This window comes from Polypterus senegalus, chromosome 4 (assembly GCF_016835505.1).
Source record: "Polypterus senegalus isolate Bchr_013 chromosome 4, ASM1683550v1, whole genome shotgun sequence".
Taxonomy (NCBI): Eukaryota; Metazoa; Chordata; class Cladistia; order Polypteriformes; family Polypteridae; genus Polypterus; species Polypterus senegalus.
The window spans coordinates 187101831-187246009 of NC_053157.1; the positions used below are offsets into that span (position 1 = coordinate 187101831).

The following is a 144179-nucleotide window of genomic DNA, read 5'->3' on the forward strand; positions in this document are numbered from 1 at the left end:
TTTGCTTTTTCGGACTACATACATATTACTGCTGGTACAAGTAAATTACCAAATAAGATAAATAATGTTCAATCCCTCTATCTATTATTTATTGTGACTACAAGGGGGGACTGTTGAGTAGACCACTAGCCAAGAACAACAAAGAAGCCTAGGTATGCAAAAAACGTTCTCTAGTGGAGATAAAACAAATATGCAATGGGGATAGGTAATATTTTTAAAAGTCAAATAATATGCAATTGCAATAAAATAAAGAAACCCTAAAACATGGCTCTCCTTCACAATAATGGGCCCCTGCCTGTTTATGGGGTGGCTGCAACTCTAAGATAAGTATTCTTTAATATCGTTCCTTGATTACATCTGGGTCAAAGCTTGAACCTTCTCTAGAATCATATCTAGCACAGATAACAAGTAATTTTTCCAAAGTTTCCTCAGGCTGTTTCTGCAATACTGCATAACCTGCTGAGGCTTGGTAACATAACACAAGAAGTTATGAATGAGGCAGTAAGCCTCCTTGTTGCCACATAATATTCCCAGAAGTTATTTCTGAGTCTCCTTTGATTTTATAGAGAAGTAGTGTTCCTGCCAGGACAAGTTAGGCTTACCATCCTTTCTGGGAAAGGGTCCCAAAATGATCAAGCAGTCTTAATCAGGTCCAAGTTTTTGCTCTCCAAGTGGTGGCTGTTTAACACAGTGGCTAATGCTGGTGCCTCATAGTTCTAGAGCCCTGACTTTTTTGCATGTTAGCAAAGGTTCTTCCATGTATTCTGGCGTCATTCTATACCCTAAAGATTTGTCAGGCAGGTAGATTGATGATTCTAAAACTGCCACAATATCAGTGTAGGTGTGTATGTAAGTGTGAACTGCAATGGTCTGGTACCCTATCCAGTGTTGCTTTAATAGTCTGGAACCTCCCTGCTGGAACTTAAAACATGACTAAGCGGGATGAACATGCATGTGAAGAAGATAGGGTCCAAGAAATCAACACTATTTTTGATCAGTATGAACAAAACAGAGGAAAAAAGAGCTGCAATTGTCAAATATCTGCTGAAAAAACAATCATGCATGCAAAAGTTGCTGCATGGAAAACTGCCAGCCTCCCACAACCAATGTACCAGAACATTTTTAACGATACACTGAGAGAACCTACGGTTCCCACCTGCCTCAAAAGTGCCCAAAGAAATAAAGTGACAACACAAAGGCTTCATATACAGGTATTTCTCTTTCCTATCTATTCATATGTCTTTGACCATTTACCTATCACCAGAATGATATTTGTTAGTTAAGTAAATGATTTATATATGCATGAAAATGAATAAGGTAACTCAAATGTGTATTTTCAATATTTCCTAAAGGGTAAATACAGCAGCTAATTTTAGTATAATGTAGTATAAAACCCAATTTCATCTTAAAGAAGTTTTGAAAAAGAGCCAGTTAGCTTTTATATGGTTAAATATGCTATAAAATCTACAGTAACTAGTGTTATCTTTAGAGGAATACTGTAAAATTTACAGTGAACGTTATATTGTGGACATATTAGCACTATAACTACTGCTTAAAATTAAGACATACTACCATATATGCAGTATAAAAAGCTCTATTCTATATAATAATTTACACTTAATATAATAATGTACCTTCTATTTGACCAAGAAAAAGTGATAAAATGAATACTTATGTAATCAATGGTCAGGTGTTAGCTTCCCACAGATCGCTTTGTTATCACAGAAACAAACTGCACATGTTTTCCTACACTTAGGGTTTCTGCATTTCGTAAGTACTTCTTGTTTAGTGTATAGCAGCATTTTCCACCATGTATTTAGAAAGCTACATTAAAACTAGTCTAATAAAAGTTGCACTAATATTAGTGCTTTTCAGTACATCTTCATTTGGGATGTTCTTTCACTTGGGGGAGCGAGAAGAAAAATGCATCATTGAAGATATTCCAGATGATACTCTAGTATCAGGTGAGTTTGAAACAAATGAAAGATTCTCACATACATATGTGCCAAGTAATATCATTTTTTACTGTCACACACTCTTGCAGTTTCTGCTAGAATGCTTATATTTTAACACCGTATTAAAAAAGGAAAAAAAAGTTAAATGGCAAAAATAGTAAATAATAAAACATATTACATACACCTTCTTCTTAAAATACAATATTTATTATCATTATTCAACAACTATAAACATAAATAAATCACTGCACTTTAGGTTAAATATGGAGAATTGCTGTTTACTTTTTCTTATAGATGTTTTTCCTATTTGCAAAGCTGTTCTAGTTTCAGTCATATTTTCACTGATTTAACTTGTAAAAACAATGTAGTGGCAATATAAAGATTCCTTTGTATTTAAAATTCAGTGGCTATCAGGTGACTCTATTAGTTCTGCGTTCTATGCCAATGTGGAATCCTGCACATAGGTTGCTGGCAATAAAAAAAAAGTAAAAAGATTATAGGATTTAAAATAATATAGCAAATGGAACTCAAGTCTAGTTGTATTACTTACCATTTGTATTATCAATCAAAATGTTCCTTCAGTTTATTAGCACAATTCAGAAGTTCAAACAGTATTATCTTTCAAAAAATCATGTTTATTGAGTGATGCCATATTAAAATGTAATAGATGCTATAAAATATAGAAATGTTGGTTACTGCGAAAATTTACTGAATTTAAATTTTAAATTAAAATTTATATTGTAAAATACTATAATCATATGCTAATATAATGTAAAGAAAATACAGTATTAACTGGTATTTGTGTTAAGCATTGAATTAACAGAAGAAGAACAACATAAAACTAAAAGAAAACCACAGCTGTAGGTAGCCTTGTTTAAAGGCGTGACTGTTAACAACCATTCGTGAATCCTCATAAATAAGTCAGTATTTTAAATAAACTGCTGGAGGTACAACATTATGCAGGTTTAGCAATGATCATGCTTTATAATGACACAACAATATCCTAAAATGAGATTAGGTAGCATCCTGTTTTCTATTATTTTGTCAAGTTTAACTTGTTTTTGGCAACATTTTTCAAACCAGCATAATTTCTTCCAGAGATTTTCCTTAAGTTGTCTGAATTAAATACTTAAAAATATTTTTATTACAGGACACTATATTTGTTAAATAATTTTCTTAATTTATTTTCTGTCAAATGTGTAAGATATACTATGATGTTCAAAAAATCATTTTACATTAAACTACAGTTTTAATCAACCATAATAAAATAATGCCAGGTTAATATTTATATAAAACTTATGTTTAGGCTATTTTCATGTGGAGCAATTGGATGCCAATAAACAGAACTTTCACTCCTCCAAATCAACATTGGGCATGGTTTTAACAGTTCGAGATCCAAACCATGATGTAAGTTAAATACTGTATACATGGTATGTATTTACTAATAAAATGTGCAATTTCTGTGCTTGTTTTATTAATGATGAAGGTCTCCAACCCTCCCTTTTCATCAATTTAGATTTAGTTCACTAAAATTATTGGCTTGATATGCCTGCAAAACAACATTTAAAAAAATGTACCTTTATAAATGTATATATCTATATATAGATTATCAGCAACTCTTGTAAACATTTTTTAGCATTTAGCCAACAAAAGGCACATACTATTAAAAAAAATGGCATTTAATTAAAAGACTGTTGCCTAATCATTTTTCCTGGAAACTGAAATAACTGTCTAGATTAACAAAGCTTTCAAATGATAGAGGCAGGCTCTTTTTTAAAAAAAAAAACAATAACATTTCAGCTCTGTCACAGATCAGTCTGGTTCTTCTCTTATCTATAACTCTTGAAGGTGCACGAAAAAACATTCATTATTCAAAGTGGTATATACTATAGTGATGAAAAAAGCTTTTGTGTTAAAGAAGCCAAGGAAGCAATCTAACTATACTGTTTGCCCTGGAATGTCAGGATACTGTACTGGGTCAAAGAGATACATTATGTTCAGCACTTCCAGTTCTAGTTTATTACCATGTGTACATAGCAGAATAAAAGTCTTACTTATTATCTTCACAGAATAGTGACAGCAATACAGTACCAACAAAATACATACATACATATGAACATTTTTACTGTGTGTTTTTTCAATATGTTTACTTTTCTTTGGTCACAGACCAGTCAGTGTATCTGCAAAACACAATGTGTTTATGAGTTGTGCACTCTTGCCTAAAAGATGCAGGTGAAAACTACTTTACAGATTTTATCAATTGAAAATATATTTTTATTTGAACATTTCAGATTGTCATCAGCAAGTTACATGGGTTTCAAGGTAAATTCACCTTTACTTCTCATTCTTCAGGCAGTTATTACATTTGCTTGAAATCCAACTCTACTAGGTTAACAGTTTTTGCTGGGAATGAAATGGTAAGCTTTACTTTGAACTTTTTGTTTTAATTTAAAGGAAATGACTTTATAATATATAGACAATATAGTAAATGTTTTTGTTAGGCTATATGTGTTTATACTTCAAAATTAAACCTTCATAGAATAATCATTGTCCAGCCATAAGGAGAATACTATAGTAATAATACTTTGATTACGTTATCAAATATACCATATGTAATTTTGTTCAACAGGTCACTCTAAAGCATACTTGATGAGGACACCCTGGAGTGTAGGACATTTGCTAATGATAATCATGAATACTGGTATTACAAGCCAAAAATGTACATTATATAGTGTGAACGAGACCATTCTCATCTTACTTACAAAACATTATTGTGCTATGTATGATAACTTTTTTAAAACACTTTCGTTACTTATTGTTTTAAAAGGAAAGAGCATGCTATTTTTCTTTAGGAGACTAAATTCCTTTAATGGGGGTAGTAAAAGACTATACTATACATTTTCTGTAACTCTGTGATGGCCAGTGTGATTTTCTATTATTAAAAGGGCAAGCTCAGTTATAGGATACACTCTGGACAAACTGGATGTTGTAGAGAAGGATAGAATTAAAACAAAACTGAGTGCCATTATGAAAAATGCTACACATCCTCTCCATGAAACACTAACACTAGTACTTTATGCCAATGATTTATTCAGCAGAAGTGTGTCAAGAAATGCTACCTATCTATTTATATATTTATTTAAAGAGCTTCTGTAAAAAATCTATCTGTCTATCTACCTATATATCTATAAAAAGCTGGGATACTGTATGTTACAAATGTTTTTATTATTTCTTTCATTTATTTAATTCTATAGAGAGTTCATCTTGATATTCAAATTGGCAAGTATGAAATTGGAGAATCTGTCCCTGGAACGAAAGATGCAATGCATAATGCAAGGGATGATATGCAGCACATTCTTGAGCAGCTTCAACAAATCAACAAGCAGCAGAATTACCAGAGGGTATGACCAATAGATCAATGTAGATCAATGTAGAAGATGTAACTGCCTATGTAATTTAAAAGATAAATTTGGCATTTTTCAATTCAGTTATTTTTTCACAATTATGGTATAAAATAATTTTCCATTTGAAATTGTATTTTTAAGCTAAAACTTTTATATAAATTTAAATAAATGTACTGTGCCTGTTCTTGCAGTTTAAAATGAAGTCTACAGAGCAATAACGTAAATGTGAAATCAAGAGGCTGTCAATTTACTGTCATGGGTGGAGTTTTCATATAATTAATGAAGTACCATGGCACAAATCTGAGAATATGTCTAAAATTGTTTAGCACCACCTTCCCATTCTGCAAAAGCCCTTTGAATATATGTGTATCCAAATGAGTAAAAAAAGAAAATAAATGATTACACTTTCCTTTTATAACTTTTGGTAACTGCAATGCCTTGAAGTCAGGATTGATGCATGAAAAAACGAGCAAGGGGCATTGTGTATTGGATGTAGAGGGTAAGATGCAATTAATACAATTCCACATTTTCAATTCATAACAAACATGCCTAAGAGTGCAAATGTAACAGATCAGAATTAAAAGAAAGCAACTATGTGTAGTGCCAACCATGCTTGAAGGTATGGCTTTCAGTTAATACTGGCCAATATTGATTTTTTGGACCTATAATGATAGTGGTATATGGGCAGCAAAGATAGACAACAATAATGCTGCTGTGTTTAAGTATAATTTTCCTAGAAAAAAACATGCATGAAATAAAAGATATAAAAGTTACTGTATATAACATTTTCACTTAAAATTTTAATCTAAAATGTAAATAGATTAAAAAACAGTTATTAATAACACTCACTGCAAAAACTGTAAAGGTCTTAAGAAAACAGTTTCACAATATTGAAAAGTGGTGCACATTTTAACATGAACCTCATGAAAATGTAGCACTAAAAGAGTAAAAGAATAATTTTATGCATCTTGTGTAAAAATTAACCTTATTGTATAAAAGACTCACTTGGTTAATGGTAATTTGACCAATTACAAGAACTGATTTTCTTAGACCCTGCTTTTCTAAGCTTTGTAGTAATTTAGTTGTAGTGCTCCTTTATGCAAGGTATTACAATAGTTGAACTTTTTTTTGGAAAGTTCCTGCAAACAGAGTGCAGCAAGGCAGATTTCACCAGCGAGAGAGAAGAATAGAATATTAGACTTTAAATTAAAGAAAGCAGAGTAACAAACTAAGTAAAAGGAATCAGACAAGTCATCCTGCACAATTAGACAAACAAGAAATGCTACTTTAATTATTTTAGACATTTTTAGTTTGTCCTTTAATTGAAACAGACAAAGTTGGTCTGAGTTTGGATGGTGAGCAAGCTTTTGTTAAGTACAGCCACTAACATTTACAAATAGAAAAATAAAATTGAAATTAATGCTTTACAAACAATAGGCTTGTTAGCTTAACAGCAACATCTGTCTATTTTACCTGTAAACATATTAAGCATGTTAGCTTTATATCTTCATGATAAACATCTCATAAACATTTAATAGATTTGCAGCTTTTTAAAGGGTTTCTACTGTGTTTATACTTTGGGTGTGTTATATGGTACAAGTGCTGGAAAGAAATAAGTATGGCATAATTAAAATGGTAATCTATATTTATAATTACACATTAACAATTAGGAATGTCTAGCTAGTACAATATAAAAAAAAACAAACTAATACATAACACTATATTAAACGTATATTTTAACAGCAAACAATCTGCAGTGCAATTAATAATTAAAAATGATTAAAGCTGTAAGTGTATGTCACAATACAAATTAATTGAAACTAATTCCTGAGAATATGTTTTGTTTTTGTTACACAAATGGTAAAAAATACCTTTGTATAAATTGTGCTTTGTTTTAGATAAGTACTGTATATTACAGAAAAAATTTAAAAATAACTTTTAATTATGTGAAGAATTTTATTTTTTTATGCCATATGTATTTTGGATATTTTCTGTACATACAGATTATAGTATTTCCTAAGGAAATTTTATTTATTTTATTATTGTATGGTCACTGAACAATAAGCCTAAAAAAATGTATTTTGCTATTAAAAAATGAATGGGTAACATCTGTCGTCTATAGTTTAATTAAAAAAATACCAAAGTTCACATTTTAGTATAGAACCTGACGTTTATACGCATCTGCTCATGCAGATATAGGAAAAATACTGGAATCGGTATCTGTCAATTCAGTAACATGAAATTATTGATCGGTATCGGACATAAAAATATCTGATTGAAGCATTTTCATTTGAGACCCTGTGGTAAAGCAGGGTCCGCATCCGAGAAATGTGGCTGTTTTAATAAATAGATAGTTCTAATTGCCGCACTCGCGTCTTTGTGTCAGGGTGTGGTAGTGAGGCGAGAGCAATTCCCTTGTGCGCTGCAGGAGCGGATGGCTCTGCACTTAGTGCACAGGCACAGGATCGCCCGCAACTCTAATTGGTGCCATGAGCTGCTGATTGCCGCAGCTGTGCCATTTTTCCATTTCAAAAGGGGGTGCAAGAGAAAAGAAAGCAGATCGGAGGTCGAGAGAAAAACAGTCTGGCCTGTAACTAAGAAAAGAGAGAATGAACAAGAGAACGAAAAGAGAATGGAAGTTAAGGGAAGACAGAGAAGAAGGCAGGAAGAAGAAGGAGCCAGTGCAAGCGAGCTCAAGAGCAGGAGAAGACAGGCAGATGGGAAGGACAGCCTCTTGACAGGAGTGAGTATCCGATGCCCAGGGGCTGAAGGAGTGATCACTCTGGCTGAGAAACAAAGGGAGCCACAGTGACGTGCGTAGAAAGGGACAATTCGCTGTCTAATTCGGGGAAGGCAGCAGAGGTCGAGAAGGTTCAGATTGAGAGTCCTAATGTAGGCACCATGGCCTTTGTGGACCCGAAACTATGTCCGGAGTGGGAGTCTTGCTATAGCCATGGAACGGGATGGACTTGGACCTCTGCGAGGTTGGCTCTGTCTGTTGGCAGGACGACTCCTCTGCTGTGAGACCTTTATGGGATAAGCAGAGGAGACGTCAGGTTTAAGAAGGATGCACCAGACTTTTAGAAAAAAGCAGTTTCCTGCTATAATGGTTTTTAGCCTTATTTTTAATGGATTTATTTATTTGAATTTTAACCTTTACTCACTTCTTTTATGAATTACTTATTTATGGAACTTTGCACTGCGCAGTTTTTGGGGCACTGTTTTCATTTAATAAAAGCACTCAGCATTGTTTCACCTTACACTTGCTTTATGTGGTACTCTCATTTGTTGGACTCATCCCTCAGAAACATTATCGTGGTGACGGATTCAAGAGGCTCCAGGTGATACCCGATAGCGTGGCGATAGCGTGGGGCCAACCCACACCCTCACAAACTCTTGTAATTGTCTAGCACATACATTTTTTAATACTCAGATCTTTACTGTCATTGTGCATATAAGTCAAGTGGAGTTGGTTTTCAGTCCTGAGATAATCCAATAAAACAGGCTTTGCTTTGAAGAGCTTCAATATTATAAAATTGGCGGAGGCCCTAATAAAACTGATACATTGGTAAAAGCCTAATCTTATCACTGCCCAATATTATCAATCTGTCCCAAGTAGCTTTTATGTAGAATGTGACAAGCCCAACTGAAAATTTACAGAAAGCTGTTTGTGGCACTTACTGTTTCAAGGACTACCACTTGCAATCTAGAATGAAAAGGAAATGTATTTGTGATCACCTGTTTCTGCAGTTTATTACAGTCCTCAGGCTAAGTCATGTATTTCTTTGGAGTTTGCATGTTCTCCCAGAGGTAGCTTGGGGTTTACCTCTATAGACCCAAAGTCATTCACATTAAGTGAAATGGTGATTTCAAATTAGTAGAAGAGTGTGTGTGCTTGTGTCTGTCAGTGGGTATAAAATGACAGTTAATTTGTTTAAATCCTGATAAAAATGTTATAGTAAGTACTGTATTCAAATTACTTGCAATATAACAATGGCAAATGTATACTTTTATGTGTACTGTATATAAAATCGGCTACAGGAATAAATGTCCCTTGTGGTGAAACATGGCTGTGGGGAAAGATAGGCAATGAGATGAAGTGTACAGTTGGACTTCTTTTAATGTGGCAGAATCTCACAAAGATATCACAAACAACATAGATACACTTTACATTATGTGTGTAAACTTAATACATGAAAACACTCTTGGCTTGAAAACTGACATTTTCGGTAAGTTTTAAGGCTTATTTTTCATGTTTGCATCAATGTCCCGTAAGCTGCATTTTATTCTTTAAAACAGGCATGGTGTTCTTTTATGAAATACTTCCCTTTGCACATTATTGAATACTATAATTGTGATAGAATACTTTTACTTGAAAAGTACAAAACATATGTTTTGAATATCTAAATATATATTTTGTTATGACTTACTTCTGCACCTATGTAAGAATGGAAATCAGAATGTGTATGAAGAAATAATTATATATTATTCAATGTGTACTTAGAATCAAATAACAGAAAGTCTCCATGCTGAGAAGGGATGGGCAATATGGACTTAAATTGATATTGTGATTATTTTGAAACAAAATGTTATATTCAATATTTCTCAATATGTTCTCAAAACACCTTAATGATTTACAATTAACACCATATATACCATAAACCTAGTGTATTTGCTCACAATAATAGTATGAAATATTAGCAAAGAAAGCAGTTTTTCACTCAAAATGTAACAGTTTCAAGTATAGCTATGCCTCACAAAACACCTCAAATAGCAAATATGTTTCCAACCATTTTTATTTTATGTTTCCTCTACTTACCTTTGACTTTCCATTGTAGTTATAGTGGTCAAGACCTTGTTCGCCTTGCTGGCATCTGTGTCTGCCAGTAACTAAACATTGTTCTCTCTCTCTGTTTGACCATTTTATATAAGGAAAGACAAAGCTCTTAATTCATTACCTCACAAATCACAGATCATAATACATGTACTCATACTGTATATACTGTACATATAAACAGAACATTTAAACTACACAGAATGATGAGTAAAGTTCATTACCTTTATAGTGCTTTTGACAACTAAAGTGAAAAAAGTTTTGAAAAATGATCAACCAGTTCTTGAAACAGAATTACAAAACAAATCTAACAATTAATATAACCTGTTGTAAAATAATTTACCTTTATCTAGAAAGGCACATGAAAAAATGTCATACTCCATATGCTCCACATAAATGGATATTTACTAGATACAGTATAATTAAACATAAACATGATAAACATCTTACAGACACAGCTATTCTTTTGAAACACTTTTGTTCTTTTAACTCTATATACAGTACTTATGTTTGATCACTTATACACACAACCTGGGAAATGTTATAAGTTAAACATCGTATGGGAGTAAAATGCTCTTTGTTAAAATGACAACATACAAAATACAATAAGTACACAAAAAAAAAACAAAAGTCTAAACGAGAAGAGATAATACAGTACTGTAACTTATTCATTCAGGACAGACTTTCTCCCAGTCTTTAGGAAGCTCAGTTCACCTGCTAAACAAAACTATAAACTCAAAATGAAAATAAAATGGCTGGTAATGCTGTTTACCCCATAACTGATACATGAACATTGAAGAAAAAAGAACAAAATCAATTTAGAAAGACTGCAGCTTTTATTTCCACTTGTAACATTTCAATAGAGGATTATGTGTGAAATTAATGGATCACAACAGATGCCTTACTTTAGGTGTGATGTGAATTATTGGCTTATTGTAGTTACCTGAACACTGACAAAGTAGGATTATTTTCTGGGGTGCAATTTAAGTAAGCAAAAGTATGTTTTACAATGCATTTAGATACTGCTGCTCTTATCCCATCACCACTGTTGTTTGTTGTCTCATAACTATGCAACTGATGGAGCTTTGCTAAGCAATGGTCCTTTTTGCCATGGAAGCAGAGGAGCACATTACAGAAGAGAACATTAGATGTCTGAATTGCCTTTTCATATGCAGTAACATGTTTAATCTTTAGATGCTGTACTGCTTGAACTATCATCCCTGAAAATCAAACCATTTGCAGCACTAAGCCTACCTGTTCTAAACTCTTTCTTTTTGGATCCTCGCTCTATTTTTTTTAAGATCAACACTGATAGGCTACACGGGTGGAGTTGACATAAATACAGTTAAAAAGAGCAGTGGAAACTTCAGATTTTATTTAATATTCAGAAGAAGTTGGAGAAAATCAAATAGCAGTGATGAACATCATGATACTGGTTTTTCCATATTAACTTGTATTAAATATCCAATCAAATCAAAAATTTGATATATTACCCAGCCCTAATGAAAAAAAAGGAAAAAAAAGAAGCATTTCAAGCATAAGGATTAAAGAAGCCAATAGAAAATAGAAATAAAACAATCATCTTCACCTGTCTATACAAATGCACACCAGACTATTTTATATGGTGCTTTACTGGATCACATTACAGTATAAGCCAACTTCTGAAGTTCTGTAAAGAAATTATATTAACTTACTACAGTATTTTTTCTTGGTAGGAACGGGAAGAAACCTTTCGACAAATAAGCGAGAGCACCAACAGCAATATTTTGTGGTGGGCAGCTGTTCAGACCACTATACTTCTCATAGTTGGAATCTGGCAAACAAAGCAACTGAAAGACTTTCTTATTGAAAAAAAGCTTGTGTAAGTGTAAAAGTTCGGGTACAATACTTTAATGAAAACATACTACAAATTTCATCATTTAATCTGGACTGTGTCCCTAAAAACAAACTACAGTATTTTAGCACTTGTGTTAAGTACATTTAAAATAAATAGTTAAAATGTAAAGAAAAATAAAAAATAAATAAAAAAATAACCATATACATTTCAAGAGAATATTATTGTGTACACATTTTTCTGCTCTGTCTTTATGGAAGTAATGTGGTATATTGATTTGTCCTGTTGCCTCAAAGCTCCAGGAACTTGGGTTGAATTTCCAGTAACATCTATCTGGAGTTTGCTTCTTCTCTGTGTATGAGTTTTGTATGCATACTATGATGATTTTCTAAACATATCTAAATGATTAAAATTATATTTTAACTGGCAGCTCTGAATAGTCTAAGTGAGGTCTCTGTGTGTCAGAATATCTTACTGTGGGCAGGTAACAACTAAGTTTGATTCCTGTCTTGATCATGATTTTGTCAAGATATGCCTTGTTATTGTCACCCTACTTAATATTCAATTGAATATGAATTGATAGTCAAAGAGTATGCTGTTGTTCATTTTGCTATCTATGATTACATTACACCAACTTAGACACACGACTGCTTCATATCTTTCTTGATGTGGTTGTTTATGGCAATGTCATACATTTTTGGAAAAGACCAAAAACAAAGTTTAAATAAAACAATTATTTTTATATAATGCCTTTTATCACAGATTCATTATCACAAAATGATTCATTAAACTTTCAGAGCAGCATTAGATGACAAAGGGTGATGTGAAAACGAGCAAACGTTAGTTAAAGTAGTAAGAATTAAGTAAAGAGTTTTATCTAGCAACCAAAATATTATGGCTAAAGAAAATATATTTGCTGAAAAACAATGAGTAAAGATGCCTAATTAGTCTGGGGCACTTACACAAAAAGACTGACCAATCATCACAAATTTATAATAATAAACCTTTCTGTTGCATCATAAAAATATACAATGAAAAATATCTAGGCAGGTGTTGGCTTCCTTCATAGACAGTTATGACTGACATTGTGCTAGCAATTTTAGTGCAATTAGGAACTGATCAGCTTTAATCAGCATTGATCAAGATAGTCCTCTGCAATTTTATAAGCTATACTAATATAACAGCTGTTATGTTCTACTTACACTTTTGGATTTCTTTATCATTTTCTCTCCACTAATTGCCATTTTTTCTATAATAACAAATAAAAGCTGCTGGGAGCTCCAGCTTTCAGTACTGAAATAGTTTAGATGTGTACCTCAGCAATACAATCTGACCTGGCACAGGTTATATTGGATTGTGAAAAAAAGGACAGAAAAAAATGCCATCAGGAACATCTGTATGGAGACATAAAACTGTAGCTTTACCACTGGCTGAGACCAGCATGTGCTCTTTATGGTCACAGGTGCTTTCCAACAGTTCTAATTCAGATTTACTGAAATGTTTAATGATATACACCTTTTATTGCACATATTTGTCATGCTGGAGATTTTAAGAAACTGGAAAAATCTACAGACATTTTACATTTACTGCGCAGAAAATAAAGATCCTATGCCTTTACCTCTGAAACTAGACATTAAGCCTGTTACAATAACGGGTGCTAGAACAGTATATTAAATGGCAAGGGACCTTGTATGTGGCTGTAATATGTATCACTGTATTGTGTGCCTTTAATGTTCTCTCTCAGTAATACTGGTTTGTATTTCCGTAAAAATGTCTGTAATTTTGTCTGACAGTAATACAGTGGAACCTCGGTTCACGACCATAATTCGTTCCAAAACTCTGGTTGTAACCCGATTTGGTCATGAACCGAAGTAATTTCCTCCATAGGATTGTATGTAAATACAATTAATCCGTTCCAGACCATATGAACTGTATGTAAATATGTATTTTTTTAAGTTTTTAAGCACAAATATTGTTAATTATACCACTGAATGCACAGCGTAATAGTAAACTAAATGTAAAAACATTGAATAACACTAAGAAAACCTTGAACAACAGAGAAAACTAACACTGCAAGTGTTTGCGCTATAGCCTTACAACCCGCTCTCTAAAAACATTTTTTTTTAATGAGTTTTAAACACAGGGAAAAAAAAATGAATATTTGAAAAATCCATGATTTAATAAACAACCAAGAAAAGTAACATTGCAACAATGCATGCGCGCGCCTGTGTGTGTGTGTCTCTCTCGCGGGCCTGCGTGTGTGTGTCTGTCTCTCGCGTGTGTGTGTGTGTCTCTCTTAAGCGTGTGCCTCTGTGTCTGTGTCTCTCTTGCCTGTGTGTGTGTGTGTGTCTGTCTCGTGCCTGTGTGTGTGTCTGTCTCGCGCGCCTATGTGTGTATGTCTGTCTGTCTCGTGCGCGCCTGTGTGTGAGTGTCTGTCTCACGCACGTCTGTGTGTGTGTCTGTCTCGCACGCACCTGTGTGTGCATCTGTCTCGCGCGCGCCTGTGTGTGTGCCTTTCTCACGCGCCTGTGTGTGTGTCTGTGTCTCTCTCGCGCACGCACCTGTGTGTGTCTCTGTCTCTGCACACACAGTCGCGAGCCTGTGTGTGTGTGTGTGTCTCTCGTGCACGCACCTGTGTGTGTGTCTCTCTCTCTACACACAAAGGGAATGCACAGAAAGAGACTGAACACGTGCCGTGTGGCCCCACGCATGCGCACTTCACCAGAAGACACACACACGGACACCTGGACGCACACAGGGGTTTTATTAAAGAAAATGCTTTCATCAGAAATAGTGCTACTGTATAAATAAGCCTCCTCTGCACATAATATTTCAGATTTCATTTAACCTGGATGACCCTTGACTTCTATAGTTTACACATGCCATTTAACCTAACATCAACTAACTTTCTTAGTCTTTTCTGAACATGGTTTGTTTGAGGTTAGTGATGTATCTCTTAACATTTTCAAATGTTTTCCATAAGATGTTTCCACTGACTCCAGATCTCCCATCATGTGATATCTTTTATAATGAATTTGCCAGTTGCATTTCCAGTCCTGAATTTAGTCCAGGTCATGCAGCAGTGAATTGAATGTATATTTTTTAGTAATAACTAAGATCAGACATTGCTATTTATAACAAAATAACTACTAAATTATTATTTTGTGATGAAGGCAGAAACTCCAAACATTTTTTACGTTAAACTTGTACCACTTGTATTCTCTTATATTATCCAATATGTGCCTCACTTAAGACCCAATAAGGAATTCTCAGGCAACTGCCTCATAAAATTTGGGATTCCCCTGCTCTAAGACCTTGATGGAATATATTCATATGCAAGTAAAATTCCGTTACAACAAATATCTTTACAAAGAAATTTTCATTACAACGAAGTATTTTTATTGTCCCGACAGTTTTGCCATATGACACGAGTCTATCCAAATTTCGTTACTACGAAGTACATTTAGCAAATACTTTCATTACAACGAAGTGACCTTGAAATGCTTGAATGAATCTTCCACAGAGCAGTTAGTTCTGTGGTCGCAGCTCAGCTGTGCACAACAATCTCCAAACAGAAATATTATAAAAAAATCTTTCTTCTGACTTTCCCCATACTGCTTTTTTGCTGTTTTTGTTTTTAGTGGTTTTCAGTAATAGCTTTTGCTTATCGCTCGTCAACATTTGAAAAACATCCATTGGAACTGAAATCATTGTCACCCTCTTACAGAAACAGCAGACATGAAAAAACTGTAAAAGTTGATATTAGAAAAAAAAACTTTTAGTTTTTGCAGCTCTCGTTTGCGGCAAAAAGAAAAAAGACGTTGCCAGTGAATTCAGAATTTTGCCATCGACACTGTCAACTTTCTTGAAAGACCAAGCAAAAAAAGAAGAAAAATCTTGGGTTGCAAATGTATGAGAACTGCTGCATTTGAAGACATTGAAAAAGCAGTTTTTATGTGGTTCAGTGATGCTCGTTCAAGAAACGTTCCTATTAATGTGGCACTCATTCAAGAAAATGTGAGGTTTCTAAATTCTCTTGGGACCTCCCCCAACTGGACAACACACCGAAGAGCGCCCCGAAGTTCGATCACCGCAGCTGTGGAAGACTGTTTATCTGTTGCTGGGGCAAACATAAAAGATCTCGATTGGTGATGCAAGGAACATTGTAAATGCAGGGAACAGGATTACTTGGCCACTAACCTATCCACAACCCTGTCTGACTGCTGTGTCTGTTTATTGGAGAGTGGCAGATGCCACTACAATAAATAACCGTGCTGTTCCTGTTTCAAGCTGAATAAAGAGACTCAGCCTCGTGTTTTGGGGTGTAAGACAGGGACTTATAGCACGACCACACAATCTTTTAGGATTTGCTTCTGAGGCGCTTCACTGCAGTGCTGTGAGCCTGCTGTTGCCCTGCCCCGGCAATAGACAAACATTTCCACAGACGCGGCAATCATGCTTCAGGACGCACTTCAGCGTGACGTTCACATTGGGTGGTGGGAGGGGGGATCCGAAAAGAGTACAGAAACCTCACAATATGAAGAAAAAGAAAAGGATGATTCGGCTTCTGATTTATAACTGTGCTCCCCACAACATGCTTCTGCATTTAGATAATGTTAGCGTTCAATTCCTCCCACCCAATTGCACAGCAGTGCTTCAGCCATTGGGTTTGGGCATCATTTGCACCCTCAAAGTGTATTATCGCAAGGAAATGCAGAGAAAATTCTCGTCAGTATAACTTGTAGACAGGAGAAGATTAAAATTAAATGAGAAAGAAAATAATTCTATCTGGGGTGACACATTGGAAATCACTGCAGAAGGAACAATCTACTGTGCTGTCATACTTTAAATTGCTAGCATATTCTGTGATCCTGAGCAAGTCACTTGACCTGCCTGTGCTCCAATTGGAAGACCAATAGTAACATACAGTAAACAATTGTATCATAAATTGGATAAAGGCGTCAGTCAAATAAGTAAATATAAATATTATTAATTATCTTATTCAACTGATAGAATCATAACTCACCTACCACCACACATTGGGAAAAGAATATACTTTTACTTTTTAGAAAAATAAAATTAACTTTATTAGAAACTGTCTACATTTTGTTTAGAATTTGGCAGATACTTATTAATGTTGCCCTTTATTAATTAAGCATGCTGAATCTTGAAAACCGTAAGGTACCTCAATATCTATGATTAACTCATTCATACTTGGTGTCTTTGTTTCTTTTAGTCTAGATGAGGGAATCATCTGGACCTGATTTGAAAATGAAGAGTCATTTAAGTTAAAGCTACTTCATTTTTGTCATTCATCAACCAATTGTCTGACATATTCTACCTCTTATTATTAAGCAGAAACTTTACATAAACACTATTTTACATAAAGTGTAATTGATACAGAGAGCAAAGACTTCAAGGCAGGAAGCATCCCAGAATAGTACCCTGGTACACAAAAAGCATTGCACAAGCATAACATACAGAAGTTTGCAACCGAATGATTTAACACTACATATGTTTAGAAACTGGGATGTGAGAAGCTTCAGAGGAATCCCACATGTAATCTCCAGAGCTAAGGCACCAGAGTCACCACCCAGGTTCGCTCCATTTACTTTGTGGCATTCAAGTTTAATGGCACTTTCCAAAAGGGAAAGTGTAGATGTGGAAACTCAACACTAAACCAATAGATTTATTATTTGTGATGCAGACTCTTGAAAAATTATCCATCCTGATTCATCTTTTTCATATCTTTTGAAAAGCTCTCTAATTTAAAGTATACACCAACAATATACAAATCCCAAATACAGCTCTAGATAGACTGAGCATATTGTTGAGAACTTTCTTTGAGTCTTTTCATTATTGGCATCACTGAGACATGGTGTGAAACAGAATTGCCAAACATCTAACTTTAGAAGCAAGGATAAAGGCACCTCACCAAAATATTGTGCCGTACTGTATATATGTTATTTGTTAATAGTTGTAGTTACACTCAACTTAAGGCTACATGGTTAACTGTGCAGCTTGAGAAAAGCAGAACCCCCTCCATCCACACACGGGATATTTTCACTTCCCTAACCTCTCTATCTCTCTCTCTCTCATACAAAGCTGCCTAAACCTACATACCGAAAAAGGAGAAACCGAACATGGAGTGCGATGGTGGAACGCCGCTGCACACGTTCGCGCGCGTCATTCCTCTTCGGGTTTACCGATTAAACTAACAGGTACGTCGATTTGATGAGGTTGGAGTTATTATGTGTATAAAACACTACACCTTTAGATCGGGAGAGGAAATTACGTGGCCTCAACATAAAGTTGAAAGTGCGCGCAACGTCCATACAGTCCTGCGTTCGAGAAGGCCTCGTGCGGCGAATTATAGAAGGCGGGAGGCGAACTCTTCAGTCAGTCCAGTTTTACGAACTGCAAACGGTACGAGTGCAGTAACCAGCCGTCCGGTAATCAGTAACATATTGTTTATGTAAATAACTTAAACTAAAAAACAAAACTGCACTTAAACGCGCATCTAAAAACTACACGTTTCCCATCCTATTGCAATAAGAGGAGGTAGGTGAAAACTGGAACTGAAGATCGAAAGTTCCGATCTTTCACGTGGATTTCATTTCCATTTACTGTCACATTTATTTGCCTAGGAAGTATCGAAGTGACGGTGCCTTTTATTTTGGTTGTTAATGAAAAAAAAGGTTGATATCCTTTATGCATGGTTTTGTTACGTAACAGTTTGTTGTTCTGTTTGTGCTGATATTTGTGAGCAGCTTTCATCTTACAGTGTATTTATTTATTTATTTATTTGCGAAATGCTGTATTTCTGCCTTCCATTATTACGGAATATTTGTTCTTTATTCGAATTAACCTCTACAGTCTGTGATTCACACCTCGCTGCAGCTTTGAAGTGGACTGTGGAGAATACGAGGATGAAAGAGTGTTTTAAAAAGAATGACGTTAAAATATTTCACGATTAGTTGTTTGCTAGAGCGTTTAATACAGTTCTTTTGATGGTCTGGGGATCTTTAAGCAATGTGTGTGACGCCAGGGATGCACATAAAAAATGTGTTCATTTGCTTGGAGTCGTTTTGTTTTGAATCTAGTTCTTCAACTAGTAAGCCACCTGCATATGTAAATAATATGTTCATTATACATATAATACAAAGTAATTTATGTACTTCATCAACCTATCAAGCCTGCTCGTCTTCTGTTTTAATTATATACTGTTGTGCATTTATCATTACACTAGACATTTTGCTTTTGTTATACAATGCATAACACAGTTATCATGATAGTAGACACAATTATTATAATACTATGGCATACTTATTAACTGGAGTGATAGTTTTAAACACACAACAAAATAATTTTGCAGGACCAAGTTAGACATATATGGTAATAAAGAACAATTTGACCCTACTAATACAAATACCAGCAGATTCATCAACGGTTATGATTTCTTAAAAGACATTGATAGTTTAAGCAGTTTTAATTTCAGAATACATGGAGATGGCAATTGGAAATAAGATAAAACTAAATACTATAAATACACATCATAAAATATAAGTTGGATAGAAGTAAAGACAAAAGTGTCATGTCTTAAAATATTTCAGAACAATTTGTAACAATATTGTTTCTATAATAAGATATAATTTTGTAGTAGTGATTCATTTTTTACTTTTGATGTCACTTATGTAGTGTTGATAATTCTTCATATAGAAAACACAAGTACCATCAAGGTAAAAACCGATACACGCAAGACTTGAAACTGATGCTGCAGACTTGAGTTGGACTTGCTACTCTGTGTACTATTCTGCACCAATCATAGATGGGCACTTTCTACCCATTAATTCTAAACATCATTGTGCTTTATCCAGTTTTTTACAGTTAAATGAACTTTTATGTGAGGGTGGATTTTTACTGATCCACTAGTGAAAATCCTTTCATCCTTAGGTTTTTTGCAAATTGTCAAGAATTTCTTCTCAGTCAGTCAGGGGCACATTGCTTTATATACAGGAATATAGATATTAATACTGTTGATGGGTATTCTGTGTGTCTGGTATCATTGTACCATGTAATTGTATTGTAAGGTATAATGACACTGAACAGAACTGAAATGTAATTCAGAATGCACTTTTAGTCGAGTAACTGGCATTTCCAGTAATATGAAAGAAAGAGGAAAACTTTTGCAAAGTAACTGTAGATCAGTACTGGTTTAACATTGCCTTCCCTTCATTAAAATTAGAAAGTAATTTACTATAGCGTGAATAAAAAACGTCTTTGCATTGTGGAAAATCTAATACAGTACATCACTAATTTCTGAGCTTTTAATATTTAATGGTAAAATGAAGTACAGATTTCTTTTAACAGCAGACTTTATTTAATACTCTGAAACCTTCCATTTTACTCCAAAGTCACACCTTTGATTAATGGATAGCTTTAATTTAGCCTTGCATTAAAGATTAAAGGGCAAGAGTGTGTGTGTGTCTATGGTGGCGAACTGGTAACATTTTGAAGCTAGGATTGATTCCTGCCTTGTACCCGTTATTGCCAGATTAGGTTAAACTTCCTTGAGTCCTGTAGTTGTTCAAGAAATGGTTGGATGAATAAATAGATTTTCTGTTAGGAATGTAATGCAAAGGCTTTTAACAGTTATGGTATTGAACAAATAAAATAATAACAATTAAATAAGGGTAGCGCAGTGGTAGCACTGCTGCCTCAAATTAAGGAGACCAGGGGTTGTGTCCCAGGTCCTCCCTACTTGGAGTTTGAACATTCTCCCCATGTCTGTGTTGCTTTCCTCTGGGTGCTCCAATTTCCTCCCAAAGTCCAGTGTGTGTGCTTTGTGTGTTCACCCAGTGATGGGCTGTCTAGGGTTTGTTCCTGCCTTGTGCCCCATGCTAGCTGTGATAGGCTCCAGCACTCCCCATGACCCTGCAGGTTAGAAAATGACTGACCGACTGAATTAAATAAAAATCTTTTTAGATTATTACAAACTGAGCACTGGTAAGTAATGTGACTGATTTGGGGTCACATGAGCAAATTATGTTATTTTCCTTTAACTATGACATTGAATTTTACTTTCATCTGTGTTAACCAACCTTATAGACTTATATATTTTTCTTTCATCCTTTCCATACAGAATGCATATGTACTTGTATCTTATTATTTTACTATATTAATATTGCTATCTAATAATGAAAATTGTACTTGAGATAACTCTCTGTGATATTTGTTATTTGTGGCAGAGAACTGAGAATTCAAGTGCTTATTTGGGAACACTTTACAGTCACTACATGCACCTAGTGTGAGATGAAAACTGATTTATGTCAAATTAAGATTTTATTTTTCATATCAATTAAACCAAAATTTCTTCAGACTTGTAAGGCTAAGTACAAGGATATATAAGTAATGTAACAAGAAACAATAATTGTTAACTTTAAAAGCCAATTTTAACATCTACAGTTTCTAAAAAGCAAATCCCAATCTCTTATAATAGAATCGACATCATAAACTAATAGTAAAACAGTTTTATTAAATGCCCACTAGATGGTGGAATATGTTCACACTAGATATATTCTTGACAGTGTAAAAATGAAAATGCCTTTTGTAATGCTAACTAAAAATACCAAGTACTTTATACACTTTAATTTAAAAATCAAAAATATTACAGTACTTTAGACAACTACTTGCTGTGTAAGCGGAGTGGCATCCTGTTCAGCATTAGTTTTATGTCTTGCTTCCATGGTGGAAGGAGAGGCTCCCAGTCCCCTGCAACTTTAAATTGGATAAGGTGGATTTTAAAATGTTTCATATTGTGTTATTATTAAATACTAGCTAACTTTATATATTATATATCAAATGTACACAAAGAAGTCAAAAGTTTTACAGCATCTCAGGTTTTCTAGTGTTGCAGTGGGTTGGCGCCCTGCCCAGGATTGGTTCCTGCCTTGCACCCTGTGTTGGCTGGGATTGGCTCCAGCAGACCCCCCTGACCCTGTGCTCAGATTCAACGGGTTGGAAAATGGCAGGATGGAGGTTTTCTAGTTTTTCCTCAAATTTAATCAGTTGCAATGCATTGAATGGTGAAAATGTATGCACTAAACTGCCAGAGGTGTAAATTTAAAGTTTAGGTTAGCAAAAACTGAAAAAGGGAAATATCAGAATATTGCAAATGGGTCTTTTTCAGGGAACAACTATTAAGTTACAACCTACAGAAGTTCTGCAGCAATTAAAGTAAATTAAGCCTTGCAAGTTAAAGGAAACAATTTCCACAAGTTTCCCAATGTCTGTTGATTACCTAAAAACCCAGTGTCGGTCTTAAAGCAGAGCTGGAATAGACTGTGTTACTACACCATCTGAAGCACTACTTGGACAATATTTAAGTGATAATTGCAAGAAAACATTGATTAACAAATTAAACAAAACACAGAATTATTGCCCTTATGTAGGCCTTTCATTTAGAGAAACTGCAAAACAAATATAAGGGCCGATTTATACTTCACGCTCAGAACATGTACGTGCCCGCATCATGGCTGCCACGCGTTCCCAGCGTTCATTTCTCGCGTCCTCTGAGCAGGTTCTCAGAAATTAATGCGACGCGTGCACGAGTTGCAGTACCAGCAAAAAGTCAGGGGGCGCAGTGTGCTAAAAGTTGGAACGTGACGTCAGAGTCTCTGTTTACTATCTACATGTGACAGCAAGCCTCTATGGAGATCCTTCGGGGATCGATGTGCGCGCTTTGCTGTTTGATGAATGGTTCAAAGTGGTGAAGCAAAATGCCGACATACAGATACATTCGTGGTGCTTTTATATTCAAGCGTTGCATATTCCCGATCGTAATGACACGATACATTTTAAAAGTCTCACATACCATTTGTGCCGTCTATTTTTTATGTTTTTACTTTACCTGCTGTCAGGTCCAAGAAGCTCGTAGCGATTAAAAACTGGGATGACGTTTACGATGGTCTGCTTTAATAATAAAGTAAACTACGAGGTTAAAGTGGACATTTCGAGATTAATGCCGAAATTTCCACTTTTTTCACAAAATACACGTTTTCACCGTGTCATTTATTTTTTTCTCAGTGGCTCAAATACAGTGCTATACATTATGTTGCTGTTGTTAAGTTGCAAAAATAAAAAGACGACACAAAAGATGATATGTGAGACTTTTAAAATGTATCGTGTCATTACGATCGAAGCATTAATCCCGTAGGATCTGCATAGAGGCTTTCTGTCAGAAAGCAGACCGTCGTAAACGTCATCCCAGTTTTTAATCACTACGAGCTTCTTGGACCTGACAGCAGTGGAAAACAGCAATAGATCTCCACACAGAACAAATTAAATGTATATTCCAACTCTCTGCACATTTTGAATCTTTAGATTTATATTTGATATCACTTTCATGATGTAATGCATTAAAGTGTGTATGTTACATTTTACATATGTTTGTTTAAATAATGTATACTGTTAATTACACACATGGGGGAATAATTACACACATGGGGGTGTCACGGTGGTGGAGCGATAGCACTGCTGTCTCGTAAGGAGTTATGTTGCTGGTATTTCCTGCTTGTGTTCCACACTGTGCTTCGGTTTTCTTCCGAAGATATGCAGATTTGGGGATTTGGTGATTTGGTGCCGCTAAAATGATGCTAGTGTATGCGAGTGCTTGTATTCACCTTGCGATGAGCTGAGGCCTCGTCAAGGGGCTGTTTCTCACTCGTGCCCAATGCTTGCTGGAATGGACACATCCCTGGATTGATGGATTTAATCAATAAACATCCTTTTCAGAGATATTGTGGTAAGGTGTCATCAGAATTTAATAGGTGTTCTAGACAATTCAAAACACAGAGAAGCCGAACATGTTCTCACCGTGATAATATCTCGCACTGCCACCTGGTGGATTCCTCCAGATTTACGTAAAGTACGCGCGCAAGTATGAACACTACAACGCTTGCGTAGCAGGAGTGTCCGCTGCAGCATGTGTCGTGTCGCGTGAAGTATAACTCCGGCCTTAGTGTCAGTGAGTATGGTGTTCTACAGAATCCAAAGGCAAGTGGAAACTGGAAGAAAATCTGATAGGAAGAGATCTGACAGACCCAAAGTCACAATCCAATCAAAGGACATGCTTCTGAGGGTCACCAGCTTGCATGATGGGCGCCTCACAGCACAACACCTGAACAAACTTATCAGGAAAGCCTTCTCCATCACAGGGTCAATCCTAGATACACTGGAAGCTGTTGTGGGAAAGAGGATGATGACAAAATTGGATAGATCCCTCTTGGAGCACATTTAGCTACAGGCTGATTTCACCATGGTGTGCTAAGAAGCACTACTGAGGGGCTTTTTTGCCCACTGCTATGTGGCAATTCAGTGCTTCCAACTGATGTATGTTTTTCTTTATTAATTGACTGCTTTTCTGTTCTATATGTCTGTATCCTTATTTTTTATGTTTTTGCTTCTGTATGCAACTGAATTACACCATGGGTTCGCGATGGAATTAATAAAGTTAATATAATCTAATTTTATCCAAGTACTTTTGTGCATACAACATTTATAAGGTTTTTACCAAAGGCTAATATTGGCAAACAGTATGGTGTAATGGGGAAGTCTTTGGATGTAGGATTTCAACCGCTTGTGTGTTCAGAACCTGCTGCTGAAGCTGTGTGACCATAAGCAAATCACTTTATCTGTCTTTGTTCCAACTAGATAAACAAATTAAATGTAAACCAATTCTATCTCAAATGTTGTCACCTTGGTTAAAAGTATTAGTCAAATAATATGTAATAATATTATTAGGTCACTGGAGCTGCTTACTCTTGAACACAAGATCAATTTCTGCTTTCCCTAATGACTTGGCTTTTGTTGATGGTAACTGCAAAACACAGTTTAACACCAAAGTGAATTCTTTTGAATCGCAATGGGTAATCATTAGGAAAAAAATGAAATTTGAATATGTATTATCATTATTAGATGTTTGCAATTTTAACTTATTTATGTAGTTCACTCAAGTATTTTTAAGCGTTTTTCATCAGTTGTATGTTCAAACTTGGGTTTTTTTGCCATAGCCAGATAATAAAGTTCTAAAACACTGTGTTTTATTTTAATACAAACAGCTATGACATTTACATGAAGTGAATAGAAGTTTTTCTTACTTTTGGGGTTGTTTCCTCTAGTTCTTAAAGTCTGGTGCAATGTTTTGGAAGTTTCTTAAATGACTGGAAGTTTCTGTTTAAAATATCATTTTACTACTGTGTAGGTAAAACTTTTTGAGTGGGTGGAGAGGGTCCTGGGTATGATGTTAAATTGCAGTTAGCCCTTCAAGTGCACTTCAGACTTGCAGGGAAAACTTGAGGGTTGGTGGCAGGATTGGCACTCCAGCCAGCTCAAACACTCACACAGGTCTGAAACAGCAGACAGGATTTCTTTTGGCTCTCTGCGGGAGTAGCTCTGCTGCAGCTGCCAATAGGAAGGCTGCTTGCATTATTAAGGGGATTGGGTAAAGCCCTCAGGAGCATCATCCCCTGAAGAGTTGAAATTGCCAGAGAGCCAGTGCAGTCGTGCCTGTTGGGGATTGGAACTGGTGTGGTGCTGAGGCATCACCCGCTGCACAGCAGCACTTGGCTCCCAGTTTGATGCAGCCCATCTGGATAGGAGCATGGAAAGTCTTGTCTCTACGGCATGATGATCATCTTCCTCTGCTGTCAGCTGAGCTTCTTAAACTATTTCAGTGGCGGCGCTTTCTGAGATGCGCAGACCTGGGACTGGCCAGATCTCTTTATATGGGTATACTTTTTATTGGTCTGGTTACTCTGATGGCTGTCATACTCAGGGAGTAGCTGTTGCTGTGGCAGATCATCTTCTTCCGATTGTGCCCAATGTCACTCCTGAGTGTATTATGAGACTCAGATTAAGGCACTCTCTGGGTAACATGTCTGTTGCCTCAGTGTATGCTTTGGTGAGTGATGTCTTGGTGAGGGAGACATTTTATTTGCAGCTTCGCTTGGTGGTTGATGGGTGCCATTGAGGTGACACTCCTCTGGTCATGGGTGACGTCAATCCAGCCACTGGCACTGACCGAGCTGACTATGAGGATTGTGTTGATTCCCATGCATCTGTTGGCCATGGTGAAAGTGGCTCCATGTTCCTTGACTTTGCAAAAGGTCAGGGGCTATTGATCGCTGGATCCTGGTTCCAGCACCCTGAGCCGCATTGTTGAACTATGTACTCCAGTATTGGTGGTTCGGTGAAGGAAATTGATCACATCCTCATGAGCAGATACTGGAGGCACCTACACAACTGCAGGTTTTACAAAAGTGCCCAATTTGTGATTTCTGATCACAGACTTGTTGCTGCTACTCTGAAGGTCCAGCTTAGGTCAAGTAGGCTAACACCTACTAGGAGAATGAGGCTGGACCTGTCAAGCTGTTTCTGATGAGTATGCAAGCAGTGTGTGATGAACTAGCAGACTCAGCTGCTACTGCCAGTCCAATTGTGATGTTGGAGACCTTCTGTAACAAGACCCTGACTGTTGATGATGGTCGTGTTGGTTTGCCAGTCTTCCCAGAAGGAGGTGTTTCATCTTGCAGGGCACCCTTGATATTATCAAGAGGAGTCACCACACATGGCTTGATGGCAACTCTGGTCTCTACCGGGAACTGAGAAGGACAGCTGCAAGGGCTCTAAGAGCAGATAAGGAGGCGTTTGTTAGAGGAATCTGTGAGCAAGTGGCACACCATCTATGGTCTAGTGACCCACGTCCTGTTAACAGAGGAATCGAAGCAGTGCGCATATCCAAATCTGTTCCTCAGAGAGTTGCAGTCAGGGTGGGTGATGGAATGGGCCTTATGGATGATGCTGCCTTTGTGACCCACTGGGCTGGCTACTTTGACCAGCTCTTTAAAACTGATCCTCCAGCTATTACGCTTGACATCTCTAGTTCCACCGTTCTTGAGGCTGATCCTCCAGATAGCTGTGAACCACGCAATATCACCAAGATTTTACAGGTGGTGAATCAGCTGAGGGTAGGAAAGGCTGCAGGGATCTGTTGCATCTGGGGTGAACATCTCTAAGCTGGTGGTAAGGCTGCCCTCCTTGCATTGCAAGCAATCTTTGACTCCATTTTAGAGAACGGTATCATCCCAACTAACTGAAAAATGGGACTTGTCGTCCCCATCTGGAAAGGAAAGGGTGATCGCCTGGATTGTGGCAGCTACAGGGGGTAAGACTGTTCTTGGTGCCAGGTAAAGTCCTTGTTAGGGTCATCCTCAGTAGGATCTGTGATGATTTGCTCACCTCCAAAAGACCGGAGTAGTCTGGTTTACATCTAAGAAGTCTACCATCGACTGCATCCTGGTACTGAAAGTTCTCATCAAGTGCAAATGTGAATATCGGCAGAGTTTCTTTGCATTTGACTTAGTTGATTGAGCTTCCCTGTGGGACATCCTGAGACTTTGCTGGATCTTTCCTGGATATTACTGGAGTTTCCTGGAGTTTCTGGATATCATGCAAGGCCTGCACACCTCTATGTTTTTTGTAGTTGATTCTGGGGTTAATCAGGGGTGTGTTCTTTTCTTCTACTCTGTTCATTTCTTGCATGGACTGGGTGCCTGCCAGGGTCATGTGGTCCAGCAGCTGTTGGGCATCTATTGGTGAAGAAAAATTCACCGATCTTGACTTTGCCAATGATGGTGTGATCTTTGCAGAGTCAATGGAGGTTCTGATTGGGGCTCTCGAGGGACTGAGTGAGGAGTCTGGGTGTCTGAGCTTGTGAGTATACTGGATAAAAACCAAGATCCAGGCCTTTAATGTCCTCTTGGGCACAGCCATCAGCAGTGTGTCTGTCTACAGAGAGAATGTCAACTTCATTGAGTGGTTTTGTTACCTCAGAAGCAACATTCATGTCTCTGGTGACTTTCCCTATGAAACCAGTAAACAGATTGGCAGAGCAATGGGGGGTTATGAGGTTGAGGGAATTGGTCAAAGTCATTAGAGTCCTGGGGCCTCATGTATAAATGGTGCGTACGCACAGAAATGTTGCGTAAGAACTTTTCCACATTCAAATCGCGATGTATAAAACCTACACTTGGTGTAAAGCCACGCACTTTTCCACAGTACCTCATACCTTGTCGTACGTACGCAAGTTCTTTGCTCAGTTTTGCAGACTGGTGGCACCCAGCGTCAAAGCAATGCTACTGTTCCTGTGTGGTTACTCCTTATTTTCCTGATGCGGCTTTATAAATACACTGAAACTAACCGCATATTGTTTATTAGTGTAACGCATCTGATTGTAATTGACTTGTAAGAATATAATGGTCCAGGGAATAGCCATAGTATCCCAATACCATAACTGCTTTAGTGTTGTTACTCTCGCTAAACCTTCTTCTTCTTCTTCTTCTTCTTCTTTCAGCTCCTCCCGTTAGGAGTTGCCACAGCGCATCATCTTTTTCCATATTACTCTCACTGCACCACTCGGGAGTATTTATATCACTGTATCTGAGTGTGAATCACAGCAGCAGCTGATCGGAAAGAGAATTATCGGTATACAGCTTCAAGGACATGCTGCCTCAGCCACGGCAAAACGTTTCAAAGCCTTTCCTGACCTCGCAGTTCAGAAACAGTTTCATCCCAAGAACTATAAATGCACTCAATCAATTGCACCTTGTAGAACTGTTTGTACTTATAAGTACAATGTTTATGTGTATGTTTATTTTTTATTGTGTCTTCTAATTTTCTATTCATTTTGTAAAGCACTTTGAGCTACATTTTTTGTATGAATATGTGCTATATAAATAAATGTTGATTGATTGATTGATTGATACAATCACTTCACTGTAAACTTACACTACAGTTATAATATCGCACAACCTGAGCCAATTTATAAAGCGCGTATTTACATATGATGACGATATCATTTTTAAGGTGAAATGCAGCAAAATATGTTTATTATATTATACAGATAAAACTTTAACTTCATTTAAATAATCTATATTCGTCACTGGGAGTGTCGTGAAGGATAGAATAATTAAACATGTACTACGAAGATATTTCAATGTTCCTTAAACGTTTTGAAGAATCAGCGCTAAGCTTACAGATGGCTTAACGTCTATTACAGAGCTGATTGTGTGGTGCTTGGGTATTTAGGGAAAGAAAAGCAAGGACTGCAGAGGCGGTTACGCCAATATATATTGGATATAAAACAGAAAGAGAAAATAACAACACAGCTAAAAACGCAGCGACAAATTTCGGCAAAAGTTAAATACTTGTGTCATGAGCACGAGGCAGCTATGCAGTGTCTGCAACGGACGTGGCCATCCACCATGCATAAGCTACCTTACTGACATTGGCGGGTGAAGGGGCCACCGATTCTTCCTCTGCTCAGTGCCACCACAAGCCTAGAGCCGCCCCTGAGTACTGCTGCAATAAATTATTTAATCGAAGGTTGCACACAATCACTGCGCCGTGAAACTCATGTTTAATAACGTACTTTAACTCCTATCATCATAAAAATTATATCACGTATACATCTCAGTATTTTAGTTATTCAGAGAGCTGTAATATCACGAATGTAATGGATTCTGTGTCCAGTTGGAGGAAGAGAGCCGGTTTAAGAAGCCAGTAGTGATTCACACACATAGAGCACATAGAAGATCAAATACAAAACAAAGCATTTAACGTGCTACTTTAATTACGATGTGATTTAAGAAACTGGTTAATTAAACAATTTCAAGATGAAGTTTATGATGTTCTACTGTATTTTAATGACAAAATAAACTACGTGATTAAAATGGAAATGTCGAGATTGAAGTTGACATTTCGTGCTTTTTCCCCACTGTGTGCCTTTTTTTTCTCTGTACCCTAATAAGCTTTCATATGACACTCAGACAGTGGGCTACAACTCGCCTTTTCACTGCGACTTTGATATGTGACTTCTTTTTTATTTTGGGCACTGTGTGATTTTGTGAATGTGAGCTTTAAAGATTCTCCAACACGCTATGTCACTCGATCAACTTCCTTTTGTTGATTATACCACGGTTTATTTGAACAAATAGTATGTTTTTCCTTTGCCTCCACTTGGTTTTCGCTGAAATGCTTATATTTTCTCCCGTGGTTTTCCCATTGTCTTTTCACAGAAGGCTGAGCTTAAGGGCGATTTATATTCATTTGCATATTCAAAGAGGCGTAATTCTGGGAGCATTACATAAAGCGCGTGCACGAGCGTTACTTTTCACGCTGATTGGGATTTATGTATCGGAAGAACATGGAAGTTGGAGTATGCACAGATTCCAGCATCTGGATTTTTCTGTGCGTAAGCACATTTCGGCTTTTGTGCTTACGCCATGTTATAGTGCGAGTTCTACGCACGGCATTATACATGAGGCCCCTAGTGCTTCCTGTTATTGCTATATGGTTACAAGACATGGATGCTATCCAATGACCAGAAACGAACATTGGACTCCTTCAGTTCTCTTTAGAGAATCCTTTGATACTGCTGGTTTGACTTGAAAAGGAGCTTAAACCCTTATAAGCCACACATGCTGGCAGCGTGCTCGGCTACATTATTACTTATATTTTTTACTTTTTTTCACTCACGGTGCCTCGCATATATGCAGCAGAAAACCAAGACACAGGAGTTTTATGGTTAGGTTACTATTAAGTACAGGTGACATACAGTCGAGTCTCCCATAATGACCATATCACCACTCTTCACAGGCACAGTGAAGGACCGGAGAGGTTTGAAGTGGTTGTGAGTGATTATGTTAGCTTGAGAAAGTAGAGGTGGCCTGGGCTTGGGCCCCTGCTTGCACTGTCAGTGCTGCCAGATACCGTCGTCTTTGTGTAGAGTAGGAGCTGGAGTAAAGCTGACTTATGAAAATATGAAAAACAGAGTGCAGATCAGAAGAAGCCAAATCGATCCTGGGCACCAGTGAAGACCCTCAGAGGTGTGCTTTCTGATCCCTAAAATGCTTCCATTCTGGCAAGGAGCTGTTGAATTTCCATTTCTAGCGATTCAGATTCTTCACATTGTAGCTCGTGGTTGGCTATCTTGAAAGAATGTGACTGGGATAAGGTGAGAAACCTGGTTGAGGCAGAAACCTGGTTTCTTAAATATCCTCATATACCTGCATGATGGAGTGCTCCCTTGTCAAAATCTCTAAATTATGCAAAAAATAGGCAAGTGTCATCCTCAGCCTCCATGAATCTGAAAGCAAGCATTGAGTTAGCAGGTCAGCTGCAGTTTATCTGTGATAGTTCCATACTAGCAGTGGCTCAAGATCAGACTACGTAGTACAATACTACAGTAAGTTGAACTGATCCTCAGGACTGTTTGTAGTTGCATTGAACAGTGGAGCAAGATCAATTCTAAGTTTAATTAGTCTGCAGCTGGACTTGTTTTGGCCTTGTGTTTTTCCTCAGTTTACTTAACAGGTTGTATGATTGCCCATTAACAGTGGTGCTCCTGCAATTAGTTTAACAACATGCCACTAATCATTTATCTCAATTTAAAGAGAAAGAGTACAGTAAAAAAAGTACGTCCTCATGTAAACTTGATTAAAAAAAAATTGCAATTGTTAAGCTGTTGTAGATATTATTCAGTTCAGGTGTATGACAGGGCACTGAAGTTCCTATATGAAAAGTAATGACAATGTTAGTAAAATCGAAGCATAATTGTCTGTAATTAATTTTCCAGTAGTATAGATAATACAGATGAGTTGAGAACAGTTGATACTTGTCATTTAATATACACAAAGCCTTTCCTAATAACCAAATTAATCAAACAGTAATTAAACCACATAAAATACTTAATTAGAGGCTACACAATATTTGTAAAGAGTGTCTCATCGCAGCGCAACCTTCACAGTAGAGCACAAGAAGTATTTAATACATAGTTGGGAGCATGCTGCAGGTGCTGTGCATTTTGATTGCCTGAGAGGATTAGAGCAAATATTAGTGAAATAGTTGAGCATATCAAAAATAGATCAACATCGCATTATATTCAGCTGCTAGATTCTGCATATTTTTCTACACAAATTGAGCAGTAAAATACCAATGTAATATTTGACTATCTAGTCAGTTCTTAATCACAGCTCATTTCATCTGTAACTCGCTTGAAAGATTATTTTATTTTGTTTATACTCCACTTGTACCTGTTCTAGCCATTGTTTTGCAAGTTATTTATTACAAATATAAATTAGTGTATACACAGAGATACTGTCCAAAGCACCACCTGACTTTATGACTGTGAGATGATTCTGTGATATGGAATTGGGTCAATTGGTTAGAAAATGGTTGGGATGATTATTGTCAATACATTCTTATCAACTTATACACATGTACAATATGTATATTTACTTTGCGAAAGAAAAATTAATAAAAAACAAGGCCATTGCCTTACTGTCTAATCACAGATCCTTTCCTTTGCTAACAGTAAAGGAAAAGTTTATCATTTTCACAGCACTTGACACCTGGACAAGCAAAGTAGCAAAAATAAAATCCTTACAATGTGAAGATGTGGAGAAAGACTCAAACTAATTTACTACTGTAAAGGTATGGGTATACTTTACTGAAGAACACTTAATCCTGAAGGCATTTCCGGGGAAAGTTATAGGTCATGTGTAGGGTGGACACGTGCTTAAAGTATAATACCTGGTTTGATGGAAGCATCTATATATATAATTCACTAAGGCAAGACGACCATGGAAAGCACGCTGGAAAGGGCGTGGATTCACTAAGTCTCCGACAAATGAGACAACTATGGCGCACGCAGGAAGGAGCCACACCCACTAACTCCAAGTCCATTGGATATGATGACAACTCACAGAGCCACGCCCACCAACTCAGAAGCGACGACACAGAAAAAATGGCGTCATTTATGTTCGTCTGTCGTAGAGGCAACATGCGGCTCCGACCCACGCTGACTGTTCATAGAGGCATTTTTCTCACGGAGGTGAATCGCCATATGCAGCGTGTAAAACGGTTTGCAAGAGTTATCCCATGGGATCCTTAAAACATTCCTTTACAACTAAGGTTGAAACACAATGAAGTAAGCAGTCTTTAAAAACCGAGTTTTCAGTTATGATGCACCATGGCACACTGTTTTACACGCTACATACAGCAAGTCGCTTCCGTGACAAACATGCGTCTTCTTAGATGCTCCTGCACTTTGTACACACCCACCTCGCTACCTGTGCCTCTGTTTCATTACCGTCTCACCTGCTTCACCAATGCAGGCCCTGCAACAGTCGAGACGCTCTCTCAGCAGCTGAACTTCTCTGTGCCTGACCGGTTCACACAGAGGCACCACACGACGCGGCAGGACTATCTTAGAAGAGGCATGTTTGTCACGGATGTAAATCGCAGTATGCGGTGTGTAAAATAGTTTGTTTGTCGCGGATATGAATCGTTGTATGCAGTGTGTAAAACAGTTTCCGAGGGGTTTCCAATGGTCTTAGACCCATCTAAGAAAAATCATGTCGCAGCTGTGAATCACTGAATGCAGTGTGTAAAACAGTTTGTTTGTCGCAGATGTGAATCGTTGTATGCGTCGTGTAGAGCAGTTTGCGAGGGGTATTCCATTGTCTTACAGTTGGTGGGCGAGTCTCTGTTGGTTGCTCTTGCGAGCGGGCACATGACCACGCAGTGTGTGTGCTTCGAGAGCGTGGGTGGACGCGACAGCACCATCTAAGAAGATTCACATTTGTCGCAGATGTGAATCGCTGTGTGCCGCATGTACAACGCTGTATTGTATGTTACCCTCTCCAGAGTTATACCTTTTCATTCACCTACAGTCGTATACACAATAAAGTAAGCAGTTTTTAAAAACCGAGTTTCCGGTTACAGCGCACGAGCGCGTGACCATATCAAACTGTTTTACACGCTACATACAGCAATTCGCATCCACGACAAACATGCGTCTTCTTAGATGCTCCTGCACTTTGTACACACCCCCCTCCCACCTCGCTACTACCATGGTCAGGTGTCTTTGTGGATTATATATAGAAAGGCAGCCAAAACCGCAAAGAGCAATGAAAAGTCTACGTGAGTCACAGGTGCATCTGGACTTTGCAAAGACAATGAGCGGGCAGTGCATACTGGACGAGAAATCAGCAGACTAGCATGATGGAGGGAACGGGGTGGATGTCCTTCTTCTCTCTTCCGTTCCACCCTCCGCCTGAGCGCCGCACGGACGATTGTGTGTTGGTTTGTTCCATGCATTGTTACAATGTTGCTTTTCTTGCTGATTTATTACATTACCAATTTTTCAAATGTTAATTTTCTCCCTGTGCTTAAAAATCATTTAAAAAACGGCCTGATTATGTGGCGTATGGTACGCCGCGGGTTGGCTAGTGGTAAGATAATTATAAGAAATGCAAACATAAACTATACACAGGGATCTGTAGCTAGATACTTATTTGATGCTTAATGTTAGTAGGTTAGTTTCTTATAAAATTATTGTTTATTCCATTTTTGTGCATTGAATTACTACTTTTTCAATAATCTTTGTGTGAAATGAAATAAATTACCAAAAACTTTAATTAGGATATTTTGAAATATTTATTTTTCTGGATTACTTATTAATCTCCAGGCTGCTTTTACACTCTTTCAAATATGTTAGCAATTTTAGACAATTACACTTTTCAATTACCATTTTTAGCAAGTACCAATGTTTTTTTTAGCTTCAGAATGATAGATACAAAAAGGCTACATTTTATGACAATACAAGCTTATATATTTTATACAGTTTTGTACTTCTGATATTATTATTAATTAAACATACCTTTGTCCACCAAGAATGTCATACTTTATAGCTGCACCTATAAAAAAAGCAGAAACAAAATAGTAGAAGTTAAAATCTTTCAAATGTAAAATATAAAATGCAGATAATAATATAATACTGTACTACATGTAATTTTATTCTTTCTTACATTGAGCACAACTTGAATTAATGTGCCACCTTCTGGCTTTACAGTATATTACAACCGATCTGATAACTGGGTTTATAATAAGATAAAATTGCAGCTCTTGGAAGTCCCAGCAATGCAACTTTCCTTTTTGTGTGAAAGTGAAAATATTTAGCAGTTATTCAGTACCCTTCAGTAGGGTATTACTGAGATCTTATAAGATCTGCAGGGTTAATAATACAAATACATACTATATATGGCAAAGTATGTAGACCATAGCATCTGTATGAAGTTGTTGGACATCCTATTCCAAAACCATGCACATTAATATGGAGTTGCCCACCACTCTCCCAAACCCCCACCCACAGCTATAATGGCCTTGACTCTCCTTATTAAGCTTTTCAGAAGGTTCTGGAGTATGGAAATCTGTGCCCATTCAACCAAAAGAGCATTTAAGGTCTGGCTTGTGATTGATGCAGTAATTTTTCTCAAAACTGTTCAATCGGCCTTTTGTGTTCCTCTATACCAAATGCATCAAACAATGTCTTTATGGATCTTGATTTGCTCTCAAGGATGCAGAAATGTGGAACAGAAAAGGGTCTTCATTCTTAAAACAAATTTGGAAGTGCACTGTTGTGAAAAATGTTTTTTCATGTTGTAACATTAACAGTACCATTCACTAGAACCAAAGGTCTTAACTTAATTCAGAGAAACAGCCCCAGACAATTATCCTTTCTCTACCAAACTTTACAGAAGACACTATACAGTCCAGAAGGTAGCTCTTTCCTTGCAACCGCCAAACCCAGATTCATCCATCAGACTGTGAGATAGTGAGGGGTGATTCATCATTCCAAGGAACATGTTTCCACTGCACAAGAGTTCAGTGGTGGCATGCTTTACACCACTTCATCTGGCTCTTGGCATTGTGACCTTTGGCTTGTGTGCTGTTGTTGGACCATTGAAACCCATTTTATGAAGCTTCCGACGCAGTTCTTGTGTTACCGTTGCTTCCAGAGGCAGTTTGGATCTCTATTGTGAGTGATACAAAATATCACTCACAACTGAAAAGTAAACCAGTAATGGATGCTTACTCTAGGCTTTTAAACAGCTAATGTAACCAAATAGAATACAACACAATGGAAATGAAACACTGTAGGTCTGATTCTTTTCTACTACTTCTATATGAAAAACATTGTATTGCAGAAAATGTTCTTTTCATTTTTAAGTACTGATCGTTACTTTCTTTATTCCTTTTTTCAGTATTTCTTTGTTATTTTGTATAATTCCAATGCCCTGAAGAAGAGGATTCATTCCTTGAAACACGTTGGCAATTGGATTTTGACAGATTTATTTTTTAAAGAACACCGTCATATCCCAGACTTCAAACAGTAGTTTCAAAATATTGAATGTCTCATTAGTTTCTATATTTCATCTTAAGATCTCTGTCTCAAATTCCCATTGATATGGAAATACCTCCTTAATGTGTCCTGAAGCTGTATTTTTTTCAATTTTCATTGTTTATTCTCAAACCTTTACTTGTACATATGCATATACATATGCTTTTTCTGTGTATTTTGCTGTTTTTCCTTTATTATATTGTTTGTATAATTAGCCAATGAGTTTCTTCAATTGTTTTGTTTTGATATCTTAGCTTGCTTTTGTTTTCTTAGAGTATCATTTGTGTAATTACTAGGTCATATAGACTTTTTCTTACATACATTTTTATATATGTAAACGTTGCTATTTTGCTTTAATATCTCTCAGGTTGAGAACTATGTGTGCAATCTTGTGATCAGCTTTAGTAGGTTATATGGACTCTGCCTTCTCAGAATTCTTTGTAATTAACCTTGTGTATCTAGTTATTTTGTTTCAATTTATTTGTTTTATTTAATTCTTGGCTATTGGTTATATTTTATGATGACACACAGCTGCTTTCTAAGTATATCCTTTTACCATTCTTTTTCCTTTTATTTTGAACATATTTTTTGGTTTCTTCTCTCTTCTATGTCTTGTTTATGCTGTTGAGCTTAAGTAGGTACTTTTTTACTTTTAGACAGGTTTTACAGTATTTCAAAATTGCTGCCATCCTGTGCGGTCAGTACAACTACAACTAACCGAAACTGGATTGAATACTTCTTAGTTGAAACAAGGATACAGGTAATATCTCTATACTATGCCATTTTTTCAAAAGAATATATCTGAATACACAGTCTTGGACTAGGTCTTCAGGGACTGTGTCCACATCTGATTTTGTCTGTTTATTACAACTGATCCTTATAACTTGTAAATTTGTTGAAACCTGCACTCAATAAACATTTCTGTACAAAAATAAACTGAACTTGATTGAACTGAAACAGTGTTATATCAAATGCAGTATCTGTTAATTCACAAAAATATTGTCTATTTCAAATCAAAATTGTACAGTACTGTATATTGCTTATATTTTTCTTGATTAAAAATGTGTTCAGAATAAGACTCTTAAAAAGCTTTCATGTACCTGCTTCCCTGTTTTGGGCAACGTCAAGCTTCTGTTAATCAAATGTTTGCTTACTCATCAGTATTGAGTTTACTATAATCCCCAATCCCATGATGAGCATTTGGAGTAACAACTAGTGGGACAAGTGTGCTTAATTAAAAATATATTAGGATACCATTCTCTATAATGCTAATAACGCATTCTTATTTTGCTCAACTGTTAAGAGTCTTGGATAAACTACTGTATCACAATAGAAAAAGAATGTATATCTCTGCTTAAAATTAGAAACAAAAATTCACCTTACAAGGAGAAATTGTATTTCTTGTAGAATCTAACATGCATTTATCAGTGTTGTTCTCAATTAAGTGAACAAACTTAACCATTGCTAAGCTTTTATTTTAGCATTAAAGAATGATTACATCATTTTCAAAGTTTACATTTTTTGTTCTCTAGATTAGTGGATATATGAATAAGATGCAGTAATAAATGAAAGGCTACCAAAGGTGAAGTTAAGAAATAGGAAAATGTGTCTTAGTGCTGCAGTATTAACTGGTACACATATGCATAACGTTTTGTTTAGCATCTGTGAGCAGATTGGTATACAGGTTAATGAACCACTGCAGCTATTAAGGTTGAATGTAACCTTAGTTATAATATTTTTACTATAATAAAGATAAAACAATTTAATCCTTTTGTGTACAACACATTGTCACTTCCAACACACAAAAGTCAACCCCTATCTGTTTATTTAGCCTACTAAAATAAGAAAAATTCTGTAATTCTTTGATAACCTTTATATAATGATTAAATAAATATTTTTAACTGGGGATTTTATTATAGAGCAAGTACCTTTGTAAATAAGTAGTTAAGGAAGTGGACTGCATAAAACCAAGAGGGGAGAACCAATATTCTTGCTGACATATTATTGTCCAGAATATGGCTTTTTGAACCTCTGAAAATTATTTTTGCCATTTCCAGTGAGCAATTTATTTTTACAGTCATACCTTTTCATGTCATTTTGTAGCTATTGATTCTCATGGCCACACCATTTTGTGCTGTGGCCATATTATTTTATGCAGTGACCCCCATTGCTGGTCATTTGGGTATGGTTCATGGTGTGTGATATTACGTGGGCATGACTTGATGTCATTGTGCCTTTTATTTAAGATAGTGAAACAAAGCTTCTAACATCCAAGCTATGGATAATACAACTTTTGAACTTTTTTGAGTTCAACTTTGGTTTTGTGCTTTTGATTTTATCAGTTCCTTTGTTCATTTTATTACTACCAACCATTGCCAATTCTCTTATCAAGTTTGTCTGCTACTGTTGCACCATTCTTATTCTCACCCTTCCTGGCTTTATATTTTTACTTGGACAATCTATTTCTTCTCACTGTCTATGACAGTTATATACGGTACAAGTAGTTGGTTTGATCATAGCACTAGAATAGCTTCTGCTTTTAAATAGTTAGATTATAAAAATGGTTGTAGAAGGTAATTACCTACTGTACATTTTTTCAGGTCTGGAATTTGTTTTCAGCATAGTTGATGACATTTTGCTAAAATATTGTTAAATAAGTGCTTCTGTAAAAATAAGTCCACATCAGAAACAGGAAATACAATTCACTTGGGTCTGTGTTTTTAAATTGAAGATCCACCTCTTCTCTCATTCATTAGTCGAATCCTATCTTCAATTAAAAAAAACAATCTTTTAGGAAAACATGCATTTGTTTTGTGTGTTATAACAAGCGACTAGATAACCGAGATGTAAATTTTGTGAAATGAATAATGTAAGTTTTTTAAAACAAGATGTAGTCATTTGAATGAGATGTTTATTTCTCAGTGTAATGTCTAAATTTAAATAATTTTTTTTTCCAGATTGTAAATGAAAATGGCCACTTGGATACATTGCAATTCATGTTTTCTTACTCCTAATGTTAACCGAAGATTTGCAGTTACGAGCTGTGGTCATGTAATTTGCGAGTTTTGTTTTCAGAAGGGTAATTTAAATATCTTTATGAAAGTATATTTGTTAACTTATTAGTTATTTTATCTCTTTTTGTAATGAGACTGTTCTCATCAAACTTGACAGTAACACTAATTTCAGTTTTTATTTGATTTCATCTTACAGTATATAGCACATTCTGTAGCACAAGCTCAGAATGCTGGCACAGATTTGCAATATGGAAATGGTAGATACACAACCTTATACCATTTACATGCTTAAATAATCATTTTAGGATAAACAAACCATGAAACAGAAATAAAAACGGTATTATTCCTTCCTTCCTTCCAGTTCTCTATCTCTATGTTTGCCATGACAATTTTTCTGTCTGAAAAGCCTCTGTATAGTAAGGGCTTGTTTATACTTCACGCTCAGAACACGTACACGCACGCATCATGGCTGTCACGCATTCTCAGCATTCATTTCACACGTCCTCTGAGCGGGTCCTCAGAAATTAACGCGACACGTGCGCGAGTTGCAGTACTAGCAAAAAGTCAGGGGACACATTGTGATAAAAGTTGTAATGTGTCCTCAGAGTCTCTGTTTACTATCTACATGTGACATAAAGTTGCTATGCGGATCCCATGGGATCGATTTGCGCGCTTCGATGTTTGATGAATGTCGAATTCAATGTGGTGAAGCAAAATGTCGCATATTCCCCATCGTAATGACATGGCACATTTTAAAAGTTTCACATAACATCTTTTGTGCCGTCTGTTTTTTTTGCAACTTCACAACAGCAAGATAATGTACAACCACAGAGAAAAAAAATTAAGGACATGGTGAAAAGGTGTATTTTCTGATTAAAGTGTAAATTTCGGCTTAAATCTCGAAAATGTCCACTTTAACCTTGTAGTTCACATTATCATTTAAAGCAAACGTCGTAAACATCATCCCAGTTTTTAATCGCTACGAGCTTCTGGGCCTTCCTCCTGATCTGAAAGCAGCGGCAATAGATCACCACACTGAACACATTAAATGTATGATATTTGGCCAAATAAATCTGTTCAGGCCAACAAGCTTATAATCCTATTCACTTAATTTATAGAAAATAATATCAAGTTGAGTTTTGAAGGTCCTTTTAGTGCTACACTCCACCCCATGTCTCTATATTATGTGTATAAAGAAAAATATTCTCACATTTGTACAAAACTTGGCCAGTTTCCATCTGTGTCCCTATGTTCTTGTTGAAAATCTTTTTTTAAAGTAGGCTGAGAACCACAATACTTATTTCCTTCAGCATTTTAAACACATACATCATGTCACCTAGTAATCTTGTTTACTGAAACCAGAAAAAGTTCATTTCCTTCAATTTTTCCTCATAGCTCGTAACTGTCAGTCCCACAATCAGCCTAGTTTGCCCTTCTTTGGACTTTTTTTAGCATTACTACATTTTTTTTTCTATAATGATAAGACCAAAACTGCACAGTATATTCCAGATGACAGTGATGAGTCCACAACAACTTATTAAGCCTTCCTCATAATGCATGATTTCAAGTTTCAAATCACTCTTTGTGCATTCATATCTAACACTTTTACTTCCTATGTGTGATACTTTACATTTATTTACATTAATTTTCTTCTGCCATACATCTTCTTATGTCTGTATTCTGTCCATGCCCTGCTGTAATGTTATAGCTGATTCTAGATTGTCTGGCATTCTACTGAGTTTAGTATCATCTGCAAACCTAAACAGCTTGTTATTTACTGCATATTTTCATCCAGATCATTTGTATGTATGTAGAGTTAGGTCCATAAATATTTGGACAGAGACAACTTTTTTCTAATTTTGGTTCTGTACATTACCATAATGAATTTTAAATGAAACAACTCAGATCCAGTTGAAGTGCAGACTTTCAGCTTTAATTCAGTGGGTTGAACAAAAAGATTGCATAAAAATGTAAGGGAACTAAAGTATTTTTTAACACAATCCCTTTATTTCAGGAGCTCAAAAGTAATTGGACAAATGAAATAACTGGAAATAAAATGTTCATTTCTAATACTTGGTTGAAAACCCTTTGCTGGCAACGACAGCTTGAAGTCTTGAACTCGTGGACATCACCAGATGCTGGGTTTCCTCCTTTTTAATGCTCTGCCAGGCCTTTACTGCAGCGGCTTTCAGTTGCTGTTTGTGAGCCTTTCTGTCTGAAGTTTAGTCTTCAACAAGTGAAATGCATGCTTAATTGGGTTAAGATCAGGTGACTGACTTGGCCATTCAAGAATTTTCCTTTTCTTTGCTTTAATAGACTGGGTTGCTTTGGCTGTATGTTTTGGGTCATTGTCCATCTGTATCATGAAACGCCACCCAATCAATTTGACTGCGTTTAGCTGGATTTGAGCGGACAGTATGTCTCTGAACACCTTAGAATTCATTTGGCTGCTTCTGTCCTGTGTCATATCATCAATAAACACTAGTGTCCCAGTGCCACTGGCAGCCATGCACGTCTAAGCCATCACACTGCCTCCACCATGTTTTACAGATGATTTGGTACGCTTTGGATAATGAGCTGCTCCACGCCTTCTCCATACTTTTTTCTTGCCATCATTCTGGTAGAGGTTGATCTTGGTTTCATCTGTCCAAAGAATGTTTTTCCAGAACTGTGCTGGCTTTTTTAGATGTTCTTTAGCAAAGTCCAATCTAGCCTTTCTATTCTTGAGGCTTATGAGTGGCTTGCACCTTGCAGTGCACCCTCTGTATTTACTTTCATGCAGTCTTCTCTTTATGGTAGACTTGGATATCGATACGCCTATCCCTGGAGAGTGTTGTTCACTTGGTTGGCAGTTGTGAAGGGGTTTCTCTTCACCATGGAAATGATTCTGCGATCATCCACCGCTGTTGTCTTCTGTGGACGTCTTTTTGGTTTGCTGAGTTCACCAGTGCTTGCTTTCTTTCTCAGGATGTACCAAACTGTAGATTTTGTCACTCGTAATATTGTAGCAATTTCTCGGATGGGTTTTTTCTGTTTTCGCAACTTAAGGATGGCTTCTTTCACCTGCATGGAGAGCTCCTTTGACCGCATGTGGTCTGTTCACAGCAAAATCTTCCACATGCAAGCACCACACCTCAAATCAACTCCAGACCTTTTATCTGCTTAATTGATAATGACATAATGACGGACTTGCCCACACCTGCCCATGAAATAGCCTTTGAGTCAATTGTCCAATTACTTTTGAGCCCCTGAAATGAAGTGAATGCTTTAGTTGCCTCACATTTTTATGCAATTTTTTTGTTCTACCCACTGAATTAAAGCTGAAAGTCTGCACTTCAACTGCATGTGAGTAGTTTCATTTAAAACTCATTGTGAGAATGTACAGAACCAAAATTAGAAAAAAAGTTGTCTCTGTCCAAATATTTATGGACCTAACTGTATGCATGTACTGTATGTATTTATTTATTTTGTATATTTTTTTAAAAAACTAACGTCAATTAAATCCCCTCACCATGACCCTCTATTCCTAGTGTTAAAGTGAGTTTTGATCCTATCTACACACTGTCCCTTGAATTCCCATTCTTTCAGTTTAATCACCTATGCACTCACGTAGGACCTTACAAAAACCTTCAGAAAATCAAGATACATATTATATGGACCTCTCTGATGATCATAAGCTTTTGTTGCTTCCTTATAAAATTCCAGCACATTAGTGAAACATATTTTTCCCTGTCTAAGCCCATGCTAAAATTTTTTCTTATATACTTTTTAAATCTTTTCTTTACTAATTAATTCTGTTTTTTTTCCATGTGATGCATTTTAAGCTTATTAGCCTTTAGTTACCTGGATCAGTCTGGTCATACTTTATAAAATTCTTACTTTATAAAACATTAAGAGCATAGTTTTGGTACAAATCAAAAATATTACCACAAAATACCAAAGTTGTGTTAGTGTTTATAATGTGCATGTTCTTATTGTGTCTTCATGCATTTTGACTGTTTTTAATGTGGTCAGATGCAAGCCAATCATGTCTTCACAGATTTAGGTACACCAGCAGTAAACCCTGAGTAATTTTAATTTCCTATTAATGTACCCAAACATGGACTCATTAATGCCATATTTACAGCGCCCAGATGCAAAAGAATGTCCTCCTTTTATCACATTCAGAACTGACACTTTATCATTTAATTGGTCTAACTGGCTCTAGAACTTTAAACACATTTACAGTACTTCCATACTGCAGACGTTGTTTAATTTGCTTTACTGGAAGAAGTGGAGACCTTAATCTGTAGCACACATGAGTGCATCTTGCATTTCTCACAAACAGCCTAAATAAAATTACACAACCCACTAGAGAGCTGTAAATTAGATGCTTAATTTCTGGAAGAAATGTCCAGTTCCAATCTCTTACCAATAAACTAATTTTTTACCATCTGGCCAGCTTGTTTTAAATCAAGGAAACAATTTTTGTTTGCATTTTCTTTATTGCAAGTAAAATTGCAGTATCTTATTTTAGATATAGATAAGATTATTTATTTTTATTACTATTTAATTTAATATTGTTTTTGTATCAGTATACTGCTGCTGGATTATGTGAATTTCCCCTTGGGATTAATAAAGTATCTATCTATCTATCTATCTATCTATCTATCTATCTATCTATCTATCTATCTATCTATCTATCTATCTATCTATCTATTTAGTTTGCACTCTTCATATTGTTTGATTAGTCCACTTTTGTTTGAAGTTTTTCTCTTTTTTGTGTAAATACAGTACATTGTTCAAACATAATTTTCCATGATTACTGTGCTTTGGATTCACTGTAAAAAAAACATACAACTGACTAAATTGTGACACCACTTGTTTCCACTTGTATAAGGGTATTTGCATTAGAATAACATAGAATATGTTAAAATAAATTACTTATATTTTCTGCAACTAAGTACTCCTTTTACTGTATTGTGGTTCCAGCATTAAAGGTTTCATAGATTTTATTTTTGTGGCCTTGTCATTCAGAGGTTATATATAAAATGCATAAAGTAATTGAAAAAACATGAATATGAATATAGAACTAAGCATCTGTCTTGTAATTAATTAATCAGAAATCAGCAGTGCAAGCACTTTGAAGTAGTTTATTGTGATTATTTTACGATTTACATAATGATATGTGTTATTATTTTTGTGTACATTTTGTATTCCAAATGATTAACGTCTTATTTTAATTTTTAGGGAAAAAAAACATGTGTCTTATTTGTAATTCACAATGTCGCATTTTCCCACTGTCTGAAAAAGTAAGTATGGTCTGTTGAATTTTATAAAATATAGTAGAGAAATAGTTTAATAAACAAAAACAGTTAATTTAACTTTTAGAGTGATCAGTGTCATACACCATTAGATCACTGGCTGTGTTCAACTACGTATACAGCTGCATTAAAATGTGTCATGCTTAGACCATTAAGCCAGTCTTCATGTCATTAAAGGTAAGATTTAGGCCTAAAAAAGCATGTTCACATACTGCATTTTTTGGGCTAATACTAAGGTGCATTTTTACAACCTCCAGTATACTGGTTAACAGTTTATAAGATTCCTCTTGTGCTCTTTCTCTGACTGCATCAAGTAATGGAGTACAGCCCTCTGATTTTGATAATGTCAATTTCCTAACGCTAAAAGCTTGAAAAATTTGTGACCAAAGCATTATTGGGACTTTTAAGCCATCACATGTGATCAAGAAGGTGCTGATTGTCTGACATAATTTTCTTGGCAGTAGCACCTTGTCAGTTAAAAAAATGTACCTGCTGCATCAGTGTTTATTTTTTTTCCTAGTTGTACATTTCATTAAATGTTTCAGAACATCATCAGCATTTGTTAGACTTTGCAGGCTGAATAGTGTAGTAAACAGTCTAATGTTATATTGTGCTTTCTCACCTTTTCATTTTGAAAATTATTTTTGCCTGAGAAGGAAGGACTGCTTTTATGCGGGGTTTGTGGAAGCTTTCTGCATAACGCACGGTGCATTCTTTGACTTGCTGTCCTTACCTGTGGTCATTTCTTCTTTGTGGAATATACTCCATAGTTAATCTTCTGAAAAAGTTCTTCCAGCACTCATTTCAGTAATAGTTTTCCATTTATTTCTGTTATAATGCTGCTTGTAACTATGTCTTTTATAATCTATAACATAGAATGCATTACTTACAGTATTACTTTATTGATAGCAGGGTAAATAATGGGAGGTTACAATTAACTATTGCCATTTTTGAACTTGCTGCCCTAATTGCTTTTCAGCTAACACTATTGTTTCTCTTGATTATTTTTTGGACATGATACAAAAATTTGCAATATTGCTGACTAGTAGGTTTGCGCATGTTGATTGTGTTGTAAGCAGCTGACTTTAAAAGCAATACTGAAGTTAAGGTTGTGCATCAAAAATTTGTATTTTTTTTTCAAATTGCTTTTGATTAGGAAAATATTGTATGGACCAAAAATCTGAAACATCTGGTAGTCCCCTAGGCCTTTGTGGGTCTGTAGATTGGTTGTCCAGAATTAAAAACTAGTAGTTCCAGGAGTCTGGACTACCTATTTGTCTACCCCGATATAGTGATATTTAAATATTTAAGTGCAACTTGCTCATTTTTCTGTTATTTGCCTGTGTTATTGATTCAATTAACATGCATTACAGTACTAGTATATGTTGTTTTTGTGTACTTGTTTAGTATTGGTGCATCCCAGCCCAAGAATTTCTGGTTAAAATCAGAAAACAGGAACTATGTTATCATTATTATTATTATTATGTGTGTTGAATTTGCAACTTATTCCTATGTCTGGATGAGTTTTTTTTATAATCTGGTTTTCCTTCTATGTTCCAAAGATATACATCTTGGATTCAACAATTTGCCCTGTATATAGTAAGTGAGCATGACTGTGAGAATAAGTGTACTCTATGATGGACTGGCCCACCAACCATAGGTTGAGGTGTACTTTTTATCTAGCACTGCTTATATCAACTTTGTCCCCACATTGATCCTGAAGTAAATGTTTTCAATAATAAATTGATAGTTTTTGTTCATTTTTAAGGAATATATAGATCTTTGATGCTAACTGAGGGCTTATTATATATAGTATAGGAACTTTCCTGGTTTATCAACAGGAGCACTAAATGAAACACATTTCTTAAATAATGTTTGGAAGTGTAGTCCTATTTCTGTTTTTACTGATCTTTTTTCTAATTTAATTTTGTTTGCAGAGCAGCACTGAAGTCAAATCACTTTTCACATCAATTGATGTGACTTGTAAGAAGTACTGTACAGAAAATGGAAAGGTATTTTTTTCTTCTGAGAATATTTTAATTTTGCAGTAGGGTGCAAAGTTGGCACACTTAGCTGTACTACCAGTAAGAAACTTTTCATTTGTAGTAGTAGTTTATGCTAAGTTGTATTAGACAAAATATATAAGCTTTAATGTATAAAATATTTTGATTACCAAATACTGATAAACCAGAGTTTCATTTGAGTTGCAAAGGCCATTACAATTATTAGAAAAACAAAACATAAATTCAGCACTTTAAGTATAACAGTGTGTAATATGTAGTAACTGCTGTGACCTAACCTTCCATATTTGACATGACAGTCCTGTCTAATTCCTAAAAAAGAATTGTCCTGTCTTTTAGATGTGACTTATCTCTCAGTTAAGCAACCTGTGAAGAGAGTGCACAGTGTAGGTTGTTAGATATTGATCCTTTTGTGCTTAAAGCAGACAACCATGTCTAGCTATTGGAATGCTTACAAACTTTCAATGACCATGGTTCCAAAATATAGTGGCTTACTTTAGTGATATGCAGTATGCATTCTAATAGATTAAAGATCATTTCAGGTAAAAAAACACCCTTAAATTGAGTACCACTACCAGCCCATTAATTCAAACTAAACTGTTTAAACTTTGCTTCTCTATTAGTGAATGATAGGAATAGTGAAACTTTCATTGGCACTGTCAGTAAATCTGTTGACACTTAGTCTGTATAATTTGATTAGTTATATAAAACCTTGTCCTATTTTTTTGGAGTAGTTATATGTGTTGGCAGTGTTAATGGAGTGAAAGATACAGGTGTACATTTTAAAACTGACATTATAGTAGAAATTAAGAAAAAAGCTATATATATAGTATGTATATAGCTACATGTCCCTGATTGACCTCATGAGACTGCATTTTCTGAGAATGAAGCTCCATGATAATGAAGTTGGCATAAGACACACTTTGGCACATGTGCTAGGAATACAAAGTTTTATGTGAATGTGTAGGTATGTTTGTGCGTACTGTAGTTATTTTATAAAGTAATAAATATTATTTGCCCAGTATGAAAGAAAAATTCATACCAATATTTTTGGAACCTAAAATTCAGATTTTTAAAAGGTAAGAAGCTGCAGAAAAGGAATACCAAATAGAATTAAATGGTTTAGCACTAGACCAGGAAAGAAGACAGTGAATGTGGAAGAGTGGTGTAGATAGAAGACAGTTTCCTTCAAGTAGGAAGGATCTCTCCTTTGCTAAAATCCATTGACCTATGTGTGGCTCTGCTGGCATGTTTTCCTTAAGGATTTTGGTTTGGATTGCTTCCTAGGGTTGAAGAAGTGAGGCAGATGCTGTTGCCCCTGACTCTATCTGTGGTTTAAGGTGCAACTGGCAGCATGACTATTCAGGGATTGGACAGGGCAGATAAGAGTGTGTGGAGCCACATGGAAGGAGTAGGAGAACAGAGCAGTGACAGTGATGTTGCACTTTAGTTGAAATTTAGTCTGTATAATAGATTATACCTCTTCCTCACTCCTGGCCTCCTGCTTAATTACATATCCATATTTTTCCAACTGTGCATCTACATCCAATAACAAAATTATAAATTAAAGTCCTGAAGTGTATCTGCTTTGATAAGTATTACTGTACACATCCATCCATCCATTATCTAACCCGCTGAATCCGAATAGGGTCACGGGGGTCTGCTGGAGCCAATCCCAGCCAACACAGGGCACAAGGCAGGAAACAATCCTGGGCAGGGTGCCAACCCACCGCAGGACACACACAAACACACCAAGGCCAATTTTGAATTGCCAATCCACCTAACCTGCATGTCTTTGGATTGTGAGAGGAAACCGGAGCGCCCGGAGGAAACCCACGCAGACACGGGAGAACATGCAAACTCCACGCAGGGAGGACCCGGGAAGCGAACCCAGGTCTCCTTACTGCGAGGCAGCAGCGCTACCACTGCGCCACCGTGCCGCCCTACTGTACACATATACACATTATATATATATGTGAGAATTCTAGTTGCACACATGAATCAGTATTAGTCATCCAACCAAGTGCCACTCCCCTGACACCCAAATAGGCAACAAAATCATCCACAGCTTTTAGCACTGCCAAAGCAATGGTAGTGCAGGAAACCCTGAATATAGTTGGATTCTGCATAAATCTTCTTAAATATGTTTTTTAAAAATTGCAACCATACTAAAACCATTATATCTCAAATCAAGGTAACTACTAGGGAGTGTATGTGCTCTGCTGGAGAAAGCATTCTTAAGTAATAGAAGGGAAATAATCAGATTGAATTCAAAAAATGATTTGTTGGAGGAACCTAATTCAATTCTGTTTAAAGATTCTATGTAAACAAATTGAGTAGTTCAGACTCAGTTCACTGTAGTTATTCTAATACTACCCAATTGAGTTACTCTAACCACAGAGAAGGGAATAAAGTTAACATAACTTATTTGAGTTACTCAGACTTATTTTATCAGGTAACTAAAAGCATAAACTGTTTGTTTTGCTGAACCAAACTTCTGAATGCTAACTTAACACAACTTCAAAAAGTTTATTGCACAAAACAAACATTTGGTTTTAGAAATTTTATTGTCCTATTTTAATTAAACTGGCAAGTCATCCAATCACTAGCCACAACCAACTCATTAGTATATAATATTGCCAAGTACCCCGTTTCACTGACATAGTTGATATATTATATTGCCTTCTGTCATCATAAGTAGGAGAAAAGCCTGCTTGTGTAATGTAGGCTGTGCAGTAGGTTTGGTACACTTTCATAATCACTTAAATTTTAGGCACCTAAAAAGTACTTTTATATCCAGCCTTTATTTTTCTCTGAAAAATTGATGGACATTACTAAAACTCTGCAATATCATTACAAAAAGTATAGTATCTTAATGCAAATTAATTAAACTTAAGGTAATAAGACATTTTGTGACACTGCATGTAACCCAAAATCGATCAAACATTCTGGAAAATATTCAAAACAATACCACTCTGTTCAATCCTCTTTTTTTTCCTCTTTTCTTTTTTACATTAACCAAGTTATTGTGACATCCAACCAAACATGTACATCAAGCCCACAAACTCATTTTTTGTGGAATAAATGGAGGTGAGCTGCATAATGACAAGTCTTCCCAAATATCATTTTAAAGCTTAAAAACATATTCATTTTGAATAAAGTCAGCCTACGGTAATTGGGTAATGGCAATATACCCTAGAAATGATTTTTCAAAGTGGTCTTGTTAATTAAAACAATAAATCCTTTCGCAGTATTTTTACATAAATTGTACTTCTTAATGTGAAACCCAATAAACTTAAGTCAATTGTGCTAGAAATGGATATGCAAAGCCTTTACATCTTCTTATTTTGAATAAAGTAAATTTAAGCTACATCAGTAATATTAACATACTATAAAAATCAATATTAAAATTACAGTGGAAAGAATCAGGTTAACTGTTTGTGTTCTATTTTTCACACTGTTAAGTTTTTTTAAGTTGGTAAGATATGTATACTATGAATCTTAACCTTCTGCATATACACATGAAGTTATTATTGGAGGGCAGAACTTTTTGTGTTAGTCTCATATGGTAAAGCATGTCATATTATGTAGACTGTAGATTAAATGAATAGGCATATTAACCAGATATCCAGCAAAATGTCCTGTGCTTGCGGCATATGCAGACAAGGTATTCCTGAAAATCATTCACCATGACTTTGTTAGACTTTTCTAACACACTTGGCTTTGGTTCTACCACTGCTTGAACTTCTGACTTCTTGACCAGTATATTGCAGTAAATTCAAAATACCATTCTAACATTTCGAAATAGGCCCATTGTTTTAATTAGGTGGATTCTCTCACCATTGTTGTCCCTATCAGGTACTATGGTTGCCACCATGATCACAAATTATGACATTTTGAGCACTAGCCCATGTAAGTTTCTTTTCATATTGAGGCTTTAATTAGGATAGTTATAGTCTTGACATTTCTCAAGATGAAAAAAAAAATCATGGAATGGGAATTGTAGTCATCATAAACAAATACATTCACTACCCATTTAGACATATTAACTACTCATTTGTACCTTCTTAGTCTTTCTTTAGTAGCTGATGCGTCTATCTACTTGAGCTTACTACAATGTAATGATCATTTGACTGCTGTGTATATATGTCTACAGAACATGTGGTCCTGGATTAGAAGACAAAATTACAGAATATGCAGAAAGCAATACAAAAATAACAAATCACCAGTCTACAGGCTATTTCTACTACTGATGCCTATACAATAAATGTTCAAAGAGCTACAGTAGCTTCCATTAATGTGGTCTTAGCAGTTTTGGTACACTTGTACCCATCACTTGACTTCCATAATCTAGCCTGCAGTTGGCAAATCCAAATGATGGCTACAGGCAGCTTCTTCCAGATTAATCAATCCTGCTATGTGGGTCACCTAGACAAAAGGTATTTGCCAGCAAACATAACTCCCAGATTTTAGTCACAATATCCTTATTCCAGATGAAGGCTTGATTAGATGTATTAAATAGCAACACAAGAGTTTTTGTTTAACTTCGAGCATAAAGCTCAGAGCATCACAGCTCTGAAGACTGTGCAACATGTTCTCACACTATACCAAAATCACAATCTCAGGTGGGAGTGATATATACTTATGATTAGATTATATTTAAAAAAATATGCATTTATATAAAAAATTAATGTTTACATTTTGTCATGCAAGATACCTCTGGTATAATTTGATTTACTGTGTTTTTATGTAAATTTATAGGTTCTACAGTTTCAAGAACAGCATAGGAAAAGGATACTGGCATATTACAAACAAAAGGTTATTGACTTTAAAAATTTTAAAGCAAATTATTTCTGTAGTTTGTTTAAACTTCAATAATTTTAAATGATATATTTTTCATTTTCTTTTCAGAATGCACACTTAGAAAAATTATTAAGAGAAGCTGAAAACACATCTCAGCAGCTCAATAAGTAAGAAATGCTTATATGAATAATTTCTATATATTAAAATTAAACAAACATATTATAGCTGTTAACCACAGCTTGATAACTCCTGCAGTAGAGGAAGGTCTATTACAATAATTTAGGTATGTCACAATATTGGCATTTTTGTATTCAATATCAATACCAATGAAATTTCATAATACTTGATACCTATTTGGCATCTTGCCAAAAACAGAAATCCCTTTCACTAGTTTTTTTAATTAAAAGTAACTCCATTATTGAAGTAGGCAATATTATGCCTTTTTCTGTAATAGACTATAAAATATGTATTTAAAATAGTGGTATACCAATCAAATAGTTTTGCTGCTATCATTTAAATAAACTAGTACTGGCATTCATAAATATCAAATAACAGTGCAAAACTTAAATTTAATGTGTCACAATGAACAACCTGATTTATCTTACCATGTGCTCATTCTTATTTTATTGTGACATTTTCCTCTCTTGTAACTGAAAAAAATATTGCTTAAAACAGTACTAAAAATAAACAGTTAAGTGCTATTTTATCTTTACTGTTGAATTTGTGAAATATGCAAAATAATTCTGCATATTTTCATTTAAACACATTCTTTCAAAATTGCTTTTCTACCAACATGCTTTTAAAACTGGGTTTGTCAGAGAATCCCTCTGTTTGGATTCTAACATTTACTATTGTAAGATTTATTTTTGCATCTTTAACTACGAAAGAGTAATATTTAACAAATGAGCCAAATTAATTCAGATTTCAAATGTCACAAACTGCTGCTGCTTTATTTGTCCAAATATGACTCCTTTACATGTTTGTCCCAACTTCAAAGCTTCCTCTGTGATGTCATACTTGTCAGTTTCATATTAATATTTTATTTCAGAACTCCTGTTAAACAGTCTTTGTTATGCTGTTTCAAAGTATCTTACATGAGTGATCAGACTTTGTTATTATCTAGCCATTACTGGTGTTACTTGAACTAAGTTACTGGACTGGCGTTACACATATTAGGTGTTATACTAATGGACAATTTGCCTTCAAAAATCAAATGACTGATAAAAGTTTAGTGTTTTTAGATTCATATACAGTGTGCTTTTCTGTCTGTATTGATATAACTACATGTCCCTTTTGTCACACATGCACTTTGAAAGAACACCAGGCTCATCAGTGGTATGTCATACCACACTGGGATGAGAGAGGACACTTTCACTAACTGTGTTGTGTCCCTTTCCCTACACATCTCCGAGAAAAAATGGCCCGAGAGGGCAACTGACTCTTCCGTTCAGAGCACTATAAAGCTTGGGCTTCCCTGAAGGAGAGTGTCTATTATTGGACTGAGCTGACCGCAGAACAGAGCTCTTACTTGACCAAGATAAACAAACCAAAGAGTGGCTATCTTTTCCATGCAAGGGCTATTTTTAATTAATTTAATCTTATTGACAAGATTGTGCTATCGTTTACTGGTTTTATTTTTATTTTTAATGGAATTAATCAGGACGACCCAGCTGGCACTCAAAGCTGTGTTATTCCCCAACTTGACAACTCTGTATTTTGTGCTTTAAAGCACCAAAACACTAAATAAATTTTATTTTCATGTTAACAAATGGTGTCGCTTATTTCATCACTTGTGTAGACAAGCCAAACTCCTGCTTTGTTTTAAACTTGCCTCTATTTTTACTTGCTATAATTGTTGCTGGCACTGAGGCAGTGCAGTTTCCTCTTACATCCCACAGACATATATATGCATGACTCAGATACCGCTTAGAAAACTGATGAATGTTCAGACAGATATCTGTAGACGAAAGATCAGTGAATGAATGCAAAACATCTTTTCCTTTATCCTGAGAGTGTAGTACAAGGAATTTAAAACTGATTAATATGTGACTTAAGAGAATACATCCATCCATTTTCCAACCCGCTGAATCCGAACACAGGGTTTACGGGGGTCTGCTGGAGCCAATCCCAGCCAACACGGGGCACAAGGCAGGAAACAATCCCAGGCAGGGTGCCAACCGACTGCAGGACACACACAAACACAAAGACCAATTTAGAATTGCCAATCCATCTAACCTGCATGTCTTTGGACTGTGGGAGGTAACCGGAGTGCCCAGAGGAAACCCACGCAGACACGGGGAGAACATGCAAACTCCACGCAGATACCACTGCGCCACCGTGCCGCCCTTAAGAGAATACATTTATTCCTTAATGCATATTGTTTTAAAAGAATGCTTGTTTCAGAAGACATGCATTATGTTAGTGTACAACATTGATTTATGCTTATATTTTGGGCACCATCATTTAGTAAGTTAAGACCAAATTCTTACAAAGTAGCTAACTTAAATACAAATTAAATTTCCAATTAAGGTGGTTTTACTACTTAACAGGAACAAACAGTCTATTGTTGATACACTAACAGTTCATGGCATAATTATTTTTTCTCAAGATTGACTTTCTGTAATGTGTATGTAAAGTAGTTTTAAATCTAGGATTAAAACCTGCTCTGGCACAGCTATATGCTCTCAAAGTAGAAATGTTAAGTCCCGGTAAAGCTGGCCCCAGGGTTGTTTGCCCAGCAAAAAATTTTGCAATGGTAAGAAGATTTCAGATTAATACTACTTATTGGAGTCTTTAAATTAATGAATATTACTAAATTGTAATAAAAAATTATGAAATGCTCAGTTCTTTACTTGTTTTAATATTATATTTTTTATAGAATTATTACAGAGCAGAAGGCTTATATTTCCAAACTAGAAAATGCGCTACAAAATCAAAGGTAGGTGTCCTCTTCAAATATACTGTATATACTGTATATATACTGTATATATAGTATACATGTAGTGCAGAAAAAAAAGTTTTTGCCCACTTCATGATTTCTTATATTGTTGGAAATTTTTGACACTACATTTTTTTCTTAAATATAATTTTATATAAAAGTGATTTTTGTACACAAATACATTTTATATTATGCCTAAGTTATCCAATGACAAACTTGCACAGTGTGAAAAAGAAATTTCCCCCCTCATACTTAGTAACTGATTAACTGTAAACAAATACTTCCTCTAATACAAAGGCATTCTTTCACTTCACTGTGCAGAACTTTTAGCCCAATCTTCCTATTCTTTAATTTCTTTATAGATCTTCTGATGTGGACTTGCTTTTGTGTTGTGTAAATTAAACAAATCAAATAAGTTATTGCTAAATAACGTATGTGATTTGTTCACTCATCTAACTTTTATTTACTTTTGTAATATGAGATTTTGCTTGAAGGCCTGAAAACATTAAGTGTGAAAAAATTTGTAATAAAAGAGGAAATCAGGAAGTGGACTAATAATTTGTCAAGTATTGTATATATACGTGTAAACATGCATACATTTTATGAATCTCTATATCTATTAGTACATGAAAACTTGTACTACCAAATATGACCTTGTAGTTGGGTGCATGTTGAACTACCCTGGTAGATAGGAAAGGGTGGCAAGGGATGAGCAAGACCAAGGAAGGTTCTGACAGTGAAAAAGCAATCATAGGTCCAAGGCAAAAGATAGGGCACCAGAAAAGGTTAGTGTCTGCTGCATATGTGCTGTGTTCTATGGAAACATAGTGCCAGCATGATAAAGAGAGTGAGGCCCAGGATTGAACAACACAAGTGGTAACACATTTTGACAGCTAGAGGGCATTCAATCCCCACAGAAAATTAGTGGGTCTGTGCAGTGCCTTGGATAGTACAGACACCCAGGAGCCTGTCTTGGTTGCCAACCCTTAAGCTTCTAGGTGAAACTGTAGCTTGGTGTCCCTTTTAAAAATATAAAGAGACTTCTCCGAAAATCAGTTCTAGGCCTAGGCCTGGTCCTGGAAGTTACCCCAGGTGGGGTTTTAAAGTTATATTGAAAAATAAACAAGCTTGTTGCTCTAGCACTGAGGAGGATAGCAGTTGGCAAGAGCTTGGCTAGAAGAAAAAGGAAGGCCAGAATCAAGACAGAAGGAATGGTAAGTTAGACAGAATAGTCAGTACTCATACTGTTAAAAGTTTAGTGTTTATTATATTTTACCTTTATATATTCTTAAAATATATTGGCTGTTAAATAAATTTAAAAACATTTAAAACGCCTGTAGCTCTCAGAAGGTTTCCTTGATATTGCAGAAAAATAACTGAAAGATACATAAAATGTGTTTGAGGATCGTTCAGTTTTTATTTCATTTAATATCAGAATCGGAGTCTCTTTTTATTCGCCAGTAATTAATATACAGGAATTTGACATGGTAGATTTAGAGCATTAAAGTGTTTAAATACAAACAAAAATCAATACTTGTCAATATATTGATAAAAGGCTGTGTGATTGGAAGTAGTGTCAGATTAAATGAAAACAGTAGGTCTTATCCCAGATTATGCCTAGGACTGCAGGAAGTAGAAGAAAAGAATTTGGGGGCAATTAGCAAACCCGTGTAAACCCAGAAAATCTATATATATAATTCACTAAGGCAAGACAACCATGGAAAGCACGCCGGAAGGGGCATGGATTCACTGAGCCGCTGACAAGTAAGATACCTATGGCGCACGCAGGAAGGAGCCATGCCCACCAACTCCTGGCACCTCCAAGCCACGTTGTCTGTTCATAGAGGCAAGTTTCTCGCAGAGGTGAATCGCCATATGCAGCGTGTGAAAAGGTTTGCGAGGGGTATCCCATGGGATCCTTAAAACAATCCTTTCCAACTGAGGTTAAAACACAATGAAGTAAGCAGTCTTTAAAAACAGAGTTTTCGGTTACGACGCACAACCGCATACACCATAGCAAACTGTTTTACACGCTACATGCAGCAATTCGCATCCATGACAAACATGCGTCTTCTTCACTTACTGACAATTATATGTTGCTCTCTCCAGAGTTCCATCTTTTCATTCACTTTCTGTTGTATCCTCAAACCCTCCCTTTTTAGACAACTGTGTCTTTCCAGAAGTGTTCAACCATCAATAAATAATTATACGGCGTTTGTTATGCCGCAGGTTAACTATTGTGTTGTATTTTGCTCTCTCCACAGTTACATCTTTTCATTCACTTACTGTTGTATTCTCACACCAAGCCGTTTTAGACAACCATGTCTTTCCAGAAGTGTTTAGCATTCAATTAATAATTATGCATGAGATTGAGCGTGTGTCTAGCAGGCGCAGAGAGGCGTGGATAAATCGTTTGTACCCCATTCGGGCTGCAAACTGTGGAATTCCCTACCCTTTGTGCACACCCCCCTCCTACCTCGCGACTACCGTGGTCGGGTGTCTTGGTGGATTATATATGGAAAAACAGCCAAAACCGCACAGAGCAATGAAACGTCTATGTGAGTCACAGATGCATCTGGACTGTGTAAAAACGACAGTGACCCCAGTAATGAGTTGGAGGTGGACACATGAGCGGGCAATGCATACTGAACGAGAAATCAGCAGTCTAGCATGACGGAGGGAGCTGAGTGGACGTTGTCCTCCTCTCCTGCCGTTTCACACTCCGCGCCTGAGCGCAGTGCACTCGCATCCCTCTGTCTGGCACGGTCCGCCAGTTTTCAGTCACAGACGATTGTGTGTTGGTTTGTTCCGTGCATTGTTGCAATGTTGCTTTTCTTGCTGATTTATTACATTACCGATTTTTCAAATGTTAATTTTCTCCCTGTGCTTAAAAATCATTAAAAAATCGGCCCGATTATGTGGCATATGGTGCGCCACGGGTTGGCTAGTATCACTTGAACTATTAATGTTAATCATGATGATGATCTTGGGAAAGCAAGAATCATAAGATATATTCATCCGAGAGTAATATAAAAAGTAGAAGGAAACATTTGAGACTGTGCTAAATTGGGTTGAATACTGTGTGGGTACACCATTCTCTGGCACAGAATAGAGTAGTGTATCATAACAGTTGCATTAAAGTTATAACATTTCATTAGTTCAATAAAATAGGTCAACAGTTTAATAATATAATAAAAATTATTTGTATTTCTTATTAACACCATGTTTTGTCCTGGTAGGGTCCTAGCGTGACCCTGTTTCCCTTTATACTCTTTATTATTTAGACCTTAACAAAATGCCCCAAATCCCACATACTCTTACCATACTGTCAGGGTTGACTGCTAGTGTAGTTCGACATATTCTTTTACTTTTACATCTGTAGCCCAGGCAATTACATAGAGTACCCGAACAGACAGGAGAGACGGTTACATATTTATTCATGCATTATAGATAATATTCCCAAATTATAAGTAGAGTACAGTACCCATATGATTGTTAATAAAATAATTTAATCTGTTAATAGACCGTCTGTCTTATTATGTTGATTGGTCTCTTGTTTGATGTGGACCAACATGACCCTTAGATGGAATAGCAGGCAGCACTGCCTTTAAATGGTCTCTCAGTCTGGTTCAGTATGCCACACAATCATGGGGAAGACTGCTGACTCACTGCTAAAGAAGCTGGCTATTCACAGAGTGCTATGTCCAAGCATATTAATGGGAAGTTGAGTCGAAGGAAAAAATGTGTCAGAAAAAGGTGCACAAGCAACAGGGATAACCGCAGCGTTGAGAGGATTGTGAAGCACAGCCCATTCACGAATTTGGGAGAGATTCACAAGGAGTGGACTGCGGCTGGAGTCAGTGCTTCACGAGCCACCACACATAGATGTATCCAGGAAGTGGGCTACAACTGTCACATTCTTTGTGTCAAGCCACTTCTGAACCAGAGATGACGTCAGAAGTGTCTTATTTGGGCCAAGGAGAAAACGGACTGGACTGTTGCTCAGTGGTGCAAAGTCCTCTTTTCAGATGAAAGTGAAGTTTGTGTTTCATTTGAAAGTCAAGGTCCCAGAGTCTGGAGGAAGAGTGGAGAGACACATTATCCACGTTGCTTAAGGTCCAGTGTGCAGTTTCCACAGTCAGTGATGATTTGGGGAGCCATGTCATCTGCTGGTGTTGGTCCACTGTGTTTTATCAAGTCCAAAGTCAGCGCTGCCGTTTACCAGGAAATTTTAGAGTACTTCATGCTTCCCTCTGCTGACAAGCATTATGGAGATGCTGATTTCATTTTCCAGCAGGACTTGGCACCTGCCCACACTGCTAAAAGTACCAATACCTGGTTTAATGACCATGGTATCTCTGTGCTTGATTAGTCAGCAAACTCGCCTGACCTAAACCCCATGGAGAATCTATGGGGTATTGTCAAGAGGAAGATGAGAGACACCAGACCCAACAATGCAGAAGAGCTGAAGGCAGCTGTCAAACCATTCTGGGCTGCCATAACACCTCAGCAATGTCACAGGCTGATCACCTCCATGCTACACCGCATTGATGCAGTAATTCATGAAAAAGGAGCCCCAACCAAGTATTGAGTGTGTACATGCACATACTTTTTAGTAAGCCAACATTTCTGTATTAAAAATCATCTATATATATAATTCACTAAGGCAAGACACCCATGGAAAGCACGCCGGAAGTGGCGTGGATTCACTAAGCCACCGACAAGTAAGACACCTATGGTGCACGCAGGAAGGAGCCACGCCCACCAACTCCAAGACCATTGGTTTACGACAACTCGCAAATCCACGGCCACCAACTCGGACGCGACGACACAGAAAAAACAGCGTCATTTATATTGATCTGTCGTAGAGGCCACATGCAACTCCGAGCAACGTTGACTGTTCATAGAGACATGTTTCTCGCGGAGGTGAATCGCCATATGCAGCGTGTGAAAAGGTTTACGAGGGGTATCCCATGGGATCCTTAAAACAATCCTTTACAACTGAGGTTAAAACACAATGAAGTAAGCAGTCTTTAAAAACCGAGTTTTCGGTTACAACGCACGACCGCATGCACCATAGCAAACTGTTTTACATGCTACATACAGCAATTTGCACTACTACCGTGGTCGGGTGTCATGGTGGATTATATATAGAAAAGCAGCCAAAACCGCACAGATCAATGAAAAGTCTACGTGAGTCACAGGTGCATGTGGACTGTGCAAAAACGACAACGACTCAAGTGACGAGTTGGAGGTGGGCACATGAGCAGGCAGGGTGCGATGGCGGTCCGCAGGTTTTCAGTCACGGACGATTGTGTGTTGGTTTGTTCCGTGCATTGTTACAATGTTGCTTTTCTTGCTGATTTATTACATTACAGATTTTTCAAATGTTAATTTTCTCCCTGTGCTTAAAAATCATTAAAAAACTGCCCTGATTATGCGGCGTATAGTACGCCGCGGGGTTGGCTAGTTTTTTTTATTTGTCTTAGGTAATATTCTAATTTTCTGAGATACTGAATTTTGAGTTTTCATTACCTGTAGGCCATAATCAGCAAAATGAAATAAATGCTTGAAATATCTCACTCTGTGTGTAATGAATCTACTGTATATAATATAGGAGTTTCACTTTTTGAATTGAATTCCTGAAATAAATTAACTTTTAGATGATATTCTAATTTATTGAGATACACCTGTATGTATTTGGTCTTCCTGCTTTAAACTGTATTCTTGTTGACTTTTTAAAAATGCCTTTTGATGTTGTTCACTGTGAAAGGTTATAAGTTTTATGCTGACTGATATGATACTACTTTGTTAGAAATACTGGTTACATAGTCATATTTAAATTTTCTAGTGTATCTGCCTTTCTGCATAATTAAGACAGCATTTATTTAATTACAATGTGATTTAAGATAAAAACAATTAACAAAATATTATTTATACTCTTAATGCTTTGCTTTGCTTTGTAGCTTAAGGACACAGAAATCTTCGCAAATATCCATATCACCTGAAGTTATAAATCCTATATCAAGTAAGTGTTATTGTGTTTATTTTATCATTTTAAAAGAATACATATTACCTCTGCTTTTATAAACTAGACAGTGTATATTACTTTTCAAAGCACCTTTTATGTTTTACTGGCATACACTGTCGCAAATTATCTTATTCCAAATAATGGTCTGAGTATCCAGTTGTGAAAAACATATAGTAAAACAGAGAGTACTGGAAGATCCTTGATAACAGTCTTTAGTTTAAGTGTGTCACTAAAGGCTCATCCCTTTATCAGATGGATCAAGTTTGCAAGGGATTGTTGTTCTGGGCACAGCAGATCAGCAGGTGGGCTGCACTGCATTAACATTACAAAATTCTAAAGAACTCAGCAATAGATGAATAAGAAGTGAAGAATAAAAACCAGCTGTAAAATGTATATAAGACCAATAACGTCAACGCTAACTAAAGAGCATTTCAATACATGGGATTTTTGAAATACCAAAAGGCAGCAAGTGACTAAACAGTGAGAAATTTAAAAAGTTGACCTTAATGGTTTTTTTCAGCATTTTAGTGGTATGGTAATTGAGGAGATGCAGTGAATCAGAAACAAGAAAGAAATAATAAACTACACAACTAAGGCAACAGAACATGCTCTCTGTACATGTATGGTAGCTATTTTAATGTGTGAAGAAGCTGATAACACCCCAGGCAGGAGCTACAGGGAATATTAATGAACTACTTATATACTGTACTGATATACTGTACTATATATATACTATGGGTCAGAAATTTTTGGGACACTCCCATTTTTCTAGTTTTCATTGAAATGTAAACAATTTGAGTCCAGTGAATAACTTGCAGTGTTACAAAGGTAATTGGTAAATTGCCAGAGGCTACAAAAATTTTAGGTACTAAAAACTGAAAAATAAATACCATATTTTTGGCTCCATAAGACACACCTAGATTTAGAGCAGGATAACAAGAAAAAAAATATTCTGAACCAAATGGTGTACTAATATATTTAATAAAATATAGCAGAATAATTTTTCAGCCATGTAAAGTCAACAGCGGTATTAAGAACCATCATCATTGTCATTAACAAATGAGGAGAGACGTTAAGGTTCAAGCACTCTTCTAGTTTTCTGGAAACCCCAAAAACTCATCGCTATTGTCAGAATTTATGATGCTCAGTTGCTCACAATCACTAATATCACTTTTCTTCATATACGTTACTATTTTCAGTTACATCTAAGGCATTGCTAATGGCAGCTTCCACCTGAAGCTATAGACTCTTTTAAGTACGCGAGCGACTCTCCACATTAGTGTTTAGATCTGGACGGTGTCTAAAGACATACAGTTAAGGTGAATTGGCACCATTAAATTGACCCTAGTGTGTGCTTGGTGTATGTGTGTGTGCATGTGTGGTTGGCCTGTTCAGGGTTTGTTCCTGCTGCCTTGTACACTATCTAGCTTGGATTGGCTCCAACACCCCCTGCGACCCTGGTTTGGATTAAGCGGGTTAGAACAGTCCCTCCCTTTCAAAGATCCAAGAGGACAATGGGAAAAAGATCTCTTAATCAATATATCAGAAAAGGAGTGGAAAGTAGCAATGCAGAGACTTCACTCAAGCTCCATATGCGCAAAGCATACAATTATTCAACTCAAAATTATATATCGAGCACATCTGTCTCACCTAAAACTGTCCAAAATGGGGGTCAACGTGTTTTTCAATCTCAAAAAATTGATCGATTTGTATCGAATGATTACAATAAAATTATTTAAAAAAAAAAAAAAGAACTTACCATGCCATGACATAATGCAGCTGTTTTTTTTTTAACACCATTGAGTAAGCAAAAGGATTTTTCTTCAGTGTTTGACACCAACTATCAAACATGAAGGAGGAAAGCATGATGGTTTGGGGTTCTTTGATACCTTGAACCAAAAGGCCTACTATAGCTATTTTCAGTACCAAGCAATAAGCTCTGGTCTTCATCCTACAGCAAGATAATGACCCATAGCATACCTTCAGGCTATATCACATCTACTGTAGAAGTTAAGAATAAGTAGGCTTCAGACCTAAATTTTATTGAGCTGTTTTATGACGAGCTGAACAGAATGGTGGAAGCAAAGCAAACCACAAATTCAACACATTTCCAAGCAATATTTGATTTCTGTTGTAGAAAGCCTTCTGTATTTTTACACATAAATGTAAAGTGGAGTAAATATATTGTGCAAACAAGATAAAGTACAAATACTATATATTAAAGCAATGACAAATTGTCACATTAATGAAATAATATAACAAACAGTCTTTGCTTAATATGAATTACTGAGGAAGCATAAATGCTGGCTTGTTCAGCTGTAACTATAATTGAAAGATTACCACTGCTAGCATATACTGGGAAGCAGACAGATCTACTGGTGCCACCATCACATTATTGCTTTCATCTTCAAAGAGTCTCTTCTTCACTGTATCCATAATATACTGAATTCTTATTAGTCAGTCATTCACCTTTTAATCTGCTTAGTCCTGAACAGAGTCAAAAGGAGATGCTGGAGTCTGTCTTATTAGGTGTTTGCAAATTAAAATTTAAAAAATGACATATTTTTTGATATAAACAAAAAAAAACAGTCTTGATTGATACAAACTTCAAACTGCAGAACAATTTAAAAATTCCAAACCCTAACAAAATTGTTTTCAGCAGTGCTAATATAGAGCAGCACATGTACAGACAAAATATGTAAACATAATGTATACATAATACAGTAGTAATAAGTAATAATAAATATACTTTGTATATTGTTTACTGGATACTCTGTAAGGTTACAAAATGTCACATAAAAAGCTTTCGGATACTGGAAAACAATTTTATTTAAAATTTATTGTGTTTGGCATATACTGTATATCATGTGGTACCTCTGTATTTGCCTCAAGACTGTTATTGTCTACATGCTATAGACATCTCCTTACCTATTTTCTTATCCTTACCAGTGGAAGACTAGTAGGCACCTCCACATTCCCTCTGTTCCAACCAAACCCAGCCTAGTGAGATTACTATAATTAAGGATATTTGAACATGAAGGTCCAGAGCACTGTATATTTCATATAACCCTATACATATAAAATCCAACATCTGTCTGTATGTCTGTCAGCTTTTCATGAGAGAACTACTTAACGGATTTAGATAGGGTTTTTTTCTCTAATTTGCTTGAACATTCCAGTTGATTTTGCGACTTTGTCATCGTGCTAAGTATTATAGTTTGGTTTCGCCACCAATTTATTCACGTAAATCAAAGAGGCAGGCTGCGGCTAAGGGGAGGGGGAGGTGGACCTCAGGAGTAGGAAGCTGGGCAGGGTCATCTTCACTTACACACCAGCCTCCATTTGAGTCGCTCTACCTCTCGCCACGTTTTGTAACGTACCTTGCCTCTGCTTAGCTAGCAATACCTGTTTGTTCATTATCATCTAGTGATTGTTAAAGAGTAACGTTTGATGTTTTTGAGAGTAGATCACAGCCACGTGTGTTTTAGAGGGTACCTGCTCATTGGTCGAGTTATCATGGCCATATGCTCTTCTCCCCATGCGGGGGACGCTCTCCCATCAGTGCTGAACACGATCAGATACAGTGGCAACATTTAACATTGGAGCGTACCTGCCTTCTGTTTTGCGAGAGATACCTTGCCAACTTTTTACTTTCTTGGCAAAGAGATCACAGCTACATTCTCCCCCCGATAGCAAAACAAAAAATATTGTATACTAAAAGGCCCTCGGTTATGAAAGCTATCAATATAAATTCATCTCAATACAAATTATGACTTTTTTAAAATTGATTTTTAAAGTTTGTCTGGTTTCACTTCTATGTGGGCAAAGTCTTGCGGGACTGTAGTATTTAATAAAGATAAGGAGGGAAAAGACAAAGAATTAAAACTGGGAATAAAATAAATACATGAATTATATAAATTGTATAATATAAAATAATCTTACATAATACTAGCCTTTCTCAGATAGAGTTCTTCCATTTCAGCTGTTAGGAAAACCAATTTTGTTCTCTGCTTATCAACTTTTCACTTTGTGAGTGGTACTGATTTATTTTGGTAGAGGATTAAGTGTATTGATAGCCAATATCAATGTTTAAAAGAAATGAAAATGTTAATATTGTATTAGTGATTTAAATAGAGTATACTATTGCATTGTACAGTAACTCGATAAAGTAAAAATGTTAACACTGGATTCAGATGAAAGTGTTTCGCATCAATTCAGATTAAAAGCACCTCCTTAAATCATATAAAATACAATTCTATTAGGTCCCAAAGTTAGTTAGAACACATCTGGAGATGAATTCTAAAGATAATGAACATTTAATGCAAATTCAGAATAATAATATATGAAACACACTAAAGTCAATTAGAACAAGATGGAGAAAATAATGGGCAATTACAAAGTTGTATGTACCATAGCATTCTTGTAACCTGAATATCTTAAGTAGGTGAGCATCTCACTTGTAGTTTTACATGGGTGATGTAAAAGTGGCTGTACTTACGATTAAGAGTGTTGAGATTCTGAAACTACACATTATTGGGATCTGATGAGACCAAATTCACATGTTGCCCTCAAAACTAAGTCCTATATTTTGTCCAAACATACAAACACATTTTGTTTTGAAGTTATCCTTTATAAAGTATCTATCTATCTATCTATCTATCTATCTATCTATCTATCTATCTATCTATCTATCTATCTATCATGAAGTATGGTGGCAGCGACATTGTGCAATGAGCATATTTTTCTTTCTTACAGCTTGTGAAAATACAAAAATAAATAAACAACCCTTATTTTATGTAGTACTTTTTATTGCATAGTGAACACTATTCCATCATGCTTTCAAAGTATATGGCTATGATACAACATGAATCAGAAGCATCCAAGCGACAGTTTTGGAGGTAATGGCTCGCACATCTCGGGAAACAATTGCAAGAGCAGCCTCACCCACAGTCCAGACCACAAAGCCCATTGATGTCACTTCTGATTTGACCATGGAAGTCCAGGATGTTTCCGTTCATGTACAAACCAGATTTTAAAAAGCACAGAGCTCCAAGAACTCAGATGTACAATATCTGTGATTACTGTTGTTGCTGGCACTTTTATTTTGCATTTTCTCTGCCATGTTAAATGAGACATTGTCTGGTCCCAAATCCTTAATTTTCCCTTTTGTTTTCTTACATATTTAACAAGTATTACACTTATGCATATGTAGGCCAAAGGTGTTTTCCCGAATATTGCATACAGGGGGTTGAAATTTGTTGGAATTACTTTTTTTATATTTATAATTAAATTAACAAATTTGGTGAATATTTGGTCAGTAGGGTAGCACAATTTGCTTCGAATCCCCTCCTATCCTGGGTTTGAGACTGTTATCTGTATTATTTTTTGTTCACTGTATATGGCTATAGTTTTTTAAGTGCTCTGTTTTTTTAAATGTTAAACCCTTGTTTAAGTTTTGATGTATATATGAAATGTAATCCTTAAAGCTGTTATATATTATCCTTTGAGGACAACATACTATATGAGTCATTGTATATTACTGAAATAATTTTTCTAATTATTTTTGTAGAATCTCCATTTTCCTCAAAACAGTTTTCCTCTGTTATATCTCCAGCACCTTTGCCATCTGAGATGTAAGTAATTTATACAGTAATTATTCAATCAGAGTTACATCATGTTTCCTTTTAATTTTCCAAACTTTTTTATTTATGTTAAAACAATTAACACTAGAATTACCAGAGCCTACGAAAAAACTCGTAAATCCGTCCCACCTTCAATCGCTTCTTAAAATTGTTCACAGCTGTCCACCAGAGTCTTTTGTCATCTAAATGTGCTGATAAAAATCAGGCTGCAAAGCAGCCGGCTATTCCATCCCCCCACCAACTAAGAACGTGCACAAACTTCTCCCAGCTCATGCCTTGATTGATTTTCTGGGAGTGAAGTGGAGTTTTAGAGTGGAAATAATAGATCGTTGTTTGGAACACACGCATTTCATGTCTGTTCCGTTTCTACAGTAATCTGTGTAAACACATTGTTAAAACAGAAACGTTTTTTATATTCTAGTAGTAGATGACAAAATGTAGGCATAAACTATATAATGTATGAAGCCTGAAGTCCAAATATCAAAAGAAATATTTTCACAGATAGTACAAATCTAACACAACAATTGCGCTTTTATTCAAAAATATAACTGCAGAAAAAAAAAGCCGCCTTAACATGTGACTTTGACAAGTGTTTATTATGACTTCCTCCGTTGTGAATAAAAATGTGTCATAATACTGTTTTCACCTACACTTCTAAAAGGATTTAGCTCGTTCAATCTTTCCTTATCTTTTTATACCCTAATGTGTAGGTATTCACCTCAGTCTTGGTTATTTGTAAATCTATTTAAATTTGTGTCATCTGTACATTTGCTGCTTCTAGGTTTTAGTTACATTTTAGTCTAAATCCATCCATTCATTCATTATGTAGTACATGTGTGTAGGTGATTTTTATGCCTTTAATTTTTTACTGCCTTTTAAGGTTCCTGCTCACTGCAATGAACTCCACTGTTTTTTTGTTGGCATGTAATAAAATTAATTAAACGTGTTACTGAAGTTTCACGTCATATACAGTCATATGAAAAAGTTTGGGAACCCCTCTCAGCCTGCATAATAATTTACTCTACCTTCATTTCCTAGAAACATGAGTACTGGGGTGTTTCCTGAACAAAAATTTTTAGTAAAGCAGTATTTAGTTGTATGAAATTAAATCAAATGTGAAAAACTGACTGTGCAAAAATTTGGGTTACCTTGTAATTTTGCTGATTTGAATGCATGTAACTGCTCAATACTGATTACTTGCAACACCATATTGGTTGGATTAGCTCGTTAAGCCTTGAACCTCATAGACAGGTGTGTCCAATCATGAGAAAAGGTATTTAAGGTGGTCAATTGCAAGTTCTACTTCCCTTTGACTCTCCTTTGAAGAATGACAGCATGGGATTCACAAAGCAACTCTCAAAAGATCTGAAAACAAAGATTGTTCAGTATCATGGTTTAGGGGAAGGCTACAAAAAGCTATCTCAGAGGTTTAAACAGTCACTTTCAACTGTAAGGAATGTAATCAGGAAATGGAAGGCCACAGGCACAGTTGCTGTTAAACCCAGGTCTCGCAGGCCAAGAAAAATACAGGAGCGGCATATGCGCAGGATTGTGAGAATGGTTACAGACAACCCACAGATCACCTCCAAAGACATGCAAGAACATGGTGTATCTGTACGTCGTTCTACAATTCAGCGCAATTTGCACAAAGAACATCTGTATGGCAGGGTGGTGAGAAAGAAGCCCTTTCTGCACTCACTCCACAAACAAAGTCGCTTGTTGTATGCAAATGCTCATTTAGACAAGCCAGATTAATTTTAAAACAGAAAGAGAAAGTGCTTTGGACTGATGAGACAAAAATTCAGTTATTTGGTCATAACAAAAATTGCTTTACATGGCGGAAGAAGAACACCACATTCCAAGAAAAACACCTGTTACCTACTGTCAAATTTGGTGGAGGTTCCATCATGCTGTGGGTCTGTGTGGCTAGTTCAGGGACTGTGGCCCTTGTTAAAGTCGAGGGTCGGATTAATTCAACCCAATATCAACAAATTCTTCAGGGAAATGTTCAAGCATCAGTCACAAAGTTGAAGTTACGCAGGGGTTGGATATTCCAACAAGACAATGTCTCAGAACACAGTTTTAAATCTACAAAGGCATTCATGCAGAGGGAGAAGTACAATGTTCTGGAATGGCCGTCACAGTCCCCTGACTTGAATATCATTGAAAATCTAGGGGATAATTTGAAGCAGGCTGTCCATACTTGGCTTACATCAAATTTAAATGAACTAGAGAGATTTTGTATGGACGAATGGTCAAAAATACCTCCATCCAGAATCCAAACACTCATCAAAGGCTATAGGAGGCGTCCAGAGGCTGTTATATTTGCAAAAGGAGGCCCAACTAAGTATTGATGTAATATCTCTGTTCGGGTGCCCAAATTTATACACCTGTCTAATTTTGTTATGATGCATATTGCATATTGTCTGTTAATCCAATAAACGTAATGTCACTGCTGAAATGCTACTGTTTACATAAGGCATGTCATATATTAACAGGAAGTTGCTACTTTGAAAGCTCAGCCAATGATAAACAAAAATCCAAAGAATTAAGAGGGGTTCCCAAACTTTTTCATATGACTGTAATTTTGCAATACAATTCCCATCTTTTATGTGGAAGTCTTTAATATAATATCAAACCATTTTATTCTACTCACTGATAGTTGACTTAACCTTACTTAGACATGAAGACAAACTGCCACTTAGACGATGAAGAGGAACTACCTTTCCACTGTAGTCTATTTCCTGTGACAACAAGCAAATATTTAATGTAGAGTCTCTTAAACTTTAATTTGAGGACCCAAATAAGAAAATCAACACGATTCAAGGACCCATGAAGAGGATTATTATCATAACGACATTGGAGCCATAAACAGACAACTAACAATGGCCATACAATAAAAAATCATAAATGATTTGTTTCTTTTGAAGCATATGAAAATACTTGATGTAAGCTTTAGTAAAGCTAAGAGAAAATAAAATTTTAGGGTGCAAGGATATAATGATTTTTCAAAAGATAGTATAAAAGATCACATCATAGTATGTATAATGTAGAAAGTACTCAAAAAACAATTAATTGATGCAGTTTATTTACTTTGTCTAAAGAATTTTTTTTTCAAATGAGCTCAGTTTATTAACAATATAATAATAGTTCAAACAGTTCAAAATACTCCAGTTTTCTTTAACTATTCAATAAACCAAGTAAAAAAGTAGCAGAATTATTCCTAAAAATGTATGCACTGTTTTTTTTATTTTATTTGATGACAAGATAAATCTTAATTTATCTAATTTGGTGGACTGTCTAGTATGAAATATTTAATGCTACTGACTGACATTGTGCTGAATGTCTACAGCTTGTCCCAAATGTGGGTATTTTCTAATGTTCTTACAGATCTCAGTGGTCCTGTCCTTCACACTCTAAGTATATTGACATTTATCGAACTACTAATTCTTCCTCATTGAGCGAGGTTAAACTTCAGGCAAAATCTTCTTTGCATGTCTGTTTCAGATTTAGATTCAGTGTATGCTGCAACAGCGAATTTTGTTTTGACGTTTTAAACTAGTTCTGCAGTGTCTTCACTTCACAAGCTTGTTCATCTGTTCATTGTCTCTGGACCATACATTGCTTTACTTGTCAATCATTATAGTCTGATTGGTTTACTAGTTCCGAGAGGGTAAGTGATGTTATGGGGAATATTTTTTAGATTTTCGAGCCATAGAAAAGAAAGATGTCTGTGATGTGTCAATTGTGGTGTTTCATATACTACAACAATATATAGTGTAGTGGTGTATCACCCACCACAGAATTTTGGCTTAACTAGGCTAACTTTACTACGCAATCATGACCCATAGTTTAAGAAACACTGGTTTAAAGAATGAATCACTAATATTTGTGTTATTCCAACATGTACCATATACATTGTAAAAGAAAAGTACTTGCAATTATTTAATACTTGCTGTTATTTCAGTTTATATTATTTATTTAAAAAAATAATTTCAATTAGCTTTCTGTTTCAATACTTCTTATGTTGTATTTTGTAGAATCAAAAAGCAATGTGGACCTGGATTGTTGCAAAATAACAAAGTATGTTTTTAAACTTTTTTTTTTAAATTAATATAAAATTTATTAAATTCAATTCATGAATATACTTTTATGTGATGAAAGACTGGTTTGCAATGAATAAATATATAGTTGTTATAATGAAATTTTTAGCTACTGTATGTATGCTTTTTAACACTAGAATCCCTGAAGCCTATGAAAAAATGTGTAATCTCGGCCCACCTTAAATTACTTTGCACATCTCCATCAGCATCTTTTGTTTTATAAATGTGTTGATCAGCACAAACAGCAAGCAACCTGCTATCCCATCCCCCACCTGGCACAGCTCAAGTCACAGAGAAGATTCTCAGAGCTAAAGTGTGTTTATCTGGGTGTAAGGTGCCTGGAGTTATAGAGGGCAAATAATATATCATCATTTGGAATACATACTGTACATTTCATTTGTGTTCCTTGTCTACAACGATCTGTGTAAATGTAGGATGACATGCGAGGCAACCATAACAACAGTTGCGTAAAGTGAGAGATTGACTGGCAGTATGACGCCTGACCTGTTGCTGCTTCTAAACGGTGCCATCTTTTGCCTTTATGCCTGGTGTAGCTGCATTGTTCTTATGTGTGAGTGGACGTTTCTTGCGGGGAGGGCTTCTGTTCTCTTTCTCCAATGTAGAACCCGTATCCTCATCTGAGTTCACCTCTGTTATAGCACGTCTTTATTTGAAAACTAGCAGTGTCAGATCAGGGGAAGCGTGAACATGACTGACAGAATAAAACTGAATTAAAAAACACACTAATTTTTCCAAGTACCATAAATTTACAACGGCTGTTGCAGACTCAAATCAAATGTATGTTTTTACTCTATAATAATCACAATAAGAGCAACTCACTAGACAAAACTCAAAACAGACATGTTTGGAATCTTAACGGGAACCTCTTGATTACGAGGCAGCGGTTTTTACCGCTGTACCACCCAAGTGGTCATGTCAGCATCGTACTCTAACCTGATTTCTTTTTCTACGGTTATATGCTTGAATAAAAGCGCCATTCTTTTGTTATATTTGTACCATTTGTGAAAGTTTCTTTTTGAAATTTGGGCTTCCGTCTTCACACGTTATACACTTCATGTCTACATTTTGTCAATTATTACTAAAATATGAAAAACATTTCTTTTTTAGTTATGTGTTCAACAATTGCTACCTCACATTTCATCGTACATTTACACAGATTGTTGTAGACACGGAACACTCATGCAATGTATGTATTCCAAATGATGATATGTTATTTACCCCCTACAACTCCAGGCACCTCACATCCAGAAAAACTGACTAACTCTGGAAATCTTCTCTGTAACTTTGAGCTGTGTCGTTTGGGGGTAATGGGATATCAGGCTGCTTGCTGCATATGCTTATTGACACATTTACAAAACAAAAGATGCTGATGGAGTGGTATGAAGGAATTTAAGGTGGGCTGGGATTATGAGTTTTCTTGTAGGCTTCAGGGATTCTAGTGTTAAAAGCTTAAGTTAGCACCCTGTTAGTCCTAAAAACATTTTTGAGATAATTTTATGACCGTTGCCTTTGACATTTCAGCTTCTCGTTGATGCCCTTTAATGTCCTTGCAAGCCACATTGAAGTATGTATCCAAATGTTGATCTTGTCTTTATCAGATTGGAGTTTACAAAGTCTACCCATATGTGTGTGAATTGTCTCTATGTACCTGTACTGCAGTTTCCTTTCTCATTGCAAAGAAGCCTATATACAATGAACAGGCTAAATTAAGTGTTGCCATTGCTATTTCAATAGTAGATTAAGAAAATAAATAAATAAAACCATGAATGTATAGTATATAATAATAAAGGCTGAAATTCCATCCATATATCCTTTTCAGAGACAACCTCCTGGAATGTTTTCAAATGCAGCGTGTTCACCACAAAACAGAAACTTTGGTAAGAAAACGACACCATATGATAATTATCTTGATTATATCGTAATTTGATTTTCATGGAATGGAAATAGCCTGCTTTACAATAGGGATGTGCCAGTGTTTTAGATACTGTATATTAGGAAGGAAATTGGCAGATTCAGTCTTTGTTATATAAAGATGCATGGAAACCATTATGTGAATAGACATTTCCATTTCATCTTTATAGCAAAATTGCTTTTGATAGGTGTAGAGATAGTGAGTGGTGCACGGGTAGTGCCTTGTTATTGGGCACCTTTCTGACAAGCAGTTAACAAAAAGCAAGGGCAGTATCCAGTAATGTGCTATCCTGATAAGTCCCTAAAAAACCTCCTAGAAAAGAATATGCCTACCACTAAAAGAAAACTTCTGCATGTCAGTGTTGGAAGACAAATACATTTCTCAATAAGTGTTTGACCATCCATAAAAGTCCAGATGGGCTGAATGTTTTTAATCAGTGGGAAGATAATGGTAGAAAGTGGTGGTTAGAGGTCGACAAAGGCCAGAAACACTAAAGGTTTGTCAAGGTTTTCATTTGACTGTTTATCATATTCACAAGAGTTAAATAAAGTCAAAAACTAAAAGTAGAGCCAAAGGTAGAAATTATAAACTACAGGAGCACTGAAAAGTTAAATTTTGTCACAAGGTATTTTTTCTTTTATTCTACAATAAAGTTTGGAGGTGTTTCAAACCATGTGAGCATACTTTTTAAGGTGGCAACCGTGCTTCATATGTATCATATGTGCCTAACGTGTAATGTCCTAAAGATCCTACAGTGATAAAATGGAGGCTGTTATGTGTTGAGATGAAAAAAATTGTTGTCCTAAAAAGTACATTTCATAATTGACAAGGGGAAAAGTGATCTTTAAACATGATTTGAAAAAGGGAATCATAAAAGAAGCAGGTGTTCATTTCCAGAAGATCAAAGTATCAAAGAAATTCAAATGAGAATGCAAAACAAAAATTAGAAGCATCATGAACTAGAGTCTCCAAGAAAGCAAAAGGTGTGAGGTCTCCAAAAGTCTTCACAGGTTAGGCCAGATCTTCTATGCCTGCTTGGATTAGGCCTCTCTCCAGATGGGTTAAACTCCGTCACCCAGAGGCCTGCTTCTGGTCTTACAAGGACAAACAAGATTGAAGCTGCAAAATAACTGACATATCCCAAAACATCAAGGTATCTACAAAAAAAAGAAGGAGAAACCGTAAAACCTTGGGTTAGAAAAATTCTTATGAAAGAGTCTTTATAAAAATAAAGATTTATTTGCAAAATACCAACAAATATAGAAAAAGCTACACAGAGCAAACAGAGGCATTAAAAGGCAATCCACAGTGAACAAGTCCTAAAAACACAGTCCGCTAATCAAAATCCTCAAAAAAAGAGCAACAGTAATAAAAAAATCTGAACATCCAAACAAAATACCTACAATTTACAATATCAAATGATTCCAACTTGAAATGCCTGTGCTGCTTTTTTAGGGCTGGGGGCAGCTCCCAAACAGAGATTGACATGAGGACCCGTTTGGTGTTCCACCTACAAAGATCATGGAACATATTCACGTTTAAAGAGACAGTGCACCAATACAGAACCATATATGAAATCAATAAAAATTACACAAAAACATGAAGAAAAATAACTCAAAAGCAAAAACAACAATAAAAGATAAAAAACACACACTTAATTCCCATACATGACAAGGATGTCAAAATGCCAGATCCAAATGTCAAAACTATTAATAAGTTGGAGTTCAAACTAAAAAAGAAGTGCAAGTAGTCATTTGCTTCAAATTGATAAGTATCAAGAAACACTGATGTTTTTTGATAAGTGGCTTTATAATATCAGTTATATACAGTATGTGCCTCGTGACTAACAACTGCAGCTGGTAATGCCTGTACTAATTCAAAATGGCTTTGAAAATGTTGGTAATATTTTTCAAAACATAAATACAACAGTATTAAAAATAAGATGAATTCCCTGTGAATTATGACAGCACTGACTTAAAAAATGTTAGATTTCATTATTTTGTCATAAATGTTAGATTTTGGTTTTGCTCTATCATTTTTGGATCATTTTTCCTACTGGTCTTTGCTTTTTCTTATTGTTTATTTATTTAATTATTATAGTGGTGACATTATTGCATCACCATTTTATTTGAGATTGTATCACAAAAATGGCTAATTCTTCCAAGTTTTTCCATCCATAACCATTTTGTGTATAATGATAGCACCTGTTGTTACCACATGTCTGCTGAATTTTTCTAAATGAATTCTCATTCTTGTGTAGAATTCGCACTATAACATGACGTAAGCACAAAAGCCGAAATGTGCTTATGCACAGAAAAATCCAGATGCAGGAATCTGTGAGTACTCCAACTTCCTCGTTCTTCCACTACATAAATCTCGGTCAGCGTGAAAAGTAACACTCGTGCATGCGCGTGCTGTCCCGCCCCAATTCCTCCCAGAATTAGGCCTCTTTGAATATGCAAATCAATATAAATAGCCCTTAAGCTCAGCATTCTGTGAAAAGACAATGGGAAAAGCACGGGGGGAATATAAGAATTTCAGCGAATACCAAGTGGAGGCAAAGGAAAAACATACTGTTTGTTGATTTTAAACAGTGGTATAAACAACAAAAGGAAGTTGATCGAGTGATATAGCGTGTTGGAGAAACTCGAAAGCTCAAGTTCACAAAGTCGCACAGTGCCAAAATAAAAAGAAGTCACATATCAAAGTCACCGTGAAAAGGCGAGTTGTAGCCCACTGTCTGAGTGTCATATGAAAGCTTATTAGGGTACAGACAAAAAAAAAGGCACACGGTGGTTAAAAAGCACGGAATGTCAACTTTAATCTCGAAATTTCCAATTTAATCACGTAGTTTATTTTGTCATTAAAGTAGAACATCATAAACTTAATCTTAAAATCATTTAATTTACTAGTTTCTCAAATCCCATCGTAACTAAAGCAGCATGTTAAATGCTTTGTTTTGTATTTGATCTTCTATGTGCTCTGTGTGTGTGAATCACTACGTGCTTCCGTTCTTTCTCATTCTCCGACAGGACACAGAATCCATTACATTCGTGATATTACAGCTCTCTGAATAATTAAAATACTGAGATATATACGTGATATCATTTTCATGATGATTGTAATGAAAGCATGTAATTAAACATGGGAACATGATGGCGCAGTGATTGTTCATGTCTCATACAAGATGTTGCTGTGCCAAATGCGACCTTCGATGAAATAATTTATTGTAGCAGTACTGTCTCTTTCAAATGTACTAACCTCCAATTCCTGTCGTTGCTTTTCTTTCCCCAAATACCCAATCGCTACACAATCAGCTCTGTAATTGATTTTAAGTCATCTGTAAGCTTACATCGACGATTCTTCAAAACCTTTAAGGAACATTGTAAATATCTTCATAGTACGTGTTTAATTATTCTATCCTTCTATCCTTCCAGTGTCGCGACAGCCTCAGTAAATATACAGCGCGAGGCAGGAACAATACATGAACTTGCTAGCGCTGCGGCACCATGTCCTCACATATTTAATTATTAACAATACAGATTATTTAAATGAAGTTAAAGTTTTATCTGTATAATACAGTAATCCCTCGCTATATCGCGCTTCGACTTTCGCGGCTTCACTCTATCGCGGATTTTAAATGTAAGCATATCTAAATATATATTATGGATTTTTTGCTGGTTCGTGGATTTCTGCGGACAATGGGTCTTTTAATTTATGGTACTTGCTTCCTTAGTTTGTTTGCCCAGTTGATTTCATACAAGGGACGCTATTGGCGGATGGCTTAGAAGCTACCCAATCAGAGCATGTATTACATATTAACTAAAAATCCTCAATGCTATAAGATATGCTTCCCATGCGGTGCTCGATTGTTTGCTTGTCTCTGCATCTCTCTCACCCTCTCTGACATTCTCTGCGCCTGACGGAGAGGGTGTGAGCAGAGGTGCTGTTTGCACAGAAGCTGTTTGCCTAGTGGATACGAACGCACCACTAAGAAATGCCTGCCGCTTTATCGCGGTGCTTCCAAAAACACACTTATTGATTTTTTGATTGTTTGCTTTAATCTCGCTCTCTCTCTCTCTCTCTCTCTCTGACGTTCTCTGCGCCTGACGGAGGAGATGTGAGCAGAGGGGCTGTTTGCACAGAGGCTGTTTGCTTAGAAGATACTGACGCTCCTATAAAAAATGCCGTGGCAAACTTAAAAGCACACGTATTGATTTTTTGATTGTTTGCTTTTCTTTGCGAGTGATCTCTCTCTCTCTCTGAAATTCTCTGCTCCTGAAGAGAAGAAGATATATTTGCATTCTTTTAATTGTGAGAAAGAACTGTCATCTCTGTCTTGTCATGGATCAAAGTTTAAACTTTTGACTAAAATGTGTTATTTCATGTCTAGAGGGCTCTAATAATGTTAAGTGTGGGAGAGTTTCTAAGGGCTTAAAATATATAAAAATAACTACACAAACATATGGTTTCTACTTCGCGGATTTTCATCTGTCGCGGGGGGTTCTGGAACGCAACCCCCGCGATCGAGGAGGGATTACTGTATAATCAATATTTTGCTGCATTTGATCTTAAAAATGATATCGTCATCATATGTAAATACGTGTTTAATAAAGTGGCGCAGGTTGTGCAATATTATAACTGTAGTGCATGTTTACAGTGGGGTAATTGTACTTATAAGTACAAACAGTTCTGCAAGGAGTAATTGATTGAGTGCGTTTATAGTTCTTGGGATTAAACTGTTTCTGAACCGCGAGGTCCGTACAGGAAAGGCTTTGAAACGTTTTGCCGTGGCTGAGGCAGCGTGATTGATGTTGTATACCGATAATTCTCTTTCCAATCAACTGCTGCTGTGATTCCCCACTCAGATACAGTGATAAAAATACACCGAGTGGTGCAGTGAGACTAATATGGAAAAAGATGATCCGCTATGGCAACCCCTAATGGGAGCAGCTGAAAGAAGAAGGTGCAGTGAGAGTAACAACGCTAAATCAGCTATGGTATTTAGAATAGTTTGACCATTCCGTGGACCATTATATTGTTACTGGTTAATTACAATCAAATGCATTAAACTAATAAACAATATATGATTAATTTCAGTGTATTTATAAAGCCGCGTCAGGAAAATAAAGGATAACCACACAGGAACAGTAGCACTGCTTTGACGCTGGGTGCTGCCAGTCTGCAAAACCGAGCGGAGAACTTGCGTACGACAGGGTATGTGGTACCGTGGAAATATGCGTGGCTTTATGCCAAGTGTAGGTTTTATAGATCACGATTTGAACGTGGAAACGTTCTTACACAACATTTCTGTGCGTACGCACCGTTTATATATTAGACCCTTAGGACTTTTTGCTTTTGTTAAACTAAGATTTTTGAACCTTGATTTTTCTCCTGAAGCCAGATAGTTGCTCCTTACAGCTTAGATCTTTTGCTTGTTTGATACTACTTTTTTGTGTATCCCTCTGATTCATTCCATTTCCCTTTCCATTATTTTTTATTTCTATACTTTAGAGCAGCAAGCCCATTACATTAGGTAATTATTATCTATCAGAGATTTATTTAACTTTAGTGCTGTTACAGTGCATTGATGTAATCAATGATTATTTAATTATTATTTTTTTTTGGTTTGGCATACACTGATACATTGTGTTTTTACCATCCTTCAAGAGATCATCATGACAGCGCCTTGTTCCTCTGCAGGTCCTACATGTAAAAGGCCACAGACTTCTAAAATATGGGAGTACTTTAAGCTAAAGACAAATAATACTGTGTTCTGTACACTATGTAAATGTGAAATGGTATATCGTAGCAGCACAACTGAAATTATTTTGATTTGGCTTGCCTTTTTGCACTTACTACACAATCCATTGTTTATATTCTAATAATAAAGTTTTATAGATGGTACAAGTTATTTATTAGTTGCTAGATTATTTCTTTGAAAATAGTCATTAGGTGCAGCCCTATTTAACATTTTGTAAACAATAAGAGATCAAAGACATAATATTTCTTTTCAACAAAAAAAAAACCAAGTGCCAATTAAGCTATTTAATGATTAAGTAAAACCATATTCATTGCCTTAATTAAAATAGTTTTCCATTGCTTTGCTATTTGGAAGAAAAAACATTACTGGTGCTTAGGTGAGGGGGCTTCTGGAAAGAGAATGATGACCAGCACTGCCTGTGATATGGTAATTTCAAAGGCCTTTCTGTATGAAAAACACAGTATGATGAAGGGATAAGGTGTGTGATTTTTTTAAATATTTAAAAATTAAATTGTTAAAGCAGTGTCTTCCCATACTCCAGTTTGCACGCTTTACAGTTAGTTGTTGGATAGTGGTGTTTTATCCAGTGATAACCCAAGATCATAAATTATTGGAAAGGAAATATTTTCCTGATGTTCATTTTTAAAGGAAGAGTTAGCCATATTGCTAAAGCCTCTGGTTCCAAACATATGGATGAAAATCTGACTTAATTAATATGTATGAATTGTGGCTAAATATTTTTTTACAAGATCTAAAATTATGGAATTTTGGTCTATTCGAAAATTCAGTTGAGCTTGGAATATATTTCACTTTTCAGGAAGGTATGTAAGAAAAGGTATTGGAGTTTTAAGGTTAAAAGCAGTTACTTACTTAAAGAATCAAATCAAAATGGTATTGGTTTTAATTCAAAATTTATAAGATAAGTTTTAATACATATAAACATTTGTAATTTGTTAACTATAACAACTGCTGCTCTGGCAGCAGCAGAGGTTTCCATATTCTGTAACAAATCACCTATTTCCAGTACTGACTGGTAGTAGTCATTACTGACAGTAGTGATTACTTAAGAAACTTGTAACTGTACCTGAATTTCTGCTTTTGGCTTCATCTATTTGAGATAACAAGATTGAACTGAAAGACCCCACTATGTTATTTACAACCCCAAATCAGAAAAAGTTGGAACGGTATAGAAAAAGTAAATAATACAAAAAAAACAGTGATTATTAAATGTATGTACCCAAGATATTTCATGTTTTGTCTGGTCAACTTCATTTCATTTTTTAGTATGTATCCATTCCTGCATTTCAGGTCCGCAACTCATTCTAAAAAAGTTAGAACAGTAAAGTATTCACCACTTTGTAATGCCGTCATTCCTTCTCGCAACACAAGATGTTTGACACTGAGGATACCGAAGTGATGAAGAGTTTCAGGTGTTATTTTGTTGCAGTACATGGTTGTTGTTGTTGTTACATTTTTTGTTTTAAAATTCTACATAAATTCTCTACTGGGGACAGGTCAGGACTGCAGATAAGCCAGTCCAATACCTGTACCCTCTTCTTCTGCAGCCAGACCTTTGTAATATGTGCAGAATGTGGTTTTGCATTGCCTTGTTGAAAAATGCATGTATGTACCTGGAAAATGTGTTGGCTTGAAGGCAGCATATGTTGGTCTAAAATCTCAATGAATTTTTTTGCATTAATGCTGCCATCACAGAAATATGAATTACCTTGGCCAATGGCACTGACACAACCCCATATTATGACAGACCCTTGCTTTTGGACTTGATGAATCAACTGACATTTTAAACTACAGTTAGTTGCTAGTGTTGTTGAAAAGAACATCAAGGAAAACATGTTAGGTTAGTGTGTAATTGACTTGAAACAAGAACCAGAGCAGCTGATGTGTTCAAGGTGGTTCAATTGTATTTAATCATTAATTAGTATGTGATTTAATTGAGTCTATTAGTACAGATGGAGCTACTACCATAATTGACAGAGAGCTTGGATTTGTTGCTCTGGTTAAGCTTATATATAAGTTGTTCCATTTGTTAATGTGTATTTCAATCATTGGCTATTTCAAGCATTCTGTGAGGAAATAGGAGGAGAACTTTGTGTTTTATTGTATCACAGAGAGGTACTTTGGCTAAGTTATGTGCATGTTTTGGCATATGTAGTGGAACTTCAGAATGAAATGTTTAAATTCCTCAAATATTAACAATCTCCTTTTATAAACGGTTTTGCTTTGGTATGGTCCTAAGGTGACCTTGTTCTTCCCTATATACTCTTTTTTCCATAGACCTGAACAAAATGTCCAAATCCCCAGCTACAGCCATCTATAATTGTATTAATCAAATTAGAATTAGCCAACAAAATAAGTGAAGAGTATGTGCAGGGTAATGTAAATATGACATAAAGACACAAAAGTATATTTTAAAAGGTAAATAGAGAAACTAAAGACCAAGAAGGTGAGAATTAAAAAAAAAAAAAAGGTCTTAGTTAACAGAGCCAAAATTATATCAGAAATATGATATCCAATGTACAGAAATAATTCGGAAGGAGGTGGTGTCCATGAAGACACAGGATGCAATTTAGGGTAAGAGTCCACTAGAAAACAAAAAAAAAAAAAAAACAGACATACAGAAAATAAAACAATATAGTATGATTTCCTTGATTTCTCACACCACTAAAAAGACAGGACCACTGACAGTAAACAATGAGAGAGATCTAATAAATTTCAATGTAAAACAAGCATACAACCAAAGCCATGGAACCAGATACAGTTGGTTCATTGCTTTATATGACGTGTAGTAATGGTGTTGAGGTGAGCTCTGTTTAGTCCACAGCATGCTAGAAACTGGTTCTTGGAAGATATAATAGTGTAAAGAGAAGTATGCAGATGGCAATAATAACCTTTTTTTGCCTTATGTGAATTAAGAAAGATGTTTATGTGGTAAATACTAAGTACCATTAATAGAGATAATTAGGAGAAAACAGAAACATTCTTTTATATAGGTAAACTGAATGCGGATAGATTTGCAGAATTAGTAGTGGTAGTGAACATGAGATGCTCACAAAAGATGTATTGGGAGCTGTTTCTAAAATTGGAGGAAAATTTTGTTGAAATATGAAATACTGTGCATTCATTGTTTCATCAATTATTACTGTTGTACATGTCATTTTGAACTACTACCGCTACATACAGCTGTGTGTAAAGGTAAAGATTTTTGTTAAGCTCAACTGATGATACAAAGTTTCTGGTTGCAATGCCAAGGATGAAAGCAAAATAAGATAATTTTGCAAAGAAATTTGGTCTGGGTGACATCATTAGGTAGACAATTGATGCAGCATCCTTGGCTAAAGAAGTGCAAACGCAGGAGACAAAGACAGGTTTAAGCTGATGTGTAATGCCTCATCATGTCCTGGTACCTGAGTGTGCTCTGCCATGGGTTAATGCCCTGTATAGAGTTCTTTCCACCTCTGTGCATTATGCTGTTACTACATTAGTGTTTGACTTTCCTAACAAATAACCATGTGCTAACTAAATTTTGATTTGTGATTTAAAACAGGTGATTTTCCCTACAGGGTGGCTAGTTACAGTTGCCTAGGATGTAACAAATCTAACTCTGAAATTCCTATAAGGTAGGTTAACACAGGAGATTCTTTTTAGGATGTTTAAATAAGCAGCTGATAGTAAATTCAATAAAAAAGTGGAAACCAATTGAATCTGTAGTTCAGATCTACAGTACACTATTGTTATATATCTTATTTCATAAGTTATCAAAAGTTGTGCTATTTAGAATTTAAAGGTTACATTAATTAATGTATTTCATTTTAAAAGGTAAGTAAACTATGCTGCCTTTTCACATTTATCTTCAGCACTAGTTTTGGGATCCTATTTTATACAACAAATCTTTCAGTACTGTGAGATGTACGAAGCACATACTGTACTTCTTGATTTTGTGCCTTTCCATACAAAACGTATTCTTACAGAAAAAAAAGCTTTATCTCTAGGTATAAAAATGTCTTAAAATTGAGTTATTAACACTTTGCTTTGGTTATATATATGTGTTTTTAGTTTTAAGTGTAATGATTATATTCGTATGCTGCATAATAAATTAAATGTAAAATGTAGTATGTATGTTTGCCTGTTAATTTAATGTAGTTTAATTGTGAAACTTTAAAATATTGTCATCTATAGTATTTCTGAGGTTAATTAGTTGAAAGAGATAACTTGTTTTCAAATGTTATCTCATTAAAATGTAATATTGTCAGCAGTATGAAGTGTAATCCTACATAGCAACATATTCATTTCAAGAAAATGTAAAAGATTTTTTAGATGCCAAGAAACACTGTACAAGCAGGAAAGAAAAGCTCTCTTTTGCTTTAGTAAGTCATGCGATGACATTCATTGTCCATAATTTACAATACTTAGAATATTAGTAACATGAATATGAAATAAAAGTAAATGCAAGGCACACCATTTTGTTTTACTGAAAATCAGAGACACTCAAAGAACTGAAAAATAAATGTACAGTACGCTTCAATGAGAAAACTGAAGATGAAAATAAGCATTGTTTTGTATGTATTTAACTATGCATTGTATAAACAACTGAAGTTAACAAAATATTCAAATAGAAAACACTTTTTAAACTGTAGCACTATGTAATGTTAACTTTATTTGATTAACTTTGGCAGGATTTATCTAGAATAACACACCCCATTAGTTCTTTTATTTTCTGCATAATCAAAATTTGTATATAGTACATATTTATTGTTTCATTTTTTATATACATGATTACTAAATTAGGAATAACTAATAATTTCTCTTTGAACAGACAAAGACCATCTAGCAGTAATACAACAAGAAGTGATCTCAAAAATCCAACCACTTTATCCCAGCAACCTCATAAAGCTGAGACACAATCATATCACCAGAGAACCGAAGATATGTGGGACAGTTTGGGATTTCAAAATTCAATCTGTGCTTCACTACCATCATTACAGAACTTAAGGACTCCTATTACCATGTCTAATCTTTTGAGAACAAAAAATATTTGAAGTTAAGAGTGTTTTGTGTTTTGGTGTTGTGCTTAGCCTTGTCAAAATTTAAATATGGTTATATTTTCTAGTTGTTCTTGTATTGCATTTTTTATTTTATATGGATTTTGAGGCAAATAATAAACATATTATGCAAACTAAAGCAATATATGTTAATTAAGGTTTTTGGAGGCATTTTTAATCATTAAGTGAGAAATACTGGTTGCATTTTGGATGCAAAACTAATTTCTTATGTTTACCAAATTGTGCTTTAGCTCATTTTTAAAAAGCAGTTAGTAACTTGTACATAGTATGCCATAGGGCAGTGAAGCAGAGGATAATGATGTTGTCTCACAAGTCAAGCAACTAGATCAGTCCCTGTCTAAAGTTTTGCAAGTAATCCAGAATTTGTAACAGTTTCCTTTGGGTGCCCATATCATATTCATATTGGTATTAACCATCTTGCAACTCTAAATTGAGTATTTATGTTGAGTGGTTAACTAATATTCTCAGATTTCCTCATCATGATGCTGTAAAAGAAAAACAAGTTAAGAACTTTGAAGTTTATATGCTTTAGTTAGTAAGAGACTGTTGTGATTGATCCTAAACCTAGACTAAACTCCAAAGAAATCAAAGGTGATTTATTAATGAAACTAACACAAACCACAGAGTAAAACTTAAAAAAAACAAACAAAGCAATAACACTTTTGCCTCTCAGAGCCTTAAAACCAGGTTTTGAAACCTGTGTCTTGGGATGCTTAGACACGTAACCTACCACAGTAAAACTACTATGAGTAATAAGCTGGTGAAGTTTGCAGATGATACCAAGATAGGTGGATTGGCAGATAATCTGAAACCTGTTAAATCATTACAGAGGGACTTGGACAGCATACAGGCTTGGGCAGATTTATGGCAGATGAAGGTTAATGTCAGTAAATGTAAAGTATTACACATAAGAAATAAAAATGTTAGGTTTGAATACACAATGGGATGTCTGAAAATCAAGAAACACCTTATGAGAAGGATTTAGGAGTCGTAGCGGACTCTATGTTATCAACTTTCTGACAGTGTTCAGAAGCCATTAAGTAGGATAACAGAATGTTAGGTTATATACCACGATGTGTAGAGTACAACAAGTCCAAGGAAGCTATGCTCATGCTTTATAACGCAATGGTGAGGCTTCATCTGGAGTACTGTGTGCAGTTTTTGGTCTCCAGGCTATAAAAATGACACAGCAGCACTAAAAAAGGTCCCGAGAAGAGCAACTAGGCTGATTCCTGGGCTACAAGGGATGAATTATGAAGAAAGATTAAAAGAGCTGAGCCTATATAGTGTAAGCAAAAGAAGACTAAGAGGTGACATGATTGAAGTGTTTAAAATTATGAAGGGAAATAGTACAGTGGATCGAGACTGTTATTTTAAAATGAGTTCATCAAGAACACGGGGACACAGTTGGAAACTTGTTAAGGGCAAATTTTACACAAACATTAGGATGTTTTTCTTACATAGAGAGTGATAGACACTTGGAATAAGCTACCACGTAGCATGATAGACAGTAAGACTTTAGGGACTTTTAAAACTAGACTTGTTGATTTTTAGAAGAATTAAATGGATAGAACTGGTGAGCTTTGTTTGGCCATTGCTAAATGGCCTGTTCTCGTCTAGATTGCTCTAATGTACTAATCACTGTTACCACTATACTATCACTATCATTATAGTTAGTCAAAAGAAAGCAATAGTATTAAAAAGAAAGCAATAGAAATAGCTTCAGTAGCTATGATGACAATGGTATGCCATGCTAAAATAATGATTTCAGTACAGAGGCTGTTGGTGTTTCATTAATATTGATTTGTAGATCATTCAAGAGTTTAGGCTTCAGACTTATTTCATGTATTCTCAGAATGATAAGCAGGCATACATCTTCAGACTGAAATGTACAGTACATCCAGGAGCATGGGCTTTCAAATGTTCTTTAATATAACAAGGAATAGCTAAATCATTTACAGATTTTATTTTTTATTATCTCCAATTTATGTTATCTACAAAAGTTTGCAGATTACAGGTTTGACCTTAGACATGTGAGAAAGCTGCAAGAAAGACGGTGATGAAAAAATTAAAGGCCTTATTAGTGACAGAGTTAGAAATTTTTTGGACAACTCATTTGTCAGCAAGACCAATAGTAAATTGTGCAGTTTAAGAAATATACAAATTATAACACTGTTTTAGAATTGCATCTCCTACATCTAAAATAAACAGAAAAGGAAATTATTTTCAACATTGAACTGTGAGTGACACCCTCTATAGACTAAATATTGTAAATGATTTGATCTGTATCAAGTAAAACAATTACAAACAGCAACTTGTTTTCTAGCTAAGTTCTCAAACCTATGTGGCCGAACGAACAATGTTGCTAATAGATGTACTTATGTATTTATGCATATTAATAGTATTTAAGATATGGCACAGGCTATTCAGCAGTTTTGACATGTCCGTAAACTGTTCATATTTCTTTTTTATTTAGTAACAGCCAACTTAAATTGATTCAGTTGAATAACATAAGATTGTTTAGTTAAGTGGTCCTAAAACACACAGACAAGTTAAAACTTGAGGATATTATTGTAGTAATAAGCACAATAGTTAAAATGTACAATAAGTATGTACATTTAAAAAAATATTTTTCAAATGATTCAGCATTTCTTACACTGACATTTTCAGCAATATGTTGATTACTGAACTGACATTTTTCAGTTAAGGAAGAAAAAAGGTTCAAAGTAAGGAAGATGGAAGTTTTGAGGTACGATAGTAATACTCACTGATCCTGGCACCAGATAGTGGCAATGTGTTTGCTGATTATCACAAACAGGTAAGAATTTCACTGTACTCTGTACATTTGACAATACTGTTAACCTATAGCTATAACTAAAATTGAAAACATTTGTAATAGTAATTTATGCAACATTAGAGGGCAGTGTTGTACTACAGTAATACACATGTAAAAATGTAGCTTTAAAACATTTGAATAAAGCAAAATTTCATATTTATTATCAATTAACATATTAAATAGAACAATGGCCACTATCAAAGCAACATACACAGGTGTAGTATATAGAATTACAGCATCTGTTTTATTTAACCTTACGTAATTTACAAGATGCTTGAGGAAGATGATCCTGCATGTGTCATAGATGCCTGGCCCTCTAATAAGAAAGAGAGACAGAGGAACAGATCAGATAAGACTGGCAATAGGTCAATGCACTCATGCCCATTTGCTAGATGGCAGCACACAGTCCCAGACTGCATGGGACCAATGGCAGTCAATTAATTCCATGAGGAAATTCAAATGCATACAGCAGCAGAAGCATAAAAAAAGAATATGGAATCACAGGACAGAAAATACATCCAATCAATTGATAAATAAATAATCTTAATGAGCACATTGGGTGGAAGCATTGATTTGCCTGACAGCAGCAGGCAGGAAAGACCCCCAGAGGTGCTTCTTGGCACACCATGTTGGAAATGAGCCTATGATTCAAGAGATCATCTCCTGGAGGGTCACGGAGGAGATTTTTTATGATGGCATCTTTTCTACCACAGGTATGATGTCATTGTAGACCATGCAGGAAGGGTACAGATGTCAGTTGGATTCTGGAACCTCTTGAGCTTGCACACAAAAGCTAGGGCTGGAATGAAAGAATGTGTCAGACCTGTTGAAGAACTGGTTCAGTAGAGTAGCTCTGTTCTTATCCCTTTCCTCTGCATGTTTAACAGTCTGTTTGTAGCCAGTGATAGTCCACATCCCATTCCAAAAACTTATTGTTTTTTTATAACTTGTGCTCAAGTTTTCCACTGTAGTGGACTTTCCCCACACAGAGCTGCTTTTTCATTTCTGATAGCACCCATTTGATTTCATCCTCATCTCCAGACCTGAAGGCTCTCTTCTTCATATTCAGCAGGGCTTTCAGTTCTTTTGTGATCCATGGCATGTTGCTCAATGTTCTGGCTGTGTAACTACAATGGATATCCCAGTCAGTGTTTTCAAAGTCATCTTTCAGATCATCTTTATCCTGCACAGTCCTAGCAGTGGCAGGAAACATCTGGACAATGGGTTTATAGGCAGGTATGAGCTGTACCAAAGTATGGTCAGATCAGCCCAAAGGTGGCAAAGCAACAGAGTTATATGCCTCTTTAACACTCATATACTAATAAGTCCAGGATCTTTTTTTCTCTTGTTGTGAAGTCCACAAATGGTAACAATTGGTGGGGCTGGAGGAAAGTAAAACATGATTAAAATCTCGGGTTAGTAGTAGAGAGTGCTTATTACAGAGTGTACTGTGTCTATTGCGATTGCAACGTCTGCCAGATGTAAACTTCCAGCACACTCCAATGCGAAAACTCTCTCAGCATACCTGTACACTGAATAAGCCCACTGTGAGCAGCTTAACATTCGGGTCACATATTTGTTCTTTAATCATAATGTGCTGCACCATTTTTCATTCACAAAAATGGCATCTGCCTCTCTTCTTGCTGCTTTCCCTCCTGCCCACATGATTTTAAATCCATCAAGTGCAACCACGGAGTCTGGAGCTTCAGCTCCAAGCCACATCTCAGTGAAGCATATGAGACTGCTGAGTTTGTATTTCCTTTGGCTCCTCCTGGTCAGCGTTGAGAGTTCATTAGTTTTATTTATCAGTGATGTTACATTCCCTGTGAAGGTAGATAAGGACTGTACCTTCTCTTATAATGAAGTCGGGCTCAACAACCCTCCACTCCACACGTTTATGCTGTAGCTCTGTTGGCAGCCCGGCAATTAAATACAATGCTTCAGTAGACAAAGGGTGCTTGTCCAGCAGTTGCTGTCACATTTAAGTGAGTGTGAGTCCTTCCTTACATTTTTGGTTATCCTTAAAAAAAGTAGCAAACAATAAACACAGAGACACTGTTGTATGTAGGGGAGGACCGAGAGGTAAAAATAAAAATCAATAAAAAAAATAATCAATGTAAGTATGATAGAATAAATGCCTTTTTTCTGTAGTCCTCTGACATTTATAAGAGAAAGATCAACTCTATAACATCTTAACTTGACATTCAATAAAAGTTAACTAGCTACTGGTTCTATCCTAATTTAGTTAAAATTAATTAATCCAAAAACCTTAATAAATGTTTATGATGATGTTGAGAAATAAGCTTTGTCTTTAGCTCTTTTCTCCACCTTTCTGGTCTTTTTTTTCCTAAAAAAAGGGCATTAGATGGCTTTGACCTTTTCATAATCAATCAAAATGACATTTGGTGTTAAAAAGCTTTTCAGCTATTATAATCAATACATTTCATAGGCTTCATTTGAATGACTATCTGCCCATCTGCATCTGAGAACCCAAACTCATTCTGGTTAAATCAACTCAACATGCTACAAATGCAGTTATTATTTATTTTATTTAATGCATTGATTTATCAGTTTAATTGAGAGACTTTGCACCACATATCATTTGCCAGGCAACTGCTCATTATGCTTTTCTACATTTAAAGAAGCCTGCATACACTTCGTTAGATATTCCTTCACTAACCTATACAGTGAGATTGTTTCAGAAAGGTTCTTCTTAACGACCACCCTTTCCTTCTTCTTGGACTCATTATGGTTAGCAAACAGCAGCAGTAGTGTGATAATAGGTGCAGAACAGTGAAAAAGTGCCAGGCTTCAGCTCTAAATAAGTTGCCTTTTGTATGCCAGTCCATGACATGCTGCTGCGTAGGGTGTGACGATGCAGGTCGGCTCCACACTACTGCTTCCCTCGGGGAGCGTCTTGAGCCCAACAACGTCGATAATCATGATTGGATAAGCCAGGCAAATGAGGACACTCACAAAGCAAGAGGTAGTTGTAACAGGTGCTCAGTGCTTTTATTAAAAACAGCCAAAACAAAACATTGTTCAAATTAAAGTGCAGTGCAATGTCTTCAATAAATAAATAATCCATACAATAAAAAGGTGCTGGTAAAGGTTAAAAGTTCCAGTAAATAAATCAATTAACATGTGCAGGAACCTATCTTTAAAAACCATGAGTCCTGGTGCCATCCCTTAAAATCGGCGTCTCTGCAGCTTATCCTGACCGGACCTTGTAGCTGAGGATAGAGCTGACAGGCACCACCATCCCTCTATGGGTCCGGGTCCCTGCTCCTCCTTGGCTACAACAGGGCATCCTAATCCAGACCCAAGGTTCGGGTCCCCAAAGGCCATGATGCTGACAATGGGGTTTCCAGTCTGAGCCTCGCTGACCCCTGCTGCCTTCCTGAACTTATTTATGTATTAAAAATGGGATCCCGATTATCACACTGCAGATCTTCCATACCGCAAAGAGAAAAGGTTTTGTGCACCTTAATCATCTGTTATATCCAAGGGATTTGCCTTTATTGCCAAATGTCAGGAACACACCTACAAATAATGAAAGGTAACTTAAATACAGGCTTTGCCCAAATAATGAACATCTACTTTGTGAAAATTTGTATACAAGAAGAATGTCTTTCAATATCCTTTTTAGTTTTATGAACCACATTGTTCCACAGTAATAGTTTATGAATCTCAAAGGGGGACTCCCCTAGCCTGTTCTGATAATTGTCAAGGAGAGAGTCTCAAAGTCACTAAGAAGAGCAATTGATTAGGTTGCAAGAAGAAAAATTTTAAGAAACCCTGTACTACACAATAAAAAATGAGGGTGAGTGTATGTGTGTATCTACAGTAGTCTCACAGAGCAATCTGATTGGTCAGTTTGGTTTTGGTGATGCAATCAAAGAGGAAGTGCAAGTGTGAGATGCATAAGGAGGAGAAAAGGCCTAGGAGCTACATTGAGAGAGTCACTTTCAGAGACAGGAAGTATAAAACCAAACAGGATGTGATAAAGGTGCCTCGAAAATATTCAGAGTCTTAGAAGCAGGTTTTATGGGAACATGCTTGAGAGAGGGAGAGTTTTAGACTCATGCAGATAGAGAGCAATGATGCTCAAAGTTCACGTGGGGCAAAATGTAGCAGATATTTTAATAAATTATTCTGTTACCTGTCTTTGACAAGTAGCACTGCTATTGTAATAAAAAAAAAAACAGATTAAAAAGATGCTTTCCATAATACTAAAATCATCTATTAGAAAAAGTACCATTCTAAGTCTATAAACATCTAACACTGAGTAGTGCAAAGGTTTATAGTAATATAATGCACAAGAAATAAAATGCACTATGATAATCCTGTCCCTGTGTACGTAGAGCTTTTAATCCACCGGCTCAAAATGTTAGAAATGAAGCGCATTGGAATTTTTGATGTATGTCACAACAGTATTTGTACTTACATTGTATAATAATAAAAGTAGCATGTATTACATAGATTCAATTGCATACCTTAATAGTTAAATTCGACCTCTTTATTATTTGTATACTATTCCATTGTAAAAAAAAAAATAGCAGAAGAACAGATAAAAGATGTAGGGCACTAGCCGGGGAACCCAATTTATTTGGCCAGACAGCATTCCACTGAAGCTTCTTCACAGATGTGAGCCTAAAGAGTGACCACCATCTTTAAGTGGTGCTGCTTCTTTTATGTTTTGGAAAGTGGAACAGGCAGAAGTGGAAGTTATGTCATTACTCCTAAAGCCTCTGTTCTTCCAGTGCGAGGGAAAAATAGTGGTATTTCAAGCAACATTCAAGCATGTGTGACTCTGCACCTCCCAACCTAGACATGTTTGGTCGGGCATTTCAGAAATGGGAAAAGTATCACCATTGGCATAAAGGGTCTCCCGATGATGATGAACTTTTCATTTTTATGACTAGATGTCCAATGACCATCTAGTGACACATTGATTTAACTTCTTGTATGTGGCCATGCACGGTAACGGTGAGAGGTCCAATACCAAAATGAATTCTCAGTCTAGCTGTTGCGTGGCCATTTGATTGCCAGAGCCTCTGTTTCTACTGCTGCATATCTCGTTTCCCGGTCCAACAGTTTCCGTCTCTGGTACATCACGTAGGGATCAGCACCATTAATACTTTGGCTCAGCACTGTACCATGGTGCCTGGCAACACATCATATAAACAGGCAGAAAGTGGCAGCATCCAGTAAAAACACGGACAGTGATAAGATATTTAACAAAAACAAAATAATAATAACATTCGAAAAACAAGAGAAAGCAAATTTTATATGTCAAACATGTTTCTAACACTTTGGAAACACTTCAATGTTACTGTTACTTAGCAAGCAAGTGTATAATTACAGTCATATGAAAAAGTTTGGGAACCCCTCTCAGCCTGCATAATAATTTACTTTCAACAAAAAAGATAACAGTGGTATGTCTTTCATTTCCTAGGAACATCTGAGTACTGGGGTGTTTTCTGAACAAAGATTATTAATGAAGCAGTATTTAGCTGTATGAAATTAAATCAAATGTGAAAAACTGGCTGTGCAAACATTTGGGTACCCTTTGCTGATTTGAATGCATGTAACTGCTCAATACTGATTACTTGCCTCACCAAATTGGTTGGATTACCTTGTTTAGCCTTGAATTTCATAGACAGGTGTGTCCAATCATGAGAAAAGGTATTTAAGGTGGTCAATTCCAAGTTGTGCTTCCCTTTGACTCTCCTTTGAAGAGTGACAGCATGGGATTCTCAAAGCAATTCTCAAAATTCTTCTAAAAATACTCTTCTATTCAGTGGTGTGCTGGGGAGGCAGCATAAAGAAGAAGGCCACAGGCACAGTTGCTGTTAAACCCTGGTCTGGCAGGCCAAGAAAAATACAGGAGTGGCATATGTGCAGGATTGTGAGAATGGTTACAGACAACCCAAGATCACCTCCAAAGACCTGCAAGAACATCTTGCTGCAGACGGTGTATCTGTACATCGTCCTACAATTCAGCGCAATTTGCACAAAGAACATCTGTATGGCAGGGTGATGAGAAAGAAGCTCTTTCTGCACTCACGCCATAAACAGAGTCGCTTGTTGTATGCAAATGCTCATTTAGACAAGACAAAAATTTTGTTATTTGGTTATAACAAAAAACACTTTGCATGGCGGAAGACGATTACCGCAATCCAAGAAAAACACCTGCTACCTACTGTCAAATTTGGTGGAAGTTCCATCATGCTGTGTGGCTAGTTCAGGGACTGGGACCCTTGTTAAAGTCGAGAGTCGGATGAATTCAACCCAATTTCAACAAATTCTTCAGGATAATGTTCAAGCATTAGTCACAAAGTTGAAGTAACGCAGGGGTTGGATATTCCAACAAGACAATGACCCAAAAAACAGTTTGAAATCTACAAAGGCATTCATGAAGAGAGAGAAGTATAATGTTTTGGAATGGCAGTCACAGTCCCCTGATTTGAATATCATCGAAAGTCTATGGGATGATTTGAAGCAGGCTGTCCATGCTCAGCAGCCATCAAATTTAACTGAACTGGAGAGATTTTTTATTGACGAATGGTCAAAAATACCTCCATCCAGAATCCAGACCCTCATCAAAGGCTATAGGAGGTTGTTATATTTGCAAAAGGAGGCTCAACTACGTATTGATGTAATATCTCTGTAGGGGTGGCCAAATTTATGCACCTGTCTAATTTTGTTATGATGCATATTGCATATTTTCTGTTAATCCAATAAACTTAATGTCACTGCTGAAATGCTACTGTTTCCATAAGGCATGTCATATATTAACAGGAAGTTGCTACTTTGAAAGCTCAGCCAATGATAAACAAAAATACAAAGAATTAAGAGGGGTTCCCAAACTTTTTCATATGACTGTATATAATATATACACAAAAATATTTTGTCATTGGCATAACCAATCAGGAATCCACCATAGGAATGAAGAAAGAAAATAAAATGGTAAAGCACTGCACTTAATAATCATTTTTGGAAACACATTCACATAGTCATTCACCATCCAGTTCCAGACCTTAAGTAGTAAACCTAACAATATGCAGACTATGAATGCATACCACCCCACTGCTGACTTTCTGTATTTAAAGCAAGAGTAGCTGTCCCCCTGGCTTCACCTACGTAGTAGTAAAACAGGACAGTGAGGAGGTCCTTGCCCAACTCCCTACTTCTGATGTCACACTTCCCCCTCCCCTCGGTCTGCAGTCTCTGTCTTGGATCAGTGTGAATATAACGCTCCTGCAAGCAATCTGTGACTATGAGTGCGATGAAGTTGCTAATTCAACCAGAATGTTCAAGCATATTATAGAAAAAAAAAAAGATCTAAATCCGTTTATTTCTCTCATTCGCTAGCTAAGCGTAGGTAAGGAATGCCCTGAGGCTAGTGTGTGAGTGAGGATGCGCGCAAATAAATCAACACTGCTAGCGAACTATGATACTGCAGCCTTTGTCTCGGATTAGTGCGAATATATCACTCCTGCAAGCAAACTGTGATACTTAGCACTATGAGAGAAGTCACTAAATCGACTGGAATGTTCCAGCAAATTATAGAAAAAAACCCGATCTAAATCTTTAAAGTAGTTCTCTCGTGAAAGTGGATAGACAGACAGACAGACAGACACTGGATTTTATATATTGTGAGCAGGGTGGCGGAACGCACCCCTAGAAGACACGGATGCTCCTCAAAAACTCCCTCTTAAACGCTGATACAATGGGAATAAAAGCAGTCTACGTTCACTTTTCTCCCTTACTTGCTGGACTAGTGCGGCTGCTCTGTCAGATGATATGCTTCTCGTGTGGTGCTTCGCATACTTAAAAGCCTGAATAGCACCTGTCCTTTTTGGCTGATTGCTTGTCTCTCTCTCCTCCTCCAGACATCCACTGCTCCTGCTTGGTTTTTTCAATTTTATTTTTCTTTCTACTTTTGCAAACTGTAAATTAAACAGGATTACTTGTGATTTCCAAAATTTTCATATGTTGCTTACTCTTTGTTTATTTTTTACAATACCGTGCATATTAACATATAAGTCGGGTCATGAAACCCAAAAAAATCAATCATAAAATCAGACCCTGACTTGTATGCCCATTCAAAAAATGCGACACTTAATTTTATTTTTTTTTACATATTCTTGCCTCCTCCAATTTCACACCAATTTCTCAGACGCATCGAACATTGTTGCTACTTCTACAATGTTAAATTTAACACCAGTTCATATTTTCTTCTGATAGTACGCTCCATCGTAGATAAGGGATACTCTTTATTTATTATTATGACATAGTTAAAGACCAGATTCATTTTTATGAGTAAGTAAAGGTAATTCCAAATCATTCACAAACAGTTCTTTGTGATCATAGGTGACCACTGGTAAGAATGTGTAAATTCTGCTCATTAGGTATGATTTTGATACTGTGACACCGCATACCAACTGCTGCACAACTTTGCTGCCCTAAATGACATTTTAATTTTTTAAACTGCAAATTTAAGAAAGCAAAACCCGCCCCATCTTTTGTGTTGTGTGGTATGTGTTGTGATTAGAGGGTGATTGGGTGGATGACTGTAGTTAGTACGCTGGCGATGTTTGGGCATAATAAGGAATTCATGGAAACTGGACAGTCAGTCTCGCTGTGTTCAGCACTGAGTGGCTTTGCTTGTGATGGGTTCAGCAGATAATGTAAAATAAGGCACACTTCGCAAACAATCGAGAGTTTGGTTAAAAGGCACTTTAATAAAGAGATATTTGACATGATAGTATTCTGATGATGTAACATTGCTTCATTCTTCTTTCTCTTGGTTTAACTCAGAATTTTATTTCAATCCTTATTTTTAGTCTCCTAACAGTACAGAAGTCACATGAAAGTACACAAGCAGAAGATTTAGAGTTTTGCAGGTAGGACACTGTTTTATGAATGTGAATATCTTTCCTTGGCTGTGAAAGGCAGCTTTATTGCTATTTGTTAGGAGAGACTGGAATATCTGTAACAAGGTGAAAGGGGCACCATTAAAGAAACAGAATACAAATATGGAGGCAAACAGAAGCCACTTCAAAGTCATGCTTTCAAGTTTTCAGCAGCCTATTCTGACAAACAGAGAAATTTATTATCTGTTAACAAGGCCTGGGATTTATTTGACATTAATATGCCCTCACATGGGTTCATTATGGGCTGTTCTGGTAAGCTTAATTCGTCTTTTCCGGAATGCAGAAATATACATCTGTTAATCAAACAAAGGTTGCACAATATAAAGGAGGATCAGACTATATGCAGCCTCCAAACTTCAGTTCAAATAAAATACTCAAAGCTTACAGTTCATAGACTATGCATGTCAAGTGCACATCTTTTATGAAATAAAACATTAGAAATCCAATTTGTGTTGTATTTAAGTAGTAATACAATAAAAATGTGATGTGAGTTTGTGTCATTTGCATTATTACACACCCTCTGAATGGAGAATTTCTGATGATCCAATTCTTTATAACTCACATCCTTACCACCCCTTTCAATATCTGCAACCCCTGCTCTTTTACAGCAGGAACCAAATAGCACTAAAGAACTGACCTGTAAGAAAACACAAAATTAATTTTTTGCTTTCCACCCTCCCCTACCATAACCTGTCGTCTATGGGGGTGGAGTGAAAGCTTTAGATTTGTCAAAAATATCGATCTCGACATTTTAGGGTCTCCTGATACCGAAAACATTGATATCTTGATGATGTGTGTCTGTCTGTGTGCGTGTGTGTGTGTGTCTGTTGTCACAGTTTCTTGAGGAACTAAAACGGCTGGACAGAAAAATACCAACCTCTGAACTTGAGCCTGTTATGAGATGAGGAACTGCTGATTAGTTTTTCAGCCAAATTGTGCAAGAGAAAGAGGGGCTCAAGAGGAACTCTCCAATATCGTAATTCTGCAATTATTTATGAATTCTTCTCATCAATTGCTATCGTAATGACCTATTTTATGATCAGAAAGATTAGCATCAAAGCGGTAAATAATTACTGAAATGTTATAGAATAATTTGGGTAACTTGGTTCCTAGGGCACATAGTCTACTGATGTTCACGTCCAATTTTTTTTTAAATAAATTCATTTTTATATATAGTGATCCCTTGCTATATCACACTTTCGTGGCTTCACTTCATCAAGGATTTTATATGTAAGCATATCTAAAAATATATCACAGATTTTTCGCTGGTTCGTGGATTTCTGCGGACAATGGGTCTTTTAATTTATTGTACATGCTTCCTCAGTTGGTTTGCCCAGTTGATTTCATACAAGGGACGCTATTGGCAGATGGCTGAGAAGCTACCCAATCAGAGCACGTATTACGTATTAAATAAAACTCCACAATGATATGCGATATGCTTCCTGCACGGTGCTTCACATACTTAAAAGCCCAAACAGCACCTATTGATTTTTGATTGTTTGCTTTTCTCTCTCTCTGTCTCTCTCTGACATTCTCTGCTCCTGACGGCGCTCCTTTGAAGAAGAAGATATGTTTGCATACTTTTAATTGTGAGACGGAACTTTCATCTCTGTCTTGTCATAGAGCACAGTTTAAACTTTTGAAAAAGAGACAAATGTTTGTTTGCAGTGTTTTAAAGTCCCTGTCTCTACAACCTCCTGTGTTTCTGTGCAAATCTGTGACCCAAATGTGACAATATAAAAATAACAATATAAACGTATAGTTTTTACTTTGTGGATTTTCACCTTTCGTGGGGGGTTCTGGAATGCAACCCCTGTGATCGAGGAGGGATCACTGTATGCTTTATCCCAGTTGTAAAAGCTTCCTTCAACAAAACGATAAATTAACTATACGTTTCAGCCTGGTTATACTATAGCTTCCTGGTTTAGAAGCCTACTGAAGTATCTAACATTGTGTATATCTACAGTGGAACCTCGGTTTACGAACAACTCAGTTCACGACCAAAAAGTTCGCCAAACTTTTGCCTCGGTTCACAACCACACACTCGGTATACGAACAAGCTAGTTTCCCTTTCGGTTTGTACGCACCAATGATTTCCGCACGTGTTACATTGTTCTCGGTCAGACTGTCTGCCTCCAGCTGAGAGAGAGAGAAATAGAGCTAGCCAAGTGCCTGCTGGGGAGGAGGAGGGGGAGATTGCTGCACGTGTTTGTCTGCCTATCTGCCTGCCTGCCTGCCTGCCTGTGCCGGGGGTGGAGTTGGGGGGATGGTTAGCGTGCACATACTGCCTGCATTCTGCATAGGGGGAGGGGGGGTACAGCTGAGACTCTCTCTCTGAGAAGCAGGCAGTACGTGCACGCGAACCATCCCCCAACTCCACCCCCCGGCACAGGCAGACAGGCAGGCTGAGAGAGAAAGCGAGCCGCGTGCTTGCCTGGCTTTTTCATTTAAGCAAAGCCGCTCCTTGTTCACTGTTCTCAGTCAGACGTGCACTCTCTTTGTGCTCTACAGTATTTTGTGTTCTTTTGCAGTTAACTATGGCTTCTAAGCAAGTGAAGAGTGGTGAGAAGAAAGTTTTGAAGAAAATTGAAATCGAAGTAAAGAAAGAAATTACAAGAGGTGGAAAAACTGTTTACCAGTTTACTCATTTACCAATTTGAGAACCCTCATGCTTTCAAGCAGCACAATGTAAACAAAGCCAGACTGCCAGTAATGTGGAGGGCAAACACGAAAGGTTGGGTCACAAGGACTTTCTTTTTGGAATGGCTGCATGAGGCTTTCGCTCCCACCAGCTAAATAGCTGAAAACACCAGAAACCCAAGAAATCACAAGAGAGAAAACACCTGAAGGAAAACACTTCATGCCAGAACTTGTTTCATGCAAGGTTAGTTTTCTTGGTGGTTTTTGTATTACGGATTTTTCAAAAGTTAATTTTTCAGTTTGTAGCGTGAATTGTTGCAATGTTGCTTTTCTCTTTTTTCAAATATTCCTTTTTTTCCGCTGTGCTTAAAACTCATTTTAAAAAAAGTGTTTACAGCGATCGGGCTGTAAGGCTATTAGCATGAACTCCTGCAATGTTTTATGGTTGCTTGTGGTTGGTTTTTAAAGTTCGGATTTGTTCAAATGTTCCCCTCTGTTCAGAGAGAGAGAGAGAGAGCGAGCGAGCTCAGAGAGAGAGAGCGAGGGCGTGCTGCTGACAGAGGGGGGAAGGGGTTGTGTGCGCTACAGATAGAGAAAGCAAGTGTGTGTTGCTGACGTGGGTGTGTGTGTGTGCGCTACAGAGAAAGAGAGAGCGTGAGCGAGCGCGTGCCACTGACAAAGGGGGGGGCTGACAGTGGGGGGGTGCACTACAGAGAGAGAAAGCGAGCGCGTGCTGCTGACGGGGGGGTGTGTGTGTGCTACAGAGAAAGAGAGCGTGAGCGAGCGCGTGCTGCTGACAAAGGGGGGGGGCCTGACAGTGGGGGGGGTGCTACAGAGAGAGAGAGAGAGAGCGCGCGCGAGCCTGCTCGTGTAGCTGAGCAGGGAGCCTGGGTGTTTTGTGTCAGTTATTCAATGTTTTTACATTAGTTTACTATTAAACTGTGCATTCTATGGTGTAATTAATTATACAGTATTTGTGCTTAATCTTTACATATATTTACATACAGTTTGTACGGTCTGGAATGGATTAATTGTATTTACATACAATCCTATGGGGGAAATTGCTTCGGTTCCGACCAACTCGGTTTACGACCAGAGTTTTGGAACGAATTATGGTCGTGAACCGAGGTTCCACTGTATCTGGTAGTGCATTAAGATGTCACAGGTCAGACACAAAGGATCATTAGAATCTGGAACAAACCACAAAATCAAAGTCATGATCTTGGCAGCTTTTGAAATATATCTAATCAACTTACTATAGCTACCCACTCACCACTGGCCTGTTAGACTAAATCTTACGTCTTCAGGAGGAGTGAACTCTTTGGTCTGTGTGTGAAACCTAATGCCCCAGTGCAGTGACAGGGAAACTGTTCTGGAAAAAATGGTGAGACATAAAACTGGGGTCTTGACTTTCTGTGGTTATAAATGACTCCAGGCACATTTCAAAAAGAGTAGGGTGTTTCCTGATGTTCTGCCTAATTGCCTGCCATAGCCTGGTCATTCTGGTTCCCTAATTATTACTTGTTCCTTATTGGCTGTCTGTCATTCTTCACTACATAATAGTTAATGCATGGTGAGTGTACTGGTGGCAAAATCATCCAGGTGGATTCTTCACATTGATGGTGGTGGATGTGGATCCCCACTGTCTATGTAAAAGCACAATATAAATATTATTAATTATTTTTAGCTATGCTATCTGTTGCAGACAGGTAATAGAATAAATTTTAAAATATTTGCCATGTCTTGCTTTACATGTACCCTAATAATTTGTTGTATTTGTGTTCTTGTAAATGTCAACCACCATTGCCTGGCACTTCTTCTCTCTGTCACATTTGACTGAGCAACCACAGCCAGAGTGAACAATCAGATTTCCTAGAACACCAGATTCACACACAGACATTACTATTCTATTATGTAGATAAGTCAGGTCTTCAAAAATCTTAAAGGTTTTAATAAAATCGATATATGAATCTTATACCCCAGTATACTGGTCGAAGTTAAGGGTATGAACTTAGGACTAAAGCCAGGTACTTTTATACAAGGAGTCATGTGATTCTAAAGTAGTGTAAGTGCAAACCAAATTTTAAAATATTTTTGCAAGAGACGCTGGGACAGCATAGAAGTTAGGTAAACAAAAGAGGTTGCTGGACTTATTTGTCTCCTTTCACTTGTCAGACATCTGAATGTTCTTTAATGAACTATTATAGGAAAAGTAGAACTCTTAAAATTGTGCTCTCTCTGAAATAAAAAGAACAAAAAAGTCATATAACTTAACATGACATTCTCAGATATGCTTAATCCAATTCCATGTCACAGTAGGCACGTTTATATGCGCCTGAATAATCCAGGCATTCACAGAAATCTAATTTCTAAAATGCCATGTAAACTCATAATTCCAGGTAGAGAAACCTGGTTAACAGTTAGACGAATAGCCTGATTATGTGGTCATGTAAACCCTTAACTGTGTTACTGTTAAGACCTTTGTAGTCTGCATATATCCTCTCCACTCTGTCAGCCTGTGCAAGTATTTGTTTCACACATGCTTTCAGCAGCCATGGGTTGAGTCAAGTGTTCAGGCAAATCACATTATTTCTTCTTTTTGTGGAAATTACCTGTCTCAATATTTTAGAAATCACTGAATTTATGGTGATGAGCTGAATGTACCGTAGCAAGCCCAGGGTCCGACTCCAGACCTCAGAGAGACATGCTTCTCTGGTGGCAGTGGACTGTCTGAGGGGATGGGAATACCTTGAGAAGCTGACTATAAAGCAGCAGGTAAAGGAGGGGCTCATGGACACAGCACTTCAGCTCAGATGTGCCACTTCAGTTTTTAAAAAACAAAGGATCATTTTAGTTCCACTCTCCCTCTACATATGTTTCTCATCCTTTAAACAGCTGCTTCTGCAGGACAGTCATATTCAGGTAAAATTAATTTCCCCTAATTTCAAATGAAAATGACCCACTTTCGCTCATCACTACTTATGCACCTAACATTTTTTAAATTAACTTGGGATTTTAAAGTTCTCTATGGCACTGCATTCAGCTAAACTTCTTGGCAATTTGTTTCCTTTAGCTACAGTCCTCTGTGTGATAAATATTTGAAACATGCCATATGTGAAACATTTATCCTTCACTAGCTTTCCTCTGTTACCTATTATTCTTTTCTATATATTAAATTTACATATTGGCAGTGCTTACTGCCATCATAAGTTTAAACACTTCTGTTGTGTCATCACTGTACCTTGCTTTTTATAGATCATAGCTCTTGGTCCTTTAATCGATCTAAAAGATCTTCTTTGAACTGTCACTGCTATCTTTCTGTAATTCAATTGTATCCGTTATCTGTTCATCTGTTCATGTACAGTACTTGTTAAAATATGCAATATATTTGCTCCATTTTCAGGGTCGTGGAAACGTATTCCAGCAGTTTCAGCTGCAATGTGGGAAGCCTCCCTGTATGTATTGCCTGTCCATTGCAAGGTGCATTCACATGCTTGCCAACATTGGTCCCTTTTATAAATTAAAAAGAACAGTTGCAATTTCTCTGAGAGCCACTCTAATTCAGAAAAAGAACCCTGTACTTAGCCAGTTGTAATGGATTTGCATCTAATTATCACAATTCATTTAGTTTAATTTTCTGCTTTTCTTTCTCTTATTATTATTATTATTGTACTAGAGTGGTATCTCTACATTAGGACCAAGTGGGGTACTGCCCCCACAATAATTTCACCTCCCTTACAGTAGAGAGTGCTGCTTTATAAAAATTAAATTGGTTGTATACTCATCTCAATAATTTAACATACTGTTAATGTTTATTAGTCAACTCAACTCAGTCATCATAATACTTTTTTTCCCTGATTTTCATTATATGCTCAATGCGATTTCATATCTAGAGACATTTTTTTTTAAGTGAAATTTACTTTCTTCCTGGCATAACTGCGCAAGTACATCCTGAACTTTTCAGTTGCACCTGCGGGTTAAAGGATAGAGCCCTTTCAAGCAATCATTGTTAAAATGTTCCATGATGCTACTTAAAGACTGCATTGAAATATTGCTGTGATGTGAAATTTTGCATATAAGTTGATAAATATATTGTATGTCTTTATTTGTAACTTATAACACTAATGTCTGTCACTGATAAGAACAGCAATGGTTTGATGGTTAAGAACCCTTCCCCCTCTTTTAAGAACCAGTTCTTTGTAATTTTATGACAGGGAGGGGGGAATTGCCTCAAACAAGTTTGGCAAGTGTTTCTCTGCAGGATTTTCTCAATCAACCCCTACAGGAAAGCCAATCTACCGACCTTCCAAACTTCACCTTAACAAATGGTTTTGGCGGCAAGTGTAAAGGTTTTCTGTGCTCCATTGGACTGAAGTATGGCTGTTTGGAATTGGCTTGTATCAGAAGCCTTTAATTACCATGATGCCCTATTGGCTGTAGGGGTTAGACAGAAAGTCTATAAATTTGCTTGCTTTATCTCTCTCTCTCTCTCTCTCTTACCAAACTGATGAAAGACCATCTCACGCCATGAACTGTAAAGGACAACACAATGAAGAGCACAGCTCGGCAGCCATATTCAGACAGGCATGCGGTCTGTTCTGAAGAAAGCTGACTAAACATGAGACTTTTAAGTAACTAACATATCTGTGTGCCACCTGAAACTACACATCAGCATTTATCAGGTTGTATGGTTGCCAATATTCGAATGCAATTTGCTTATTGTTATTATTTATGAATATTATCAATAATACATTATTTAAGTTATAACTTAACTCCTGCTTGTCATTTACTACACCTAATTGCCTGAGGTTTAAATGTAGAAAGGAAGGTGGGGAGAAGTTATATGGTACAATATCTTACAAACAGTGGTAAGCCTGTGAGATTTGAGGCATTCTGACAAAGGATACATATTAATAATACAAAAGAGAAAAGTAGAGTAATACAAGACAAAAAAATATATAATTATAATGACTCACGTGATTTATATAAGTACAGAACAAAATTAAACTTTGCCCACTAAACAAAAATTGTAAATTAAATGTTTGGGACCATGTCAGCCTGTAGAATATATTCTTCATTTTTGGACTGTGCTGACTGTAAATGTATTAGCCATGTAATGTGACATTTACTGACTGAATATATTTAATTGGATTTCAGGTTTCAGTGTTGAGTATTTAGTGCTGAATAAACTTCTAATACTGTTGATGGGTGCCTGTATTATATCACAAAATAATATGTTATTGATTTTGTGTGTGTGTTTTTTTTAATTCATATTTTATCATCACTGATATTGGTAATTTAGTACATTGTGAAACACAGTGTCTATCCATGGCTTCCTCGGTTTACTAGAAATTAAGTTGTTGATATGCTGCTCTCCAACAGAACACTGATCTTCCATGGCTCCTTCCATTCATCTCCACTGTTTTTATCCACACCTTGTCCATCACCCACAAACTCATGATGTCAACTCCAGCACACTCCTTTTGGGGTCAGAGACAACAGCATCTGCTTTCACCTTTCTGGACTCGATAAGTCAGGAGCATTGCTGAGATTCACCAGTGACCATATACCCAATCCAGGGGATTTACGCAGATCTTGTAAAAGTTGTAAGTACTGCACTTTAAGTGCTTGCTCTCGTTCCCGCTCCCTCATTCTCTTGCTATCTCTCTTATATGCTTTTAAACACACACATTCATTATGAGTCCTTTCTTGACTAGCTTCTCAGGATGGCTGGTCCCCTCCTGACAAATGATGTCAGTGTTATACAATACAGTTGTGCAGTAATATTGGTGTTTCAGATTGGATTTTTAAACAAATAACCTTTGAAAATTTAGATTACCAATAGATTTGTGCAGTGCTTGATGTATGGTAAACTGATTTTGGCCCATTCTTGTTTTTTGACAACTCTCTTGTTTTGCTCTGAAAATACGAATCACAAGCCCTGGTCATATTTTTCTTTGTTTGCTCAGCATAGACCACTATGTCCAACAGGGTCATAGCATATATGATCTTTAGAATACTGGAGCTGAATCACAACCCTGCAGAAGGAAAAATGTGGAGAAGCATCCAGTAAAGACATCAAGTTGTGTTAAACTTTACATAGAAGAGACACAAAACATAAAAAGGATTGATGAATGTTGCTCATCATTTACTTTTTTGCCTAATGTTTCCAAAGGCACTTAAACGACACTACTCAGTAACTTCTTACAGGTTTCTGCAGTCCCCTGTGCAAATCAATTTTTCCTATCATTTACATGAGTTTATCCTTAACCCTCTTTCATATATGTACAAGTGTTCTTGTAGAACACCTTATTTAAATAACATTTGCTGTCATCCTTAGCAAGTCAGCCTTTAGTCATAGTGCATACCACACAGTGATTGAATTATTTATGTAGTCCATCCGTTATCCACCCCACTATATCCTAACTACAGGGTCACAGGGGTCTGCTGGAGCCAATCCCAGCCAACACAGGGCTCAAGGCAGGAAACAAACCCTGGGCAGGTTGCCAGCCCACCACAGTATTTTAGTAGGTATTCACTGAATTTTGTATTATATCTTTCTTTTAAAACAGATCCATTTCATTTTAAACTTGCTTGACTTATTCTCCATTCACCTCAAACTATAACCTAACATCACAGCATTTTAGTTTTCTAAATAGCTTCTGGACTCTGCCTGTTTTATAGACAGTGATGAATTTAAACTCATACAGTTTACGACCTCCCTGGTCCACATTTCCTAATTTTTATGCAAATTCTGCAAGCTTCTATTTGATTTAGCTATCAATACTGATTAAAATGTCCTAAATGTTCAGTTGGTTGCAGAAACAGACACCCTCCCAGGAAACATTTTTTATGCTTTATTGGTTCTCTGGGGTTTCCTCAAATCATATTCTCATATTCATACCTTATATTTTATTTTTGCCTATGCTGTTAACATGAAAATTGTAATTATCTCTACTTTTAATCGAACCATTTCAGATGATTACTTTATTATGTATGCCCTGCCACTGACCTTACCTAACAGTTTTTAATCTTACCTGAACACAGATTGGCATCTAAATAGTAGCAATACTTAAATATTAACTAATGGTATGAGAACTACACATCTTAAGCTTCATAACTAATAGATAACTTAAAATAGTTGATAGTCATAAGAGCAATCAGACTTTTCGATAAAGGAAGCCCTCTGAAAACAAAAGTAAAAAGAGATTCAGTATAATTTAAAATATAGAAATTTGGAGTAAAGTTTTAAGTTTAACAGTCTGTGTGGACTGCAAAGATTTAAATGGAATAAGAAATCTTCCTATAAAGCATTTGTTTTAACATTCTTAAGTATATTTATATAAATAGCTAATCTGAGAAATAACAGATTTCTACTTTTTATTTAGTAGCAATGACATTTTGAATTTGTTATAAATATATACTGTAAATAAGGAGAGAGTCAACTTTGTTAAGGTTTTGGGGCTTCTGCCATTTAATGCATTTGACATAAAACCAAAAAAAAAAAGAAAATGCAAGAATAAGACTTAGCTGTGGAAGAATGGTGATTTGATACCCTCTGGTGAGACAAGGAAAGAACTGCAAGAGCATCGGTGCACATTCCAGTCAAATGACACCTGATGTTAGGTTGTCCTGTTGTTCTGATTGGGTGAAAGAGGTGGAGCTTGAGGCAGATCTAGAGGCGGGGCTCAGCTCACCATTCACACAACTCCATTTGTTTCTTTCATTCCTGTTTTATATAGATATTTATTCAGTCCACAATATTCCCATTTAAGTCTACATTTTATAATTTCCTCCTTAAGTTTATTGACCACTCCTTTAGTACTCAAACCCATCACCAGCCTATAATGAAGTTTTCCAACACTTTCCCTTACATTTTTTCCACCACCATAGCTTTGCACTTTTTTTTTAATTACACCTTTATATCAGATACACCAAGAGCAACAGCCATTTCAACATCCAGTCTCACTTTCATTTCTTTTGAATTTAACATGAACTTGAATCCATACAAATTGTTTTATTATACCCATTTGGTAAATACAGGCTATGTACTGAATAATTTAAAAAAATAAATCTTGTCTGATTTGAAAACCCCTATTTCCAATACCAGATAAGGCTGCTTAAGATATAAATAACATGAAAACTTAATGTAGTCAACCCCCTTTAATCCAAATAAGAAACAAAATAACAGGTATTAATTCTGCTGTAAGAAACTGAAAGATTTTGGACAACTTGTCCGCCAGGCTACAGTTAATATTCATTATCAAATAATACAGGGTGGAACTCTAATCGCAGGGTAGATCTAGCCAATCTGTGTAAATAACAGGCTCACATACTTCACATTATGCAGTGTACTTCACCACAACTTTTCTTTTATGTGATGCCTCCTTAACCACAAAGTCAATTTTGATTTGCATAACATTTTACAAAACATACACTAAAAGTAATTTTGTAAGCAACTTCACAATTGCACAAGCCCAAACTCATCAAAACAGTGTTTTTAGGAAGTTTTAGGGCCTTTTTTGGGTTGGAAAACAAGGAATGCTTCTGCGCTAAAGCCTCATTCACCCCTCTGTGTTTACCTGAGTTCTTTTTTGCAGCTGTGTAGTGCATGACAGTAGTCTGTAGCACACTTGCCTTGTCAATTACCTTTATGCGATTAATACCTTATTATTAGCCTTTTTATTACTTACTTATTTCAGCTATTCAGAATGACTTTTTTTTGTTTTAATATGTTATACGTCCAATGATTTTTAAAACTCTCTAAAAAAGATGCCCTAACATTAAGCTTCTTCACCCCAAAACATGTCAGTGGCTGCCCTCCTCTAAATTTCCATAGTTATGTTCTCCACATTACTTTGAACAAGTGTTCCCCTACAAGCAATAGCCGCTTGACCAAATCTTTGTCATTAAAACAATTTCAGTGGGTTAAGAATAAATACTTAAAATATTTGATAAACGAAACTAATTGTTGAGGTGTCAAAAGTCAGTAAAAACAGAAGTTGCAGGGTTTTCTGCTCTACTCCTTTTTAAAAGTTATCTTACTGCCTCTTTCACTTTAAATTGTTTAAGAGAATATGTAATCTCTAAAACTATAGTACTTATACTACTTCTGGAAATAACATCTTTTGAAGCACCTGTCTCAGGAAGAAAGTTTCAATATTTATGTTACCTAAACAGTACAGAAAAGTGCTGTATCTCTTTGTGGTTTTGATTAACAGAAATAATCAGCATTCCGCCTAATATTTTTAAAATTTGTATCACATATCCTACAATATGCTTAATTGGATGTACTAAATTAATAGCACAAATATCCTCTAACTTTTCCTTATCATCTACTGCCACAAAATCCTTCTTACTCCCAATCTTCCTCATCTGATTTAGTCTCTTCATTCATATTTACTCAGCTTTCATTAATTCTTCTTTTAGTGTTCCTATTATATGTTAAAATTTTCTCCTCCTCCTCCTCTTCCTCCATTTCTTTCAAACAAAAACAATTTAGAAGATGTCAAAGGTAAACTCTGGTCATAGTCTCACCAGACTCGCAGTACAAGACTGTTGAAGCTGTTGTTTTTTACAGTCCTATCAGGAGACTGCTGCACTAGAGAGGGACAATTCAAGTGGTTCCTGCAAAATCAAGACAAGGAATGACAGGGATTAGGATGAAATGACAAAGCTATGTAAAACATAAATAGGACCATAGGAGAGAAATGGGAGAGAACGAAAAAGACCAAGAAAAACATAAATGGGGTGAAGCAGTGCTGTAATAGGAGTAGTTTTAATGTATGGGTTGTGAATGGGTTTGGATTCAACCAGTTGTACCACTATGCCACTATTAATTATTGTGATTATTATTATTACTTATTGATACATTCTTTGTGTGAATTTGCCCTACACAATTTGTTGTTATTATTGTTCAACTTGTACTAAAGCAATTAGATTTCCTTTAAAAATACCAGCCAATATCAAATATAACTTGTTTTTGTAAAGTTTTGGAAAAAACTAACCTTACATCATTTTAAAAACGGCTACTTGGTGAGAAATTTCAATCCGTCTTTTGCTTCAGTTAGCACAGAAACAGCCGTAGCTCTTTTATAAACAGTAGTCTAAAATTCCTCCAAAAAGGTAATGTTATTTGATACTTCTTTTGATACTATCGACTGCACTATTCTGCCAACAAGGCTTGAGGATTTAGTTGAATTGTATGGCACTGCTCTTATTTGGCTCATTTCATAATTCCCTTCTCATTTTCTTTATACCCAGAAGCCTAAAGTCAGTACTCATCCATTTGTGTCAGGAATTTGGCATGGTAAAAACCCTCAGGGTTTTGTGCGTGGACTAATTCCTCTTGTTTTAGAGGAGGTGTGTACTGTATGCTGGTGACACTCAGATGAGTTTTTCAATAAATCCAAATCATATTTCTTATTTTACATCATAAATAAAGCCAAATACAGTGAATGAGTAAACATTACTTATGTTTTAAGCTTAAAAAATATCTTAATGGCTGGTAATTCTGCAAATTCTGATTAAAAACTGACAATTTTTAACTCAAAGTGCTTAAACCTTAGTTTGGCTGAACTTGTTAAAAGTTACCTTTTTTTTTGCAAATTTAGCCTTTAATGTCACACTGGAACACTTTCTAAAACCTGCAACTATTGCTACAGGAGAAAGTAGGGTGAAATGACACCTTTTATTGGCTAACTAAATAGATTACAAATGCAAGCTTTCGAGGCAACTCAGGCCCCTTCATCAGGCAAGGTGTACAACACTCTACTGCTATGGATATTACAAGACACCACAATGATTCACATGGAACTGAAAACCGATGGAAGACACTAACCCACTGGTTACACCTTGCCTGATGAAGGGGCCTTAGCTACCTTGAAAGCTTGCATTTGTAATCGATTTAGTTAGCCAATAAAAGGTGTCGTTTCACCCTACTTTCTCCTGTATCAGTCTATGGCTAACACGGTACAACACTCTACTGCTGTAACTATTGCAAAATGGGGACAGATTCTTCATATGCACAATCTAGAAACATTTGTGTATTCAATTCAAACAAAATTGGCTATTCTAGTGCTTTATATTCACTGAATGTTAAAACGGTTTGCTTACTTCTTCACAGTTATTTCCAAAGTAGTACCAAGAAGAATAACTGGAAACATGATAACAAAACTGTAATTAATCAGTTTATTGTCATCTAGTTACCTTTTTAAATCCTTCTGTTGACATAAAAATCCTAACCCTACCTTAATGTAAAGAAATTAATTCTCCAATGCTCCAGGACATGCATGTTAGGACTTTTTTTGTGTCATGATTGATCCTATTAGAATTCATGCATGTGTAAAATTAGTTAAGATTTTGGAATATTATTTATTTAAACATTTTGGTGACATTGCTACATCACAATTTTTTTTTTACTTTTCTACAGGTATGCCATTTTGTATCTCTAGTTAGTATGTTGCTGAGTGTTTGCAAGTGTGTTGTGTGACTCATGACATCCTTGTAGATGTGATATTAAAGAGAGCCCCACACAGTAGCATTTGTCCAAATTTGAAAGTAATAAAAGGAATAGTTCTAAGGAAGCAAATGGTTTATAAGGAAAATGGTTTAATCATTTTTGAGTTTTGAAAATATTTGACTTTGGCTTTTGGTTTTTGTTTTGGTGTGGACATTTTTAAATCCCATCAAATCAAATTATATTTGTCACATGTGGTTATATGCAGTGCAGTATGTAGTGAAATGCTTAACTGCTAAACTCCAAGACTGTGCATTAGAAGAAAATAAAAAGTAAATGCTCAACTATATTAATATCAATATGTACAATGGCAGCATTCTAATATCATAATGGTATATAATAAATGACTTAATGCAGTATAATTAGCAATAGGATCTCATGTACTGTAACTGTAGACGCTGTCATCATTTAGAATGTGGCTTGACTGTGGGAAGAAGCTTCTCCTCAGCCTTTCTGAAGTGGTCTTCAGGCAGTGGTAGTGTTTCCCTGGACACGGCACAGAAAAGAGGCCATTGTTGAACTGGCTGGTGTTTTTGATCATTTTCTTTACCCTGTTCTGACACTGCTTTTGCCTTGGAAGTTAGTAGTTAGTAGTTCACATCCAGTGATACATTCAGCTGACCATACCACTCTCTGCAGAGTCTTATGGTCGTACTACAAGCAAACCATACTTTCATTCAGGATGCTTTCAATGGTGGATTTATAAAAATTCTTGAGCATCTGGGAGGGCAGCCTAAAATTCCTGCGGTGTTTCAAGTGATAAAGACATTATCATGCCTTTTTTATCAAGGTGTCAGTGTGCTTGGACCAGGGGCCTCATGTATAACGCCGTGCGTAGAATTCGCACTATAACATGGCATAAGCACAAAAGCCGAAATGTGCTTACACACAGAAAAATCCAGATGCAGGAATCTGTGCGTACTCTAATTTCCACGTTATTCTGCTACATAAATCCCGGTCAGCGTGACAAGTAACGCCCCAACTCCTCCCAGAATTACGCCTCTTTGAATATGCAAATCAATATAAATCGCCCTTAAGTTCAGCCTTCTGTGAAAAGACAATGGGAAAAGCACGGGGGAAAATATAAGAATTTCAGTGAATACCAAGTGAAGGCAAACGAAAAACATACTATTCGTTCAAATAAACCGTGGTATAATCAACAAAATGAAGTTGATCGAGTGACATAGCGTGTTGGAGAAACTTGAAAGCTCACGTTCACAAAGTCGCACAATGCCGAAAATAAAAAAGAAGTCACATATCAAAGTCGCAGTGAAAAGGCGAGTTGTAGCCCACTGTCTGAGTGTCATATGAAAGCTTATTAGGGTACAGAGAAAAAAAAGGCTCACAGTGGGGAAAAAGCATGAAATGTCAACTTCAATCTCGAAATTTCCACTTTAATCACGTAGTTTATTTTGTCATTAAAGTAGAACATCATAAACTTCATCTTAAAATTGTTTAATTAACCAGTTTCTCAAATCACATCGTAATTAAAGTAGCACGTTAAACGCTTTGTTTTGTATTTGATCTTCTATGTGCTCTATATGTGTGAATCACTACTTGCTTTTAAACCGGCTCTCTTCCTCCAACTGGACACAGAATCCATTACATTCGTGATATTACAGCTCTCTGAATAACTAAAATACAGTACTGAGATGTATACGTGATATCATTTTCATGATGATAAGAGTTAAAGCACGTTATTAAACATGGGTTTTACAGCGCAGCGATTGTGCACGACCATCGATGAAATTATTTTTTGTAGCAGTACTCAGGGGCGGCTCTAGGCTTGCGGCGGCCCTGGGCAGAGAAAGAATTGGTGGCCCCTTCGCATGCTAATGTCAATATGGTATCTTATGCACGGCAGATGGCCACGTCCGTTGCGGACACTGCATAGCCGCTTCGTGCTCATGACACAACTTAACTTTTGTTGAAATTTGCCGCTGCATTTTTAGCTGTGTTGTTATTTTCTCTTTCTGTTTTATATTCAACTAGCAGAATACCCGCGCTTCGCAGAGGAGAAGTAGTGTGTTAAAGAAGTTATGAAAAGAAAAGCAAACATTTTAAAAATATAAGCGTTGTTAATGTAATTGTTTTGTCATTGATATGAGTGTTGCTGGCATATATATATATATATATATATATATATATATATATATATATATATATATATATATATATATATACACACACAGACACATATATAAACATATATATACATATACATATATATACACATACTGTATATATACACACACATATATACATACTGTATATACAACATATACATATCTACATATATACTGTATATACACATATATATACAAATCTACATATATATATCTACATATATATATATATAGGTGGGACTCGATTAAAAAATTAATCCAATTAATTAGAGGCTGTGTAAGAATTAATCTTGATTAATCGTATGTAATCGACACGTAAATTTGCCCCAAATCGCAAATGTTTTTTTTTTATTTAAAACGGTTTTAGTGGGCTTACAGAATCAAATAATAGACATGGACATGAATATTGTAAACTGAAGCTGTTTTAATTTCTGAAAAAAAGCCTTTAAACTGCATTTGAATTCAAAACAGAAACAAAAATATCATCCCTGGTTAAAATTGGGCAGACTTAAAAATAAAGTGGTAGTTTAAGTACTTTAAGTACATTTGCAGAATAGTATTGTCTTTAAATAATAATAACCAAAATTTCACCATAAAGTGCAGTTTTCTTCTTAAAAAATAAGTCAGAAACATAAAAGGTAATTTGACCAGCTTACTCTTTAAACTCTGAGTAACATTAGCCAAAATTATTTTGTACATTAGGCTAAAACAGTGTGATCATTGAACATTTTGTAATTAGATGTATTTAGAATTACTAACGGTCACGGAAGTCCAATGATCCCCAGTAAGAGCCACAAAGTCCGCTTTCTGTAATGCATCTAATTTTGCTTGCTTTTCAGTGTGCACAAAACCATGCTTTTATCAAGGCTTCGCAGGAAGTCGAAATGATCAGTCGTAGGAACGCGCTTTATTCCGACTCTAACATTTTTGTAGCTGTGATGTGTGCATCAGTGTAATGGATGTACCAGGAAATCATGCATTGACAAAAGTTCCCGCTTGCTTGGAATTGAAAGTGTGATTAAATGCGTTATTTTTAACGCGTTATGGAGTACATGCATCGAAGCTTCTCAGCTGTGCTTGTGCTAAGAAAGGGAAAATTTTAAAAATAACGTAACATGATTCTGCGTTAACCTAATATTTTTCATACGTCCCAAACCAAGGAGATCGAAGGTAAAATGAATCGGTAGCGTACATAGTCAGTACATCCCTCTCGAATCGAACCTCGGCGTTAGAGGCGAAGACTCTACATTTGCGCCACAGCGTGTGGTTTGTCTATGCTAAAGTATGTATTGTAGATCGGGTATATATATACATTTATATATATACCCGTGTATCGCAGTGGAGAAGTAGAAGTTATGAAAAAGAAAAGGGAACATTTTAAAAATAACGTAACATGATTGTCAATATACAGTAATTGTTTTGTGAGTGTTATTGAATGTTGCTGTCATCAAGGATTTGATTATCATTATTTCTTTCAATCAGGCTCGTATTTGTAGGATGTGTTCAAGTTACATTCCGTGTTTGTCAATCGTTGTAAAGATAAGAGGTTTCATTCATCGATTAGTTCCTTACTGCATCAATAAACAGCTCGTCTTCCTTTTATCTGTGATGTGACAAACTGCATGCACGGGTTTTTTTTACACTGTCTTCCTTTAGCAGGACATTCACTTTTTCCACCGTGTGCTTTGTTTCCGCAGTAGCTGCACTTATGAATATGATTCTATGTATAAGACGCTTCATATTTTTTTGCTGCCTTCTCAATTGTGTAATTCGGTTTTTGTTCAGCACTCTTTGGAACTGTTGCTTTTGTCTGTGCACTGCGTCAGTTCACGTGAGCCGCTTGGTGTTCTTGCATCGAAGGTTCCCAGCTGTACTGGTGCCATCTCGTGTAATGTCAGCTAAGACCCGGCACTTAAAACTTTCTCTCGCAGTTTCAATGAGTTTGTGCCAAACACCACCCTGACCATCTCATCTTCCTCTGCATAAGCACAGTCCTTCACACGTGAATATTTACCGGCAGTGTTTGTATTGGATTGCCGCTGATGGGCGGCCTTATATGGGCAGGCACTAAATTACAAACGCTAGTGGTAGCCTATGAACTTAATTTAATATAAACTTACGGTTCACGCCGTGCTTTGTTTCCGCAGTAGCTGTACTTATGAATATGCTTGTATGCATCATTTGCTTCATAATGTTTTTCTGCCTTCTCAATTGTGAAATGGCGTTTTGTGCTCATCGCTGTTTGGAGTTCTTCCTTGTTCTCTACGTACTTACGTAGGAGGCGTGATGATGTCACACGAAACTCCGCCCCCCGCGGCCATCTCCAACTCAAGACTCCATTACATTATATGGGGAAAAATAGCTTCCAGTTATGACCCTTATGCGTAGAATTTCGAAATGAAACCTGCCCAACTTTTGTAAGTAAGCTGTAAGGAATAAGCCTGCCAAATTTCAGCCTTCTACCTACACGGGAAGTTGGAGAATTAGTGATGAGTCAGTGAGTGAGGGCTTTGCCTTTTATTAGTATAGATATATATTGGCGTGGCCCCCCCTGCAGTCCTTGCTTTTTTTTCTCCAAGTAAACGATCGCCACACAATCAGCTCTGTAATAGACGTTATGCCATCTGTAAGCTTAGAGCGCCGATTCTTCAAAACGTTTAAGGAACATTGAAATATCTTTGTAGTACATGTTTAATTATTCTATCCTTCACGCCAGTTCCAGTGAAGAATATAGATTATTTAAATGAAGTTAAAGTTTTATCTGTATAATATAATAAACATATTTTGCTGCATTTCATCTTAAAAATATCGTCATCATATGTAAATACGCACTTTATAAAGTGGTGCAGGTTTGTAATATTATAACTGTAGTGCAAGTTTACAGTGGGGTGATTTACTTATAAGTACAAACAGTTCTACAAGGAGCAATTGATTGAGTGCGTTTAAAGTTCTTGGGATGAAACTGTTTCTGAACCGTGAGGTCCATACAGTAAAGTTTTTGAAACATTTTGCCGTGGCTGAGGTAGCGTGTGCTTGAAGTTGTGTACCGATAATTCTCTTTCCGATCAGCTGCTGCTGTGATTCACACTCAGATAGAGTGATATAAATACTCCGAGTGGTGCAGTGAGAGTAATATGGAAAAAGATGATCCGCTGTGGCAACTCCCAACGGGAGCAGCTGAAAGAAGAAGAAGTAGAAGGTGCAGTGAGAGTAACAACATAAAAGCAGTTATGGTATTTGGAATACTATGGCTATTCCCAGGACCATTATATTGTTACAAATTAATTACAATCAGATACATTACACTAATAAACAATATGTGGTTAGTTTCAGTGTATTTATAAAGCCGCGACAGGAAAATAAGGAGTAACCACACAGGAACAGTAGCATTGCTTTGATGCTGGGTGCTGCCAGTCTGCAAAACTGAGCGGAGAACTTGAGGTACCGTGGAAAAATGCGTGGCTTTACGCCAAGTGTAGGTTTTATACATCGCGATTTGAACGGGGAAAAGTTCTTATGCAACATTTCTGTGCGTACACACTGTTTATACATGAGGCCCCAGGTCAGGTCCTCTGTGATGTGGACACCAAGGTATCTGAAACTGTCCACCCTATTCACCTGAGTGCTGTTAATATTGTGGGAGCGGTAGTGCTTCTGCTGTTTTCTCTCAAAGTCCACAGTCAGCCCGTTTTGTCTCGCTGACATTCAGGAGAATATTGTTGTTTAGACACTGGGTAAACCTGCTGATTGTTGTTAGAGATCAGGCCTACCGTAGCTGCGTCAGTCATTCAGTCATACGCTTAGAGGGAGTATACGGTTGAGGGTGAGGGATGATGAAGTGTTGCTCCCCACTCATCTTGTTGTATTGATCTTGGCAATGATTGACAATTTTGCAACCAAAACACTTTTGGCTCGTTAGCATCTATGCTGCTTAAAATAAATCATAATAGTATATTGTAATTTCACGATGCAGACATGCTTAAAATTACAAGGATAAACGATATGAGTGGAGGAAGTACAGCCTTAGATACAGGACCCCAAAGTCTAGAATGATCTAATTACCAAAATCAACTATTGAACTTAACCACAACTATTGAACTTACTGCTTATGAAGAAAGTGGTTGCTTATGTACCTACGAAGTCACCTCAATTAATAATAAACAATGTTTCTACAACATTGATAGTACAACATCAATGCTTGGTATTTTAGCCATTATTTAAGTATTCATATTTGAACTGCATGCATTAAGAAAAATCTGCAGTTCTAGTTTTATTTTATCAGATTATCACATAGTTTTTCACTGAATAATCACTGATTGTTTCGGTCATATTGTGACTATAGTAACCCAAAAATCTTTTATCTCAGTCATTCAGTGAGAAGCTTAGAAATAACAGTTGTGATCTAAGCCAAGCTACAGAACAAATATTTTGGCTTTTTTACTTTGCTTTTTTAACTTTGACAAAATGTAATATAAACCACCTACAAAAAACAGTAAGTCATATTTCATTAACAGCAGGGCATGAATGAAAGGAAGTGCCACAGGCAATGAATACATTTAAAATAAAAAAGAACTTGCACAAAACCTTCATTGTCATTGGATTTCTATATTTGCATTCCATGTATCAGCATGTCTTACATTCACTTTGATAATTTAGCGTGACTAAAGGGAATGTTCATAGTAGTCATTGACGTGATTACATTTTTAAACTTAATTTTACACTTAAATGGTCATATTCTGCTGTTTAATATTTTGCAAATTTCTCCGTTTGACAGGTTTTCAACATTGCCATGAAGTTTCCTTATTCAAAAAGAGGTCCAAAACTAGAAGGTGTTTTCACAGCAGCTTCTGTAGTATAATGTAGTGGTTTGAGAAAAACAAAAAAGCATGAAGCTCAATTTTGTTTGTTACAGTAGGTGTTTGAGTAAGTTCAACCAATGGCTGTATTTTCTTCACTTATATTCATTGTTCTTTTCTTAAGTTGCATTTGATAAATGTTTTCTAAAGTTTCAAATAACATATTAATGTCATGACCAGTAGGCACATTAAAATTAAAATTTTCCACTTAGTTGCCAAGCATTTTATTAACAAGAGGCAGTCAAAGAAAGAAAAAAAGCTTGGGGTGCTTAAAATTCCTGACAGGTATCTGTAGCTAAATTATGGTGACCTTATCGTCAAACCCATAAGAATTTTCTTCTCTCACCTGTCCTTCTGGGGACAGCTGTGAGTAACTACTTAAAAGGACCTAACTACTAAATGACAACTAAAAACATAGCTGAAAAGAGAGAGACAAGGGTAGAACAATGGTAAAAGAAAAAAAAAACAATTTGGGGACAATAAATATATGCACAAATAACTGTATATGCATATATTTTTTTTAACAGAAGAATCCCAGAAGCCTATGGAAAAAAGTCATAATCCCAGGCCACCTTAAATTCCTTCGCACCTCTCCGTTAGCGTCTTTTTGTTTTGTAAATGTGCCAATCAGCACAAGCAGCAAGCAGCCTACTATCTCATCCCCTCCACCAACACAGCTGAAGTTCTCCCAGCTCAAGTGTGTTTATCTCGATGTGAGGTGCCTGGAGTTGTATTGGATAAATAATTTATTGTTATTTGGAATACATACATTTCATGTGTGTTCCGTGTCAACAACAATCTGAGTAAATGTAGGATGACAAGAAATGCGAGGCAAGTAATGCTGAACACATACCTAAAACAGAAACTTTTTCCATGTTATAGTAATAATAACATGAAGTGTATAATGTGGGAAGACTTTAGTCCAAATATCAAATAAACACGCGCTCTTTTATTCAAGAATATAAGCACAAAAACAAATCATTCAATTTACATTTTGCTGTCAATGAGTTAAAAAATCCAAGCTCAAATGTCAATCGACAGAAAGTTGATACAGTATGTCTTCTTGTATGATGCAGAGGTAAGTAAGAACTGATGTCTTATAATCAAAAGGTTGCAGGTTCGAGTTTGGGTGTGAAGGAATTTAAGGTGGCCCGGGATTATGACTTTTTTCGTGGACTTCTGGGATTCTTCTGTTAATTATTAAGGGATTTTCATGCATTCAAAATCTGAATCTGTCATTTGTTTTGTGTATTTTAGTGCAATAAAATAGTTTTTTTTTTACTGTCTTGTTTTCCCATATTTACCATATCAGCGTATACTCCCAACCCCCCTCTCACTCTCCCTGCTATAATCATATGACCATGTTTGTAGCTCTTGAAGACATCACAGGAAATTCTCTATAAATAGGGTGACATTTGTTGGGTTGTCCCTTCATGGGTACAATAATATTTTCTTCCTCTTTAATGATCTTTTTTTATTTTAAGTAGACCTTAGCACTATGTTTGTTTTTTTGGTTTGGACAATTTCTGACTTTGATTTACAAGTTTGTTTTGCCCCTTGATTCTGGTTGCTGTGTCTCTGTTTATCTCTGGTATTTTTTAACCCTTAATATTCCATTTGACACGATTTCTTGCTGTCCTTGTATTTCCTGGCCATCCTCCTCAATAATCCATAGCCGTTCTGCGTGTCCTTAACATTAATACATGATCAGAAACCAATATGAAAAAAGGTCAAACCATAAGCAAACAAAACAACAAAAATAGATTATGATAGTTTCATAATGATCAGAAGAGATGATAATCTTACCTACAGTACATTCCTGAACTTCATTTATTGGAAATGTCCACCATGACCTGACATGTTGCTTGTCTCTCTGTAACATGGGGCCACAGAGATAGTGACCATTTTAGATTTTAGGAACAAAGGAATATCATTACAAATAAACTGATATAGAAAGCAAAGTAAATAAATAAGAATCAGTTGATTAATTATTCAGTAGTTTGTTCATTTCTATTTAAAAGCAGATAAATTGCACAATGTTGTAGCTTAAGCAAAAACATATGCTTAGGAATGTCACTGAGCATGGAAAAGCCAGGGGATGGAAAAATATTTTAGGAGCAAGCAAAACCTTAGTCAGGAGACAGTTAAAGAGTTTAAATGATTAAAATAAAGTTGCTGAATTATATACCAAACATCACAAACAGGGAATCATACTCAATATAATTATTGCAAAGGCTGTAACACACAGTTTATTCAGCTCCTCTCTTAGAATATGTTTGTTTGTATATATTTGATCCAATGCAAGCTGCAGGATGCTGCTATCTCAGAGTCTGATGACATAGCACATCATGTGATTTCTGTATCACATGACCAGTAGTAGGCTTTGCAGCTATAAACAACAAGACCACAGCCTTGCAATGACTGATATGAAATGGTGAGAGCCATACAAGATGCAATATATTATCAAAAGAATAACAATGCAATAATAGATACATAAAAATGAACATTAAAAAATTCCTAAAATTCAGTGAATAGTATATTGAGGTAAAAAATACTGCATTTTACTGTTTGTTAAATAAGACTCACAATATTTAATATGTGTGAGGTGTTATTATGGGATTATTTAGATAAGATGCTGCTTTTAAGTGAAGAAATTGTAATAGCAACTCTGTAGAGCCCATAAGAGAAAGCTAGCATTGTTTTTGATTGTGTGTATTTAAACAGGAGTTCAACAGGCAAGTGGTTAGAAGATTTGGTCAGCAAGCATCATATGACAATGAGCTGATAGGAATGAATAAGCGCTGTTCAAAATAGATAGGTTGATGGTGTCATGAAACAGAGTTTCATCCAGAGCAAGATAAGGTGATGCTTCCAAAAAGAAGCTAGAAGCAGGTCAAAATCCTACCAGATCTGGTGAGAAATGGCAACCTTGACTTCAGTCTGGCCCCAAGGTAACCTGCTGGCTTAGCTGGAACAGGCCCAAAAATGAGGATCTGGCAAAGCAAGCATTCAACAGCTCAACATCTGTAGTAAAAACACAACAAGGAGAAGGATAACTGTCAACCTTTGGCTTGTATTGGAAAAGGCAAACAAAGAATCTTTATTAGCAAAAACATTCAAAGTATAAGGTAAAGCTCAAAAAAGTAGAAAAGAAGCACAAAGGAGCTGTCTAAAAGCAAATCCTAATACGCTTCTGTATGACACTTGAACGGTGGGGTACCACTCACATCTGACCACTTCTTCTTTTTTATTTTGGGCACTGTGCGACTTTCTGAACTTGGAACTTTTAAGTGTCATTCTATCAAGTTCCTTCTGTTGCTCATACTACTGCCTAAGCCACCAAAAAGTATGTTTTTCCTTGCCTCCAGATCACTGAGTAGGACATCCACTATGCATTTGGTGAAATTCTTTTGCCATTGTCTTTTAACAAAAGACTCAATTGAAAGGGATATTTATATTTATTTACATATTCAAATATGCAGAATTCTGGGAGGAGTCGGGATGGGGTATCAGGTTCATGCACGTGTGTTTCATGTCCTGCTGAAAGGGATTTATGGAGCAGATGTGCGTTGTTGTGTTACTTCTACGCATGGCCCAGAAATGGTGATGTCAAGGTGGCTTTGCCTCTTGGGGTTTCACACACATTTAACACAGAACAGCAGAACACTTAAAAGGTGGTACTTAATTATAACTTCACATATAAAACCAACAGAAATAACAGAGACACGAGAATTAATCGTTCAAAATTAACAAAAACAACAATAAAACACAAAATGCAAATCTAAAGCAGTGCACACTTAGAGTCCATATATGTAGAAGAGGCTCACAAAAATGAAGTGGGAGCCAGGAGCCGACCCGCATCGTCACAGACCTGTTTCATTACTGCAAGAATATTCCTATTATGTATTATGAAATGACTACAGCTGGCCCTCCACATCTGCAGGATATTGGCTCCAAGGACCCCTGCAGATACCAAAATCTGCATATGCTGAAGTCCATTACATAAAATGGCATGGAATTTGCATATAATCCACAAAAATCCTCCCATGTACTTTAAATCACCTCTAGATTACATTTACTAATAAAATGAAAAATGCTTTGTAAAAAGTTGTCATACCGTGCTTTTTTGGGACTGATGCCTTTGGAAAGCAACATACTACTTTTCAAAAGATCTCAGATTTGTATTTTCTCATTGAGAGACAGCACTTTACACTCCCTCTTAGCCTTTGAGGGATTGTAATAAGCACTTAATTGCTTTTTCAGAGACACTTTTTTTCACAGAAACAAAGGGAGCATACAATGTGATGCCTAGGGCCTTATAGCACCTTACAGTCAGGATTGTCAACCAAGCAGCTTTTGTTTAAAGAAATGAGCAGAGGCACTTGTCACTGTGAGCACATGTGTCCATGTCAATAATAACAGGTTCGTCGTTTGAAGCTTTAGTATGTAATTTACAGTTTACTGATGACCTACAAGCAGTCTCTCCAAGCTGCTTCTAGCCTGCACAGCTTTTTGGTAGCGTGGTGGCTTAGCAATTGGCTGCCATGTAGGAGCTGTAAGTTTACTCCTATGAGCCATTTTAGTTAACTCCTATGGCTGGAGACTACAACAGGGTATGCCTGTAGAAAACTTCATTTACGTCTGTTTACCATAGTGCTTGGTGTGGGGTCAAATTCAAGTTTTGCTTTTTGTAACTTACTGATTTTTTTTTTATATTTTCAACCCACAGTTGGTTGAATCTGTGCATGCGGACCATATTTATAAAATTGTTTGCACCTGTTTTGGGGTCTTTTTGATCAGTTAAAAATTTGTTATGGCATTTTTTTATACAAGGAATTGATTCATAATTTTGTTTTAATTACTACATTTTATTTTAAAACAGACCAATGCCATTTTTTTTATTATGAACATTGCCACTTTGTCTGATTGTTGCTGTATTGCTGCAACAGTTATTAGGTGAGGAGCTTCAGAATTTGCAAGTTCCTCATCTGAGTTTGCAGACAGAAATGCTACCTTTTTGTATTAGTTTTGCCTCTTTCTAATTCCTTTTCTAGTGCTTTCCTAGTGTGACCTTTTTCACGAATTTAGACCCTGATTTTTCCCTTAACATGTTAGTACTTTTGCTCAAGTGTTTTTGTCTCCAACTTTTGACCTCATTTGCCTGTTTTGGATACATTCATCACCTGATCTGCCACTCAAATCCTCTGTGCTTTCACCTGTAGCACGATATTATGATTTGATTTTCTTATAAATTTTTTACAGATTTATTTTTTTACTTTTTCTTGTTCATTTTGGTACATTGAAGCTTGCAGAATATTATTTTGATTACAGTTTGTTGTTTAATTAAAGATATTAAACATTTTCATGTCTTTACACAACAGCATATTTTCATTGGGCAGTCACGTGGTCATGACCCGTGATGTCACAAGTTAGACAGTATAAAAGTCAGCTCAAATACTTTCTGATTATGTTACAAGTACTGGATAAAAATTGCGAGTGGCAAGTGCATTTGTTTATTGTTCTACTTGTAATGACTTAAGGCTGATTTTATTTTGACTTTGATTTCTGGTATTTTTATTAGGCTTCACAAGAGATCATTTTAGTCTTGCTGGTTTGAACTCTGCAAGTCTTTACACTATCGTATATACTTGTGTTTAAGTTCTCCTGCGGATAAGTGGGGTCTTGATTATATCATATAATTTCTGGTATTTTATAATGCCAGTCGTATAAGTCGACTGCGGAAAACTCACGCTATTGGTCTAAGAGATTATGATATGCTAACTCCTACCTGAGAGAGTAACCACGGAGCACACTGCCTTTTTTTATGTATTGTGCCTTCGTGACCACACGGTAATACCCAAACTATTCTGAAGCGATGTTTGCACTGTTTTGTGTTATTGTATCTCACACCCTCATACAACTTTATTGTAAGAGCATCTCTGATCTACAATGGAGCATTCAATCAAAAGAAAATATAAAGCTGGTTTTAAATTAAACGTCAATGATATGGTGAAAAAAATTGATAACTGCGCATCTGCAACAAAATTCGATGTGTATGAGAAAGTGGAGCGAGATCGGTGGAAGCAAGAAGATGTAAAAAAAAATGTAAGTGTCGCATTTTGGAATGAATGTATTAGTCAGGGTCTGATTTTATGATCAATTTTTTGGGTTTCAAGACCTGACTTATATGCAAGTATATACAGTACAATTTATTTCCTAATTCTTTCAAATTAAAAATCTGCAGTGGCAGAACAGTTACTAATGTCTTTTTAAAATAAGATCTGAACAAAAACTGGAGTCTTATGAATCATTAACTAAAGATACTAACAAGAACGTGCCTGTAAGCAATTGCAGATAAAGTGGCCATTTTGAACGACTGTTAGAAATCACTGCAGTGATTGTTTGGGAGGACTCAGTAGTGATATCCCTTTCCCAGAAAGACATTGACAAAGTTCAGAGGAGTATAAGATAAATTAAGAATTAAAGACTGTCCTCTAAGCCTTCCACTCTGTCATTCTGCCATTCACAGTAGATTACCCAGTATTAGATTGCTGCTTCCTATATCCTGACCTTTTCAACACTCTGATGTCCTCCTCCTCCCCACTGTAATCTGTGCCCTTGTCTCTGCTACTCTCCCGACTCCAAGCACATTTGACTGAGGAGTAGGAGGCTCTTGTAAACCTGAGCTCAGGAGTACTTTTGGTATTTTTTCATTTCTACTGGGACATACTTCTGGGTTACCCCTTAGCTCATAAAGAAATGTTTGAGGTACTGACTGGGACTCCATCCCAAGCCTTGTCTTTTGCTTGTTGTGTGGCCCGTACTAGTGTGGGAAATATCAAGTGGTAATTGTGGGGTCCCATTAGTTCTCCATTGTTGGCGGAACACTAGACTTTTACTCTGACAATATTGAATAAATTGCATAATTTCTTATGGAGAAAGCTATCATTTAAGGCCTGCATATCTTGAGCAGACTAATCACATCACACAAAAGTTACACCACTTTGTACTTCAGATCAGCATTGTGCGTGTTTTCATGACACATGCACATTCACTTCCAGGGCTACTGGTTGCCACTGCTCTGCTGGTCACATAGTTTTTTCTTGTAGTTAAGTTTCTGTATGTTATATTTTATTAACAGACTAGCAAAATACCCGCTTCGCAGCGGCGAAGTACTGCCTTAAAATTTTTATTAAGAAGAAAATTAAACCTTTTTAAACTGAGGGAAAATATACCAATAATTATTTATTAAGGATCTCTTTGTATACCATGTTGTCAGTTCGGCCCTCCGGTTGTAATATGACCAAGCTGTGCGCTGAGCTTACTCTTGAGCATGCAATGTACAGTTGGCCATGTGAAAAGTAATCTTGCCTCAAATCTCACAGCTTGGATTGCTGCTGTCATAATCGGTTTGAGTTTCATGGTTTGTTTCAATTACGACAGTATTTGCAGGACTCGTGTTGAAGTGACATTCAGCATCTGTCAAGCGTTGTAAGCATACAACCGGTTCATCGATAACTTCACATCCAGCTTTTGAGAGTTTAAACATTCATAGACATCAAAGTGTCCACTACTCAAATCGTCACCTGTGAATCTAAGATGTTTAAGAGGCATTGGCGGTTGTCGAAAGGTGTAAAATATTTGGCAGTTTCGGTACACTTGAAAGCGACAACCGAACAATTCAGCGGCAGCCATCAACTCACATGCAGGGTGAAGGGCTTAAGCATTTCACTCTTCTAGTGCTCCTGTGTAGTATAATTATCTCCTGTACCGTCACCAGTCCACACCATGAACCTGTCCCAGTCATTCAATACATAAGACACAATGTTCCTCCAGATATCAAGAGTAAGCCTGATATGGCCGTGCAATATGTAACACAGAGAATGGAAAAGGCAGCTGTCATCTCCAGGTATTTAAACCACTCGGTAAGTGACAGTTCTTTGATTGATGGTGATCACCTCGATAGACATTTTAATGGGGGTACGGTTGGAACGATAAAGGAAATGGGTACCTGAAAAATGTAAATTAGTCTAAAATACCTACACAATAACTCTAATCGTAATAAACGAACAATAAAACAGCGGAGAAGCCGTGGATTAAATAAAAAGGCTGTAGTTATCAGCAGGGAGAGGTGAATCCCGTGGCAAAGCAAGGAAGGGAATGTAGAGACCGGAGCGATGGACGGCCTTATATAGGCAGGCAGCCAACAACGTGGGAGGCGTTGGGATGGGGGACCCAACGCTGCCTCACACGGTGACCGAGGTGCAGGCTATGGACGTATATATGTATGTAAGTAGGATTCAGTTAGCGTTGGGAACCCGTGTACCAAATTTCTTGAAGATGGGCCCATAAGTAACAAAGACTGTTGGAAAGTTCAATATGGCGGCTGACAGTGGCGTCATACCACCGAAATAAGTACGTACATCGGTTTCGGTTAGCGCAGGGAAGCCGCCTACCAAATTTCGTGGAGATGGGGCTATAAATAAGAAAGTTCAACATGGCGGATTTTGTCGACCGTTATGACCGTAACGTGTAGAATTTCGAAATGAAACGTTCTTAACTTTTGTAAGTAAGCTGTAAGGAATAAGCCTGCAAAATTTCAGCCTTTTACCTACATGGGAAGTTGGAGAATTAGTGATGAGTGAGTCAGTCAGTGAGGGCTTTGCCTTTTATTAGTATAGATATGCTCTCTTTGTTTACGTGACACTAGTTGCTATGTTTTTGTTGTTATCTGCCGGAGTTTCGTTTGGGTGGTTTTAACGATATCTGATAAATCCATGGTTTACCTGGTTGCTGGTGATCTGTTTTCTCTGGCTGGAAACTTATCCATGCTACGGATTGACAAGCTGCTTCTTTGGAATGTGTTTTCCTGGATTGTCCTGTTTTTCATTTTTCATCCAGTGACATCAGTGACATCAATTTACAAGTATGTGGCAGTGGAGCTTCTTCTACTTTGATGTCCCCCATCCAAACCACCATTGACATTGTGTCATTACCGGGTTATTCTCTATCTTTCTTGTTGGAAATACATTCACCTCGGGTCTCGACGGAACTTCATCTATTATGACCATAAGCCAATATGGTCTTTTTGGCCTACTTTTCCTTGGCTGGCACTGAGATCTGGATGGACTGTTAATCTTAGTGTTTGCTAGTTAACTTAGCAAAGTCAGCTATAGCAAACCAGATTTGCCATTGCGTTGTTCAATGTCCATTCGCACACCAGAATGGGGCCTATATGATCTGTTAATTGACCATAACTTTGATTTTCTTTGTTTATCTAAGACCTGGCTGCAACCCAGTGATTTTTGTAGTTTAATCAAGCTGTTCCTCTTGGGTTTGTACACATTTGCCAGTCCGTGCCTGTGGAAGTGGTGGAGGTCTCGCGATATTCTACAGCATGAAGTTGAAAGTATCATCTAAAACTCTGCCTCAGTATGCCTCATTTGAATTTATTGTCTTGCAAATCAACGGACCTACTCCCACTATATTTGCCACTAGGCGACCACTTCTTAAGGCAATTCAATATGTAGATCAATTTGATATTTTATACAAACTCATTAATTTGGTTATATTGCATTTGAGCGGTATTACTTTAATATTCGTACTTTCTGTTATTTTTGTGATGAAATTTAAACTTTTTTTCTATATTAAGGTCGCCCTTTTGAAGCCCCCTTATATTTACTACGCGGTGAGGCATTTGTACTCCATCAACATTAATTATTTCCAGAGACATCATTTTGTCCATTTTTCCAGCGCATCGCGCACAAAAGCAAGGGAACGATGGGAGCACCAGAACTCTGCTCACATCATGTCGCTTTGTACCGCAAGCTGTAAGTAGTAAGTCTGTGATAAGCGGAATACCGCTACGCTTTCCACTCACGGGACGGAAGGACAATCCCGACCGCTTTTATATAGTAAGAAAGAAGAAGAAGATATCGCACAGTCTGGAGTAGAAAATCATCTTTTACCTGGAAAAACGAAACCACAAATCCCATCGTGCATTGCAAAATGGACGGGGCGTGTGTGAAACTCCGCACCTGCATAGCACTCACGGGACGGAAGGACAATCCCGACCGCTTTTATATAGAAGGACTATTTATTGACTGCCTAAGCTGAATATGGACTTTCTAAATGAATTGTCTGAGCTTGTAAATTCTCTTTGTTCAATGTCTTCTAATGTCATTTTGTTGGGTAATTTAAAAATACCTGTACATATGAACACTTACTAATAATCTTACTAGGGATTTTATATAATGCCTTGATAGTATAGGTCTGGAGCAATTTATACATTTTCCTACTCACTCTAAAGGCCACATTCTCGATCTTATTTGTTGTTCTGGTGTTACTCTTTATAATTGTACAGCATCTGATCTGTCGATATATGATCACAAACTGGTGTCTTTTAATGTCGATCTATTTAATTTCGCAACATTTAGAGCACTGATTTAATTGACTTCTCCAATGGAGTCGACTGTCTGCCCAGTAATGACAATTTATTTAAACCAAATGAATTTGTTTCCCACTATAACAATGGACTATGGAGCCTTTTAGATAATCTTGCTCCTCTGAAAACCCAACTGTCCCCTGGCTCACCCCAGAACTCCACCAACTTAAAGCTAAGACAGGCTTTGTTCTCCTATGGTTTAGCAGGTCCGTGGCTCTAAATGGATGGCCAGTTTTTTAATAAGTAATTGCCACACTCGCAGCTTATTGATGGGGCATGGTAGTGTGGCAGAAGTAGTTCCCGTGATTGATACAGGCATGGGTGTTTCTGCATTGAAGTGCACAAGTGTGGGATCGCCCGTGTCCGTAATTGATGCCGGGAGTTGCTAATCATTGCATCTGTGCCACGTCCCCATTATAAATAGGAGAAGCTGGAATGTGAAGGAGGAAGAAAAGAGAACAGTTTCCAGCCTATTGATTTTAACCTTGTTTTAAAGGAATATTTATTGGATTTCTTAACCAGCACTTTTATCACCCTGATTTTATGGATTATTTATTTATTGATGTTTTGAGCACTGCACTTTGTTTGGACACTATTTTGCCTTTGTTTTGACTGTTTTAAATAAAAGCACCTTGGCACCTTCTACACCATCCCATTGCTCAGTTTGATTTGTCCCCATCAGACCAGCTCATCCGGTTACATTACCCACTATGTTGGGTTGGGGAGGCTTCTAAAAGATAAGTGGGACTATGTAGCAGGACCCGCGCCATCACATGTCAATAAGGATAGCATGACTATGAGGATAGTTTTTCTGCAGCAAATTCTGCAGGGAATTCTAGGGCTTTATTTTCAACTGCAAACAACATCCTACTGCCACCTGACAATCTTCTAACTCAATTTTACTGCACTGATCAATGTATCTCTTTTATGACCTTTTTTAATATGAAGATTGGAAATGTCCACCAGCAGTTGACTTCTTTTGGAAATTCAGTACATGGAGAATTTTATGATCCCACCTTTATCTTTTCTTACTAGTGTTAAACTCCCAACCGTGGAGGAAATATTTGATATTATTAGAAAATCCAAGCCCTGTGCCCGTCAGCTGGATCCAGTTCCAGATTATTTGGTTAAATTCTGTTTATCCTCTATTTCTTCTTCAATAACTAACATCATACATTCTTCCCTTATCTCTGGTCTTGTTCCTTTATCTTTCAAAATGGCTGTAATAACTCTCAATTCTCAAGAAATCTGGTGCAGATCCCTACAAGCTAAATTATCGTACAATTTCAAATTTACCTTTTCTTTCAAAAACACTTGAAAAAACTGTTGCTGCGCAGGTTCACTCTTACCTTACTGAAAATCATTTGTTTGAACAATTTGAGTATGGCTTTCGTCCATTTCACAGCACAGAGATAGCCCTGGTCAAAACCACGAATGACCTGGTGATTGCAACTGACTCCGGGCTGTCCTTGATCTGAGTTCTGCCTGTGACACAGTCTCTCATGATGTTCTCCTTGAGAGATTAAAATCAATTTATATCATTGCTACTCCACATGCCTGGTTTAAATCCTATCTCTCAGATCGTACACAGTTTGTACAACTAAAAAAAGCAGATTGCAAGTTCGGCCATTTGTTGGTGGTGTTCCCCAGGGCTCTGTCTTGGGCCACCTTATTATTTATCTCCTGCCTCTTGGTGATATCTTTTGGAAATCTGATATTCATTTTCACTGTTATACTAATGACACCCAGCTCTGTCTGTCTGCTAAGCCTGATTCCATTCTTCCACCTTCTTCCCTCTGTGACTGTCTACAGGAAGTTAAATCATGGCTGTCTGCTAATTTTCTTAAATAATGAGAAAACAGAGGTTCTTCTGATAGGAACTAAATCGGTTTTGGACAAATGTGATAATATTTCATTGACTATTGATAATTCTCTAATCTCTTCTTCCCAGTTTATGAGCTTAGGTGTTATTCTTCATGGTACCTTAAAATTTGAGGCGCATATTAATAATATTACTCAGTCTGCATATTTCCATCTGCGTCCATCTCTTTCAGCTACCAGCACTGCTGTTCTTGTTCATGCTCTGGTTACATCTCACACTGATTGTTGTAATTCTATCCTTCCTGGTCTACCTCACAAACTCCTTCACAAACTTCAGTTGGTTCAGAATGCTGCAGCTCATATTATTACCTGAACCCCTTCCATTGAACACATTTCTCCTGTCCTTCAGCAGCTTCACTGGTTCCCTGTTAAATATAGCATTGATTTTAAGAATCTCCTTATTACTTACAAGACCCTCCATAGGCACCACCTTATCTTTCTTATCTTCTTCATATCTCCATTCCTTCCTGTATTCTTAGATCTTCTTCCTCTATTAATCTTATTATACCTCCTGCTCTCTTGACTTACATGTGGTTTAGAGCTTTCAGTTGAGTGGCCCCTCTGCTCTGGAACTCTCCAACAAGATATTCATAATATTGACCTATCTTTACATCTCACCTTAAAATACATCTTTTTAATTCTGTTTTATATAAATTTTAGTTCATTAGTTTACTTTCAGTTTTATTATTGTATTTATTCTGGTAATATTCTATTAATTTTATATTGTGACTGTTGTTATTAATGTGTTCTATAAGGTGTCTGTGTGCCTTGAAAGGTGCCTATAAATACAATAAATTATTATTATTAATGTGAGAGAGAAAAAAACTTGCTTTAAGAGTGTTGATGCCAGCTTGAAAAACAGCAAACCTTTTTGCTGAAATGTCTTTTTTGGAAAATTTTGTTTGATTTTTACTAAAATTACAAGCAGAGAACTTTGTTTTCTCTTCTTTATTTGGAGAGGAGTTAGGTTAAAATAAATCCCACAAGTGAAAATGTTTTTCTCGTTATGTAGATTAAGGTATTTGCGTGCCATGAGGTGGCTGGCTACAGCATCACCCTGCCAGAGTCCAGCACTGCAGCTCTACTTAATTAAGAGCACAGAAGGCACAAAGTAGGGGTTGGCAGGCTAAAATAAAAGGAGACACCTTAACAACCACGCTTCCTGTCCCTGTTGTTACGCTACAGTATTTGAATAGCAGTCATGTGACAGAAAGGTCAAGGGAAATAAAAAACCAGGGGTGGTGATGTTACTCTAGCATTGCATACTTAGTTTGTCATTCATGCTCTTCATGTGTTTAGTGTTTTGACTGGATTTTCAATTTTTGTCCTTTTTTTTAATTTTTTTGGTTGGTATTTAATATATGACGTCGGCCTTTTACTTAAGTACAATCTTGTATTGTACTATCTAGAAAACTTCACCTTAGTGTTTTCATCATGTGAATGACTTTTTAGCTGTTTTTCTGACTATTTTTTTAGTATTTTGGCCTTTGATACTAAACACTATTGCTTTACTACTTAACCATGCCTCTTTTTAAATCAGCTCATCCCAACATGCATGCCACCACATGAGGTCTGTGATAGCAGCAGTGGTTTATAATGGTGCTGTATTCCTTTTTCAATGATATTTTGGTCCCAGAGGAAGACATCATTGTGCCTCCTGACACACTATATCTGTTTAACAGAATAATATTTGTGCAGTAGAAGGACAACAAAATAGGTGTTTGTCATACTGGACCACTTTATAATTTACTTGCATGCAACAACCTTAGTTCTCCTTAAAAATACTTTTCCAAGTAGGCATTAGCATATTCAGAAAAATGTTTCTGTAAAAATTAGTTCAATATGAGTTTATTCATGATAAACTGTACAATATTAATAGAGCAAAGGTAATGTAAAAAGTAGTTAAAAGGAGGAGGTTTTGCTTTGCTGACATCCAGAACATATACTGTAAGTTGAAGTCACCCTTTGCTTGCTTAGTCGATTATACAGATTGCTGAATGTTGTGTATTGTTTCTGTGAGATAATTGATTAATTTACAGCATTTGCTCTTAATGGGTTGTTTTTTCTTCCCACCATGTTACCTGGTAGTAATTATGACTACTTTTTTTCCCTTTAGACTTTATTTGTTTGCTATTTTCAGCTGCCCAAGAGCAAAATACAGTACATTGTGATTGAAGTGTGTATGTGTGTGTGTATAGCTTGTCAGTACGTGTGGGAGAAGAGGTGTTGTAGTTGGCACTGCCAGGCATAGCACAACACAGCAGAAGCAATTAGACAATAAGTAAATAACCACAATCATATCTATTAATAGTAAATAAAAGAATACATTTTCCAGTAACAAAATAAGCAATAAGAATACTAATTAAGCCAGGTATATCACATGCTCCTTAAATGATAGGACAAAGGTGAGGGTAAAGAGCACATTTAAAGGAAGAGCATTTATACAGGTATTTTAATGATATTTGTGTTGGGTTAAAAATAAATAAAAGAAGAAATACTTTCTTAGAATTAGAGACAGGAATAAAGAAAAGTCTAGTGGATAGAAAAAAACTATCAGCTAGCAGTTAAGAGTCACACAAGCAAATTTTAAGCATGAGACCAGCACAATACCATTCCTGTATGATGCCAGACATTTTGAAAGCTTGCTCAAACAATGCCTGGTCCAAAGAAGTTAAAATCTCTGGGAGATGAAGGCTAATCCAGCACCTTGAGTTCAGGGTCACTGAGCCTGAGGAGGACGATGTTGCTAATTTATGTTGTAGTGCGGAATTGAATCTTGTCCAGGTGTCCATTATGGAGATAGTGTGCACTCATTAAATGGCACGTGAAGAGACTATAAACCAGAGAGGTGGGTCGCAAATTGATGTAAGCAAAAGTTAGAGGGCATGATGTCCAGCGGCATCATCCACAGAGTTGGAGTTCCACTGCTGAACAGGCCTTTCTGCCCAAGAAAGCTCTCCAATCCTATTTGCCTAATTTTTGCAAAATAACATTGAGTTGAATTTTGAAAATCCCTGAAGTACAATTTATTCCATGTGTCTATGATTTTCTGTGTGAAGAAATGCTTTCTAACATTTGTGTGAAATCTACCCTTTACAAGTTTTCAACTGTTCCCCAGTGCTCCATTGTCACACACGTGCGAATAGGAGGCTCCCAACAGGCCCGAAAGATAGTAATTACATGCAGGACCAAGGAGTGGCAATGTTCACTAAATCTTTCTCTCTTTCCCCTGCAAATCAACTGCGAGAACTCCCGTCTGTCAACATCACTTCCTCCTACCCGGCTATGAAAACAGCAGTTTGTTAATATTAATTCAGTTCCTTCTTGAACTCAGACTATGAAGACCTCTCATTGCTTATTTTTTGCATTTTTATTCTAAATATATGGGGTGGCTACCCCAAACCCTTTTCTGCGCTCTTGTTATCTTTTCACATCATGTTATGATGTATAGTTATCACATATTCCTGCATAGAATAACCAAATTTAGAAAAGTGTCATAGCTCTGACCTTGCAGTGTTAGGTTAGGTAGTAGCTCCAACATTCTCATGTTCTTTTAAATGTAGAGGTTTGGCCTCATAAGCATGTTATACAGCTTAAGTATGGCCTCCCTTATTATTTTCCCAACAAAGCATAATATGTAACCCAACACTTGGGTAAGAGAGGGACTGGATTGAGTAAGATACACCCTTGAAGAAAACCTTGTCGTCTCTGCTGAATGTTGTACCATGAAAGAACTGTTTCTGCCCATATCTGTTCAATATGATAAGAAACATAAATACCCAGCTGATGATACAGTGGAATGACTAAAGGAAAAAAACAACACCATCCTTGTGTAGGTCACCATCACAAATGTAATTTAACAAAAATATCAGTGAAAAGACTTGAAAAATTCTGTTCCCATATTCTACATTTACTCTACCAAGGTTCGATTCCCTAATCAGAAATGGTATAGAAATCCAGTCCATTGTCTGTGGTATTTACATTACACAGTCCGGATATGGCCTGAGCATGTACATACTCCTTCCAGAGGTGAAATGCTTGTGCTGTTGTTTCAATTTCCTAAAATTTTAGAATACAGCTTCAAATTTTCTGACATGATTTCCTTTGTCTCCATTCAGAAAAGAATATGGATACATAGCAGGAGTCAACATTGGTGGGGCATATTATTAGCTGCTTTGATGGCTCCTGATGGCTGGAGAACTTTGAAATAAGACAAATATTAGCATGTCTGCATTGTGCACAATGCACAAAAATGATATAAACATTTTAAGCTCAGATCATATATGGACAATTCTAATTTTATCAGAATTCATTGCCATATTCTTAAAAAATGGAATACCATGTGGTTTTTGGGTTATTCACATTTAAATCTGATTTGTGTCAGATTTGTAGAAAATCAGAATTGGGTCGCATCAAAAGCGGTAGTGTGGACACAACGTTATACTCGTAACAGAATCTGAACAGATCCCCAGATAGGAATAGGCTGACCTTACCAGAGATTAATATTCTATGTTGGTACAGGCCAATTATGGGTGCAATTGAAGCAAACAGTGTCTCCACCAAGTACTAACTGCAGAACACCCATCCAACCCCTTTTTTCTAATATTTTCCTTTTTAATTTTATATAAATTTCTGTATATTTGAACATTTGTTTTCCACAAATACTGTGATCTGGTGAGTCACTGTTTAAATAAGGGCACAAAATGTGATTTATTGTGCCTTGTTTGGCCGAAACAGTACATAGACTTTCTATTGGCACTATGCAAAACATAAAGTAGCATTAAATAGTAAGGAATGGAATTTTTTTTAAATGTAACGGATTAAAAAAAAAAACTGAAGCCATTACTGTGCACCTTAGCTTTCTTGAAAGAAAAATTTTCAGGCACACTTTTCCAGAATACCATAGCCGAGGCATGCGTAATATAGTTACAGAACATTACCAATCATTATTTTAAATCAAATCTTGTTTGCCAAAATACACAGCAATCACATTTAAGCTCTGTACTGTTCTATTGAAAACTATCTCAGCATCACATGAAGCTCAAATGACATTTTGTGCCAAGTTTCTGAAACGATTTCGTTGACTGCTGTCAGTAAAAGGCAATGCATATGGTAATGATCACCGAGAAAGTGCACACAATCAAAGTGTAGACCCACCTGTTGCTCATTAACAGAATACAGCCTTGATACAAAATGACAGTCAGTGCTATTTGCTTAGGCAAACCTTGCTATGCTTGCAGCATTTGGCAAATCCGAGTGGATTTAACAGTATGGAATTCAGACAGCTAATACAGCTTTAAAGTGAAATTAGCCAGTGTTAAAAATGTGCCAAAAGAAAGCAGAAACAAAAACTTCTTTCTATAGTCTAAGCACAAGGGAGCTATTTATTGCAGCACTCCCCATCCCTGCTCATAATGTGGTAGGTACCATGTAACATATATTAGCAGACGCTGGTGGCGCTTTGTGAAACACTATTATTGAATAAATACATATGGACACAGATGTTCTGGTTTGTTACGATTGTTGTCTTTGATTTGCTGTATTTATTGGAGCACAATGCATTAACTTATTTAGTTAGGATTGAAATAAAAAGATAGCAACCACAACAGATGATTAAACAAGTAAGTTTATATACAATATTGTGATTGTGTGCGCACATGTACTATATATATATATATATATGCTGTATATATATATATATATATACCTGTATATACTTGTAACACATAAGTAAAATTCTGTGTATTAAACTTATTATAGAGCTGTTCTTTCTCTTTCTATCTGTCATATATATACAGTATATATATATATACATACAGTATATATACACACACATATACACACAAGGTGAGTCAAAATGATGTTAACATTTGAATGGCAGAATCAATTTATTCACAAAACATACTTCAAATGTGCAAGATGACTTACAGGAATGTCTCAAGCTGTTCGCCATCAAATTGCCCACAAAAATTGTATATAAGTATATACATAGCAGTACCATTAGTGTTATCATAATTTTGACTCACCCTGTATGTATATATATATATACATACATATATATATATATATATATATACATATACATATATATATATATATACTGTATATAGTACATATACATGAGAGAGAGAAAGAGAAAGAGCATCTCTACAATAAGTTTAATGCGCACAATATTACTTATGTGTTACAAGTTGAAATAAATAAATAACAAAAGATTATTAACAAAAATGACTGTACAAATGAAATAAATACTTATATCTATTAAAAAATATATATTTGATAAATATATTAATATTTGAAATAAACTACTTACATTTCTTATGCTCATATATTTTTTTAATGTGGTAAGGAGGACAAATCTTTCTTATATACTCTATGCTGTAACGTGATACTTATAATAAATCGAATTCATACTATTACAGTAACATTCTCAAAGCTTTTTAGTCTGCTTGATCCAATTGAGGCGTGCAGTGTGAGGAGTAGGAAGGGATTGATTGATCTTAATTAATCAATTACTTATCAATTTTACTTTACTCTGTTCCAATAATTAACAAGACATTCCCGTAATACTCCCATTTTATTTTCCTAGCCTGTCTCCATAGATAGGATCCCTGGCCATTAACATAAAGAACAGGATGCAGGATGGATGAAACAGACAAACATACAACACACAAGATGTTCTTGATTTTATAGATGTTCTTTAAGATGACATCACAGAGAGCTCAATCTTGCACTAATGCACACTGAGAATTAGAAGTTAAAGAATTATGTTGTGACACAAAGCTTTTGTTTCCAAATTAGTTAAAGCTTGTAAAAGATTGGTGTTTACCTAATGCAAGCATCAGATTGTTTAAATAGTCATTATTCCACCCAAAAAAGCTAATGTTGTGCAGGTTTTTATTAGTTGCTTAGATTTCTCAAATTAGCCTTTGTGTATTTCACTGTTGCTTGGAGTTCAAGTGAAGAAATTGGATTGCAGTTGAGTGCACTCATTGTCTTTGCCACATATGTTTTTCGGTCCATGTCTAAACTGTATTGTTATCCTCCTCAGATTCGTTTGAGTATGAGTAACAGTGTGACTCTTTTCTGGTAGTTTAACTAGTGATCTGCTCTTCCCTGGATGTTCAAAGGGATTTCAGAGTGTCAGGCTCCAAGAGCGCCCAGGAGACAAAAAATTGGCTCAGAGAGAGAGAGAAGTTTCAAGTGCCTACTTTTTACCAGAAGGTATAAACTCTGATGACTGGATTAAAGATGTATCCAATTACAGGTCAATACCAATTTAAATATGCATTTGATTTATTTGGTGGCATTGATCCATCTTCTTCTCTGTACTTCATTGTTCAGAAAGCTGTGAAAAATCTTTATTTTGTGTTTTATATTTCTAATTAGTTTAGATTGGGTCCCCAACACTGGTCCTGGAGGGCCACAGTGACTGCAGGTTTTCATTCTAACCCTTTTCTTATTTAGTGACCTGTTTTTGCTGCTAATTAAGTCCTTTTGAATTAATATTATTTGAATTGCTCTAGAAGACTCAAACCCTTTAATTGTTTCTTTTTCCTTAATCAGATGCCAAACAATAATGAGATACAAAACATGACCAGCAAACTGTGTTCATCATACAGTATATGAAAATAAAGAAGGGTGAAGGACTCAAGAATGCTGATCTGCTCAGGTCCCCAAAACATTTTACCAGTGCTCTTAGAAAAGAGAAAATCAGCACTTTTGGAAATGTATGCTATTGCACAATGAGAGCAGCAACAAGCTGCGGAATTAAAGAACAGGTTTAAATAACAACTAAATAACTACTGGTTGGAGTTTGAGGTCCTGACTTAGTTGGTCTTCTTTTGGCTCACTCACTTCACATTTCATTTCTGTTTGGGTGCCATATAAGAAAAGAAATGAAGCAATTCCGGGGAATGATGAAGAAATTCAGGGGAACAAATGTTAAAAAAGGAAGTTAATTCAAATTAATTCAAAAGAAGATAATTGGCAGCAAAAACGGGTCACTAATTAAGAAAAGGGTTAGAATTAAAACCTGAAGCCACTGTTGTCTTCCAGGACTGGAGTTGGTGACCACTGGTTTAGATGGCTTTGCAGAGATTTGTTTACACTTTGACATATTTGTTTTCTGTTCATCAACCAACAGGGTGCTGGGGAAAATTGGGCTACTGTTGGCCGAAGAAGAAGAAGGAGAAAAAGAGGGGGGGAGACATGTCCGGAGGCAGGAGGAGAGGAGGAAAGTAAAGAGAGTGAAACTGAGGGTAGAAACTTTGAATGTTGGCAGTATGACTGGTAAGGGGAGAGAGTTAGCAGATATGATGGAGAGAAGGAAGGTTGATATGTTGTGCGTGCAAGAGACTAAATGGAAGGGGTGTAAGGCCAGGTGGATTGGAGGTGGATTCAAATTGTTCTATCATGGTGTGGATGGGAGTTCTGTGTTCTGAAGGAACAGTATATCAAGAGTGTTTTGGAGGTGAAAAGAGTGTCAGACAGAGCAATAATTATGAAGCTGAAAATTTTAGGTGTGATGATGAATGTTGTTAGTGAATATGCACCACAAGTTGGGTGTGCAATGGGTGAGAAAGAAGATTTTTGGAGTGAGTTGCATGAAGTGATGAACAGTGTACCTAAGGGACAGAAAGTGGTGATTGGAGCAGATTTCAATGGGCATATTGTTGAAGGGAACAGTGGAGACGAGGAGGTGATGGGTAGGTATGGTGTCAAGGAGAGGAATGATTAAGGTCAGAGGAGTGGATTTTGCTAAAAGGATGGACATGGCTCTGGTGAATATGTATTTTAAGAAGAGGGAGGAACATAGGGTGACGTACAAGAGTGGAGGAAGATGTACACAGGTAGATTACATCCTATGCAGAAGAGTTGATCTGAAGGAGATTGAAGACTGCAAAGTGGTATCAGTGAAAGTGTAGTTAAGCAGCATAGCATGGTGTTCTGTAGGATGACATTGGAGATCAAGAAGAGGAAGAGAGTAAGGACAGAGCCAAGGATCAAATGTTGGAAGTTGAAAAAGGAAGACTGCAAGGTTGAGTTTAGGGAGGAGGTGAGACAGGCACTGGGTGGCAGTGAAGAGTTACCAGACAGCTGGGAAACTACAGCAGATGTAGTAAGGGTGACAGCAAGAAGCTTGCTTGGCAAGGCAACTGGAAAGAGGAAGGAGGAAAAGGAAACCTGGTGGTGGAATGAGGAAATACAGCAGAGTACACAGAGGAAGAGGATAGCAAAGAAGAAGTGGGATAGTCAGAGAGATTCAGAAAGTAGACAAGAGTACAAGAAGATAAGGCGCAAGGTGAAGAGAAGAGGTGGTGAAGGCTAAAGAAATGGCGTATGATGAGTTGTATGACAGGTTGGACACTAAGGAGGGAGAAATGGACCTGTACCGATTGGTCAGACAGAGGAACCGAGCTGGGAAAGATGTGCAGCAAGTTAGGGTGATAAAGAATAAAGATGGAAATGTACTCATAAGCGAGGAGAGTGTGTTGAGCAGATGGAAAGAGTACTTTGAGAGGATGATGAATGAAGAGAACGAGAGAGAGAAGAGGTTGGATGATGTGGAGATAGTGAATCAGGAGGTGCAACGGATTAGCAAGGAGGAAGTAAGGACAGCTATGAAGAAGATGAAAAAAAAGGCCGTTGGTCCAGATGACATACTTATGGAAGCATGGAGGTGTTTAGGAGAGATGGCAGTGGAGTTTTTAACCAGATTGGAATCTTGGAAAGTGAGAGGATGCCTGAGGAGTGGAGAAGAAGTGTACTGGTGCCGATACTTAAGAATAAGGGGGGTGTGCAGGACTGCAGTAACTACAGGGGAATAAAATAGATGAGCCGCAGCATGAAGTTATGGGAAAGAGTAGTGGAAGCTGGGTTAAGAACTGAGGTGATGATTAGAGAGCAGCAGTATGGTTTCATGCCAAGAAAGAGCACCACAGATGCAATGTTTGCTCTAAGGATGTTGAAGGAGAAGTTTAGAGAAAGCCAGAAGGAGTTGCATTGCGTCTTTGTGGACCTGGAGAAAGCATATGACAGGGTGCCTCAAGAGGAGCTGTGGTATTGTATGAAGAAGTCAGGAGTGGCAGAGAAGTACGTAACGGTTGTACAGGATATATACAAGGGAAGTGTGACAGTGGTGAGGTCTGCGGTAGGAGTGACGGATGCATCCAAGTTGGAGGTGGGATTACATCAGGGATCGGCTCTGAGCCCTTTCTTATATGCAATGGTGATGGACAGGTTGACAGATGAGATTAGACAGGAGACCCTGTGGACTATGATGTTTGCTGATGACATTGTGATCTGTAGCGATAGTAGGGAGCAGGTTAAGGAGACCCTGGAGAGGTGGAGATATGCTCTAGAAGGGAGAGGAATAAAGGTCAGTAGGAAGAGACAGAATACATGTGTGTAAATGAGAGGGAGGTCAGTGGAATGGTGAGGATGGAAGGAGTAGAGTTGGCGAAGGTGGATGAGTTTAAATACTTGGGATCAACTGTACAGAGTAATTGGGATTGTGGAAGAGAGTTGAAAAAGAGAGTGCAGGCAGGGTGGAATGGGTGGAGAAGAGTGTGAGGAGTAATTTGTGACAGATGGGTATCAGCAAGAGTGAAAAGGAAGGTCTACAGGATGGTAGTGAGACCAGCTATGCTATATGGGTTGGAGGCAGGAGGTGGCAGAGTTAAAGATGCTAAGATTTGCACGACGAGGATGAACAGGATTAGAAATTAGTACATTAGAGGGTCAGCTCAAGTTGGACTGTTGGGAGACAAAGTCATTGATTTGGACATGTGCATTAAATACATTATGATTCAGTGTTGTATAATTATAAAATGTGAAAACTCCCAAGGGGTGAGTACTATTTATTACTACTTTACTTTGGTCCTTCTTTGTTTTTCACCTGCCTTATACTGTAGACAAACTGGGTGATTTAATTTGTAGTTAGAAGATCATATGTTCTTGATAGTAAAAGCTGAAGGAAATTATACATCTGTGTTGGAATGTCAAGGGGTTTAATCATCCATTAAAGCAAATAAAGTACTGTACTAACTCATCTCTCCATAATCTTCACGCTGATATTGCCTTTTACCAAGGGACCCACTTACTGTATACTCAAAGGATCATCTCAGAATTATTAAGAAATGGGTGGGACAGATGTTCAACTTTATCTTTCAGTCCAAAACCCAGGGAGCTAGGATACTATTACATAAGTCAGTTCTCTTTATAACATCCCAGGTGATTTCAAATCCAGATGGTTGCTGTGTAATTGCAGTTGAATAACTTTTTGAAACAGATCTGATTCTGGCTAATGTGTATGCTCTAAATCTGGGACAGTACTGAATTTATTTTTATGTTGTTTTGTCTGTTGCAAAAATATTTACCTACAAACTTCTATTTGCCTGTGATTTCTGCATACTTTTAACCCAGCCATTAATTCGTCCTACTCAGCACTGACCTTTTAAAAATGTGTAAAATATGTAATGTATTGAATATTTTTACTGTTTTTCTATCCAGTGCATGATGATTTTTCAACAACTGATTATTTCTGTATTGGCAATTTTACTGTACACTCTAATTCATGCACAATTATAAAGCTGTTTAAATCTTAGATTATGTTCCCCTTATGGCACTAGTAATTAAAAAACAAAATCTTTGGGTCATAAATCTTTAAGCAGCTTCTGTCACACACATGATGACTTTGTTAAATGCCTTCCTTCAGCAAATTAACTTTTGTATTAAAAATAATTCCACCTGGATATATCATGCTCATCACTCTAAGAGCCTTTTTTTAAAATACCTGCGGTACCAAATTATGTCCTATTTTTTATGTAAGATCAAAGCAAATTCATTGTGCTCATTGTAATGATTTTTTTAAATCAATAAAATATTTTTAAAAATTAGAAAGCAAAATATCAGGATAATATTAAATCTGAGAGAGGTCATGTGGAAGACTTGTGCGGAATCTTTACAAGAAACAACTTACAGTACAGATGGAGTGCGATATTTGGTCTACTGGAAATAATAAACAATTAGTAGCTAAAACTTAATTAAAATGACTTAATCTTACTTCACTTTCCATTCTCTTATCTATGCAGAGGGTCCCAGGCATACAGTTTGAGCCGACTATTGTGTTTTAAACGCCACGTTCTGCAGTAAGTGTAGAATTTGTGTCCCGTAGTAAGTGTAGAACTTTGCAGGACTGCACCTTCCCCCTTCTCTTGGTCATGCTTTTCATGGTCAGGATATTCATCTGAAGCTGAAGTTTGGACAGCATTCAGTCTGGGGACCAGATTACTGTATGTCTCCTTAATCATCATCAGAACATGAGTTGCAGATGAACACTGAAGATGTTTGCAGATTATGTGATGACTATCTGGACACACTAAACATTATTGTCATTTTATATTTTTTATTTGTTAGTTACTTGGAAATTAGTTTTTATTGCTTTTCTGTTTATTTTCATTAACATGGCCTACTTCCTTTTGTTACAGCCATAAGTAGGACTATGACTGCTGCTACCAGGTAATGATGAGTGAAATGGCATTCACAGCAATTGCGGCTTCACATCACAAAAAAATGCAAAACAGATTGCGAAATTTGTGCCATTGACACAAGAAAAAAGTTTTACATGCATTCATTTCACATGCATCTGCATATCATTTAGTATTTAAAGAATGATCTCCACTGAGGATAAAAATCAAAGTGTAGGTATTTTGCTGAGCTACAAGAGGTCTCCAGGTAGTACGATATCAACTTTGCCAATTATGATGTCAATCCTAAAGATGTATCAGAGACAGAAAGGAAAGTTGAAGTTTCATGGTGCTTGGAGTGTGCAAATCTTCAGCCTATTGGCATGAATCAAGAAACAAGAAAAGGTGGTAAATAGGTACTGTTGGCACGGGTAGAGACTTCCCATACCTTGACAGATTTGATTAGTCCCATAGAATTTTTTTTTATTTGTTGATATTTGTCATTAATAATGCTCTAGTGAATGGGAGCATTATTTCGCCACAGCAATCTCATGTAGAAATGAAATATACTAATTTATGCAAATGTAAGCCGTCTGCAGAAGTGAAGTGAAAGGAGCAAAGTTCATTGAAGCTTACCGAAGACATGGCGCTGTGGCTGTGAGTTAATTTCAAACAACGGATCCCTGAAAAAGGGTATTTAGTATGTATTACCCCACCACACCCCCCTTCATCCTATCTGCAGCTCTATGCAAATGCTGAAGTGGGGACTACAGCGCTGCTCCAGACGATTTTATCGGTGCTCATAAATAATAACATTAGCAGATGTGGCATGTTATAATAATATAATAATAATAAGTTTTATTTATGTAGCGCCTTTCAAGGACACTTTACAATTCAATACACACATTAACAAGACATTAGAAATGACATACAAGAAAAAGAATAATACTCATTGAAAAGATGTGTTATTAACTGAAGTTTGAAATTAATAATATTTTTTCCTCGTGAAGGCTGAAAGGGAGAGAGTTCAAAATTTTAGGAGCTATCACACTGAAAGCTCTGCCACCCATAGTTACTGTCTAACCTGTATTTAGGTACAGTGAGTAACTTAGCGTCCAATGATCGTAATGCACGGGCAGGATTGTAAAGAAGCAGCAGCAGACAGATAATGAGGGCCGAATGCATGAAGGGCTTTAAAGGTGAGAAGAATAATTTTATATTTGATTCTTGAAGAAACTGGTAACCAATGTAAATCTTAGAGGACAGGTTTTAGTGTGTGTAAGTAAACGAGCAGCAGAATTCTGAACATATTGTAATCTATTGAGATATTTAGTTGGAAGGCCATAAAACAAAGCATTGCAATAGTCCAGACGGGTAGTGATGAAAGCGTGAATGAGTGTTTCAGTATCTTTCACACTGTGGAAAGAATGCAGATGAGCAATGTTGCAAGATGAAAAAAAGCTATCTGTACTACTGAGCTAATTTGTGATTGAAAACTAAGAAGCTGATCAAAGATGACACCCAAATTACAGACTGATGCTGAGGGTTGAACCAGGATCCCATCAATGTCAATTTTTAGTCCACGAAGGGTAGAGAGTACAGATTTGGTACCAACTAATAAGATTTCTGTTTTATCAAGATTGACTTGTAAAAAATGATCTGTCATCCAATGATTGATTTCCCAAATGCAGTCAATCAGCACAACAGGTGAAGATGTTGCAGTTGCATCAATACTTACATAAAGTTGTGTGTCACCGGCATAGCAGTGGAAGCTTAGACCATACCGATGAGTAATCTCACCTAATGGAAGAATATAGATGTTGAAGAGGATTGGACCGAGAACTGACCCTTGAGGAATACCTTGTGTGAGTGAAGTAGTGGCAGATTTGTATTCCCTAATGAAGACAGAATACTGGTGATCACTGAGGTATGATGTGAACCAAGAAAAAGCAGCACCAGAGATACCAATAGCTGAAAGTTGGGACAGTAAAATGTTATGGTTAACTGTATGAAACACTGCGCTTAATTCAAGGAGAACTAGAATAGCAGCCATCACAGAATCTGCGGTTAAAAGTAATTCATTAGCTACCTTAAGTAAAGCAGTTTCAGTGCTATGTAGGGCTCTGAATCCAGATTGAAAAGGCTCAAGCAGGTTATGCAAATGTAAATAATCATTGAGTTGAGCAGCAACAACCTTTTCTAAGATCTTAGACGTAAATGGAAGATTAGAAATCGGGCGATAAAATTTTAGCTGTAAAGGATCTGAGCCAGGTTTTTTTTTTAAAACAGGGGTTACAGCAGCAGTTTTTAAATCACTTGGAACAACACAGGTGCGGAAACTACAGTTGATAAAGTGGGAAATCGGGGCAGAAAGTTTGTCAGTGCAAGTCTTAATCAGTACAGTAGGGGCAGGATCTAGGTGGCAGGTAGATTGATTTGATTTAGATATTACTTCAGCAATATAAATTGGTATAGTGGGGTTAAATTTAGATAAATAAATTGTAGATTTAGAAGTATAATCAGTCGACAGAGATGAGGAATGGTTAGTAGAGAAACTGATATGGGGACATAATTTTTGACTGAAAATAGTCCAAAAATAGATTACAGTGCTCAACAGAGAAATAAGGATTTTTAACAGCAGGTTGACAAAGTCTGTTAACTCTATTAAAAAGAGATCGAGGGCGACAAGTACCAAAGTCAGTAAGGGTGGAATAGTACTTTGAACGTGCAGCCGATAAGGCATTGGCTGGATTTTTATTCTTCAATCACTTTTGGACAACACCTTTACTGGATTACAGCATTATCTTAGAGCAGTCTTTCTTAACCTTTTTTTAAGCTCCTTAACAACCCACAGATAGGATTTGAAGTGTGAGAGTGTTTCCCCCTCCTTGAATCAAGCATGATTTGAAGAATGGAGATAGGAGGAATCCCATTTTTAAAAAAAGCAAAATTAGAAACAGGAAAAAGCATCACACAGTGTTGTCGGTTGCTTCTGCAGATTGGAGGTTTGTTTTGCAGTAAATCTGAGATAAACTGATAACACTACAGTACATAGCTTTGTGATTTTGAAAAAGCATGGCAACTGCTCAGCTTAAAGTCCTGAAACACTAGAGAGGGGGGTGAAGGTGGCACAGGGTATTGCTGGCAGACTGGATGTGCAGTACATGACTGCCACTGTCTGAGCCTCAAAACTCTCCTGCACCTACGCCAAAGAGCCATTACAGTGCTTGGTGCTGAAAGTACAATATTCTATGTCATGCACGAGCGCTTGGGGAGCAGCTTAAGGACCCGATTTGCACCGCAACAAGTCCTGCCAGGGGACAACGGCAGTGTACTAACCTCTCTTTCTCTATTTCTTTAGAAAGACCAAGACACAGCCACCATAAGACCGCCCGGATTACTCAAAGAGCTGCAACACTTCCAGGTTCATTTCTTCCCTTTGCTTCCCCATCGATGACGTCAGACTCCCATACACCATCACGATTTACCCAGCATCTCACGTTCT

At 36.5% G+C, this 144179-nt stretch overlaps 2 protein-coding genes across 4 annotated transcripts; both read left to right on the top strand.

The window, feature by feature from the left end:
* The first annotated feature begins 1621 nt into the window (after positions 1–1621).
* Positions 1622–12102, top strand: si:ch211-255i20.3 (transmembrane emp24 domain-containing protein 11). Its single transcript, XM_039752805.1, has 5 exons — positions 1622–1964; positions 3262–3362; positions 4247–4372; positions 5210–5356; positions 11909–12102. Exons 1-5 carry the CDS (start codon positions 1811–1813, stop codon positions 12056–12058), a joined length of 678 nt encoding a protein of 225 aa, XP_039608739.1. The 5' UTR covers positions 1622–1810; the 3' UTR covers positions 12059–12102.
* A 6274-nt stretch (positions 12103–18376) lies between these two features.
* On the top strand, positions 18377–83043 carry LOC120528645 (probable E3 SUMO-protein ligase RNF212). 3 transcript variants are annotated; one of them, XM_039752807.1, is made up of 14 exons: positions 18377–18453; positions 36985–37088; positions 39286–39407; positions 44572–44633; positions 46583–46657; positions 51428–51484; positions 51578–51636; positions 54348–54407; positions 60374–60435; positions 66008–66071; positions 70121–70163; positions 72024–72081; positions 81446–81518; positions 82715–83043. In XM_039752807.1, exons 3-14 carry the CDS (start codon positions 39293–39295, stop codon positions 82935–82937), a joined length of 951 nt encoding a protein of 316 aa, XP_039608741.1. In that variant the 5' UTR covers positions 18377–18453; positions 36985–37088; positions 39286–39292; the 3' UTR covers positions 82938–83043. The 3 variants fall into 3 exon arrangements, with proteins under 3 accessions (XP_039608741.1, XP_039608742.1, XP_039608743.1); XM_039752808.1 differs by lacking the exon at positions 18377–18453 and adding an exon at positions 18534–18588; XM_039752809.1 differs by lacking the exons at positions 18377–18453; positions 39286–39407 and adding an exon at positions 18534–18588.
* Positions 83044–144179: the final 61136 nt, after the last annotated feature.

Bases quoted from the DNA above. Each gene is read 5' to 3' on its own strand.
- si:ch211-255i20.3 (XM_039752805.1), top strand. From the start codon at position 1,811: ATGTATTTAGAAAGCTACATTAAAACTAGTCTAATAAAAGTTGCACTA. The intron at 1,965-3,261 runs GTGAGTTTGAAA...ACTTATGTTTAG, and splicing joins AGATGATACTCTAGTATCAG to GCTATTTTCATGTGGAGCAA. The intron at 5,357-11,908 runs GTATGACCAATA...TTTTCTTGGTAG, and splicing joins AGCAGCAGAATTACCAGAGG to GAACGGGAAGAAACCTTTCG.
- LOC120528645 (XM_039752807.1), top strand. From the start codon at position 39,293: ATGAAAATGGCCACTTGGATACATTGCAATTCATGTTTTCTTACTCCT. The intron at 39,408-44,571 runs GTAATTTAAATA...TTTAATTTTTAG, and splicing joins CGAGTTTTGTTTTCAGAAGG to GGAAAAAAAACATGTGTCTT. The intron at 54,408-60,373 runs GTAGGTGTCCTC...TTTGCTTTGTAG, and splicing joins AATGCGCTACAAAATCAAAG to CTTAAGGACACAGAAATCTT.